Here is a 144,179-nt window from a genome sequence, read left to right as displayed (position 1 = left end):
CCTCAGTTTGTGTATATAACCTCTCTTATATGGAGTCGTTCTTTTATACAGATGTGTTCGTCAATGGCTCTTCAGATATAAGAAGGTTCTGTTCATCGTCGTCTTTCTTCAGACAGATATTCTCTGTTCGTTAGTCGTCCTTACTAAGAAAGCTTTCGAACAGTACTCATTCCTTCCATAAATTAGATTCTTATATAAATTACTTTGGGTAACCTAATTACTCTATAAATATCACACTGACTTTTTATAGTTACTAAGTTATAACATGTAGATCAGAAGTAGCCATCGCAAAAACACGTTTTTTTTTTACCCCTAACTGTTTCTCTTAATGTGTGTGTTCTTATAGCAAAGCAATATTGAGCTATCTGCTGCCTCCACCGAGGGGAATCTAACCCTTGATTTTACGTTGTAAATCCGTAGACTTACCCTCTCTCATCTAGAGATGCTAGTCTTAATATACCAGTACAACGTGCCTTAAAAAGAACTTTAAAATATAAATCGATACTAAGCTTACAAATACGAACTTTCATAACAAGAAATGTCATCAAACTTGACTTGCATCTCGTAGAAAAAAATAAATGTTTGTACTTCTAGAAGCCAGCTGTTAATGATTTATATTTTATTTGATTATCAAGACTTAAACAGTAATCCACATCTTGAACATTTGATAAATGGAAATGAGATCAAACAAGATAACTGCATCAACTCTGAGCTGGTTAATAAAAAATTGGGATTTTTTTAAAAAACCGATAAGGCTCCTGAGGCAGATAATATTTCCCCAATGGTTTCGAAGAAGGTTAAAGATTCGATGTGTGAATCACTTACTACTATTCTTTGTCAGTCCTGGAACAGTGGGTAGGTACTAGAGGGTTGGAAGTTAGCTAAATGAGGTGATAAAAATTGTTATCGTAATTAAAGACCCATTAGTCTTGCATAAGTTATGAGAAAAGTTTCGGAAAGTCTGATAAAAGATACTTTCCAAAGTCCAATTTTATTGGATGTTAAACATAGTTTCACTAAGGGAAAATCTTGCCTTACAAAGTTTTTGACATTTTTTTGAAAAGATTGCTGATTATTTAGATGAGGATGAACCAAATATTTCAATCTAGGACTCATCCATCCATAACACCCTTCTCCAATCATCAACAGATCAGGTTTTGTACTGTTTAGCACATTTTGGTCTGTTAAGATATTTAGAAATCGAAGTGAAGGGGTTATTTTTCAAACTGTTACATGACCAACTATTCCATTATTGTTGAGTCTTTCTGATACTGTAGGTCTGGACACTTTTCTATCATTTGACACATGGTAGTTTATCTGATCAGTGGAAGTCTTCCTTCTATGCCAAAGGCTACATAAACGAAGATACTTATCTTCAGTATCATTGAGTTTAGGTGTTCTACCACTTCCTTTCCTACTTTCATATTTACCTGTTTCGGGATAGCGACATATGATTAGCTTGTTTCGTTTGACATTTATTATCAGGAAACGCGTTTTTAAACGGGTTTAGTAATTTATTTAAACTAACGAATTATCAAATGAGGCCCAAGTTATCTCCTTTTCAAGACTATATTATCAGGAACGATCAAATAGATTCACAATCGAATTAGTTCGATTAAACTGTAACCTTAGGCGATTTATCATCAGCCTCGCTTTTATATGGATACTGCGCTTATTATTTACTTTAACTAAAATTTAATTAATTTAAAAGTCGATACGATAGGCGTTAAATTGTGTACGTTTCACTTTTGAAGTATGTTGGTAGACTATTAATTTATAACTGTTTTTCAATTTATCGTTTTGAACATCAATGATTTAAATAGAAATGTTAACATTTTTATTTAGATACTTCATGCCAAACTAACTAAGATTTCGTGAGTTAAACATGCAATTCTAATAGATGAATATAAACGATTATATTTTTTCTTGTTCATTAACAAGTTTACTTTTTTTGCACAAGCAATTCTTTAGTACATGCTTGGACTCTCGAAATTTAACAGTTGGATATTTTATGACAAAATATATTACAGTTTCACAGCTGCAGGTAACTTCTTTTCTCTAACTAAACAGAGTAACGAAACTGTCATATATATCGTAATTTAGATCTTTAATAGCTTCTTGTCACGTGCCTTCGCAATAAGTTCTGTGAATGAGTCGTGCTGTGAAGTCCAATGCACACTTACAAACTTACAGAAAGCAGTAACAGGTTAAATTGTGTTATCCTAGGCTCAACTGAGATGACGCATATCTCAATCACCCTGGTCACCTTGGAGAGTATTTATAGAGCTTAGTAACTAGAATCATCATTGTTAGCGTTTGAAAGGCCCTTGTCTGTGAAACACGTCTGCCAAATCATGTTGCTGTGGAAACCATGAAACATTTAAATTTGTGTAATTATTGCTCAGATTTTTTTATACTTCCATCCAGCATAAATGTATGACTAAAATATAAAGTTTTATTCATTTCTGACGGGAATTTTCTGAATTAAAAGAAGCCAGCCCACAGCTTTTGATTAACAGTATTTTCTTACTATTTTTCTTCCTCTTATCTTAGGGCAGATCACATTTTCGTAGCAACTGCTGAATGTCTACGCCAGAATAGCAAATGTTTATTTAGAAAATCGTTAAATTTGTAAATGAAAATAAATTTTAATTGGAATATCGTCAACATCGTAACTGGCAAAGCAAAAGACCACTTTCTATCAAGTAGATCTTGTGATGAAAAATAAACAATTTTGGATGTTCCTTGAGTTTTTTAAATTTTTTTATTAAATATTTGTTGTCCATGATAATATTTTAAAATCACTTCTTAATGTTTGCAAAATACAGAATAATTAGTTGTTTATTATTAGGTGCAAAGCTTCACAAGGAGATATCTGTGCTTTGCCCACCACAAATATCGAAACCCAGTTTCTAGCGTAATAAGCCCTCAGATTTACAGAAGAAAGCAAAAATTATTTTCTTTAAAGAAACAGATTTAAACTAATTTTACTAAAATATTAATTTCAATCATAAGTATTAGTAAATGCTTTAAAAAAGCGATATTTTTATATAGTCCCAAAAATCAGTTTAAAATACACTTTTTTTTTCTGAAACTAAAAACAAACTCCCACAACATATAGCTTCAAATCGCACTAATCACGTTTTCCAAGAGCTAACTAACATCCTGAAAACAAACCATATTCAACTGTACAAACACATTTAATTTGAGTAGATATGTTAATGGCAAAAACTACTTATTCAAAACAAAGAGTATATGTTTGATTAAGCAATAAATCGCCTTAAGTTTCCTTCAATTGTTCCTTGCCAGGCGGATAAAATAATAAACACTGAGAGTTTTAACCTAAATTTTGGTATCATATGTTTAAAAGTGTTGAAGAAAATGTAAAGCCAAGTAAATGTTAATTTTATACGTGCTATGAAACTTAACGTCAAGCATGTATTTACTGTAGACATGATCAAAAATGTGAATGAAGAATCTGTAGTCATTTAAACATTCCAAGCTCTTCGTAATTAAAACATTACTGTCATAAATCATCAAGAGTATGTGCTATTAGTTGACTTAACTAGGCAATTACGATTCGAATAACTGGGAAACTGTGTCGTCTTTCAAGTCTATTCAGCGTTTACAAAATGTTGTCAGAAACACAGTGGACCAGAAATCAATATATTTCAAGCCTCGTGTTAATCGATAGCTACTGACCATCTGAACCGTCGAGTCGAACCTGTAAACTAATTTATTTTCAGTGCTCGTGTATCAGCACAATTTTCATGTGGGGGAAAAAGAAGTCGTCGTTCTGAATTTTTTAGGAGCACACTCGATACTCCTAGAGTTCTAAAATGTGATATTTTTTATACTCAAATTCCAAAAATTGTCTCAAGTTATTCCACAGTTCCATCATTGGGATAGCTGTTTAAGTAAAACGAAACTTCTTCGATGGATTCTCCCTTTCTGTCACGTAGTCTATAGGATAAGCAAGTGTGAGATTAAATTTGTGAAAAAAATCACATTTATATTACAATATAAATATTCCTAATTTAGCTCTTAGATTACAATATAAATAGTTCTAATTTAGCTCTTAGATTACGATATAAAAGTAAGGCTAAAATATAAAATGTAATTTATTTTTTCCTTTTTATCTCAGGGTAAATCATGTGTTCGTAGCAACTACAGGATGTCTACGCCAGTATGACGACAATATGTGATGAATCAAAGCTTCCACTTCTGGAAATACATTTAGGAGTAGAAGAAGGAACAACTGACAGAGGACGCTCCAAATTGATATGTGTATGTTTATGACACGTTAAAAAAAAAGGATTACAAATGTTCTTAATCCCGTTAAGCAGATTCAGAGGCTAAAATCCCAAACTCGATATATTGGAGAAATATTTACGGATTGTTTCAGAAACGAAAATGTAAAACATTGTCATTTTTGTGCCTTTTTATTTTGGGTGATACTGAGAAATGAATGTGGAGAACGTGGGACTGACAGCACACTACCAAAGTCACGAAACTTTTACGACTGAAGACAGCAAAAGTGTTATATAACTTCTATATCGGACATCGATTTTTTTTCTTGAATTCTTAGGATATTTCAGCACATATGTATATAGAAACACAGAGATCGATTTTTCACTAAACGTAGTTCTATCTTCTGTTAAACATATTCTCACAAACAGGAGTCGATTTTGCTTATTTTACTAAGTGTAGGCTTAGCAACTAATATGTTCACCACGTATCTTTAGATGTCTGAAAACATGCTTATGAATAACAGTAGAGAAAGTTATGAACTAGATAACCTTTTCTTTAAAAGAAACTCGGTGTATTTTTGTCTTGTTTAGCTTCAAAATTTGATCGATAAGGTTGTGCTTCCAATTGTTGCTTTTGTCATAGATAATTCTAGATTTCAGTAATAAAGTAGTTTTTCTCACATGATGAACGTCTTATTGTGTTTCCAGGTGACTGCGCCAATTTTCTTCTTGCTAACAAACATAATACGGAAGTAGCTTTTATAATCTACTTTTTCATTAGTGTTTCCGAAATAATCAGGGTGACCTTAATAAAAAATTGAAAAATATTTCGTCAAAGAGATTCATTTCTGAAACAGCAACTAAACTTACTCTATCATGTCAGAGTAAATATTATGCTGTAGTATTATGAATAGAATAATTACGATTATCTTCTTTATGTTTTAGATGTCTAAAATAATAGTTACTCATTGTAGTTGAGATTACTCCTACGAGATGGCGAGACCAGCCTTCAAAGGCTAATTTTCGAAAAAATACGTATATACGAATTTGAAATTATACTTTTCAAATTTGCATTATAATTTAATCTTTAAGATTATGTTCATAATTTAAAATAATTAGTAATTTACTTTAATTTGATCCAATCAATGTTCAAATTCAAACTAACTCTTTCATACTTTCAATAGCATACTTTCAATATCTGATCAAGTTTGTTTTCTGCTGGATGATTAAAATCATAGCAAATTAATTTTAACTTTAACTCTTCTTACGATTTGCATAACATTTCCTGTTTTTGTTTCTCTATTAAATGCAAAGTTACACCATGGGCTATTTGCGTTGTACTTACCACGGGTATAGAAATCTGGTTTTTAGCGTCATAAGCCTTCACACGGGGCCCGGCATGGCCAAGCGTGTTAAGGCGTTCGACTCGTAATTTGAGGGTCGCGGGTTTGAATCCCGGTCGCACCAAACATGCTCGCCATTTCAACCGTGGTAGCGTTATAATGTTACGGTCAATCCCACTATCCATTGGTAAAAGAGTAGCCCAAGATTTAGCGGTGGGTGGTGATGACTAGCTGCCTTCCCTCTAGTCTTACACTGCTAAATTAGGGACGGCTAGCGCAGATAGCTCTCGAGTAGTTTTGCGGAAATTCAGAAAACACATAAAACAAACACGCTTTACGGATAAAAGTATGAACTAAAGGACAAAGTACTTTTATGCACTTAGGTATTCTTGCGCTCAGAACTTTGTAAACATTGACAGATCAGAATTTTAGTATACGAAATACCAAGAGTGATTACATCAAAATTAATACCTCTCTTAAGGGTTTTTCGTTAATATTTTATCCAGATATAACTCTAAAAAATTTACAAAGTGCAGGTATCTCCTAATGGCTACTTTATCTTTTTTTCATTCCGTAACATAATATTTAATTTCCAAGAGGATAGTGTATTAATTACGATAAAAACTAATTAATATCTAAGTAAGTTTGTTTCATTAGTCACAGATTTTTTCTTTCTTTCTCCATGGATTTTTTGTGACTTTTTCTGCTGTAAACTAAAGCAAAATGGGAGTTGAATTTCGCGCAAAGCTACACGAGGGCTATCTGCGCTAATCGTTCCAGAATTAGCAGTGTAAGACTAGAGGGGTAGCAGCTAGTCATTACCACCCACCGCTAAATCTTGGGCTACTCTTTCACCAACGAATAGTGTGATTGATCGTCACATTATAACTCCCCCACGGCTGAAAAGGCAAACATGTTTAGTGTGACGGGGATTCCGACCCGCGTATTACGAGTTGAGTGCCCCCCGTTAGTACAAAGGTATCTCTCCGGATTTACAACGCTAAAATCAGGGGATTCCCCTCGGTGGGCTCAGCAGATAGCCCAATGTGGCTTTGCTATAAGAAAACACACAAACACACACGAGTTGAGTGCCTTATCTACCTGGCCATGCTGGGCCAAGTATATTGTGAAGAACATATTTCCATGATTGTGAGATGTTTGTGGATTCTTAAAAAGTGTCCTACTACGTGTAATACATATATATGTACGTACATTTAGGTGATGTGTACTACCTGCTGATGACTATATGTAAAAGTGCTTTCTCCCCCTAATATTGATACACTGAAACCTTCGTCAGGGTATGTTACATCTCCCGAACAAACAACAACAAAAACTATAACTTTAATTGTTGGGAAATTAAGAGACAAGTCCCTTCTTGTGACGAGGAAAGAGTGTTACGGGTAGATAGTCTGGAGTGTTTGTTTTTGAATTTCGCACAAAGCTACTTGAGGGCTATCTACGCTAGCCGTCCCTAATTTAGCAATGTAAGACAAGAGGGTAGGCAGCTAGTCATCACCACCCACCGCCAACTGTTGAGCTACTCTGTAACCAACAAATAGTGGGATTGATCGTAACATTATAACACCCCCACGGCTGAAAGGTCAAGCATGTTTGGCGTGAAGGGGTTGCGAGCCCGCGACCCTCAGATTACGAGTCGCACGCGTTAACACGCTTCCCCTGCCGGGCCCATCCGAGTGTTAGTTTATAAAACACTATTGTGCATTTGATGATCTCCCTTGGTGCAATAGCACTAAGTTCACGAATTTATAACACTAATATATAGGATTCAAGATTCTGCGGGGAAGGTAGTAACTAGCATAATGTGGCTTCACCAGTTCTTTTTCCTTGTTTTATTGGACACAGTTTCCAGCATCTCACTTTATTCTCAGTCGAGGACGTGGATTTGATATTTTAACGAATTTTTTACACATATTTCCTGGCTACTCAATCTCAACATACGGTCTAGAAAATGAGCAATTATACTAATACTACAATTACTACACCCTGTGTGATACAAATATGTTTTGATTATAACGTTATTGTATCAGTGTATCTTGCGTGAGACAAATGCATTAAAATACCATTAACTTGTCGCAACTTTCTTTTTTACTTAAAACAAACAAATATAAATACGCAATAGAACCCAATATAAAGTAAGTTCTAAGAATACATTGCATTTGCTAAGGCAATAGTAAGATGTTTTCTTTTATGTTGTTTATTTCATAGACGTTCTTGACTGTCCTTGATCTTTATATCTTTATGAACATTATTCAATGCTCACCAGCACAGCTTTGGTCAGCAAAACAGTGAAATACCATTAGTCCTCTTATAATTAAATATAAATGTGTCTAATACTTATGGGGCTTGTGGTCCATTTTACTTCACCATATAGTAACCTAAGTTAATTTATTATGTAAATAATGTGCAAATCACCAAGTAACGTGACAAGCACGGTTGTTATAAAGTTGCAGTGGAATGACATGTATCAGAACTACTCTTTGATATTATATGGCAGTAGGAAAATTGTGCGATACTGCTAAAAACCGGTTGCTTTTGGGACGTAAATTATTCATACATTTAGATCATAAGGACGTGTTAACATCATACACGTGATTGACAGTCCTCGATCTCAAGAGAGACGGGCCTATTTCCAGCTTATTCGAGGCAAGCATTGAAACGTTAAAGGGAACTGTGACTATGAAAAGATAAATAAACCAACAACTACTGCAGCATCATCAGAATTCTTTTTAATAACGCTCTATCTGAGTCCTAGGGTTCTTTACTAGTTCTCTATTTATTTCAATTTTGTTTTCAAAACCGATGCTCGCGACATGATGTAGTTTTGTAATGCCGAGAGAGACAACTGCCCATAATTCTTATATTCCTTCAAAAGTGATGAATGTTAGTCTTTCATGCGTTAGAAACGCGTCGTGGTATTTTAGGCCAACTCACTTGGGAATTAACTGCAGATTGAAAATTTAACAGGTTCATTTCTACCAGTTTAACCATGAATCGCTCACGATTGTGATTTTTTTTTTCCTTTTGAAGCAGTGGCCGTTTTGATGTAAAATTTCAGGGTGTATTTGAATAAAAGTTACATGGTCGTAGTTGTATATACGAATAACGTATTTCAATAAACATTATGCAATAGAATGAAAGCAAAAATAAAATACCAGTAAGGCTGTAAGGCTATTTCCAAGACTCATGACCGTCAGATAGAGAAAGACCGAACATCGTGACAAAAAATGTAACAAAGTAATAAAGATACAAATTGGTTTGATACAAGGTACTCAACCTCTGAACTATATTTCAATAAACATTATGTAATAGAATGAACGTAAAATTAAAATACCAGTGATGCAATTCAAGTGTTACTAGCGGAACCAGATGACTGAGTCAGTGAGCAAGATCTTTAACTAAAATTTCTATCTTGCCATCATTTTAGCCATCCATCAATCTTTGTTGTAAATGAAATAATGGTGAAAACTTAATAGATCCTAGGAATTTTCTGTTGTACTTATCACAGTACAAGTCTGTAACATAATTTAGGTCTAATACGTTCTTTGATTAGCTGTGGAATGCAATTTCAGTTATTCAAAGTTCACCAGCACAAGTTGGGTCAAGAAACCAATGAAATACCTTCAGGCATCTTATTAATGTGTCTAATACTTACGAGGTTTGAAGTCCGTGTTACTTCACCATATAGTAACATAAGTTAATTTCATATGCGAATAATGTTATGACATTTCGTCGAATTCATTTCTGAAGCAAAACGAATTTTAAACCCCAAAGAATCCAGTTATTATATTCATTATGTAAAAAAGTTTAACCTTTTGTTCTAGAAGTGACTGGATTAATATTATTCGATGACTAAAATCAATTAGATAATTGGTTAGAGAGTAAAATTCTCAAATAATCTTTTAGTATCGATTTCATAATTCTACTATAAGTTGTGTTATAACAAACAACAACGCATTTTTGGACTATTCTAATAATACATTAGCGATTAAAAAAGAAATAATTTATTGTGTTCTTATCTCTCATTACAAAGAACTGAGCTTTAAGCATAATATACAAAAAATAAAGTGACTTACGTTGGTTTTCAAAGTATTATAAATAAACAAATATTAAAATGTTTATCATTCTTATCATTAATAGTGAAGAACCCACTTTACAGAAAATAAAATGTTAGAACCGAGTTCACTGGGTGATGAAACTTTTTCTTCATTACCCAGTCAAACCGTCTCCAATTTTTTTTTTCCATATGCGTTGTTAATAGTCCTAATAGAAAACGAGGTGGTAATAGCGTGCCACGATTCTGAATCCAAGGGCTCACAGTTTGAGTCTCACTGTCTTTAAAATTCTTGCTGCATTTTGTGGCTGTGGGTCAAAGCCAAGACATGGTGATAGTAAATGTTGTTGAGTAGCTAACTTTCCGTTTATCCAATAAACTCAAAATCAGGGCGGCTATGGTTTGTATCCCTTGTGTAGCTTTTCGCGAAAGTTCTAGAATAAATAAGCAAGTACTAATAAAAATACAGTGAGCGAATGTTGTTGTTTTTTTATGTTACTTTTTATAGTAGTAATAAACAAATACTGAAACGGTCACTGTTATTTTTAAAAGTACTATTAAATGAAGGTTTAAGTGTTTACTATTGTTTTTTATATGATAAATAAATAAATGAATAATTAAGTACTTGTTGTCACCTATAATATCAACTAAAGATAAATACGTCACCTATTCTTTTTTAGCATAAGTGAACAGAATACGGAAAACATGTCTGAACGATTTGTTTGTTTGTTTGAATATCACAATATCGCGTAAAGCTTGTTTGTTTATTTTGAATTTCACACAAAGCTACTCGAGGTCTATCTGCGCTAGCTGTCCCTAATTTAGCAGTGTAAAACTAGAGGGAAGGCAGCTAGTCATCACCACCCACAGCCAACTCTTGGGCTACTCTTTTACCAACGAATAGGGGGATTGACCGTCACATGAAAACGCGCCATGGCTAAAAGGTTCGACCAAGTTTGGGGTGACGAAGATTTGTTTGTTTGTTTGTTTGTTTTGGAATTTCGCACAAAGCTACTCGAGGGCTATCTGTGATAGCCGTCCCTAATTTAGCAGTGTAAGACTAGAGGGAAGGCAGCTAGTCATCACCACCCACCGCCAACTCTTGGGCTACTCTTTTACCAACGAATAATGGGATTGACTGTCACATTATAACGCCCCCACGGCTGGGAGGGCGAGCATGTTTGGCGCGACGCGGATGCGAACCCGCGACCCTCAGATTACGATTCGCACGTCTTAACGCGCTTGGCCATGCCGGGCCGGGATGACGAAGACTCTAACCCGCGACCCTCAGATTACGAGTCGAGCGCCCTAACCATCTGCCCATGCCGGGCTGTTTGAACGAAAGATCCTATCTAATTCTCTTCATTTCTTAAATTTCTGGTTCTCTGGGGTAATTGAAATGAAATCTTATTCGAAAAGGTTTTAAAAACTGAAAGAAAAGGAAGCTTTCAGAAAAACAATAGAGAAAAAACTTGTATTCGTATTTAATACAGCGTCACTGAATAATAACTGATGCTTCATTTGTGTGTTGTTTTCACATCATTCAATGAACAAATACTGAAACGTGTCTTGTTATACACAATTTCAGTGAAAGACAAATTAGGTTTCTCCTGTCGTTTTTTCGTATTATTAATGAATAAATAACTGCTCGATGTTTTCACATTACAGTGTATTGCCAGTGAGAAATATTCATTAATGTTTCAGTTATCACCATTAAGCAAAGCTACCGCATCTTGTTTTATCATTACACTCACTTAAGAGCACATGACTTTGATTTGCAAATCATCAGGTTACGTGACAATCACAGTAGCTATAAAGTCGCAGTGGAATGACGTGTATCAGAACTACACTTTAATATTGTATGGCAGTAGGAAGATTGTGCGATACTGCTAAAAACTGGTTACTTTTGGGACATAAATTATTCATACATTTTGATCATAAGGACGTTTTAACATATGGATTCACAATTTGCTAGGCAGGGACATTCCTGCACTTAATGGCACTGAAACACTAAGAACAGTTCATGTATCTCAAGCGACAATATGCGATATGATCAAAGATGTATCCCCGTCTGGAACCGAGGCTAAAAGTGTATGTGTTTAACTAGGTAACACTTTTTGTCATACCACCAGTTGAACCATTGTGTAACTCAAGTGGATGGAAATGGGCATTCATATTACTCCAAACGATATGTAGATCAGGTCTTGCTAATTAATGCCTAAGGAGTTATCTGTGATGATGATCCTAAAACGTGCGTTGAAAAGCCATTGTCCTCTACACTAGAAGGATTATGGAAAGCATGTTTGAAGGAGAGACGTGAAATGAAAACTACGCTGTAAGGCTATTTCCAAGACTCATGACCGTCAGATAGAGAAAGACCGAACATCGTGACAAAAAATGTAACAAAGTAATATACGTACAAATTGGTTTGATATAACGTACTCAACCTCTGTACGTATATAAGCACAGTGTAAAAAAATGTCAGAAACTGTTGAGATATAAGGCATAGTGTTAATAGGAATGTCTATTTTTACTAACACAGTACTAAGTATAACATTTATAATAACAGTTGAGTTATTACGAACTACGTTTAAGTAGTTAATTTAATTTAATATTTTGTCGATACTCAGAATCGTTGTTACTGAATCCAAAGGTGGCGCTGTTGCAACAATGTGTTTTGGTATGAGGAAATTATTATTACCGATTAACCATGATATTTATTTGTTCATTCAGAAAAAACAACAACACGTATGTTCAGGTCAGTATCTAACATAAAAAAAAAACAGATAAAAGTTCGAAACTGAGAAAATAAATAAACAAAACAATTACACTAAACTTTCATCCATTGTTTAATCCTTTCTCTTCCACGGCCTTGTCAGGCATGGCCTGGTGGGTTCAAGCGCTTGCTCTAGTTGTTTAACCCTTTCTCTTCCATGGCCTTGTCTGGCATGGCCAGGTGGGTTTAGGCGCTCGCTGTCGTTGTTTAACCCTTTCTCTTCCACGGCCTTGTCCGGCATGGCCAGGTGGGTTCAGGCGCTCGCTGTCGTTGTTTAACCCTTTCTCTTCCACGGCCTTGTCCGGCATGGCCAGGTGGGTTCAGGCGCTCGCTGTCGTTGTTTAACCCTTTCTCTTCCATGGCCTTGTCCGGCATGGCCAGGTGGGTTTAGGCGCTCGACTCGTAATCTGAGGATCAAAGGTTTGAATCCCCGCCACACCAAACATGCTCGCCATTTTAGCCGTGAAGACGTTATAATGTCACGGTCAATCCCACTATTCGTTGTTAAAAGAGTAGCCCAAGAGTTGGCGGTGGGTGGTGATGACTAGCTGCCTTTCCTCTAGTCTTACACTGATAAATTAGGGACGGCTAACGCAGATAGTCCTCGTGTAGCTATGCGCGAAATTCAAAGAACAAACAAACAATCTATGGCCTTCCTCCCCCAGTTGCATAGCGGTAAATCTGCTGATTTACAATGCCAAACACCTGATTTTGATACCAGTAATTGGTTAGAAGAGCACAGATAGTCCATAGCCGCATATATATATATGATTTTCTATTATAAAAACAAAATTGATATTAAGCTTGCGCAAGAAAATGTAGTTAACAGTGAAAATACCACAGCAAATGCTGAGTTTTACTTTTACATGAAATGAGCTTAAAACCATAAGATAGACATTTGATTTTCCTAAATAAACGCCTTTGAAAGTTTAGGAAAATAAAAGTTAGCGTTTTTACTCTTAACTGTTCAACTTCTTTCAATAGCTTTATCTAATTAGGGCTCTGCATTCTGAAATTTCTCAGTACGATCATAAATGAATTATTTCTTTTAAAAAGCTGGTTTGCAGAAATCTTTATTATTTGACTATAAAGGTATAAACGCAATAACTCATTTAGAAGATATAAAGACTTCTTTTTTAAAATTGAAAACTGAAATCATAATTTCATGGACGAAGTGCTCATCAAACAACAATCAAATTATATTACAATGGACACTTTTTACACGACAATAAGTTTTTCTGCTAGACCAAGGAGGAGAGAACACAATGTGTGGTTAATGATGTTGGAATTGTATGTGTATACAAACACCATAACAATGGCAAATGTGACTTAAATAAAATCACGCTAGGGGTCTCCCCTAGAACGATATTTCAAACAGACAAAAGAGTTTTTTTTATCGTTGTATTCTGTGGAGTTTGCCATTTGACTTTGTCATTTAGAACAGAAGCATATTTTAGTAGTGAATATGTTACACTTTCTTTTAGAATAGAACAAATGTATATGCTATTGTTTGTTTGTACTTAAGCACAAAGTACACAGTGGGCTATCTATGTTGTGCCCAGCAAGAGTATCAAAACCCGCTTTTTAACGTTTTAAGTCCACAGACATACCGCTGACACTGAAGGTCTATATAAGTTATTCGTGACTTTGAGTTGTATGAAGGTTAACTTTATATAGCGTGTGATGTATTTCCATAACAATATTTATCGCAGTATTGAGCGTGTAATAGATGTCGCGAAGACATCAATTTGTTTATACTACAGGTTAACTTTTGTATCAGTTAAATAAGTGGACTCAATGCTACGAAAAATATTGTTAAAATTTAACATATGACTTAATGTTGCAAAATACCTTATAATAATATGTTGAAATAATAACGCGTTAATTATACATTACTTAATACAGGAAAAGACGTTTTGGAGCAGATGTCGAGGTTTTGAACGTATATCGAAACGTAATTCTCTTTATTGTTAGTAGCTTACATTACAAACCATGTATGCAATGTAGGTATGCAGTCTGCCCCAAACTGTAAATTGGCAAACCTCGTTTATTGTAGTCTAGATAATTACGTATTCAACAACCAATAGATTATGAATTATGAGCACGCTTTATCTGTCGTCTTGTGAAAACTGACGGCTGTTTAAACATGGTTTACATCTTGTAATTGACGGCTGTTTAAACGTGGTTTACATCTTGTGCTTGCTTTGAAAAAACAATGGTCTCATTTATTGTTCGAATTTGATCAGTTGCTATATCGTGGTTATCATTTCAATTAGTAGAATTGTTGTTTCTGTATACTAGTGTAACATAATTAATTAGCAGACGATATAGTGCAAGCTGTAAGGACTGTTAATTTGCTCAAAATCGAAAATGAGGGGGTAACCTGTCCCCTCGGAGGACATTTTATTCCCGTCAATTCAAAAATATTACACAACATCCGTGGAGAGAGAACGAAAGAAGACATGTGTGTCACAGGGGAGAATAAATTTATATGGGAGCTCGAGTGACTGAGTGCAACGTCAATGCACGTGACAGTATAAATTTAAATCTCCACTATGCGTTGATGTGTTAATAAAAAAAGATTGCACGATTTTTTTTTCTTTGCGCAATCAGATCAGACATAGTCCTTATGGTATTTACCAGAGTTCCGCTAGGATTGTGAGGGAATTTCTTGTAAAAAAAAAATCGAAGAGTTTATTGATAGTCTAACAAAAAAATCCGATCTGGGAACTTTACTAACTATACTACACATTAAATGGTTTGGTGTTAAACTCATTCGGAAACCACGTGTACTGCATCATAGTGACTCATTCGACTAACCTAAAGCATGGCTTGTGAAAGGAAAGTATACCAAAATTAGAAAAACTGTACACGTTACTGAATATACCTTCTTCTGTTTTTTTTTTAATACCAAAGCTGACTCTTTCAGAGAAATTAATTCTGTCAGACTTCAACTCTACCCACTTTATATTTGAGAATTCTCATATTACACGACGGTTTAATCAGAAGTATAGTTCCAGGGTTTTTTAATTGCTTCTTAATTATTCTATAATTTCAGCTCCATTGTTTATTTGGTTTAAAAGTAATCGAAATACATGATATTACCAGCAGATAACCCAATGTGATGTGGCTTTGCTATAAGAAAGAACACTCAGACACTGGAGTCGTTTATTTATTTCATGTAATTCTTTTGCCCAAGTATAGGTACACGCGCACACACACGTATATGTGTGTACATATATTTTAAATTGTTTTTTCTTCTCCAATTAATTACGTGAAAAACAGTTTTATCAAAAACTTATTTGATAATAATTACAACTGTTCTACTACTGATATTAAAATTTGGTTTGTTATTACGAATATTTAATTTAACCGACGTCTAACAGAAACTAAAACAAATATTTGTTGTCAATGTCGTGTTTGCACTTTGACCGGTGGTGAATCGAATTCACGATTTTGTGATTGAAAGTCAGTAAACTTATCTCTGACCCTTAAGGAGATATAACAAACATAACTATTACTGAGCACTCGGAATAGCTTAAACTTTTAGAAAAAAAAACAAACAAAAAACAAAAACATAAACTCGAGTATTTAATGTTATAACACTAAAATTTGGGGTTCGATCCTTGTGATAGTCACGACAAATATAACCCATTGTATAGCTTTACTCTTAACAACAAACGAATAAAAGAAGGGGAAATATAAATAAATCAATTTATATATTTCTTTATACACAGTTTGGTTTATTTTGAATTTTGCTCAAAGCTACTCGATACATTCAAGAAAATTATATTAACATTATTCCAAAGAACTTCAGGAAAAATATTATAAGAAAAAACTCCATCTTACATTTATTGTTAAACTGATACTGATAAAGATTCTGAAAACTTTACAGCTTAGCTAAACAACAACAACAACAAAAGTTATAATTTTGAAAATATCGAACCTGATACTCATGGTCTTGAATTTCGCGCAATGCTACTCAAGGGCTATCTGTCCCTAATTTAGCAATGTAAGACTAGAAGGAAGGTAGCTAGTCATCACCACCAACCGCCAACTCTTGGGCTACTCTTTTACCAACGAATAGTGGGATTGACCGTAACATTATAACCCCCCCCCCACGGCTGAAAGAGCGAGCATGTTTGGTGTGACGGGGATTCGAACCTGCGATCTTGAAATAACGAGTCGAATATCTTAACCACTTGGCCATGCCGGACCTTTACACAATTTCATCAGTCAAGTACCTTCCTGTTATTTAGTTTGCTATAAGTTATTATAAAGACCTGGCATAGCCTGATAATTAGGGCACTCGGTTTGCACACAAAAAATACACAAACAAAACTTTTCGTAAATTTATTTATGAAAAAATCAACTTTCTTTGTTATTTCAGGAAAACATTCAAGTAACAGAAATATTGGTTATCAGTGTTTTAAATGAGTTTTTAGTTTTAAATTTTCAGCTATATAGTTCTCATGTTTACAACTTCGGGTGCCATTAAGTGTGCTTTAAAAGTTCTTTCTCATAGCATACGTGATCACAAATAAACGTAACGGTAGCACATTTCGCAGGAATTGTCACGTGGACTATTTTGTACCGTTTTGTTGTCGAGTGTTGTTTTTATTGCCATAGCAACACATCATAAATATTAATTATTCGCTAGTTCAACTTTCACAATTGTCTTTTAGTATCTAATTTCTACTTTTTAATTTGGATTTATTAATATACAGTTTATTATTTATTAACACTTGAAACACAGGTTATAAATAAGTTGGATTTGTATGGTTAAATATAATACACTTTTTTATATTGTCCTCGCCACCATATGTAGAGGAGGAATATGTTTCATTATTATATAACGAAAATTCTATCAAATTTTATAAACGTTAAAGCCAAATATTTTAAGAACGAAGGTGGAGTAATACAACAAACTTCAAGTAAACGGACTATTTTTTATGCAGTGAAATTTCAGCAGTTTAAAGATCCTTCCCGCTAACACACATTTTAAATTATTTTTGTTACCCTATATCATTTCACACTGTGCGTTTTTAAATCTATTTGTTCGCAAATTCTTCCCACGGTATTGAAGCTTGAAAGACTAAATTTGGTAGGCGGACTGGGGTTGGCCCCTTATGTGTCGTTATCCATATGAAGTAGCCCCTTTTGCTACAGAGAACAAAGAGAAGTCGAATGGTCACTCAGGGTTGATAAGTGTCAATGATGGGTTTTCAAGCTCACTGAACTTCAATTTACCATCGAATTTGGGTTCTTATTCCCCAAACGGGATTCTGGAATGCCATGTTCAAGCTATGTTCATACCCTCACAGTCAAGCTATCTAGGCAATACGCGGAACAAACCCACCGTGGATGGGTTTCCAAACAGAGTTTGTTTTGGGGTAGCGATAGACGTAACTGGGAATAATAGAAAAACTTGACAGGTGCAGTGAGATCTCTGTAAACCACAAGAGAGTCTTTGAATCCTACAGATCTGGAGCGAGGATATTTGAAGCTAGTTTGTGGTGATACGATGTCATATTTTACACCAAAACGTGTTTGATGGCTTTTGGAACTAACGTAAGTGTATTGGACAAAATACATTTAGACCCACACTACAAAAAACAATATATAACTAATGCTGCTGTAAAAGATAACACCCATTACTCATCGTATTTACGGTAAAATGTAATAAATGGCCATCTTAATTCACACGCCTAAATTTATCTAGGACTTCTAAGAATTAACTTCATGAAAAAAAACAACAAAGTTGTAAACCTGACGATGACCGAAGAAGGTCGAAACGTTGTTCGCTCCTCTACGTAAAATATTTTCTCAACCCGAACGAGCCTTTTTTACATACATATTCAAAAACAAAGTTGTGATTTATTATTAATTAAGATATTAGTACATATGAGTTTTGCTACCTGTACCTACACAATTCTTATTTTTTAATTACTATAAATGTGAGGAATTACACCGAAAACTAGAAATATTACTGTTCTAACTTTATGAAGAACATTTATGCTGCTCTATATAGGGTTAGTAGTGCTTGCATGTTAATTAATCGGGAATAGGAGAGGTTGCCTAAGATACGACTTGTTCGAGCGAACAACAAAGCCTAACACCACTCTCTGATGACAAGTACAATTGCAATTATTTTTCGCCAGCGTGTAAGAGGCATATACACAACAACAAAAAGGTTTAGATAAAAAACAACAACAAATTTTTGTGTTCTTACATGTGTTTAACCGAAGGTTAACATGGCATTTCATGTTCAAATAGGAGAACAATAGAAAATGCTGTATTTGTAAAAATAGAAAACAATTTTCTTCAAGTTTTTATATATGAAATTTTCCCTTCGTTTTTGCGGAAGGTTACACAATGCACACATCGAGAGAATCAGCCCCAAACCTATCTTTCATTCTCATGAAACTAAAAATCGAAACAAACACAAAAACTTGCAAATCAGTTTACAATAGTAAAAAGTCAGACACACGAAGTATTTTAGACTTTATTTAAACATAAAAACGTTAGGATTAGATGGTGTATTTGTGGAGGATGGTTGGTTGGTTTCTGAATTTCGCGCAAAGCTACTCGAGGACTATCTGTGCTAACTGTTCTTAATTGAGCAGTGTAAAACTAGAGAGAAGGCAGCTAGTCAACACCACCAACCGCCAACTCTTGGGCTACTCTTTTACCAATGAACAGTGTAAGTGATTGTAACATTATAACGTCCTCACTTCTGAAATGGCGAACGTGTTTCGTGTGAGGGGGATTCGAACCCGCGAATTACGAGTCGAGCGCCTTAACTACCTGGCCGTTTGTGGAGGAAAGTCGAATCAACTAGAAACTAATTTGGATTGGATTTTAAAAGAAATATTAAAGCGACACATGTAACTGATTTTTACTTTGTATGTTGGTGATAAATTCTTTAACTGTTTAGTTGAACTAAGTTGTATTTAGAATATTAGTAGAAAGTGTTACGAGCTTCAATGCATATATTAAAATGTTTATATCTGGAACCGAGTTATCTGTTCATCTCATAACAGAAAGGTGATTGTGATCTTAACCAAACCAGTATACCTTCAGCTCGAGCCTTAATAGACAATAAAATAACATACAAGTAGAGTTATAGTTATGTAATTTAACGCAGATTAGGATAAATCTTCAATTGTGTGCATGTATACAAACGGTCTAGATTTCTGATACGATGAACATTACTTTGTAGTACGAGTATTTAATAATGATATAATACAATGAACATTACTTTGTAGTACGAGTATTTAATAAGGATATAATGCATTGAACATTACTTTGTAGTACGAGTATTTAATAAGTATATAATACGATGAACATTACCTTGTAGTACGAGTATTTAATAAGTATATAATACGATGAACATTACTTTGTAGTACGAGTATTTAATAATGATATAATACAATGATCATTACTTTGTAGTACGAGTATTTAATAAGTATATAATACGATGAACATTACTTTGTAGTACGAGTATTTGATAAGTATATAATACGATGAACATTACCTTGTAGTACGAGTATTTAATAATGATATAATACAATGAACATTACTTTGTAGTACGAGTATTTGATAAGTATATAATACGTATAACAACAGTTGTACTTTTGATTTTACTTGGGCTTTATGTTTTGACTACTTTTCGTCTGCAGTTTTCATCCTATAACCTATTTAATCATAAAAATACTATATAAAGAATTATGGGGTTTTAGAGAGTCTATACACCCTAAAATGTCTTAGGCTTTATTTCTTATATGGAAATTATTTCGTATCTTCGGTGATTTGTCGCAAAGAAGGAAATACCTACTTCAAAATTGTATTCCAACGCCAACTATTTTTAAAAGATTTAAAATGAGTTATTTTGGTCTTCTCGTTGATAGAAATATGCTGTCAAACAAAAACAGTGTTGAGACTACATATTGATAAAATGAAACTTTTTCGCAAACTTTGCTGGTCTTTCCAGGTAATTCCTCTACAGCGATGAGATCAAAAGAATGATGTGCAAAGCGTTAACCGATTGATAAAAACACAAATAAAAACGTAGAAATGATAAAAACGCATCATAAAAAAGCACACTTCATTATAGCTCGACCAGTCCTGTGTTTTAGAAAGTGCAGATAAAAGATATGTAACATATATCCTCTATGTTCTTTCTAAGCCGTTTAGATAAATGATTTCAAAAAGAAAGTTTGAGTCAGTTTTTACGCTCTCTTCAAATCAAAATCCATAATAACCATTAGAATACTTTTGGAGTCTCACCACGTCGTTATAGACTCTGTCGTCACGTTCGCTTATGCTCCACCTGACAACAGTACATCTTGTCCAGTAGCGTAATTTCGTAGTAAGGCACACATCCCCTTCCTGTTGACTTCCTTAATTTATCTAGTGTAGGAAAACGATGATTTTCTTCCGCCCATTCCAACAATTCGATCGAAAAGAAAATCTTACGCGACTTGACCGGTTGCTATTTATATATAATAGCATGATCATCCATTTCATTCTTTAGCTACTTGACGTGTGTAACGGTTGAAGAAATGCGTCACGGAAGCATTGAGTGTTCACCTAACACAATGACATGAGACCTCTAATAAAACATTAAACTGTGGTATAAATATTAACTTTTGGCATTTATTTGGACTCTATTATTTTTACTGTAATGTTATGTAAATACTTCTGATAAAAGTAAATAGAAATTAATGTACAACAAACTCTTAATTGAGTGACTGTTTGAAGATGAGCACAATGTTACACAAAGGGCTAAATGTGCTCTACCCACTACTAGTATCGAAATGCCGTTTCCAGCGTTGTAATTCTGCTGACTTGCCACTGGGGGAAGGGATTTTTACTTCTAATGTGATTCTATGAACATGCAACAAACACCGATATTTAACTATTATCCTCTGCTTTTCGAAATTACTGTAATGAAAAATATATCTAAGCTCAATAACATAAGAAATATAAGCAGCAATACTTTAAAAAAAAACAACTAGTTTCAAAACTTAAACTATGCTTTGAAAACATTTGATATTATATAATCTTTAGTTTGCTGGTTTTTTGTTATTAAATTCATTGTTTTTCAGTTATATAATTCAAGCAATGGCACAGTGGTATGTCTACGGACTTATACCGCTAGAAACCTGGTTTCGATACCTTCAGTGGACAGAGAGCAGATAGCTGTTTGTGTAGCTTTGTACTTAATACCAAAAACCAACCAAGAGAAATATTTTTTTACAATATTGTTGTACTTTTGTTTTCAGACTTCTGTCAGAAATCTTGTTGGTTTCGTACGGTTGTAATGGAGTAAAATGCATGCGTATTTTGCTTCAGAGTTAAGATTTAGTTTTTCTTAGCATAGTTTTATCATTAGTCACTTGCAGATACATCAGTTGTATATAATATTAGTACGCTAGTTTAAGAAAATAAATTACTATTTTTAACAAAATATTTCTTTGTAAGACAGTCTAATGTGACTTATATAGAAACGTATCACCAAAACCACTTGAGTTATATGATAAATAGTAATGTATGAACACTTATACTGCACTGAACTGGCTTTAGCAAGTATAAGCTACATTTTTAAAAGTTTACTGAGGTATGCAGTACGAGATTAAGTGAACTCTCCGGAGTTAAATTATCCATTAGTATAGAAGGCGCTCTTGTTCTACGAGCGTACTTCAAACTCCATTTGCTGAAAAATAGAAAATTCTCACTGTAACTTTTAAAGTCAACACCCCGTGAAGAATTGTTCGGCGTATAATTAACTCTTAAGTTTTGCGGTTATGGCTGGCTAGGTTTAATAAGGTTGGAACTCTCAGCAATAATTGTAATGTATTCACGTTTCATAACAAATAAACCAAAACTCGCAATCAACAATGGTAAAAAGAAGTGTCATTATAACAGTTTCCTCTTGAACAATTACTGTCAAATGATTAGGTAGATAAATGTTAGATAAAGATACGTGCGTTACGTACGCCACAATCTGAATTATAATATGGAGATAAAAAAAAAAACATTGATTTTTGTAACTAGGCTACAGGATGCTTCATCTGTTCAATATTCGGTTCTATTAATGAGTGAGTGAGAAATGCATTCATCTTTTCTAGTTCTGAAACATTTTCTGAAGTATACTTCCTAGTAACATCTTCAAGAAATTGGATGAAAAGGAAGTCACGTGCTGTGAATGTATTTTTAATTTTCAATTGTTGTTACACACACTTTACTCTGGAAGAAAAATAGGTAATTAATGTAAATTAATGAAAATATAAAGAACAAACGAAGCAGTTATTCATTAAGTTGGAAAAAAAGGTTAGTAACGACTAGCTCGGTGTTTATTAACGAAAAGACAAGTAACGACTAGCTCGGTGTTTATTAAAGAAAAGACAAGTAACGACTAGCTCGGTGTTTATTAACGAAAAGACAAGTAACGACTAGCTCGGTGTTTATTAACGAAAAGACAAGTGACGACTAGCTCGGTGTTTATTAAAGAAAAGACAAGTAACGACTAGCTCGGTGTTTATTAAAGAAAAGACAAGCAACGACTAGCTCAGTGTTTATTAAAGAAAAGACAAGTAACGACTAGCTCGGTGTTTATTAAAGAAAAGACAAGTAACGACTAGCTCGGTGTTTATTAACGAAAAGACAAGTAACGACTAGCTCGGTGTTTATTAACGAAAAGACAAGTGACGACTAGCTCGGTGTTTATTAACGAAAAGACAAGTAACGACTAGCTCGGTGTTTATTAACGAAAAGACAAGTGACGACTAGCTCGGTGTTTATTAACAAAAAGACAAGTAACGACTAGCTCGGTGTTTATTAAAGAGAAGACAAGTAACGACTAGCTCGGTGTTTATTAACGAGAAGACAAGTAACGACTAGCTCGGTGTTTATTAAAGAAAAGACAAGCAACGACTAGCTCGGTGTTTATTAACGAAAAGACAAGTAACGACTAGCTCGGTGTTTATTAAAGAGAAGACAAGTAACGACTAGCTCGGTGTTTATTAACGAAAAGACAAGTGACGACTAGCTCGGTGTTTATTAACAAAAAGACAAGTAACGACTAGCTCGGTGTTTATTAACAAAAAGACAAGTAACGACTAGCTCGGTGTTTATTAACGAAAAGACAAGTAACGACTAGCTCGGTGTTTATTAACGAAAAGACAAGTAACGACTAGCTCGGTGTTTATTAAAGAAAAGACAAGTAACGACTAGCTCGGTGTTTATTAACGAAAAGACAAGTAACGACTAGCTCGGTGTTTATTAACAAAAAGACAAGTAACGACTAGCTCGGTGTTTATTAAAGAGAAGACAAGTAACGACTAGCTCGGTATTTATTAACGAAAAGACAAGTAACGACTAGCTCGGTGTTTATTAACGAAAAGACAAGTAACGACTAGCTCGGTGTTTATTAACAAAAAGACAAGTAACGACTAGCTCGGTGTTTATTAAAAAAAGACAAGTAACGACTAGCTCGGTGTTTATTAAAGAGAAGACAAGTAACGACTAGCTCGGTATTTATTAACGAAAAGACAAGTAACGACTAGCTCGGTGTTTATTAACAAAAAGATAAGTAACGACTAGCTCGGTGTTTATTAAAGAGAAGACAAGTAACGACTAGCTCGGTGTTTATTAAAGAGAAGACAAGTAACGACTAGCTCGGTGTTTATTAAAGAAAAGACAAGTAACGACTAGCTCGGTGTTTATTAAAGAAAAGACAAGTAACGACTAGCTCGGTGTTTATTAAAGAGAAGACAAGTAACGACTAGCTCGGTGTTTATTAACGAAAAGACAAGTAACGACTAACTGGGTGTTTATTAAAGAGAAGACAAGTAACGACTAGCTCGGTGTTTATTAACGAAAAGACAAGTAACGACTAGCTCGGTGTTTATTAACAAAAAGACAAGTAACGACTAGCTCGGTGTTTATTAACAAAAAGACAAGTAACGACTAGCTCGGTGTTTATTAACGAAAAGACAAGTAACGACTAGCTCGGTGTTTATTAACGAAAAGACAAGTAACGACTAGCTCGGTGTTTATTAAAGAAAAGACAAGTAACGACTAGCTCGGTGTTTATTAACGAAAAGACAAGTAACGACTAGCTCGGTGTTTATTAACAAAAAGACAAGTAACGACTAGCTCGGTGTTTATTAAAGAAAAGACAAGTAACGACTAGCTCGGTGTTTATTAAAGAGAAGACAAGTAACGACTAGCTCGGTATTTATTAACGAAAAGACAAGTAACGACTAGCTCGGTGTTTATTAACGAAAAGACAAGTAACGACTAGCTCGGTGTTTATTAACAAAAAGACAAGTAACGACTAGCTCGGTGTTTATTAAAGAAAAGACAAGTAACGACTAGCTCGGTGTTTATTAAAGAGAAGACAAGTAACGACTAGCTCGGTATTTATTAACGAAAAGACAAGTAACGACTAGCTCGGTGTTTATTAAAGAAAAGACAAGTAACGACTAGCTCGGTGTTTATTAAAGAGAAGACAAGTAACGACTAGCTCGGTGTTTATTAACGAAAAGACAAGTAACGACTAACTGGGTGTTTATTAAAGAGAAGACAAGTAACGACTAGCTCGGTGTTTATTAACGAAAAGACAAGTAACGACTAGCTCGGTGTTTATTAACAAAAAGATAAGTAACGACTAGCTCGGTGTTTATTAAAGAGAAGACAAGTAACGACTAGCTCGGTGTTTATTAAAGAGAAGACAAGTAACGACTAGCTCGGTGTTTATTAAAGAAAAGACAAGTAACGACTAGCTCGGTGTTTATTAAAGAAAAGACAAGTAACGACTAGCTCGGTGTTTATTAACGAAAAGACAAGCAACGACTAGCTCGGTGTTTATTAAAGAAAAGACAAGTAACGACTAGCTCGGTGTTTATTAACGAAAAGACAAGTAACGACTAGCTCGGTGTTTATTAACGAAAAGACAAGCAACGACTAGCTCGGTGTTTATTAAAGAGAAGACAAGTAACGACTAGCTCGGTGTTTATTAACGAAAAGACAAGTAACGACTAGCTCGGTGTTTATTAACGAAAAGACAAGCAACGACTAGCTCGGTGTTTATTAAAGAGAAGACAAGTAACGACTAGCTCGGTGTTTATTAACGAAAAGACAAGCAACGACTAGCTCGGTGTTTATTAAAGAAAAGACAAGTAACGACTAGCTCGGTGTTTATTAACGAAAAGACAAGTAACGACTAGCTCGGTGTTTATTAACGAAAAGACAAGCAACGACTAGCTCGGTGTTTATTAAAGAGAAGACAAGTAACGACTAGCTCGGTGTTTGTTAACAAAGATAATTTTAGTTTTAGTTCCCGTATTACCACGTAAAAAACAAACAAGATTTACCTGTTGTACTGTAACAACAGTATATTTTGTTTTACGGAAACATTATTGACATCTGTGAACGTTTCGAATATTATTGTGTTTCATTGTTAAAAAAATATTTGTGAAAAATTAACCAATAGGTTTACTATCTACCTTTTCTAAATAATCATCACGCGTATTATTCAATAATATCATACAAAAAATGTAAATATTAACTATTTCAGCGAATTATAATACTCTTTATAAAGCTATAAACTCTACTAGATAAATGACAACAAGGTAAATAATACTCGAAGACGACAACTTCAGAATCTTAATGTTGCTGCAGAACTTTACTGTATCCTTACAAAATTCATTCTTAATCTTCATATATTAATAAAGGTATTCGACTTAAATAAAAGATCTAGTTATAAGAAATGGTATTACTGTAGGAAATTACTATACTGAACGAAATACGGTAATATTGGCAGAAACAGAAGGGCATTTTTCACTTTGCTGTTGCTTATAATAATAATAACCTTGCTTTAGATGAGCAGTTCAACTTGCAAACTTTTTAAAACCATCTTCACCTTGTTGTTCCTTTATCCGCCATTTGTATGATGCCAACAACAGAGAAATAATTAAGCTATTCATATATTATTACATGTTACGTGTACAATCGAACTCTTCAATCAAAATACTACAGGCAGCGTAACACTCCGTCACCAGTTCCAAGTCGAACAAAAGTAGATCGAAAAGCATGGGATATTTTCAAGTTTAAAAGAAGGATACAAAATCTTTTCACGTTTAGAAGAAGTCAACATGTCAATTAGGAAGACTAGGAGAAATAACATAGTTGCAAAGTGTCTAAGTAATCACTGTCAGCTGTAACAGGCGACCTCGAAATAAGTGTTTAGAGCGATTCTATAGCTTTTACAGACAGTTTCTTCATGTTTTCCTTCTGTGAAACCTTAGTAGCCAAGGGCACATATAAATGTTACAAAAAATAATATCAGTTATGATAAACTTGTTCCTTGAAGGGAAAGAAAGTATTAATTAATGAAGAAGCTGATTTATTATTCTAAAGACAAACATACATAATTTATAGTGCTTAGCTACAAATATATTTGAGCTTCTTAGAAAGTGGGCGTAACAATTACAGAAAGAATTGCAAATGACAAACAAGTATCTAACTCTAGAACTCAATAAAAAATCTTTGATATTTCTATAAACCTAGCTGATTTTCTTTGTTGGAAGTCATTATTGATTCTACGTAGAAATCTACATGAAAAAGATGATTTCATTTGGGATATATCTGGAGTTGTTTTAAACAAATGCTTGAAGGCTTTACTTATAGATATTAAGATACACATTTTAGGTCTTCATCTAGCTAATATTTATCTCCGTTTAAGACGTTAAACCATAATACCTCACAAAATATTTTCAATGATCGTCAACTAGGATACTTGAATAAATATTAAATGAAAGGAAAACAACCAACCCTGTAATTTGTGTTACACTTAAAATATCATATAAATGTTTTCTTTACTTTAAGTTCTCGCAGTTATTAAAAAATCTCCCAAGACTTTTGTATTCAAGAAATGTCTTGAAAAGGCACGTGCAAAATGTATAATTTACAAGACCTATTCCGAGAATGGTGATTGTGTACACTGACTCATTTTTACGAAACATACAAAAATACTGAATATTCGGTTAATCTTATAAAATGTCTCTACAAAACTTACTTCGGAATACCTAATACACTTTCAATAGCTATATTTCATAAAGATAAAAACAACCACTAAATCAAAATATCTCGACTGGTGTTCGTATTGCCAATTTCTAAAAACCACAGGAAGATAATATTATCCATACAGTTCAATAATATGAGGACTACTTCACATCAAGGACGTTCTAGAGTTCACGTTAGTAAAATAACCTAAACCTTGACATATAAAGGAAATGATCTCATCTTTTCTTTGCATTGTGACTTATGCCAGAACGCACAAAGAAAGATCTGCATTTTCCCAACTATATGACTTCTTCCATGTTGTATACTAGAGCAGCTTAAGTCACAAAACCCACATTAAAAGATCCGAGAATATCCTAACCATATGGCGTCTTGTACGTTCTACATTAGAACAGCGTAAACCAGAATTACAAAAAAAAAAAGATCTCGTTTCTCCACAATCACTTTATTTCTCCCATGTAATAAATTAGAGCGAATTAAGCCAGGATCTAAGATTTCCCCAACCATATGGCTTCTTTCTTGTTCTTTATTATAACATCTTAAGCCAAGGTTGAGAGATCTGAGCTTTTCCACATTATTTTATTCCATGTTCTACATATTAGAAGAGTTTAAGGCAAGAGTTTAAGAAAAGTTTAACTTTTCTACAATAGTATGGTGTCTTTTGTTAGGACTTATCATATGAGACCTGAGTCCTTTTCCATAGCAACTTGGCTTGTTTTACAGTAAAGTGACTTATGTTAGGAGAGTTAAGAAGAAAAGACCTCAATATTCTTCAACGCCAATATGACTTTAGCTACGTTCTGCAACTTCTTGACTGGAGAATCGACCCATTTTCAGGTGACATGAACATTCTTCACACTAATAAGATTTTAATAATTTCCTACAGTAAAGTGATGGAAGTCATAATGCAAATTAAAATAACATAAATACTTTTCCACACTAATATGGCTTTTATCATATTCTACAGCAAGGGTGATTGGAGGTTTTGATCCACAGTAAGATGGCATGAATATTCCTTTACATTAATATAGCTTTAACCATACATTACAATAAGGTAACGAGAGCCTTGATCCACAGTAAGATGGCATGAATATTCCTTTACATTAATATAGCTTTAACCCTACACTACAATAAGGTAACGAGAGCCTTGATCCACAGTAAGATGGCACGAATATTCCTTCACATTAATATAGCTTTAACCATACATTACAATAAGGTAACGAGAGCCTTGATCCACAGTAAGATGGCACGAATATTCCTTCACATGAATATGGCTTTAACCATACATTACAATAAGGTAACGAGAGCTTTGATCCACACTAAGATGGCGTGAATATTCCTTAACATTAATATGGCTTTAACCATACGCTACAATAAAGTAACGAGAGCCCTGAGCCACAGTAAGATGGCATGAATATTCCTTCACATGAATATGGCTTTAACCATACAGTACAATAAGGTAACGAGAGCCCTGAGCCACAGTAAGATGGCATGAATATCCCTTCACATTAATATGGCTTTAACCATACGCTACAATAAGGTAACGAGAGCCTTGATCCACAGTAAGATAATATTAACACTTCTCCACACTGACATTCTAGAGTTTTTCTTCAGGGCGATATTACCTAACTAGTGTTACACATTATGTTGATCTGACCATAGACGGTGGGAAGATCATCTGAGCAATGGTAAGTTGATCTAAATATTGATGTCAGCATTTATAAAAGGGGATTATTTCAGACACAAAATAATTCCATAAAGTTTCAGTGTTTTAAACTGGAGTATACCTCCTATATTCCCTCACTGGGTAAACCTGTGTATAGAAATAAAATATCTTGTTGTAATAATGTAAGTCATAACACATACGATTACGAATATTAATGAAATACAAAAATATACTGATAATCGACTATCATCTGTCAACATAAAGAGAAACATTTCCTTACACTCACCAATTTCAAGGTTTATTCATTTTCTATTGTTTGAGAAACAAAACTGTTACTGTGCTTTCACAATCAGGTAATATTGAGTAAGACTTGTATTGGTTTTAACGTGTATTGATATAATTTGGTATAAGTTTGGACTATTGTGAACAAAGTATATTCTTTATTACCGCTTAATATATCTAAATGTATGCAAGATATTATCTTCCTACTTTATCAGTTATTTTACTCTTTGTTTCGGCTTCAAACAATTTAAACAATCAAAACTACGTATTTAGATTCCGTACGTAAAATGCATGCAGTTTAAGTCTTCAATGTTTTGGATAACTAGCAACAATCTGCCTATTTCGCCTAGTTTTTATTCTCTATAAGGAACAATCCGATGTGACAAACGGAATACAGATGTACAATATCACATGTGAATAACGATACACGAACTTTTTAACTGGAATGTAAAGACACTTAGAATTAAAAAAAATGTGTAATACAACGAATACAGATATTTTGCGAGAATATATGTAAATAAGGTTTGTTGTAAGTTAAGCATAATGGAGGTACGAACTGTTTTTTTCCATTTCGCATTTCAAAAAGGCAATGATATACTTCTATTCCTATTATGTTTATCTTATCCCAACCCACCAGATAAACCTTGATGTTCGGCACTAAATATGGCGCTATAATAGCAGGTATAGTTTAGTTGACATATTAGTACTCGACTCATTATTAACCATCATAACCCCCAGTAATTTAGTATTTTGTTCACTACTACAAAGTTACAAGGAAAAGAACATTCTACAGGGCAATTTTGTAACGTAAATAATTGTGTAAAAACGGCTCGTTTGGGTTGAGAAAATATTTTACGTAGAGGAACGTACAACGGTTCGACCTTCTTTGGTCATCGTCAGGTTCACAGATGATGACCGAAGAAGATCGAAACGTTATTTGCTCCTCTACGTAAAATATTTTCTCAACCCAAACGAGCCGTTTTTACATATATATTTTTCTCTACAAGTGGCTTTTTCTCGACATCACTGATTATATGTAACTAATTATTATATCATTAGCTGATGGTTGTTATGTATCAAACACAATGTGAGTTGAGCATATGTTAACTTTACTTTCATATATCTTTCAATCTTACAATATAAAAGAAAAGGACTACGAGAAATATGGGGTACAAAAGATTTAACACAGTTTGTGTGATCGATAATTATGAAAGTTAATCTTTAACACTAAAACGATCCAAGCAGCATTAACTAATTATGCAGTTTCTTTCAGATAAGACTCAGAAAGATAAAAATAAAATAGTTTTCAAGGTTTAATGCATTCAATTAAAGTTGTAGACTGGAAAAAAAAGGCATATGTTATAACTAGATGGCGCTGAGTTCTGTTAACATGATTTGAAAAAAAAGTGTTATCGAAAACGAAAGTGCATTTTACATACTTTGGAAGATAAGTCTAAAGTTTTGTTCAGATGGATAGCTACGACACTTTCAAAGTTTAAATAAGACAAAACACTTACTTGCAAGCAACGATGAGACGGGTTCGAGACAGTTAACAACTCGTGCTTAGCCTGTACATCATTTTCCAGGTCTTTCCAGCCAGCATTGCCAATGTAGCTTAACCCTGAACGTTCATCATGGCAGTGATCAAGCGCTGAACTTGTCCACCCCTTAGTTTCCGGGCAGCTGGTTTGTGGTTGGCAAAATTCGTATTGGTCATCTGGCTAGAATTGGAATTTTTATTTTTAAATTTTACTGAAACAGATTATTGCATGTCATTTTGCTATATCGTGTAACTTTTCCAATGGACACAGAACGGATTTTTGTCTTATTTTAATTTGTGGTCCTCTCTAAAAGTTATAGTTTTATTACGCAAACACATACAACTAGTGAGTTTTGAAGGAAAAATTAAATGTTAAAATAATAACGTCATACATAAAGATAGCGCCACAATAAAACTAATAGCACTTGATCTATACGTCATGCTCGTAGGCATCGGACGGTAAATACTATATATATAACATCATCTTTCATACGTCTGAAGAGAGTTATATTATATCTTACCTGTGTTGTGCTTCTATACAAAAAAAGGGAATTCTTATATGTAGAAAATTTATTTTAAAAAAGTAGCTTTACGTTAAAATGCATAGACTCGGTCGGAGTGACAGTTGGCTGAAAGAAAAAACGGTCCATATGTCTTGCTGAGCCACTTTTAGTCATTCTCTTTTGGACTGGTAGAAAAGTCGTAACTGAAAGAATCAGACACAAACAGAAGTGGTATAAAAATCTGTCTTTTGTTCATTTGATTTTTGTAATTTTATTATTATTTTATACATACTTGAGTGTTTTAAAAGTCAGTTGACTAAAATTCAGTTTGTGTGTTTTTTCAGTTGTAATAGAATTTCGTACTAGGAACGTGTATGCTTTTCGAGTGCCATCTAGTGTTTAATTACACGAAATTTCTTAGATACTTCGTTATAATCTTACAAATAGTCAAAATCAGAAAAATAAAATAAATTTCAACACTGATTTTCTTTAATAACATAAGGGCATAATTCAATCACCATGCTCGCTTATCTCTAAAAGTTTAGTCTCGTATATTATTAGAGACTTTCTCAAAATAATTAATATTCTGAATATTAAGAACTAATAAGCAGTATTAAGTTCTATATATATATACATGTATATTTATACATTTGTTTTCAATGAAGCAGTTGATTGCTTATGTTTCAATTGAAAAACAAAGACATTAATTTAGGCCTAGTAGTGTCTGGTGGTCAGTGCCCTCGACTCGCAATTTCTAGGTGGCGGGTTCGAATCACATTACCAAACATTCTCTCCTTTTCAGCCGTGGGAGTTTTAATATGACCAATCTCATTAGTTATTGGTAGTAGTGTTGACTGAGATTTCTCAGTCTAAAAGAATGTTAAAATGCAAGTAGAAAATAACTGCTTATTCAAAATTTTTTTTTTCTTGTTTTCGATTTCAAATCAAGAAAAATAGCTCAAAGACGAGTTACGTGGCAAAAAGCAAGAACAATAGTGGGTCAGGAAATCGAACGTTACACGTTTTTCGTGTGCGTCTTTCTTGGTTGAAAGGCTTGAATATTTGAGTGTTAAGTGGGCTGTAGCTTTTGTGCTATTTATGCCAGAAGATAGAAAGGAATGATGACAATGAAACACTGTTTCGTCTTTCCATTTGTCCAATAATGCTCGAAGATGGATGTTCTTCGAAAACTGAGCAAATAATTAAAAAAAAAAACATAGCCGAGAATTTTTGGCGACTCTTTGATTTTTCATTTTACCTATAAAATAAATGTAAATCTCCATTTTTGTAAGAGGTCATTTTTCATCTAAGAAAATCACTCTGTTGTCCAAACTTATATTGTTAATGGAAAAGGGAAACTTTATTTATTTGATTCATTTTCTTAAGCGCTCGTGTCTGGGCAAAAGCGGAAGTCAGTGTGTATATATATATTTTTCATCCAATAGGATGGAGACTCGTAAGTCTTTTTGTCAACTTTTTAACGTGTTAAACCATGAGTATCAAGAGAGAAATCTTAAAACAGCGCACAGTCATTTGATGCAATCAGGTGTAATAGACGCTAATATATTATCGGGAGAAGAAAGAATATAGATTATTGGAAAGCTGTAGGTCTTTTGATTAGCTTAAAGATCAATGCTCTATCAATCATAGTTCGTTTTTGATTGTCACCAGATATAGATCTCTAGTGTGTCCATAGGAGGTCACGTGAATTATTCTTTATATTTATTGATAACAGTGGATGTGAAAATACAAAAAGTTCTCAAAAAATTATATTTCTTAGTTGAACATAAAATGTTTGTTTGTTTCGTGCAAATCAACTAGAGGGCTATCTGACTAGTCGTCTCTAATTTTGAAGTCATAAACTAGAGAGAAGGCAAGTAATCAACACCATACATTTCTCTTATGGAGCAGAATAGTGGGATTTGACCGTCACTCTTATAACGAGATCTAAAGTGCAAAGTGCGATTTTTTTAAATTTGGTGGTAAGGAGACTCGAACCACGAAGTATTAACTCAACAGTCCAGCAAGCTTTCTTCACTGAGCAGGTGTTGGATCCATAAATATGTGAGATATCCTCAAGTATTTTGTATTTGTGTTATAACACGGGAATATGTTTTATTTTATTATGATAACAAAATTTAAGTTCCTTCAACTGGACTTTAGAAATTACAATTTAATTTCTGTTTTTGATATTTTATAGCAAATAGTTGTTCTACTTAAAGTCGTCAGGTTTTACTTAACTATACGATTAGAAAATAACCAGCTTATAACACTTTCACGAACTGTATGCTCTTCTCACATATATGTTCTAAACACAGTTCTATTTCTTCATACCTTTCAAAAAGAGTGTGTTTAAAAATAGCTTGAAAACAAACTTTTACTGCATGTTTGAAAATAATGCATCTTTTAATAGCACAAAAGAAAATTTATTATTTTTGTTCGTATATAAGGAAATAGTAGATCTTTTAATAGCATGAAAATATCTCTTAATCATTGTTTCTGGAAATACTACATCTTCTAATCAAAGCTATTTTATCATTGTGTTTAAACTACTATTTTTTTTAATTGTGCAAAACAAAATTTCTATTCGTATTTGGAAATAGTACGTGTTCTAACGATATAAACGGCATTTGTCTTTCTTATTGTACAGAAATGCCATATAACCTAATCCCGTAAAACAATTTTTTATTCTACTTTCGTGTCTGAAATGGTCACTTGTTATACATTATTGAAATGGTTATACTGAGTAAATATGAATGTATGGAAATGTCTACTTGTCAAATGCTTCCTCTGATATTTAGAAATACTTCTCAGCGTGTGTGTGTGTGTGTTTCGTATAGCAAAGCCACAAAGGGCCATCTGCTCAGCCCACCGAGGGGAATCGAACCCCTGATTTTAGCGTTATAAATCCGGAGACATACCGCTGTACTAGCGAGGGGCTTACTTCTCAGCAAAATTACTATTTGTAATCTACCTATGTATGTTTCACATTAGCTTGTAAAAACAAAGCGTCCTGGCATGGCCAGGTGGTTAAGTTACATTACTCGAAATCTAAGGATATCGGGTTCGAATCCCCGTCACACAAAACATTCTCCCCTCTCAGCTGTAGGGGCGTTATAATGTGACGATCAATCCTACTATTTGTCGGTAAAAGAGTAGCCCAAGAGTTGGCAGTGGGTGGTGATGACTAACTGCCTTCCCTCTAGTCTTACACTGCTAAATTAGGGACAACTAATGCAAATAGTCCTTGAGTGGCTTTGCACGAAATTCAAAATAAAGCGACAGGATCGAAGAGCAGTATATTAACTCTAAGATTTACGTGGTCTGTTGTCTTAAATATTTAGAGAAAATTTCTCACATCTTGTTAATTCATATACTTTGTACATTGTTATTGTTTTGAAATTCATGTTTCATTTTGGTTACTTGTCCTTTTGAATATGTAACGAATAAATGCTAGGATTAGGTTTCAGTCGAGTAATTTTAGCATTACATTTTCGGATCAGGACGTAACCTAGTGATTAGCGTGCCAGTTTGCGGGAAAAAAGCCCAAGATTCGAGCTGCATTAAGCCTGAAACTTAAGGTCCTGGATCTGATATTTTAACTCATGTATTGGATAATGTACCATTTTTTCGAAAATGTCAAATACCGACTGTGAACTTGTCTACATGTTTCTATTATTTTACTTAGGATACTTTCACTTTATTTCACTAACCGTATATTTACTTAGCAACAGCAAAGAGCCGTTATATATATATATATATATATATATATATACAGTCCAATGTTTTAACGCCGAAAGAAACTAGAGTTTACTATTCGTGTATTAATCATGTGCAGTTAAATATCAGATTACATCTTCCAAAATCACCACTAGAGTAACATGTCGATTGGCTTGTTTATTTAATTTTAGACAAGGTATTAAGACATCATAATTCAATACTGAACGACTCTACAGTTTTAGGGTAACATAAAACACTCGCTCATTGTTACCATACAGGTCTTTTTCAGTAGCTAATAAAAATGTTCACATTATGTTCTAACACTTGGAGTCGGTGCTGAAACCAACTCCACTGAAGAGTTTGAATTGTTATCTTAGTAACAAACAGCTATCATAGCTACTTTACTTTTCCAATTCTTGACAGTTATCGTTTCACAGTATGGAGTTTGCGGTTCAAAACGCTCTACGTGCTTTCCATGATATATGAAGTATCAAATATAAAAACCTATGTTAGTGAAGATATAAAAGCTGCTTTTTACCAAAGCTTGAACGTTTTTGTTTGTGCATCCGTAGGACTGCATTTGAAGATATTTTGTGATAAAAAAAAAAACATTATTTAGATGTATAAGTGTCATTTTTGCACAAAGTGATATATAAATTAATATACGAAGTTGTTGAGAGCCTAATAGCTGTAAAAAAATGGATTTAGAATATATGAGAACCCGAAAATATTTATCCTAATTGAGCTATTTTTATTTATTCTAATTAAAATATTTTTCTATTTATCCTAATTGAGCTATTTTTATTTATTCTAATTAAAATATTTTTCTATTTATCCTAATTGAGCTATTTTTATTTATTCTACTTAAAATATTTTTCTATTTATCCTAATTGAGCTATTTTTATTTATTCTAATTAAAATATTTTTCTATTTATCCTAATTAAACCAATTTTATTTATCGGAATTAAACCATTTTTATTTATTTTAATTACATTCTTTTCATACCCCCTAATTAAACTTTTTTATTTATCTTAATTACATTCTTTTCATACCCCTCGTTAAACGTTTTATTTATTTTAATTAAATTATTTTCATACCCCTAGTTAAACCTTTTATTTATTTTAATTGCATTCTTTTCATACCCCCTAGTTAAACTTTTTATTTATCTTAATTGCATTCTTTTCATACCCCTAGTTAAACTTTTTATTTAGTTTAATTACATTATTTTCATACCCCTAGTTAACCCTTTTATTTATCTTAATTGCATTCTTTTCATACCCCTAGTTAAACTTTTTATCTATCTTAATTAAAATATTTTTACTTGTTCTAATTAAAATATTTATGTTGTTATTATTTTGAATTAACTATAAAGCTACACAATGGGCTATCTGTGCTCTGCCCACCACGGTTATAGAAACCCGGTTTTTAGCCTTGTATGCCCGCAGATATTTTGCTGTGCCACTGTGGGGGCTATTCTATTTATCTTAATTAATTTTTATATCCCCGAGTTAAACATTTTTATTTACCCTAATTATGTTATTTTTAGTCTGTCTCAATTAAATTATTTTCTATTTGTAGTAATTAAACTATTTTATGTATCCAAATTAATCTCCTTTTTATTTATCGTAATTAAACTGTTTGAGAACTCAAAGAACATTGTCGTTATTCACCATACATATATGTATTTCTAACCATCTGTAGATAATTATTTGGGAATGAACTATTCATATAATTTTGGTTAAAATCAGTTTAAGAGTGGATATTGTCGAATCATTAATGAACTCGAAACAGTATAGGTAATTGGCGATTATAGGTGACGCACATTTATGCTACTGACGTATCACATCACAAAGCTGTATGTTTAGTCATTACACGCCTGTAACTTAGAATTCCTTGACTGATTTTAATAGAGTTTCAACTCCAACTCTGACTGCTGTAGTTCAAATTTCATGGTAAGATTTTGAAATTAATACAAATCTTGCACAGAAGAGCAGTCGAAATGTTTTGATACACATTATTTTGCTATCAAACGAGACATGAATAACGTGTTAAATATACGGATAATCTTACTGTAGTGATTCAGTACAGTTTAAAAAGCCTTATGTTTGTATAATATAATTTTATCTTAGTTATTGAGCTACATTTCTGGAACACCCAAGTACATTATCACTAAGTTTTAGTATTATCTATATAACTAGAGATCAACACAAAATAGTTATTGTATTGATTTGATACTATTAAGCTTTTAAATAAAAATATTCACATTAGTATTTTTCCATTAAGTTGGATGGCTGTTTATTATTAACTTTTGTAGCTCAAAATCTAACATATTACAGAAATCTCCTTTAATCCACATTGGATTCAGTACAGGAAATAAGAAATATGAACTGGTTGTATAGGATGTGCGGAAGAATTTATAGCATTTTATACATAGCCACGTAGAAAACCTAGACTGATACAATGAAGTATCTTACGTTTATAACCTTATTGGGATAGTATATTAGAATACAAAAATGCTGAGCATTTACTATGGTTAAAATCTTAGACTGTGATTCATGTTATAAATAGAATCGACATACCACACTGTAACCTGGAGTTAACGTCATAAGTGAAAGCTCTGTTATAAGCCACATAACAGACGCAACACAATACTACCTAGAACCCACATAGATGTTATAATATTTTTTAGTTTCAGAGGATAATCCTGTTTCTAAATCTCCTTTTAAGATGTTTTCACAACACTGATTTTTAGAAATATTTATCGTCTTTAATCTATTTTGCTATTAAGCCTTTCCGCTTAACATCTTCCAAATTCAGTAACCACTTTTGAGAAGCTTACACGGATAGAGATAAGATTCTGCTAAATCAATTATAGCGCCTTCTCCTCTCCAAGGTAAGCAACCTTATCGATGTTTATTTGTTTTGAATTTCGCGCAAAGCTACTCGAGGGCTATCTGCGCTAGCCGTTCCTAATTTAGCAATGGAAACTAACGCCTCCACGGTTGAAAGGGTGAGCATGTCTGGTGCGACGGGGATTCGAACCCACGACCGTTGGATTACGAGTCCAACGTCTTAACACGCTTGGCCATGCCGGGCCAACCTTACCGAACCACTATCGTGAGATTTTATCTAACCAAAGACTTAAAAAAGACATTAGCGAAAACAAACGTAACGTAACTCTCTATATTTTCAGTCTAGAAAGAAATTTCATTTCGTCTTTTACAGTATCAGTTATTCGAAAATAGCAATTTATGTATTGATATTTCATAACACTACTTACAGTATCATGTTTCTTTACGTCTGTTGAAACATCTGTTATTGAAAAGATACCTGAACTTTTACCGGTGAATTGAAAAGCACACTTCGCTTCATATAACTGTATTTGTGAATCGGTGTGGAAAATAAATGGTTTTCTTCTTTGTTTAATTTGATTTGGTGTTATTTGTTGTGAAGTACAAAATTACAGAAAGGGCTCTATGTGTTCCATCCACCACGGGTATCGAAATTCGATTTCGAAAGGTATAAATCCACAGACATACCACTGTGTCATGTGAAAAAGGGCGATTAGCTTGTTGTGAACTTTTGTCAGATTATCTTTGGGAAATTAATTATATTTTGTTCTTTTTTTATGAATTTCTTGGACTGCTTTTTTATCAATGAATAGTGGGATTGACCATCATATGATAACACTCCCACGGCTGAAAGGCGAACATTTTTGGTATGACGGAGATTCGAACCCACGACCCTCAGATTACGAGTCGAGTGCTCTAACCACCTGGCCATGCCGTACTTCGGTACTTGAAAGTGTTCTGTCTTTTAAAATCTAATAAATAATAATGAAACCTATTTAAGGTGTATTACGCGACTTTTATAAGGATGTTATACCTTGTTGATGATTCATAATTCTATTTATTATAATAGATTATATAATAATTATACTCAAGTAAACACAGTTCATTTTATTTTTCGTTCTTCTTTTTTTCTTATAATTTTTCTTTATTTTCACCGTCCAGTGGCAGAGCGATATATTTGTGGGCTTACAACGCTACAAACCTGGTTTTGATACCCGCGGTGACCGGAGCACAGCTAGCCCTTTGTGTAGCTCTGTGCTTAACTGCAAACAATCTTTGCTTCAAGTCTAATGCTATCTTTTATTAGATATAAGCATTATGCCTGCCTTAGCGTAAATTTGTAGGTGAAATACCACCTTATGGCTTCAGGGCGGCACAAAATAGAAGTTGTTTCTGACAGCTATTTAAAATAGACTGTTATAAATAAATATCAATACGAAGTTTTTGCTTTTGAAATACGTGTGTTCTCTAAGCAGTAGAATACGACTCTCTGACCTATTTTATAAAAGTATTTTGTTTTGCAAGTTACCTATACTAATTCGTATATAACAGTGACATCTGTAATGCTAAATATCCTTCTAACGTTTAAGAATACCTGTTATTCGTTTATTTATTTTGATTTACAACGAATTTGAATTTACAATTCCAAGAGAACACACATATTTGTTTGTATATAAATAAATGAAACTCACGCCATGTTATTTTATTCTATATCATTTGCACCTGAAATATTGTTGTTACGGTTCTGAATCTAAAACCAGAGAAGGCCTATTTTTGGAGCCTACAGTTATATTGGTAAAGTAATAATTACTTCTAAAGGTGAAAGACTTTTAAAACAGCATGGAAGGCTTAGTTAAATCATATTAATTATGCGACATATTCTGTGACATTAAACCATGCGCTTACAATCAAACACTCGTTTATATATATATATATATGTAAAACTCAAAAGTATACCAACTAGAACGTTATTTCATGAAATTGTACTCACTCGGAGAATTGTTCTGTATGTTGATCAAGTCAGGTTCACTAGAGGTCACGGCCTTGCTGATGGTGAAGTCTTGAGTCATTGAGTTACACCTGTATGTTGTGTTTTAAATTTAAAGGTATCAGAATAATAAAAATACAAGTTTATAAACAATTTAGGAAAAATTACGATTTTAATATAATTTATTAAAATAGTTAACGGCAATTAAACACATAATATTACAGGAGTTATTATGCAGTATAGCAGATGATTTAACAAGGTTATAACACCTTTATCAAGGACAAGTTCTTTTATAGCAGTACTTTATAATGGAAAATATGTGTTTTAACCATAACGAGTGATTCAATTAGTTATGAGCCCCTCCTCTTTAAACGTTCCTGTGTAAGCTTGTAATAACAGAAGAAAGTTACCTGTCATCATTCGTATATATGTATAATGTTTTCATGAGCTATAATATCTCGCCTAATTTAACTAAGTGGTTTCTGTTTCGTTACATATTTTCTGTTTAACATTATGATCAATTTCTCTCACAAGAAAAGTCCAGTTAGTGTAATTAACGTGTTATAATCAATGTGGAGTATTAATTATATAAGTCAGGTAAGAATGCGCTGGTTACATTGTACTTTTTTTTCACGCTGTGTATACAAAATACTCCAGGCTTTCCATTCTAAATGAAGTACAGCCATAAAATTCATTAGTTATAATGGCAAAGTATCAAAATATCCAGTTTTAAATCTTTCCTATTTGAACTACACATGGGATCCGTTAAACGTTAAGTTACCATGGAATTTAGTATTTAAAGATTAATTATTACAGTAGTGCTTATTGCTGGGTTTGTAAAGTCGCCCTTGTTATCTTTATCACTATTATGATGTGCAATAGTTTTATCTACCACAAACGAGCTAAAACCGCAAATATTAGAAAAAACAACAACAAATATACTACACGGTAGGTTTGGAAACACGTAAGCTAACGTGGAAAAATTCAAGACATTTAGATACAATGATGTTCACAATGAAATGTTCCTTTTGCAATACTTCGGCTTAAGCTATAGTTGAAGTTAATCGAGTTTATTTCTTATTCTCGTAATCCAAATTCGTCCCTTAAATGCTGTTACTTTGGAAAAGAGTTTCATTAAAACATTTAATAAAGTTACTCTCATCTAAGCAGTTGTCTATATAGAAAATGTACACTAATTCTTACTAATCGATTTCAAACTACTAAATGACAACAATAGACTCGTCCTTTCGACATGAATAGTCTTTTGTCTCGAGAATTACAATTTGGCATTAAGGTTATGTAGTCCTTAAGAACCAGTTCAACTCTTGTGAAAATTAATTAATCAGAACTTAGATGAAGCTTTGAATTAATGAAAAGTTTTACTCACACAGTAAAATGTACAGCACGAATTTTGTATTTCTTTTTTACTTTCTGATCATCACACATCCCTTTTAAGGAACTCTAAAGGTATTATCTTATCACTTTCGTTTAGAGTACGAAATCATTATTCTACAATATTGTATTTGCTCTAATATTACTAAGCCTCTTTAGTGGAATACCCTAAGATTAACTGCTTCAGTAAATGTTACATAAGTAAAATTATTAGAGAAAGTGTATAATGCATTAGTTCATGCAACCCGCTCTGCGCGTGGTTTTACTAAAACGTTAAATCAAGCGTTATTGTTTCCAGAATTCAGTTTTCAATAGGAAAACTTTCCATCTTCAAAGCTGGAGTGCATCTTCTCAAATTGCGCAACCGCTAACTTTGATTGCAGCAGTCTTAATTTTAACCTCAGGTTATGTGTATGGAATTAATCTTATATTATCTTATAGGTAATATGGAATATTTTTAATACCTTCACTCAGGATTCGCACCATATAATAAACACACATATCTATACAGTTAACGACACGACAAAATAACAACCGAGAGAATTATTTACTTTATATTACACAACCACACTTCTTTGCTAGGAGTAGGTTCAAATGAGGTATATAATTCACAGCATTATATTAGTGAAGTGCTAGGAGTAGATTCGCGTGAAGTATATACTTCATAATACTATACTAGTGAAGTGCTAGGAGTAGGTTCATATGAAGTATATACTTCATAATACTATATTAGTGAAGTGCTAGGAGTAGGTTCATATGAAATATATATTTCATAATACTATACTAGTGAAGTGCTAAGAGTAGGTTCATATGAAGTATATACTTCATAATACTATATTAGTGAAGTGCTAAGAGTAGGTTCATATGAAGTATATACTTCATAATGCTATATTAGTGAAGTGCTAAGAGTAGGTTCATATGAAGTATATACCTCATAATGCTATATTAGTGAAGTGCTAGGAGTAGGTTAATATGAAGTATATACTTCATAATACTATACTAGTGAAGTGCTAAGAGTAGGTTCATATGAAGTATATACTTCATAATGCTATATTAGTGAAGTGCTAAGAGTAGGTTCATATGAAGTATATACTTCATAATGCTATACTAGTGAAGTGCTAGGAGTAGGTTCATATGAAGTATATACTTCATAATACTATACTAGTGAAGTGCTAAGAGTAGGTTCATATGAAGTATATACTTCATAATGCTATATTAGTGAAGTACTAAGAGTAGGTTCATATGAAATATATACTTCATAATACTATACTAGTGAAGTGCTATGAGTAGGTTCATATGAAGTGTATACTTCATAATACTATACTAGTGAAGTGCTAAGAGTAGGTTCATATGAAATATATACTTCATAATACTATACTAGTGAAGTGCTAGAAGTAGGTTCATATGAAATATATACTTCATAATACTATATTAGTGAAGTGCTAGGAGTAGGTTCATATGAAGTATATACTTCATAATGCTATATTAGTGAAGTACTAAGAGTAGGTTCATATGAAATATATACTTCATAATACTATACTAGTGAAGTGCTATGAGTAGGTTCATATGAAGTATATACTTCATAATACTATACTAGTGAAGTGCTAAGAGTAGGTTCATATGAAATATATACTTCATAATACTATACTAGTGAAGTGCTAGAAGTAGGTTCATATGAAATATATACTTCATAATACTATATTAGTGAATTACATCAAGAAGGATCGCCATTTTGTCTCAGGGCTAACGATAAGAAGAACTCATGTACCGTTAATTTGAACACTGTGCTTGTTTTTCAGTTAAAATATTAAAGCTAGTCGATAAAGCGTTTCCTTGAAACATCAGAAAATTCTGATGAGAAACACTTAAGACTGATTCGAAAAAACAACATGCAAACAGAAATATAATTGCTTTGCAAATCCTAGAATTAACTCAAGTACGTTCTTATCAGTGAAACATAATTACAAGGATAACCATTAAAACTATAAAATAAAACATGGCATTTGATTCTTTTATCATTGGTAAAAAAAACGTGTGAGAGTTAGAATGTGAAAGTTGCAGGAAATAGACGCCAGTTTCAAAACACAATAATGTTTTATAGTGTGTAGATAAGATGGTGACTGATGTGACAAAGTTTGTTAACTAAAGTATTATATGATACTGCAAGAAATTGACGCTAGTTTCAAAACACAATAATGTTTTACAGTGTGTAGATAAGATGGTGATTGTTGTGGCAAAGTTTGTTAGCCAAAGTATTATATGATACATATTCTAGAGGTCCGTATCTTTGTTTGAATTGAAGAACAATGCTAAGAAAAGGGCTATCGGTGCTTTGCCCACTACGTGTATCGAAACCAGGTTTCTAGCATCAGACGTCCGTAGACATACAGCTTTGCTACAGAAGCCGTACCTTGCATAAAGCATCATTAGTAAGACTCTTTTAATGCTTAGCACAACATTGTAAAGCTAGTGGTTAAAAAAAGCAGAGTGCTATGAAACAGAGAAGTGTTCGGGCACTTGGGTGTATTTTTCTTAAATCCCTGTTTAAAATGATTAATGGTCACATTTTCCAGTTGTTTTCTGTGTGCATTCATCATACACCTGTTTGCATTCATAACCAATTGACAGTGAAAAACAGGGAATTATCTCTGGTATTTAGGCTTCAAGTGTTCGAATATTAAACCTTCATGCTAGCAAGTTTACTGGGCTTTTCAAGTACGTTTTAACTTTCTATAAATAAGCACATTTACGTAAAACGCTAATCTGATATGAAATGTATTATCGTTCTTTAAAACTTTATTAAAATTATTTATTTAATTTCAAACTTCATTCTGAAATCATTTCCAGCCAGTGGCTGAGTTTTGGTATCACGCGAATCGTCTAATTAGCACTGAGTAAAGCATATGTAGTGTGGTTGACATATTGACATTTGCTATCACTCATGACGTCTTAGAACTCCTAAAGTAGATCAACGCTGTTAAAGATAAGATTAAATAGCTCGCTTGAAAACAAAAACAATAATATGAGGGCGCGCCAGTTCATTTAAATGAGAGTAAAGTTAATTCAGATAAAAACAAAATAGATAACAGTGTCAAAATAAATTAAACAATGTTGTGTTATTAATTCTGATTTGTGAAAGACTTAAACAAAATTAATAATTATTGGAATTCACTTGTTATACAGATTTACAAATTAACTATTGTTGTCCATGAAAATCAATGATATATATATATATATCGTCTAGTCCACTACTGTATCCGTACCAGCTTTGTAAACCACGGTCCTGGACGAAAGATCTTATGGGTGCTTGATGTAGCAGGTGTAGCGTGGTTGACATATTATCTTTCGACATAGACTTTAACTGCTTTGTTAAAAATTATCGACAGAGAAAAGCAGTTGTTTTATGAATGATTATTGTACCAACGACTTCAAGTTGTCCTCTGATGGATGAGCAGTAAGCTTACGGACTTACAACGCTAAAATACAGTGTTCGATTCCCTGCGGTGGACACGGTAGATGTGTGTGATTTTCTTATAACAAAGCCACATTAGTTTATCTGCTGAGTCCACCGACGGTAATCGAACCTCTTATTTTAGCGTTGTATATCCGTAGACTTACCGCTGTACCAGCAGGGAACGACAAAATAGATGTCCCAATGTGGCTTTGCCCTAAAGCAAACAAACAAATAAGCTTTACATTAAGTATGTCAATAGATATGCATGTTAAACAATGTTAGGTGCAGAGTGTCAGCATAAACCTTTAAAAGTGTGAACATGTGAAACCCACAATGAGTTTGTGTTCACAGATCGTTAAACAATTCATCTTTGGACACATTTCAAAGTCAAAACGTTTCATGCAAAATTGTATTGTTTTCTGTTGTATTTATTATCAATAAAAACACAATATTATAATTAACATATCGCATCATAGTTTCTTTTCAAAGGTTATGTGTTTAACAAAAACAAGAATCACTTATTGTTTAAACAAAAACAACACAGAAACGAAAATTTTCTTACTTTTCATTTTGATCGTATCCATCATCTGAAAGAAAAGAGAAGGAATATAGTATTATAATGAACAAAATTTCATCATGTACGTTTTTACATATATTACTATAATTCAATGTATATTATTAGCACAAATTGGCCTTAATTATTAAAATAATTAGTAGACAAACTAATCTAAGTAAAAGTGTGCATCTTTTAATTTTGAAGTATTGCATTAGTAGCTGCCTCTTATAGATCTTACTGTTCAGACTGAGCATAGCCTAATAGTTAGCGTGCCCTGGTTTTGAATCCAAGGAATTCTGGTTCGTTTCTTGTCTCAACAGAAATGCGCTCAACCCTTTAGGACCGTAGGTGGGCTATATGATTGACGGTCGAACCCCATTACGTGGTCGGCTGAGAGTAACCCAAGAATTGCTGGCTGATGCTTGAAACTCGTGCAGTTTCTGTAGTTAATCAGTTCATAGTGTTAAGGATATTTACCCACAGGTGTCCCGTAGTGTAGTTTGTTTTCTTTAATCTTAAACAAATAAAACATTACTGTCCTTCTAAGGCAGACACTCTGACGTAGGCCAGTATGATGTTATCTCTACAAAGAATTTAAAACTAATTTCTACAGTAAACATTTTTTAAAACACAAAAACATGTTTTTCTTTAGTTTGTATTGTTTAGTTTTAAAACTGAGACTATGATCAGTTAGAAATTACTTTAACCAATAGCATTATAAGTTTATATATAACAATTTGCCCTCCAATAGCGTGTGTTTTTTTTTCTTATAGCAAAGCCACAAAGGGCTATCTGCTCAGCCACCGAGGGGAATCGAACCCCTGATTTTAGCGTTGTAAATCCGGAGACATACCGCTGTACTAGCTGGGGGCACCCTCCAATAGCCCAGCAGCATGTCTGCGAACTCACACTCTTAAAAACCGGGTTTTGATATCCGTGGTGGGCAGAGCACAGGTAGCCCATTGTGTATCTTTGTGCTTTATTCCAAATAATCAATACTATTTAATTATGGAACTGTCAACATACAACTCATGCATTGCAATAAACGTCTTATAACAGCTGTTCACTTTATAGGCATACTTTTAGTAGGAATAGTGAAATTCCGAATGTCACGTTGCCCAGTTTGTCTGTAAGATTTTATGTAATAACTGTTTAGGTCGTTGTTTCTTTTTTATAATAAAACTGATCGTGTTGTTTACAGTAATATCTAATCGTGCTGCAATTTGTAATTGTAAAAATCTGTTTCTGAAACTTTCGCTGTGTAAAGCTCTCATTAGGATTGTTCAAATGGCAATAAAACCATAAAAAGTAAAATAGATAATTTTCTCCAAGAAAAGCTGATTTTTTTAGCAATACAAAAATACATTTTGTAGAGTTACGTTCTGTAATGAGACAAAACTTTTTCATACTTAACGTTGAGAAAGGTAGGTCTAGTTGACACAGATATACATTTTAGAAAAATATTAGTCAATTTCAACTAAGACAACCTTGTTTTTCTAGAAAAGGTAATTAGGTTTGGTTGCCTACAGATGTGATAAATGCAGTTAATCTAAGGATGTTTGAGAGAAGGCTTAACAAATATTGTCGCCCCCCGCTAGTACAGCGGTATGTACAACGCTAAAATCAGGAGTTCGATTCCCCTCGGTGAGCTAAGCAGATAGCCGCATGTGGCTTTGCTATAAGAAAAACACACAAACACGCAAATATTGAATGAAAACTGGTGACGCTGAGTGTTTTATTTTTATCTTAAATTTCCATTTAGTAAATGGAACGGTCTAGATGAACCAATAAGCCCGTTGTTGTCTGTAAGTTATATGTATATGCAAATATAGAATTCCGAAATTTTCTTTTCTAAATAAATATCACTGTGGTCCGCACAAAACGTGGAAAAGAGTCATAGTTTTAAAAATGGAATAGATTTTTTATTTGGTTGGATTGATATCGGTTCGCTTTGTATTTACATATCTTTGGACTAAATATTACCTTACGTTCGCTTCCATTACTAATCAATTATTAGGGCTAATTTTTATTTTTATTTTATTTATGTCTGAAATAAATATTTTAGTGTGAATAATGAATTTGACTGCCTTATAACAACAGGACTCATTATGTTAAAACAAAAAATAAGAAGCGCAAACAATTAAACACTTCAACTTTCATGCCTGTCTCATTAGATAAGTGTTGTTAATCATTTTGCTAATACAGAGTGAAACAATATTCCTTAAAACATTCCATTGTATTTTGTTTTCATTATGGCTGTATATAAGCTCAAGAGATTCAAGTTTCACCATTATTTCTTTTTAGTCAATTATCTTAAACGTATTTAAGTTTTCTAGCAGCTTTCTATAGTATGTAGATTAAGACTGATCCTCTGAAAAATTATCAAATATTTTTCTTCCATTATTTCCGAAGAAGGAAAAGAAGGTTAACACACCATCTTGCGGTGCGAATGAGAAACATTCTTAAATAAAAAAGAACGTAATATTCGTTAATTATGTTTTCCGAGTCCCAAAAGTGATTTAGTATTTTTTTTATTGTAAAATTGATTCTTACGCTTTTATTTAAGCTACGCTAATTGAAAGGAAACTAATTCTAGAAAGTCATTACATTTAAGGAATTTCTAATCCTTTATTATATCCAGTTGCATTTCTGGTAATTATCCCAAGAAATAAAAATCAAAAGCCATTCAGGTTAATAGTTCTTCAGAGTTTATACTTAAAGTATATTGAAATTCATTATTATCAATTGATCAGATGACGTTAAAACAAAGTTGGGAAGAATAGTATAGAATGTTTATTCTTTGTTGTAATGTCATCTAATCAGTTGATAATAATAAATTTTAATATACTTTAAATACAAACTCTATATAACTAATTACCCGAACAGCTATTTTTATTTCATTATAGAAAGCTTATATATGTAAAAAGGCTTGTTTGGGTTGAGATTTTTTTTTTTACGTAGAGGAGTGAACAACGTTTTGACCTTCTTCGGTTATCGTCAAGTTCACAAAGAAAGAAAGAGGTAACTGACCAGAAGCTGGCCACATGTTTGAAAGGGGTTGTGTAACTGAGTGTCGGAATGTAGAGGGCGTGCTTAGATTTTTAAATATATAATTTTATATTATTTATTTTATTATTATCATTATATCATTTTTAATATAGGTATAAAGGTGTTCCTTTGTGTTAGTTTATTTCGGGCTTGAGTTGTTTTATAAGTAAGGCTTCTTTAATTTTGCGTTTGTTTATGTTTGTTTCTTTATTTAGTATTTTGGTGTTTTCTATGGTTATGTTGTGTTTATTTGACTTGCAGTGTTCGAAAACGTGTAAAGGTGACTTTTTGTGTTCTTTGAATCTGGTTTTTATTTTTCTACTTGTTTCTCCAGTATAGAAGTCGTAGCAGTTATCACATTATATTTTATAAATAATGTTGGTGTGGTGTTTGTCAGTGTAGTTTTTACATAGTATAGACCTCTGTTTTGTGCCTGGTTTTTGAATAAATTTGGTATTAAGTGGAATGTGATATTTTGTTACTAGTTTTTGCCAAATGTTGGTTATTTTAGTCACAAGGACCACGAAGTTTTGCTACAAATCTTTTTAAAAACTATTTTTTTCTCTGCTAACACTAACAATTACATAGAAACCTATACAAAACGTAACAATATATATTTTGTACATATTTATAATACTACTCACATCATTTCATAGGTTGTACGTTTTTATTTATGAATAGTTTAAAGTACAGCTTACCAACAAAACTGAGTAATACATTCATTTTTAATATTTATTTAATTTTTTTTGTTCGAAAGTAAAGACAGAAAGTACAAAAATTTTACGATTTGTTTTCTTGCTTGTTTTTGAATTTCTCGCAAAGCTACACGAGGGCTATCTGTGGTAGCCGTTCCTAATTTAGCTGTGTGAGACTAGAGAGAAGGCAGCTAGTCATCACCACTCACCGCCAACTCTTGAGCTACTCTTTTACCAACGAAATTGACCGTAACATTATACGGCTGGAAGGACGAGCATGTTTGGTGCGATGGGGATTGAACCCGCGACCCTCAGATTACGAGTCGAACGCCTTAACACACCTAACCATGAGAGGTTCCAAAATTGTAGGATGACGTAAAACCAGATATTTAGTTAAATAATTGTTACTAGTATTTATTTTTGTTGTTCTGTCATATATATTCTGTCATTTTATTTAAAAATAAAAAAAAAACTTTGTAAAAGCCACAGAATCTTACAAACTGATTTGTTTTTGCTCAAAATTTCGGCTTTTTCTTTCCATAATACACTCTCTCGCTCAAATAAGAACTATTGCATTCAAAAAATCATTATACACAAAAAAATATATCATACATGCGATCGTTCCTATTATAACAAAGCCCATGGTACATACGTAAACAATATAATGCAATAATTATTGGTATATAAAAAAATAACACATTATGTATTAAAATGAAAACATAAATGAGGAAGTTAAATAAAATTAGACAAACAGAGTAAATAATGTTGAAGTTATTACCTAAAAAATAGTTAAACTTAAGAGAGATGTTGTCTGTTATAATTGTTATTGTTCGTTTATATTATTTCACAAAAAATGATTCCTTAATACATCGATCTAAGAAATCGTCGGACTTTTAAATGTTATTGGAAGATCCATCTTTGGTATGTCATAATTCAATGTACAGTGTTTAGCCACTGTACTCATGCTTTATTTATGTTCCAAATGTGTTCATCGATACGTTAATGGAAGAGTTTCCTCGCATAAATTGTATGATTCTGATAAATGCGTAATGATTAAGATTCCCTGAAGTTCGCGGTCACTCAAAAAAATTTTACTTGCTCCTAAGCCATTAGTGTATTGTTACAATAATGAAACATTAACGTTTATGTACCTAATGGGTGTAAAAAGAATTAAAACATTGTTATATATTTTTACCTGAAGTTAAGACATTGTTTACTTCATTACCTGCAGTTTTCTGTTCCCTAGTTCTTCGTCCTCTGAAGAAAACAACAATAAACAAGGCCATCATACCCAAAGCTGCCACGACTCCAAGAAGAATGCCAAGAAGCGGTCTTAGTCGCGGTGACTTTCCAATACCTAAGTATAAATCACTTGTAAAATTAAACACGAGCTTTTTTATCAAATTCAAGTTAAAATAGACACAAAACATAGGAATTTCTTTTGTGAGTTACTTGTTTATATACTTCTACCACGCGTTTCTTCCATTGTTCTTTAACCTATAAGTTATATACTGTGTTCTTTAACGAACTACATAAATAATATAAAATGTAATACAACTTTGGGTCTTTTATAGCGTCATGTAATATTGTATCAAGATGTGATAAAAACTTGATTTTAATTCCGTGAAGCAAAATTATCGGTTATAAACTCAAAACGTGTTTCTTGAAATTAGATGGTGTACTATTATAAGAAAATATCGATTGTATCGATTATTAAAACGGTGCCCCCAATGGTACAGTGGTATGTTTGTAGACTTATAACGCTAGAAACTAAATTTAGATACCTGTGATGGGCAGAGCACAGAGAGTCCATTGTGTAGCCTTGTGTTTCACTTCAAACAAATAGAGAAAGCCCTCTCTCGGTAATGTTACCGAGGATGATAGTTCTGCTATATTTCACGCGACATACAGGAATATTTAGGTAACCAAGTGACACACGTGCACTGGTAATAGTTCTGCTGTATTTCCCGCGACATACAGGAATATTTAGGTAACCGAGTGACACACGTGCACTGATAATGACAACTGACACTGAGCGTTTGTTAGATTGACTCCGTGATCATGTAAATAAAACTTCAAGAAATATTTGTTGTACTATATAGTTTTGTTCTTCCTTATTACGGATACGGCATAGCCAGGTGGTTAAGGCGCTCGACTAGTAATTTGCAGATTCGAATCCCAGTCAATCCAAATATGCTCGTTCTTTCAGCCGTGGTGGTGTTATAATGTGATGGTCAATTCCACTATTCGTTGGTAAAAGAGTAGCCCAACAGTTGGCAGTGGGTGATGATGACTACCGGCCTTCTCTCTTGTCTTACAACCCTAAATTAGGGACGGCTAGCGCAGATAGCCCTCGTGTAACTTTGAGCGAAATTTAAACCTCTCTTATGAGATGTCTATGGTGCACTTTCTTTTTCTTAGATTAAACTACATTTTATAACTTCTAATAACCATAAGTATAAAATTCTTTAAATAATCTGTAATACTCCATTCAGTCAGACCAATTTTGAATTAGCCTCAGTATTCACACCTAAATGTTATTTATCACCAGAAATAAAAGAACGTTTACATAGGTTATATTATTCATATCAAAACGCACCATTAGATAAAAGTATTTATTAAATATTGCATAAAAAAACCGTATGATCTATTTGAATGATACCTATAAGAATTCACCCCAGTGGTTCAGCGGTATGTCTGCGAACTTACAACGCTAAAATCCAGGCTTTGATAATACCCGTGGCAGAACACAGATAGTCCATTGTGAAGCTTTGTGTTTAATTCAAAACAAAAACAACCTATAAGATTTAATTACAACTGTTAAAGTGCTATAACTCAGCTTGAATTAACTCAGAACATAATATTACTAGAATTATACATCAATGGAAAAATAACTTAACTTAATTAGTTCATAAAAAAGAATAAACGTTTTCCATGTGTATATTGTTTGTGGGATATAAAAATCTATTTTTTAATATGTTTGTAATTATTAAACAAGCTATTTATATGTCGCTTAAATAATTTGTCCTTTACTTATCTTCATTAAATTACAATCACAAAGGCAACAAAAAGTTTGTTGTATTTTTTATATTTTTTTATATTTTTCTGCCAAAAAAAAGAAATTTTCCTCGATTGTATGAAGAACGATGCAAACCGACATTTTCTGAAGATAATTTTGTTACAAAAATCCTTAGAAAATCAAAGAAGATTAAAAGAGAAAAAACGAAAATGGACCTAATGGAGAATTTTCGAGAAAGAGAGATATAAAAACCCTATCTCATTTTGAATATAATAATGTTTTGCTTTTCAAAATATATTTTGACGAATGTAGTGTTGGTTTGCTTTTATATAAGTTCAAAAAAGAAGCATTTGTTTTAAAAACTGAACGTTATTCAGTGCGGTTTTCTTTTAAAGATACAAAATATTAATATGACGTTCCAAGCGTACTTGGGAACGTTTTCAAGCCATAGTAAATGGACAACAGGAGAAAAATTGAAATATACATAGCGTTTTAAAATTTAAAAAGAAACACCAAATGTAACTTGAGGATACAGCTCCACTGTAACTTAACCAGATTTCACACTTACTAGATTCCGTCTTTAGAGGTTCTAATGTGTGTGAGGTCAATGCTATAGTTCCGCTACGTCCCTTGGCATTTGAAGAATACAATAACAGAAGGAGACGAGATCCTGAAGGAAGAGATGACAAAATAAAATGTGGAGTATTGGATTTCGTTATGTTGGCTACGAGTTGCTTGTTTGGTAAAATGTAAACTTCTACATGAAAGCGTTGCTGTAATCCTCCATCATCACCATGGGAACATTCGACGAATATCGTAGAATTCGTTGAGTTCGATATATTACAGTTATTTGGGGACTTGGTGGACCTGCAAAAATAAAATAAACTTGTTTGTTTTACCTTAATCTTATCTAAAAATATTGAGTACGACACGAGTAGAAATAAATAGCATCACATCACATGGGCGTTATAGAGTCGCGTGAGTTGATGGATCAATGGATTTGTGGATGTGTGCATCACTGGATGATTTAAAGGTTTAGCATTTTAAACGATGTTTTATATAATCGTATAGAAAAACAAGAATATTAGATTTCTGCCATATCTCTGAGTAGCAATATGAACACTTGGGAGATTAGGGGGTATTTTTTTAAAAGATAAAACACTAAAATCTATATGGGTTGTTAAAGATTCAAGCTTGAAAAGAGACGAATGATATATGTTTACAGAGGTAGAAAAATAATGAACAGTGACTTGTATAAGCAGTTCAAATTCCATAGACATTTATTTTTCATATCTCCGGAAGGTTAAAAAACTGTAAAAACATTTATCTTATATCCAATACTATAAAGCTTATGCTGCTAATATGCTTTCTTAGCAACTATATTCAGAATTATTGGTAATATAATATTCAGGATAATAAATTAAGTAAAGAAAATGGATTCATTGAATTTTTGACCTTGTTATTTTCATCTAAAGGCGAAATGTATAAGTATAAGAATTTTGTTAAATGTTTTCGGATATATTGAAAATACCCTCTCAATGACGCTCATTAAAACCTATTGCAGAGACGCCAACTATTTCAAATGACTGAACGTAATGATTGTGGACAGAGCCCTTTATCATTTGCGGTTACTAGGCCTGACCAATGTCTCTAAGCTGTTTATTATTATATTATTATTATAACTATTATTATTTATTACTGCTATAGATTGCTCATTTATGACTGTGTTTTGTGTATTTAATAAATAAATTTAAAAAAAATATTTTGAAATTATTTTTCGTATTCTGAATTCTTACTCGTAAATGTCGTTATCTGTATCGTTTTTGTCTTCGCCTCAGCCTTTTGTTGGTGAGATGCCGATTTTGCATGTCTGGAACAATCGTTTATCCCGCCATGCGCCACAGAAAAATCGATATGATAAACTGTACAAAACGCATGACTGTCACTGACTTTTGATGCAATGACCGAATATTTTGCACTGTACTCTTTCCTAAATTTTTGATTCACAGTTTTAGTCCTTTTAGATTTGCCAGAAACAAGACAATCTGGTGAACGAGGCCTTTTTTTTTTTTTCCATCTTGTAAACGATCACATTGGTGTTTCTATGCCACTTAGAAAATGAGAAATACCCATCTACACGAGCGCTGATTGGCTGACAAGCACTGATGACGTAACTGTCGATTCCCCCACTTACCCAGTATGGAGAAGCACCGCACTCAAACTATTGATAGATGTCGCAGATACAAATATTTTTTATTATATCAAGCACAAACATGATTATCGCAAGTAGCCATTTGGAGTATGTCTTTTATTTATTATCAAAATGTATTTGTATCTGACTAGAAATTTTCTTTTCACCTCTTTCAAGCCCTGGGGGAACAATTTATCACTTTATTGTATAGGCCTATATAATATATAATAATTCAGGAATTGCAACAAGTCGTAATAGTTGTCTGTATGAGCGTATAGTCGTAATGTATACCCAAAAATCATAATGATTACGCTCAAATCGTAATGGTTGGCATCTCTGCTATTGGAAATGAAATTTTCCTTTAAGTAGTTGCCAGATGAGGTTTGTATGTCGTAATAAACTCTCAGCCTAAGGTTATATTAATCTAGTTTAAGTTTCTGGATATTGGAAATGTCCGTCATAACAGTAAAATTAATTTAATTGAGAAAATTAATGATTGGTTTGTTTCTTTTGAATTTCGCGCAAGGATATAGGAGTCTATCTGCGTTAGTCGTTCCTAATTTAGCAGTAAAAGGCTAGAGAGAAGAAAGCTAATTATCACCACCCACAGTCAATTTGTGGGCTATTCTGTTACCAATGGATAGTGGGATTGGCCTTCACTTTATAACTCCCCCATGGCTGAGAGGACGAGTACGTTTGGTGGGACGGGGATTGGAACCCTTAAAATGCGAGTTCAGCATCCTGACCACTTGGCTATGGGGGGGCCTAACGCTATGGACTTTGTTTATTGTACAATGTTTAACATCGATGACAGATACAATATCGTTATTCCTAAGTGTGCATGTCTTTCTATCTTGTTTTTATTTTTCTTACTGAGAGTAAAAACAAAAATGCTTTGCTTACCAACTGCTATCAGTGTGAAAATACAAGGTTCTATCTGTTCTCCGACCGTATTTCGACCTTTGCAAGTTAAAAACCCAAAATCGTTTTTGTTCCTAGGAATGTAGCGGGCCACACTCCTCAAACCAGAGCTATCGAAGGACAACAGTTCTTGACTGCCTTCAGTATTGTTTACTGACCAGGTGAACGTGACGTCATCAGGATCAGCATTAACCTCACAGGACACTTTCACAAGTTCATTCACCGTGACAGCATATGCAATCTTCTGACCTTTTTTACACACAGGAACGTCTGGAAAAGTAGAAAACTTAAACAAATTCAACATTTAAAACAAAGTTTCATTTTAAACTCTGAATGTTTCGTTTCACTATTACGAAACTGTAAAAGCTGCAAACTGTAAAAAGCGAAATTTATGTTGCCTCTAAATTTTTCTTTATTTTCGATATCTTTATGTACATAAAGCAAACTTGTCCATCTGTCTGTTTGGTGTCACAAGTAATTGTGAGGAACCGGTTAAACAGTTTTCAATGAAAGTGAGTAGGTGAACTAAGATTGACTCTCCAAAGATCTGCTTTGAATAAATTTACAATCAAACGAGCAGTTCCAGTTTGGCAGCTACTTCATTCTTCTGTCATAATGCCACAAAAAGGGATGAGTCACGTGGTTGATTGTCAATCGTATGAAGTGTGTGGTAAACGAAAGTAACATCTTAAGTCGTCTATAGAACAGCCACCTTTGCACTGAACAAACGGTTCGTGTTCTACAGCCCAAACAAAAAGTGGAAGAGATGGGCTGTGCCTTCATTTGTACCATTACTTTTTAAAAATCGAACAATGCTAAGTACCTTTGCTAGGTAATATATAAATGATTTCAAATCATATTTTCACGTGTAATTACAAACTGTTTAGCCGAGGGTCATCGGGAACCACTATAAATTATAAAATACTCTGTAACAACATTCATTTTTAATATACCAAAATTTAGACCAAAGCATGTCGAAGTTTCTTAAAACGAAAGTTCAATAGAAAGAAAAAGTTCTTATTTTCTTCCCATACTCGCATTTAACAATTAATTATAGATCACGATTAAACTTAATAAAATCAATTATGAATATAATGTCAAACAAACGTGTAAATCAAAGAAGTCTAGTAAAAATAATAACATCAGTTGGTCTTATTACACTTTCTTTTTCATAACCTTTTTCTTCAAATCATTCACGACTCGATTTTGTCTATTTAATCTACTTTTACCAAATGTTGTATTAATAGCATGCTGTGTGTTCTATGCCGAATAAGGTAAGCAATTGTCATTTGTGCTAAAACAGTAACTATTTACAACGTTTCTGTGTGTTTTTTTATTACAGCAAAGCCACATTAGGCTATCTGCTGAACCCACCGAGGTGAATCGAACTCCTAATTTTAGCGTCGTAAATCCTTTGACTTGCCGTTGTACTAGCGGGGTGCACAACGTTTCTCACTAATTAAAGATTAGCAGTTTGTTCGTTGGTTGGCTCACCAGACTACATGATGTTTATCGCTCTATAAGCAGCGATATCAAAGATAAATCCAAAACGCAAAGAAAAAAATATCATTTTTGATAGCTATTGGTGTCTATTAACGTTTATTGGAATCCATATAATGTTCTTTAAGCAACTTATTATGTCTATAATATATGTTAAAAAGCTTAATTCCAGCGCAATCTCCAGTCTGATAACATTTTTACTAATCTCTAGGGATAACAAGCAGAAGACAATTTCTCCGCTGGTACAGCGGTAAGTCTACGGATTTATAACGCTAAAATCAGGGGTTAGATCCCCTCAGTGAACTCAACAAATGGCCCGATGTGGTTTTGCTATAAGAAAACACACTCGCGCGGAAAACAAAGATTCATACTAACTGTTTAGTTAAAAAAAAAAACTCAGAAAATTTTTTTCTCTTTTGCAGATTAAAAAAAAGAGCTCGGATTAACATCCAGTAATACGTGTTTTTTTTGAGAATTTAGTCTTGAAGCAGGTTCATTTGCTGGATCTTACATTTGATATTAAGCTCCAATTCCTCGCTCTCTCCTTTACCTTCTTCGTTATCAGCTAAACATCGATAGGTGCCGCTTTGCTCCATTCTTACGTTTTTCAGAACAAGAGTTTGATTGCGAACAAAAACTCCGGCTCGAGAATTGCTTATTAGAGTACCTCGCTGATATTGCCATTCTATTCTCGTCACTTCCGGATTAGAGTTGTACTGACAATGAAGGTAAACGTCATCACCTGTCTGAATCCGTTCAGTCACCTGGCCATGCCCCAGTATCACCGAAACCTTGGGTTTATCTATTACATAAAACGAACTATGACAAACTAAGCATACATATTTATGCTAATAAAAATATGAAAATATCCACAAAAATTGGTATTACTCAGACATAGCTGAATTTTTTGAGTACATAAAAATAGAGTTTTTGTTTTTTGGAAAAGGACTGAACATGTGAAAATATAAGTTTCACCATTAATTAGTTTTGGTTTTGGTTTTTTTACAGAATTTTGCAACTTTCACACAGTAGTCTTAAACTTATGTATTTAATTTGATATGAATCCAAGCAACAATTTGTACTTGTACAGTCATAAGGCTTATTTGTTACTATTAATCTAAAACAATAAATTGATTTCTTAACTGTTCATCACGTTTGAAATGAGTACGTACTGCTTAAAATGCCAGAATATTATAATAGTAAAAAAAATAAATGGTATATCTACCAACAGGGAATTATGGGATCAATAAGTGGGATTTTATAGAGCCTCCACCATTGTTACGAGAACGAGATTCTTACTTAAATGAAGAGTTTTACTTCTTAGTTTAGAGTTTTCATTAGGGGTATTGCCCATTCATTTACACCACTATAAGACGTATACAGAACTTTCACATATGTGATATATTTTTCAATAAAACAAATCGGGGCCTACCAGTTACTGTACCGGACTGTGAATAAGCTGAGGTTGTGTGGTTCACACCCTATTATTTGTGAAAACCACAAATTGTATGGTTCACACCATACAATGTTACCTGTGAGATCTCAGGTTATGTGCTTCACACCCTATTATCGCAGAAAAAAACGAAAAATCACACTCCATACCTTGTTTTCATGTGTATGTTTGGTATAAGAGTATGGTCAAGGCCCATTATTCTGCTAGAGTAACCCAAAAGTTGAAAGTGGGTAGTGTTAATAGCTTCCTTCCTTCCTAGTTCATCCCTCAAAATTATAACAGACTGCCCAGATAACCCTTTACTAGCTTTGCACGAAATTCAAAAGCAAACCAGACAATATTTTACGATAGAAAATTAGGAATGGACATAAACATATGGCTAATGTGCTACTTGACAAAATAGAAATTAATGCTTCGAATTATATTTTGTGCTCATTACTTTAATTAATAACACCAATCGCTATGTTACCATAGACCTTTATACAAGCAATCTGTCTTAGTACACCTAGATTCGTATTTCAAACCTATTAATTTTGGTATTTTTATTAATAATGTTGCCTTATGAACAAATACACCTGTACTATCCGTCTTTCCGCGTGTAAAACTTTCAATAAATACTTAGTTCTATGAGCCCATTTTCTATTTCAGTTTGTGCATAATGGAGACGGCAAAATAAAAAATAATAACAATTTCGCGAGTGTAAAACCATGAATTAATGCATTACGTTTCTTCGATTTAATTTGTATGTTGCTTGCTCTATTCTCGGAAATCTAAACAAAACCTGACATGCACATAACCCCACTCAACTGGCAATAATCACAATGCTTGCACTAAAGACATTCCCACAAGTACCTTCTCCACTAATAAAGATTAATGACGCCCGTCAAGTTCGTGGTATCTGTTTGAACTCAGCTATCTCAACAGTCAAATTCATCTTTTCTTTTCTCTCTCTTTCTCATGTGAATCCGGGTATTCAACACGCAAACAGAACAGGACCAAGTAACAAGCTTGTTTTATTGATCGTATAGAATAGAAAAATACGCCATCAACGGTAGCGCATCAAAAGTTACTGTGAAGGAAGTCCAGTATGTTACGACCTGTTTTACTGCATCGATTCTTAGTTCTGTCAACTTACTGTTTAAATAAATCAAAATGATACTTGTTGGGTTCCATTGTACAAAAGGAATTCAAGAACATTTTAAGTTGTACCACAACACGATGGAGTATGGAAACTACACTGGTTATGATATAAGATGAAACACACACACACACACACACACAAAAGAAAGAGTTTAGTTTCTTTTCTAAAAAATAAACAAAATATCTATTACCCTGACAGACATATCTTAATTTATCATATTATTTCGTATCTTCAATACATTATCTCAAATGATATATCCTTATATTGCTCGATACAGAAACATATTAAACTCTGAAGGAACCGCCATGAAATGACCTGGGAAAAATACTTCGAGCATTCCCAGGAGAAGCTTGAAAATCTGGTACCACATGATACCTGAACATAAGCTTCATTTAGACAATGCTATTGAAAATCTGGTACCACATGATACCTGAACATAAGCTTCATTTAGACAATGTTATTGAAAATCTGGTACCACATGATACCTCAACATAAGCTTCATTTAGACAATGCTACAGTAGCAGATAGTGTGAATGAAAAGTAATGAGCTAATCCTGATAAAAAATCCAATACGTATCAGACGTGATCTATTAGATATAAGCAAGTTGGAATATTAAGTAATACTTACAATATACATTCAAAGTAATGCCATGTTCTAATGCTCTCCCTGGTAGCCTAGGGTTCTCTGCTCTACAGGACAAATATTTTCCATTATCTTCGCTAGAAGGCGTAAAGACGAGATTGCTGAGAGTTTGGTTTCCATCATCCCCGACAGTCTCCACGGCAGCCTCCATCCTTCGGGTTCCTAACCACCAGCTGATGTAACAAGAAGGACGTGACCCTGTTGTTTGACACTCGATTCCAAACTGTCGACCGGCAGCAAAATGGCGGTGGGTCGAAATAATACGTATCTCTACTGGGTTCACTGAACAGAACATTAGCAAGACTGTTTTCACTAATCTATTTCGATAGAAAACATACAAAAAAGTAGTTTCTTCCATTTTTATCATCCGCTTAGTTTTTTTTCTTTACATGTTCATCCCAGAAATTTAGAATATATAAAAATACAAGATATTTTTTTTGCTTAGATACATCGAATCGACAATAATTAGGCCCGGCATGGCCAGGTGAGTTAAGGCGTTCGACTCGTAATCTGAGAGTCGCGGGTTCGAATCCCTGTCGCACCAAACATGCTCGCCCTTTTAGCCGTGGAGGTGTTATCATGTGACGGTCAATTCGTTGGTAAAAGAGTAGCCCAAGCGTTGGCGGCGGTTGGTGATGACTAGCTGCCTTCCCGCTTGTCTTACACTGCTAAATTAGGACACGGCTAGCGCAGATAGACTTCGTGTAGCTTTGCGCGAAATTCTAAAACAAACAAACAATCGAATATAATTACCACTTAATTAACTGTCACTACTAATAATATAATAACATTTCACAAACTTAGGCTTTCTGAGAACTGTAAACGGATCCATGCCATTTCAGACCGAACAAAAACAAATTTAGTGTATTTTTAAAACTCTCTCACAAATTAAAACTGACTTTAAGTTTTTTCTACTCAATAATGAACATCTTTAAACTTCTTGTTTTTTATTTTGTAAGAACAGTAATGAAGCTATAAACTTTCTTTGATTAAAATTTATTATTTCTGGAGAGTACTGTGGTCGCTTTTATAAAACAGTTACAATTAATTTTATAACTGTCATATGTCTGTATCAGACTTTTATTTGTTCTTCTCATTGTAAGAGTTTTCCTCTTTTAAGAGAGTTACAGTTTATAACGTCTGTTCTCAAAGTTTAAGCCTCCTTTGAAGAGCTACAGCATAGAACGTTTATTACCTAAGTTTTAGTCCTTCAAGGGATTTACATTACAATGTGTACCCCAAGCTTCAATGCCCATTAAGGTAGTTACAATATGTAACTTTTGTTCCCCATTGCAAAACTTCGATTTAAATTAAATTGTATAATCAGAATTGATAGCATTCTCTATTTTATAACTGTTTTCACACGCAATGGAGTATGAAAATGAACAACTGTTTATGATAAGTTTTATTCTTTATTAAGTTACTACTTTATGAAAATATCGCTTGGCTGTTTTAAACTACGATAAAGGATTGATATATATTACACGTAAGTAGTTTAATAAATTTATAAAATTAGACTCAGAAATAAACAGTTGGAGGAAGTTCCAAACGTAAGAGCAATGTTCATATATCCACACTGAATTTCATTCGAACACTTTCGTTACTCTATAGGGTGGCCCGTAAGTCCCTACCCATCCATATATCTTATGCATCCAGTGTATCTATGTGCTGTCCCTCATTCTCGCTGCATAATATTATGCGACGCCATGTTCTGTGAGACATTTTCCTCAACATGGGCTTACATCGGCCATATTTCTCTGAAAAAAAATAAACAAATTTATAATACATGTGTAATTGAATATAACATAATAACATATGGATGGATAGGGACTTCCGGGCCACCCTGTAGATACCCTCGCACTAAGGAAATTTTTTCCTTTTCTTGTTTTTGTTGTAACAACACTCTCCTACACACTTCTATCAATGAACTTACAAGAAGCTGATTGGTACATAAAATCATGTGGTGTTCCCATACTTTCAGTTCTCTTCTATCAATAGGCTTATAAAATGTGTTAAGGTGTGCGACTCGTAATCTGAGGGTCGCGGGTTCGCATCTCGGTCGCACCAAACATGCTCGCCCTTTCAGCTGTGGGGGCGTTATAATGTGACGGTCAATCCCACTATTTGTTGGTAAAAGAGTAGCCCAAGAGTTGGCGGTGGGTGGTGATGACTAGCTGCCTTCCCTCTAGTCTTACACTGCTAAATTAGGGACGGCTAGCACAGATAGCCCTCGAGTAGCTGTGTGCGAAATTTAAAAACAAAACAAAACGTTTATAAAATAAAAGTCACATTTTACGTTTCTGTCGCACCGAAAACATGTTATAAACTTAAACTCTAAATAAGATAAGGAACTACGAATGTTAAAAATTATAAGTTAATGTCATTTTAATTAAATGTGAAACGAAATCTTTTTTTCATGATGACGTCTGAGCAAAACAAAAAGGGTATATAGCGCCATCTTACAAGATTGGATGCAATAAGCTCTTAAGAAAGGCTGTGGAAAGTTCTGCTTATGCGTGATCATGGTAAGGTAATGTTGTCCTAAAAACATTAAATCTACCACAGTTCTTAAAGCTAACAACTATTGTTAGTGTATTCTTTAATGTTACTCCAGATAAAAATATTGATTAAAATGTTTAATCTATCTAGTTTTATTATTATTATTTATTTATATACTTTGTATGGATATTTAGGCTTTTCGATAAAAATATTGATTAAAATGTTTAATCTATCTAGTTTTATTATTATTTTTTATTCTTATACTTTGTATGAGGATTTAGGCCTAGTCTAAATATCCTAAGCTGACCTAACCACGTGAGATATTATTAAGTTTACGGAAGAAAGCATCGTCAAAAGCGAGGGTAGTAATATTACAGTCTTTATAAATAAGAAAGTAAGAAAATTATATTTAATTAGCTGTACTTATTGACTTTTAGTTTTGATCTTGACAGTAATCTTTCTCTGATTAGAAGTTATTATTGATTATATGACACATATAGGTTTTTGTTTAGATGGTACGATAATTATGTAAGCAATACTTCCAAAGGTTTGAAATTTCAGCTTATTACGTTTCACTTAGTCACAAAGGAATTCGACATGTTACTTTGGGGGGGGGGGTAGTCAGAACAACAAAAAGTGATTTGCATTAAATCCACTGATTATATGACTTAGCTACAGTATCTGTACAATTCATATCTTTTCATATTTCAACCACGTCATATTATATACAGACATGTTTATGTTTTACACACACCTTTTTACAGGTATGTATGGAGCAATATTATGTACAAAAAGGTTTATATTATATGTACATGTGCGTATATCGGATATAAATATGACATATATTCAGGTTTATATTGTGTGTTTATATATAGGTGTCGATTGAGTAATTTTTATATGTACATGTAAAGCAGAAATGTGTGTTTGTTTTCGCCTAACGACTCCGAACCTATTACGCCAATCTCAGCCAAGGTTTGTATATGAACTACGTAGACTATGGGGAATATTTTAAGAGGATCAAACTGAAATGTAACCCTATTTCTATTTTGTAAAACCTGTTGGTTGATTACTCCCAACCTATTGAATTAATAACAAACAATATTGTTTTGGAATTTCGCAAAAGTTGGCTATCTGCTTAATTTAGCAGTGTAAGACAATGTCATGAATGTTCTAAAACGAGATTCAATTATCAAGGTATAAAAGTTTCTCAATTGTTTTCAAACAACCATGTTTTCAATTAATGAGATGTTCAAGAGAGGGACCATCTCAAAATCTTTATTTGTTGGTAGATGGAAAACAAACTGTAAATGTTGTTTACGAAGAAGTTTTGTTATTCTTCTAAAATAAAGTTTACGTTCAAGCTATTACTTTGAAATATATGATTGATGTTAAACTTATATTGTTTTGATTAGGTTGTAACATTCTCTGTCAGTTGACGGAACACCTCAGCTTCTATGGAAAAACTGTTGAAGGACTTTTTTATAATGTTTGATTTTGATTTCAGTATCTCTACTTATACAAATAATAACAAGGCAATCAGGTAAACTAACTAGTAGGTAATCAGGAATACTGTTTTACCAACCAGAGTGTTTATTAGGTTGTCCAGAAATAAATGTTGTTTTTGAACTACGAAGTTTGGAAAAGTATAAACCAGTGTTATAAAACATGCTTTAATCAAAGTAAACACCATTTGTGCCAACGTGTAACGATGCTGTTTATGACCCTGCTGTATAAATCAGAACTCCCTGAAAGCTTCTTCTGCAGCTGCTTGGTTTTGAAAGCGTTTATTGTTCAAAAAGTTTTCAAAGTGCTTGAGAAAAATGAAAATATATAGGGGAAAGGTCTGGGGAATAAGGTGGATGAGGCAGAATCTCGATTCCCAATTCACTCAATTTTTGGAGCGTCATCCTTGACAGGTCTCATAACGCTGATTTTGTTGATCTTCAGTCAGCTCATGCGGAACCCACTTATTCAACTTTTTTATTTTTCCAATCGCACTCAAGTGGTTGGCAATGCTTGATTTGTTTGTGCCTATCTTTTCTACAAGCTCACGTACTATTGTGCGATAGGCCTGGCATGGCCTAGCGCGTTAAGGCGTGCGCTTCGTAATCTGAGGGTCGCGGGTTCGCGCCCGAGTCGCGCCAAACATGCTCGCCCTCCCAGCCGTGGGGCGTTATAATGTGACGGTCAATCCCACTTTTCGTTGGTAAAGAGTAGCCCAAGAGTTGGCGGTGGGTGGTGATGACTAGCTGCCTTCCCTCTAGTCTTACACTGCTAAATTAGGGACGGCTAGCACAGATAGCCCTCGAGTAGCTTTGTGCGAAATTCCAAAACAAACAAACAAACTATTGTGCGAAGGCTTATCTCAACTGCTTCCTTTAACGTGTTTTCATCTAAGGATGGTTTCCTTACACGACCTTCGTGGTCTTCAAAAATTTTATCTCCATGTCGAAACCTTTGGAACCAACGATGAACTGTACGTTTAGTATCAGATCCATGACCGCATGCCTTGTTGATGTTCCGTGTAGTTTCGGTAGTTTTTCGTCAAAGTCTGAAGTTGTAGAAGAAAATCAAACGAAATTCCTTCTTGTCCATGCAGACAGTTAAGACACTTTGTAAGCGATAAACGTTGAATTAAACCAACCAACGATAAGTTACTCGATATACAGCATCTAAACGTCATCGTGAGAATTCGGACATTTATTTCTAGATAACCTAATATAAGGGGACTTAAAGATACAAACTGCTTGCAATCGTAAAATTACTAGGCACAAAAGAAAGATTAAGTTCCTTATTTAGTTGTAATGTTTTTGAAGCATCCTTTTTAGCAAGCCAACTTGTCACATGACTGTGTATCGTGTCAGTTTTATCCCTCGAAATACTTAATCAGTTTTATGGATGGCCATAAGAACCACGTGTAATAACAAGTTAGTATAGTAGCTCCATACTTCTCTACGAAGATTTTTAATCTCGAAACAAAAATACTTCTTGTCTTTCTTAGCGTAAAATATTTTTAATGGAAAAGATACCCTAGAGGGTGATACCACTGACAAGCTAAGTTAAAGCTATGACGTACATGGAATGGCGCCAACGCAATGCAAAATCAAAAGAAAAAAAACATATTTGCTAAACATCGAGTGAGAGAACTAAGTAGCTATCTGATGCAAGACTTTATAAATTATCAGCGAATATTAACTGTAAATGCGTGTTTAATGACTCTGAAACTCAATATCAAACTTCTAATTCTGTCTAAAAGTAGAGCTTTCTAGAGAGAGTTTTGAAAGCAGCAATCGACAAAGAAAGTGAATTTCCCAGCCGGAAACTAACCATGAAAATAGACAATTAGCAAAACTAAGCAAAATAAACAAGAAACTATATTTAAGTTGAATAAATCCTTCAGATGTAATCAGGAATCAACTCTTTTGAACTGCAAATATTTTATGTTACAACAAATGTCATAATGACAGTGTAAATCAGTCTGAACACTACTCATTTGTTTTTACTGTTTCTTCATCTCGTTCAGACACTAATCTGTGTGTTTAATCAGTGTTACACAAAAACATTCCTTTGAGCTCTAATAAATAATCTATAAAAGCTGTAAATCAACAACAGCATTATTTTTTCTCGCAATTATGTTTTGTGTTGAAAAAATACATACACATTTAAATCGGTTTGAATAGAAAGAATGTTTATGATAAAACTAAGGTAAGTATGAGATGATGTACTCTATCGAAATTTTGTTACCAGATATTTTAATATCTGCTTCTAAAAATGATTTACACATCTTTGATGTATATTTTTGGAGAAGAGTGGTTTTTCTTTCGAAAAATGGATCTTATAATGTATTCAAACACAACTGTAATAACTTCAGTTAAGAAGCAGTTGTTTTATTAACTAACCAACCTATTACACAATACATTATTGAGCTTTCTAAAGACACATCGAATACGTAAGTTTTGGCTTTCTTAAGTGTGATTAAAATATGGAATTAGACTAAAAAGCAACTGTTGATAGTAAATCATTGAAAATCTATTATGTAATCTGATTATTTGTTTTACGTCTTTTCCGGGACCGACTGTATCGTGAAAGTATGTAGAAATCTACGCTAGACATAAGATTTTAATTGGTCTGTTCTAACATCAAAGTACGATGACGTAGGGAATTTTCTTATGACAATGAAGGAAGTCTTTGATTTCGAAGAAAGAATAACATACAAAACATATTTGAACACCTTATGGCGCTGAATTTCTCCACGGATGATGAAGGACTTACCGATATGAGGTTGAAACAGTTTACACTATTTATACTGGCCGAGACAGTTTCGAAAAGTAAAAGTAATTGTAGAGATATTTCTTAAGTAGAATAATCATCGAAATTCGATCTTCAAAGAGACGATCCCGGAAGTTTCAACTCCTCATAGCTGTGAAACGTTTTATATCCATAGACTTTGATAAATGGGCTCATCTCGAAAAGTAACATTTAAACATCTAACTCCAGTAAAGAGACTGATTAGTGTATGGTTAAAACTCTTATTTGGTGTATCAACGATACGTTGCAATTTTCAGGTCAACAAAGAGCTCTAAGAATTAACCTAAAGTAAAACTAAAGTTTAGTTCCAAATTCTATAGGCACTAAGAATACATTAAAAACCAACAACAGGCAGTTAGGATAATTCTGAAAAAGTGATGGAATTATGTAAGAGGAGAAGTAAATCATACGATCAGAGATTCGTGTTCATAAATAGTAAAGGATCACTCGTGGTAAATTTATTACGAAGAACTTTGAGTTTTCTCTAAATTAAAGGAACACAATGAGATTATTGTTTGTTTTTTAATTTAAAGCAAAGATACACGAGGACTTTTTGCAATAACCGTCCCTAATTTAAGAATGTAAGACTAAAGGGAAGGCACCTAGTCATCATCACCCACCACTAACTCTCGGGCTAATCTTTTACTAAGGAATTGGGGGATTGGCCGAAACATTATAACGCCCCCACGACTGAAAGGGCGAGCATATTTGGTGCGACGAGTATTCGAACCTGCGACCCTCAGCTTACGTGTCGAGCACCTTAACCACCTGGCCATGCGGGGCGATGGTGAAATGACTGTCTATAAAGATGGTTCAGATCTCTATGGAAACTGCTGTGAATCAAACTCAATAGGTTTGTGTCACTTTAATTGTTGTGAATAAGTTCAAACTGAGAAGGGAAGTCTAAGGTAAGGAATCCATAAAGATGCTTAATTTAAATTAAAGTATGGTGTCTTTTTCTTTAGTTATATCTTTAACGAAGTAGAATTTTATATAACGTAACCATGAAAGTCAAACTTGTCTGGAAACAACAGAGATGTGACAAGAAATAATACAGAGAAATAGCTAGAGCGAAGTTCCAAAAAACGGAAACCAGTAACAAGAGCAGTGTTACGGTGTTTCGTATTTTCCACTCGAAAGACATGTTATGCAACACATTAGTTAAATGGCTAGGTCAGATACCTAAAGACTCAAGTGAAACCGTCTCTAATTTAAAACTGCTGACCAAAGGAGGGTCAACAAATAAGTAGCACCTGCCGTCTACGTAGCTAATCTAAAGCGGCTAGCGGAACTGACAGTCACTTTCGTAATGCATGCGCACCCACAGCTGAAAATGCAAAACCGTGCACACTTACCCATAGGCCACACCCGAACCAAAAACAACAACAAGTTCATTCATTAAGTATTCTAGATGAGATAACAGGTAAAATGATGGATTATTTTTTATTGATTTATTATTTAAAAAAACAAGCAAACTCCTTGATCTTTAATGTAAGAACTACGCCAAGATAAATTGTATCACTACTCGTGGCAGTGCCTGAATGTGATAAACTCTGCAAAGTTTCATTATTGGTTGACAGAGAACTAAAAATCGGTACGCAATAAACGAGGGTTAAGGTTCGAATAATACCAGAAATATCACGTGCTAACAGAACGTGAGAAAGAACGTCAGTGATCAGAGGTGGAACACCTGCAAAAAACATAAAGTTTTAGAGACGCACGTGGTTTCGCAAAGAAAGCCAAGGGCATACAGTTCTGACTAACGAATACATGTTGAGCATCCACTCCACGCACACAAAAAATACAACGTAATAAAAAGTAATGGCAGCTATCTCACTTATAGGTTTTTTTATATTCCTTTAAAAACCTGTGCGTATAAATTCTAGCGATAATAACACAAATGCCGCTTCAAACAATGCGTGTGTTTGTTATACTTACTGCTGTGAAAAATATAAAATAGGCAATTAACACGTTGGGAGAATCTTATGGATCATCCAATGACGAAACGCTTTGTGAGGTCATGTGACTTTCTAGACCAATAAAAATGTTGAAGTCTGACGCATGCAAAATAGTTTGTTTAACCAACAGCCTCCAGCCGATCCAAGCCTACTTACTGCACTGCTTTTAAAAGTCGCACAGCGACAGCAAAAGTTATTTCTTTCTCGTATAATATCATGCTTGTAAATGGTATAATACGATTCTAAAATCTAACAAAAAGAATGACTATGCTACTGTTAAGAGTTAAAACTTTTGATGACATGTTTCGAACAATTTAAAGATTTTTATGCTGTTAGATTTCTCCTACAGTACTTGTCAATTTTAGATTTATGTTTATTTCAGAATCATTGGACAAAGCTACAAAAGGCTATATGCGCATGACTGTTTCTAATTTTTAAATGACAGAATAGAAGGAAGACAGCTAGTCAACGACACCCTTCGCCAACTTGGGTTACTGTTACCCTACTGAATAGTGGAGTTTTACTGTAACTCTTACAGTATAACTAGGAAAATAAATATCTTCTATCTAGTCTGTCGATTTAAACGAAGAAACAGCTAGCTCAGATAACCTTCTAATAGGCTTTTGCAAAATTAAACAAACATCAGTTTTTTGAGCAACGAGACGAGAATCATGAATCTTTGGAATCGTAGCCTTTACATGCTGATCCACCTGTTTGTGGCTCTTTGTACCTGTGATGATACAAGCTGAGATTTATACATGTATTATGTTGACAGATATTTAATTAGCAATACCAAAGGTTGCGCAACGTGAGATTTAGAAACGGCGACGTGTCAAAATCTTGATGTTATATGTGACATCATGTTTTATTTACGCATGTGAATATAATCTCTAGTGTAAACAATGGCCAGTTATAAGTAGTTGAAAGTATATTTGTTGAAACAACGAAACTGGATAGATTACAACTCTTGGTATAAGAGGCCTGACATGGTCTTGTTGGTGGTTAGGAGGTTTGACTCGCGGGTTCGAATACTTCATCAAAAGGCTTGCCCTTTCAGCCTTCAGAGCGTATAATGGAACGATCAACGTTGGTACAGACAAATTAGTTCAAAAGCTGACGACAGGTGGTGCTGACTAGCAGCATTTCCTCTAGTATATCACTTCTAGATTAGGAACGGTATCCATTGAGTAGCTTTGCGTGAAATTAAACGAAATATACAGCAAAATTTTTATATAACATAGCGTAATACAGGTTTTAGTTCATTCGTACTCAAAACTGTTTTGTTTTTCGGGCGTTAAAGTAAAAACTAATACACCATTTTATTTTTACAAAGACAGTATTGTCATCCCATCTCATCCTATTTAATCCCGGTAAATTTTGATAAATTGTTTTTTTTATCTAGAATTTCTTTTGTTTATTATAAGTTTATTTATTCTAAAAGTTACTAAATTACTGTTTATTTTATTTTTCAAAAATACCGACGTCACAAGCGCAACCTATTGGTTAGCCTGTGAGTTAGAAAATTTGAGTTCGCGGCGTATTGTCGGAAAAATATATTTTTCTCTTCGTAGCTGTACGTACGATGTAAGAGTGACGATAAAATCTCACTTATCGATAAGACTAGAGTAGCGTAAGATTTGACGGTGAAAGCTATTGGATAGTTGCCCTCAAAATTAGGGTTAACTATTTACATGTAGTCCTGGTGTAGTTTTGCGCAAACTTATATTTAAAAAGTCGGCAAACGAAAAGCGGGAGGATAACATTAATTAAAATAACTGTATTTTATACCTACAATTCATGTCAATGATAACACTTGCGACCTCTGGTGTGATAAGTTTAGTATTAGAAGCCCGGCAGGTCAGCTGAGCCATCAAGTCTTCTCGTGTTAATTTCTGAAGGATGTAATCGTTTCGAACACCTCGATCTCCATTGTCTTGGAAAGTACTGTCTAGTAGTACTGAATTTTTCCACCAGGTCACATAAGGTGGTGGTTTCCCTAGCAGCAGTAAACATATCATACGGTTTTATTTACTGATGGAAAACTGCATCAAGAAAATAGTACTTATGCACTGAAAGTAAACATTAGCAGCTAGAAGAGCTGTTATACAAATATACAAATCTGTAGTGTGTATTATTATTATTAAAATGCACATCATAACAACGCTTGTAATAATTTTTATCTATTATAACTTCACACTGCGTTTCTATTACTAATTTATTCTAAACACAACGGAATGTTGTCTTACAGCCTCTCCTTGAACTGATCGATATGCCTTTCGCTAGTACAGCGGTATCTACGGATTTACAACGCTAAAATCAGGGGTTCGATTCTCCTTGGTGGGCTCAGCAAATAGCCCGATGTGGCTTTGCAATAAGAAAAACACAAACACACACTGATCGATATTTTTGCCATCTGTTGGTAAGTAGGGACAGAAACGTGAATTATTCAGGAATAAGCTGGTCAATAACATCTCCATCAAATCAAATGTGAGTAAATATTACTGAATTGTAAATATTTAATAATTTTAAGGAATAACTTGAACATACCATATCTGGAAAATGAAGCACGAACTCCCCGGGTTATTGGCGTAAATACTTATAACGATGACTAACTGCATAACATCCTGGGACAATTATACCCTTGCTTAGTTGGGCAATATTTTGTAACAGTTATATTTTACCCAATGAAAAAAATAATAGCGCACATTCAGAGATTTTCATAATGCTGGATGATGGCGAATACGCTTTGTTAACAATCATTATTAATAATTTATTAAGTGTTACAGTTATTTGCTTTATTCAATTAGTAACAGTGTAAATAAGCAAACACAAAGAAAATAAAGCTCGATAATTTAATTAGCAAGTTGTTTTTCGAGGTTTCAAATCCAAAATTATCACTTCATATGTTCCAACAATTAATTATTTTCTATTTGGATATAATAAGAAGTCCCTCATGGTTTAAACGGTAATTTTACCGATTAACAATGATAATATCTGGGGTTTGATTTCTTGGTGTGAATAGAACATAAGTTGTCCATTGTGAAATTTTACTCTGAAAACCAACTACAACAAGAAAACAAAATTCCAATAAATCCTTTACAATACAAGTAGACCAGTATTTACTAAGATTTTCAAAACAATAAATATAAAACCCACCAGCCTTGGCTATACAGCCGAGAACAAGTTTGGATCCTTCGTTATACGGTCCAATATATCCATAAATTTGTTCGCCAGTCTCATCAACAATAATTACTTCTTCTGGTGGAACTGGAAACATTTTACGACAATATATACACGTTTAATATTAATATATTTAGATTAAAATGTACTTTTCATCAAAATAATGCTCTGGTTAGGATAAAGCTTTAAAAATAATAATGCAGTTAAAGTCAATAACTAGAGTAGAGGTATTTAGTCATGATAAATTGTTATAAAATAACACTGTAGTCGAAGATGCTTTTCTTGCAAGTGCTGTGACACGAATCCAAATAAATTAGCTGAGATAAAAGTAAAGCTTCTATTAAAACTTAGTGTAGTAGTGTGAAACATTCGTACTTTACACTTTGTCGAAGTTTCTAACTTTAAAATCACTAATAAGGAAAACTGTTTGTTTAGAAAAAGAGAAAGTGTGAAACGTAACCATTAACGAGTTACTAAAGTTTAAGCAGTTTCTCCTAAAACCGTCTTACGTTGATTTTTTGACACTTTCTATTAATTCCTTAACACTTTTATGTCACTATTTTCACATTGAACAAAATAATATAATGTTATCTGTAAATGAGATAATGAACATTTTTTCTTAAACTCTTCTCCCAGAACATTGATAATTTGAAAAAATCACTAAAATTATAATTCTTTCTGTATACAAGATGTTTTGAATACTTATTTCTGTTCTTTTCCGTGCAATTAATGTTATTATGGGACAAAAAACAACAACGAAAAACAGACCTGAAAATGTTTTTGTCCATATTTTAAACTATTTTTTGTTAGACTTAAACCTAAACTTGGAATAAGCCAATAAAAAATTACATAAAAGTGGTATTTTGTTTAATTGGTCCTTAAATTTTATCCATCATTGTTTTTAACAAAGCAGTCAAAGTGTTTGTAATTATTTTTCAGTTCTTTGTTCACTAGAGGTAATGTTAATCACTTAGAATAATCTTAAAGCTATGGAGTACAGGAACTCACCGATAACATTCAATGTTACAATACTATTAAAGGTTCGTCCATATCTAAAATCAATCCTGCACCGGTAATCACCTTCGTCATCTTTCTGTATGGGATTAATAGTCAAGACGGATGGTTGGGTGCTGATGTCAAAATATCCTCTTTGTCCCAGGACATCACTGGTGAAATGTTTGGATTCTTCCAATGGTCCTTTTCTTGAGTCCACACTGAAAATTGGAGCACTTATCCCTGACTTGTACCATAACACTAAGGATATGGAGTCGACTTCAGAAGGAAGGCTAATGTTGCAGGGTATTTGAGCACTTTGACCCACAACAGCTTGGTATGTTGGAACTGCTGAAACATTTATGGAAACCAAAGTATTCGTGAATTCAATAGCTTCATATGATATACGCTATGTGACAGGTAGTTTAGGTTAATGTATGAAAGAAATTGTAATAGTTAGTCGACTATGATTTCTATGGGGAAATTAGTAGATTTTTAGACAGAGTTGAAATGAATACCAATGTTTTTAGAGCTTTGAAGTTTACAAAAACGTCGTTTTAAAGCTGACTTTTCGATTTACGAAAACCTAAACACTTCGGTTTTTACACAAAAGCATCAGTGACAGTGTTTTGATGGAAAAATTTGAGAAATGTTTTTCCTATTTTATTGCAAGTTACTACACATTTTTTACATTCAGTTCTTACCCTGGAGGAACATCAGTAAGCTTACTAACTTATAATGCTAAAATATGGTGTTCAATTCTTCGCGCTAGTCTGAACGTAGCTAGCTCGTAACGAAACCTTTCGCCAAAAATAGCTACGTATTGTTGTCGTTACAGTTAGTATCGTAATCTTGCGTTTCTGTCGCTGACACATAAAATATAATTGTTTGTTTGTTTTGGAATTTCGCACAAAGCTACTCGAGGGCTATCTGTGCTAGCTGTCCCTAATTTAGCAGTGTAAGACTAGAGGGAAGGCAGCTAGTCATCACCACCCACCGCCAACTCTTGGGCTACTCTTTTACCAACGAATAGTGGGATTGACCGTCACATTATAACGCCCCCACGGCTGGGAGGGTGAGCATGTTTGGTGTAACGCGGTCGCGAACCCGCGACCTTCGGATTACGAATCGCACGCCTTACGCGCTTGGCCATGCCAGGCCCATAAAATATAATAAATTAGTTGCAAAATTGTGATGGTTATCAGAAACGCAACATTACACCACTATTTATTATCGTAACATTAAGAATGTTCAACATTGCGTTGTTTCTTCAAATCATCAGAGAAAGGTTTGGGAATACTGAAAAGCTATATATAAGTTCAATGAGGAAGCCAAACGTTTTCAAGTCTATACATAAGGATGGAATCCCAAATGTTAACGTTATAAAACTTCGAGATTAACTCTGGGCCACCGGAAATACGTTTTAACTTATTCACCTTTGTCACTTCTTTATAGATATCAAACCAAATATGCTTATAATTAGCATATCATACATGTTTCTGTCTGATCAAAATTTTTCTGATTCTTTGTTTTAAAAATTTCTCATAAGTCGACATTTACGTGTCGGTCAAAAAGTATTTGGTATTCATACACCTTCATTTTTAATCTAAAACTGTTTGTCAGCAGTATCCTCCACTTACTAATTCTCTTAAGTGAATAACAGGATTCACTGTCACAATTATAAGAGCTGAATGTGCAGAGCACTATATGTGGTATGTGAGCTCCACTATGTTTTACTGCATTGTTTTTGATATAATTCATTAATTCTTATAATCTCATGAAAAAAACAAAGAGACAAATTTGGCATCAGGACAGACAAAAAATACTTGCTGTACTGATTGTATAACATCATATCAGATTAAAAACACTTGATGACTTATTGTATAACATCATATCAGGCTAAATAACATTTGCTACTCTTATTGTGTAACACCATGTTTGTTTGTTTTTGAAATTTGCGCAAAGTTACAAGAGGACTAGCCGTCCATAATTTAGCAGTGTAAGAATAGAGAGAAGACAGCTAATCATCACTACCCACTGCCAGCTCTTGGGCTACTCTTTTACCAACGAATAATGGGATTGACCGTCACATTATAACGCCCTACGGCTAAGAGGGCGAGCATGTTTGGTGTGACAAGGATTCGAACCCGCGACCCTCGGATTACAAGTCGAGTGCTTTAACCACCTGGCCATGCCGGGCCGTGTAGCATCATATCAGATTAAAACAATACTTACCTCTCTTATTGTGTAACACAATATCAGATTTAAAATATTTCTCATTTTTACTGTGTAACACCATATGAGATTAAAAATACATACCTCTCTTATTGTGTAATACCATATCAGATTAAAAAAATAATTGCTAATCTTATTGTATTTATATGTAGCTTTTATATTTAAATACTAAATACCATTTGAGAAGCACATTAACCTTGGGTTACGAGTATTGCTTTAAAACATCTTTAATCAGACAAAAAATAGATTTGAAATGCTATTTCTAAACAATTTTGTTTTGATATTCATAATAAAGTGACAAAGGTGAATATATTAAAACATGTTGCCTAGAGGTAAGTTCAATGGTTTATAGGGTTAAAATTCGGGATTCAGTTTTTATGATAGTCAAAGTATAGATAACTAATTGTGCAGCCTTTGTGCTTCACAATAAACATGTAAATTCTCTTTAATAATCTTTTTGATCAAAAGCAGTTTAACTATACAGAAAGTTTAATCTAAAGAGCTTTCGAGCTTCGTTTATTTGGCTCCATAACACATACATTCATCTTACCAAAGTAATAAACTAGACTTATAAGCATTCCCGTTTGTATACCACTTTCTAATATTAAAGACCTTTACTTTGTTAGTTAGCGGTGTTACACATAATGAACGATTACCAATCTCGTCCAATCAACATTTCTGACTCATCAGGATGATAAATGACTTTATTAACAGATGTCAATTCAAGCATAAACTTGGATGGATGAAGACAAGAGCCTTGGATCTTGATTGTTTATGTGATCTGTTAAAGACAGAAGGAAGAGTAAAAATGTTACGCCTTTCAGCCAGCCAGTCAAATAATTCCTTATAAAGTGCATATTAACTCGAGACAGATTCCAAGGGATTTTTGTATTAAAATATCAAGGTTTTGAAGCTGCATAAATGTGTCAGCATATCACCATATTATAACTCTAACCACATTTTAAGTTAAAAACTAAGTGCATTTTACACATATGCTTGAAGTGCTATTAATATATATTCTGGTATATTATATAAAAAAAAAACACGAAAAGTTTTACTTAAAAGCAGTAGCAATGAATAGAGGTTATGGGCCTATGATCACTGACGGAGGTTTCCATGAAATGCTCCTAAAGCGTATACAAACGAGATAGTCTACATTAACTTTCTTAAAGTCATTTCAAAATAAGAGCATTAGTATACCATTTTTTTCTGTCATTTCAAGGAAAACTGCTAAACCACTCCAATTTAATTATTATAAAATAACTTTTATTCTTCAAAACAAAAATGAAATTTAATGATTAAAAAAAAGAACTGAAGATGAAATTTATGAAGTAGTTGTATCTGTGTAAAAACTGTACATAAAACACTTTGTTTTGATTTTAAAATCTTAAGAACTGCACAATGCGGAAAACAGCTTAAGAACAAATAAACATGGAAGAAGCTCGAAAAGTATTTGTGGTTATCGGTGAGACAGCGGAATGTTTACGGATTGACAACACTAAAATCAAGAGTTCGATTCTCCTTGATGGACACAGCAACTAGTCTAATGTGGACTTATTATACAAATACAAACTTCTATTTTAAAATGACGATTTTGTTTCTCTTTGTTTTTAATTGCGCGCAGAGCTATGCGAGGGCTTTCTACGTAAACCGTCCCTAATTTAGCAGTGAGAAGGCAGCTAGTCATCACTACCCACAGCCAACTCTTGGGCAACTTTTTGCCAACGGATAGTGGGATTAACAGCATATTATGACGCCCCAAAGGAGTAAAGGGCAAGCATGTTTAGTGTGACAGAGATTCGAACCCGTGACTCTTAGAATACGAGTCTAACGCCCTAATGACCCTGCTATGCCAGGCCCAGAGTTTTGTTCTGTTATTCATCACAAACAAGTTCAATCTTATGTTAATTTTTTCGAATGTCTTAAGGTGAGAGAAGCACTCACATGAACCATAATTTTTTTAAGGCTTAAATACCCCATTAATACTTGGGGTAATTACAACATAGTAGACATCTCAGCAGTTTTGGAAATCACGTATTATAAAACATTAGTGGTTGAAATTTGTTTTGGAGACAGTGAACTCACCAGGTTCTATAGATTTTAATTCGGAGGAAAATTCAAGCAAGAGAATTACAAGTGAAAAATATTCTAAGAACAGATATTTCCGATGAAAGAGAATTAGAAAAGAAAAAACTGTTTGCCTTAAAGGCTTGAAAAACACGGAAATAGAGTGGTAATGTAATTCAACATAGCCTTGGTTCGATACGTCGATAATGGAATGCGATGTAGGCCCACCAAAGGAAAAACTGTCCGCATATTCTTGGAGAAATAGCTTGTATAACAAAAAAAAGGTACTAATCCAAAATACGTCGTGCGGGAAGTCAGGAAAGTTTTGTGAAAACCCTTCTGACATAAAGCTGCTGACAGTGCAGGGTAAACTTCCCTTCACTTGGTGAAGAGATTAGCGGTCATAGCGTGCACGTGTGTGAAGCCTCGCACAAAGGTATAGAGATTATAAACTACTAAAATATTTGAAAGTGTCTGATATATTGTAAGTAACTGCTGTAATGAAGTTTTTTTATGTGTCTGTGCATGCGTAATACTTGGATCTCAATCGATCAATAATACGTATGCTGAGATACATACAGTACATGTCTTGCACGTTTTTCCATTGAACTCTAATGAATTACGCATAGCTGGTAGGTGTGTAGAAGGAAAATCTAAAAAAAAAAGTAAAGTTTTTGACGACGATATAACAATGACTTTCTGTTTGTCTTTAAAACTGGCACGAAACTACACGAGGACTAGCGCAGATAGTCATTACCACACACCGCCAACTTTTGTTCTACTTTTTTACCAACGAATAGTGGAATTGAACTTCACGATATAACGCCCCCACGGCTGAGAAGGTCGAGCACGTTTGGTAGCACGATGATTCAAACCCTCGCCCCTCACACTGCGAGTCAAGCACCCTAACCATCTGAGTCAAATATTAATGAAAGTAGAACTCAGGAAGTTGATGGAGGTACGGTGTTTCATAGTGGTTAACATAATAGCGGAATTATTGTTAACACTGTAGCCTGTACATCATTATAATAACACCATGTGGAACAGTCCAGAAGTAATGATAGAAAAATCTTCATATACATTATTAGAAAAAAGTTATGTACTTAAGCACAGTCACGTGTTGAAAGCTTGAATTGTGACTGGTTGTTATCCAGTTAGTTGCAAAGCGCCACACCACTATAAAGTGTATTAAGTCATAGGCTCTCTTACTTTGCCCAGTAGTAGCAGTGCGTTCTACTTATAGCTTCCACCATAGATATTCTATATTACAATTATCACAATCTTCCTTTAAATGGGAAAACAACATATTAACGGTAAAGAAACCAATGAAACACACACAGCCTTGAAAACCACTAAGCAAATGGTCTCGAGTGAACTAATATGTTGTCACGTAAAAACATGTGGAGGCTGCAGTCTGACCATATAACTTGTCTTAACTGTGCGGAGTAATAAACGACATTCGGAAAAATATTCCATAATTATTCATCAATAAGCTCCATGGCAGCATGAAAATAGGGAGCAATATTCAGTGGCAGCTCTCGGATATTGTCGTTGGGGGAGCTAAAGTAAACTGTGGAGGGGGTTCCCAAAATACCATCAATATGAAGTATAGATGGTAAATTATAATAATGTAAATACCAAGGTACATTTAAAAAAAGTGTGGAATTTTAAACTGCGTTTTCAATGCAGTTTTCATTGGAAACTCATATTCTGATTAATAATTCATTATTACAAATTAGAAATAACCTGCTTATGAAAACATTCGTATATGTAAAAGAGGAAGCTCACCTAAATTCCACCCAAGGTAATACATAATAATAAAGAAAATCAATATTAGCTTAGATTGAACATTTAATATACCATTAAGAGTAAAGCTACAAATCAAAATAAATATAACATAAAGACATAGTTTACATAGCAGAAACGAATTATCCCATGTGAAGTTAATACATTCTGAGGAAAAGTAAGGTCACTATCAGGCTAACTATCTTTCATCATGTTGTGTTTATAGTCAATATTACTTCAAAATGATGCGCTTGTTTTGGTGATTGGCAAAAAATGTGTCTATAACAGTATCAATATCGAGTTGTTTTGCTCTCCTGAAGTTTACTGATATGACAGCAAGGTTGCTGGTGGTGCTTGTTACCACTGCTGTTGCGCAAGTATGTCTTGAGAAGCTTCATACATAAGAAACTTCTCTCACAGGCAGCTAAAGTGACAGGCAGGGTCACAGCGATGCATACAAGTTTGTGGAGATCCATGAAGACTTCCTTGTATGGCTCCAGCATGGTTGCATGCTCCAATGGTTTGGATACTTCCTACCCCTTGTCTTTCTTCCTGGCAATTAGCCAGTTCAACTGGTGGACCTCCACTGCAAGGTCATCCTCTGCCACACCATAGTTTGCTGCCATTCCTAAGAGTGCCTGCTTATTCAGAAATGTGGAGTGTTTGGGGTTCAATGCAGTTGCACCCATCAGAACACTGCAGGCATCAGAGGAGAATCTTCTATTCAGCTCGTTGAGCTTCATGTCTATGATGGCATAAAATGTGTGTATCCTGGCATCTGGTGTTGGTTCATCTCTTTGGTCAGTACTAGATGTGATTATGAATTCGTTCAGGTGTCTGGAGGCAGATCACTGTCAACCTTGACGCACCGTCTCAGTGCGCATTCCCACTTTCTTACATATCTCCTCAGCAGAGTCTTCCAAGTCTTTCCATGTTGCTTCAGTTCTCATTTCTGAGAGACCAGAGATGACAGATTGGCGCCGCCACTAGCAATATTCTATATTGAAGAAAGTACTCTCACAATACTAGCGCATTGTACAACTTATTAATTCTTACTTTGTTTTTTATACGACAATATTTTGTGTCACTAATGAAAACACCATCTAATTACTATTACTTGTTGCTTATGATTCTCGTGCGTAGGTTTCCATTACTGTTGATTGTGTTTGTAGTATCAGCATAATTTATTGTAAAAACAATGATAATGACGTCATCAATAATAACTTCTTAGAGAATTTACATTAGTTTAACAAGTTACTTAGTTGTAAGGGTGAATTCGGTTAGTAACCAGAAATAGTCTGCCTTTTGAATCCGACTTGTGATTTTCTCAAGTACTTGTTTACATTAATTACTGATGTTGAAGTGGTAATCTTAACTATTTGTTATGATTAACTATTTTCTGTTATTATCTACGTACAAAGTTCTCACAGTTAGTAAATGTATAAGTAATATTTGTCTGAAAATTATTACAATTCAGGTATTTCATTTTTTACTGTTCTGAAACCTGTTTTTAAGTCATGACAAAGTATTGTATTTATTAATAGGTTTATCAACTCGTGCATGTTTTCACATTTATAAACAAAAATATTTATTTGTATAATTTAAAATAATGCAAGTTAATGAAATAATACCAATTTTCAAAAGTTCTGTTTGTTTTAAGGTAACATATTTTAATCACTTGCAAAAGCCGTTATTAGACTTACTAGCTAAACAGTATAGTTCATAAAGTAAAGTGTAACACAGTGTATATTTACTTTGTTTTAGTGAAATATTTATTCATAAATGCATGTAACTTATACAGTTAAAAGTGTATTACGGAATTCCGCCTATTTCCTAAATTTATAGAAGATTCTCCAGTATAAGAGTCAACAAATAATGTTTCACGTAAGCAGTAGTGTATTGCTGCCAACTAAAATTTCGTGAACGTTGCCTAAGGCCTGGCATAACCAAATGGTTAAGGCACTCGACCGGTCTGAGGGTTGCGGGTTCGAATCCCCGTCACGCCAAATATGCTTGCCCTTTCAGCCGTGGAGGCGTTATAATGTGACGGTCAATCCCACTATTCGTTGGTTAAAGAGTAGCCCAAAAGTTGGCGGTGGGTTGTGATGACTAGGTGCTTTTTACTCTACTAAATTATGGACGGCTAACGCAGATAGTCCTCGTGTAACTTTGCGCGAAGTTCAAAACAAACCAAACGTTGCCTAAAGATTATAAAAGGTAGTCATCGCAAAATGCGGAAATACAGTTATATTATTGTTCGTTTGGTACAGTTAGCATACTATATACTTCCTAAGCTTTAATTAACGCTTATTAATCATAAAGCTACCAATACTTGACAAGAAAAGTTTTAAGATTTCGAAAATTACAAACCGTTTACCTTTAATGAATTAACTTCGGACGTTAGTATTTCAATGATAACGTTAAATATCTTCGTCGGAAAAAAACACATCTTATAAACGTCGTGAGACCAGTCAAGTATAGAAAGCTAGCTAGCCATTGAGCTAATTGTACCGATATCAACTAGAAATTCATTCGCTCATGATGAACCGTCGATAAATATTCAGTTACAGAGCAGATAGAAGCCTTAATATTATTTATAAGTTTGTATGTAAATTATTATTTTTAATAACTATTTATAATAGCCGTTATTATGAATTGTATAATTGTTTGTATGTTAAAATATATTTGTTAAGAAAGAAAACTGTGTATTTCAAAAATTTAATGCATATCAACATTTAATTAACTTCTAAATTAAAATTAAAATTTATCTCAGTTTCAGATTATTCCAAATTGTAAAACGTAACATAATAATTTGAAAACTTAGTCGGGAAAAATTATAAAACATAACAAAAGATAAACGAAACTGTTTATTTATTAAAAAAATAAATTTTGATAAACTGTAAAGCAATTTATAATTTTAAAATACATTATTTTAGCTTAAAATATAAAATATGTGAATTTGGAAATTAAATTTTGAAAGTTGTGTGTTACAAATGTATATATTGTTACCTAAGATTATTTATCAAAGTTAAGTCGAAATGCCAAAAATGCTGAAAATTAAACTTGCGTGTATATACAAAAAAACACATACATCAGCGTCGGTCAGGATATTACCCTGATATATTCAAGATAACTATGTCAGTGTGCGCGTGTGCTGAATCTATTGTAGAATAGAAGAACAGATAAAAATATTTCAAACATTTTTATTTTCCAAAAATATAAACGTCCGGCCCTGGCCAGGTGGTTAGGTTTCTAATCTGAGGGTCACGGGTTCAAATCTCCGTCACACCAAACATGTTCGCCCTTTCAGCTTTGGGGACGTTATAATGTTACGGTCAATCTCACTATTCGTTGATACAAGAGTAGCTGAAGAGTTGATGGTGGACAGTAGTTACTAGCCGCCTTCGCTCTAGGTTTACACTACTAATGTAGCACTGATAGCCCTCGTGTAGCTTTGCGCAAAAATTCAAAACAAAGAAATCCAAAAACATAAAAAAGCCATAGAGAAAGTACAGTAAATTAAGAACTATTTATTATCAAAGAATGTTATCATTATATAAATATTTCACATTTATATTTAAAATCAGAAACTTCTATCATATTTTATTAGAATCTATTCATTTTTTAAACTGTTCAGTGCTTCAAGTTTGACATAATTGGTTGTTTTCCCAAAGAAAATGCAGATAGACATACTGACACGCTATATTATTATAATCAACTTCTAATATATAGAAACGTCTGTGCAATTTGTAACTATGTTTTCCAATAATGGCTTTTATATAATGTTGTTTAGCAATAAAAGTATAACTTAATATTGTTTTAAGAGTATAAATTGTTTTTTCTAATTATTAAGAGTATGTTGAAAGTACATGTATGATATGTATAAACTACAAAACGTGTTTGTTTGTGATTTATATTTATAATACAAAGAATCACTTCTTCTATAAATGGTTTTCATTAGCTTACCTCATTAAAAATATGCGCACCCAGGTGCATACTCTCACGGTCTACTTAGTATCGGTGCAAAATTAAGGTTTCTAGATTCTTTTCTCTTGTAACTATGGCAGTCACATATCTTTTATATGTGTTTTTCGCATTAAAAAGATGTACACTCGCATGTGTTCACGAGTGCAATATTTCGAGTTTCTAGGTTTTTTGCTCTTGGTGTTGTGGCAGTCACACATTCTTTCTTATGTGATTTTCCTTTGCTTATCCCACATAAAGATTCTCACGCGTTCGTGCGCACGCACATGAATAAGTAATAATATCAGATGCACAACCTCAGTGTCCATTTAGTATGTGTGCAAAATGTCAGGTTTCTAGCTTCTTTCCTCTTAGAGTTGTAGTCGTCACACACAGAGACTCGCGCTTTTATTATTATAGATATACATAATTGTATTTCTCTATAAAATGTAGAGACTAAAACCAAGATTCGTTAGATATATATTTATCTTCATTTATTACGTTTTTAAACCCACATTGATTTTGTTTCTCTCTAATAATACTTTTGATCAATTAACTTTGTTTTTTTTACATTTCAAGTTGTTGTTTTTTTCAGAAAATGTTCCTGAGAGTTTGTATTAGGACTCGTTGAAAAATTGTCCCAAACATTTCTGACGTTACCAATGAGTCTGTGTCAATTACAACTTTGACTGTAAGATAACAAATCTCAGTAACACATATTAAGAATATACTGTACTGAACGACTTGTGGCTGTTCACGAGTATAGAGGTAAAACGGAACGCCCATTACATGTTTGATTCGATGAACATCATCCACGCGGGAGAAAGTGGAAGTAACATATGAGCACTGCCGTCGTCTGACAGTGGAAAAAGCAAAATTAATTAATTTACGACTGGAAACGAAACCTCAAGAGTCTATTTACAATTGAGAAACTCTCTGTGAAACAAGCGAAATTGAACACCATGAAGGTGTAAAGACATATGGGAAAGGCTTTAAAATTGACAAATCGGTTTAGATACATAAATCACTTATGTAGCCTTCAAGTGAAAGTCTTAATTTATTTTTATCATTTATTCAATACACATTTCAACTCTTGTATAACCACATGCAATTTAAAATTACAGAGTTAAGAATCTTTTAATTAATGCTCACGTTTCTCAGACAGATAGATTAAAAAATCGTTCATATTTTGCATCGATAACCATCATTCTAACTAATTCTATTAAATATAATGTAAGCTCTTCTCTATATCATTCACATGAAAAGGATTTTTAAATGTCATATATTAATGTCTTAACAGAGCAATTTTTTATATTAAATGTATAATTATCGGAAACCTCATATCTGATTTCAACTCTCACCAAAGATGTATTGATAAAATGGAAGAAAAATCAATTTCTGTTCTTAATATGAATCTGAGCTGTCAACTTGAATTGGAAAACCCATTTAAACCTTGTTGAAAAAATTAACACTTTACGTTTCTAGTATGATTCTCATACTTAATGTGTTCATTTTCAAGAAATCTCAAAATCACGATAATAGCGTATTAAAAACTATAACACAAATCATACTAAGTCTTCTTCAGATTAGATAAACTATTTCTGTTTTAAAAAGTTACTTTAAAAGTAAATGACGGTCAATACTATTTGTTGGTAAAGAGTAGCGCAAGAGTTGGCTATCTAGTCTTATACTGCAAGATAGCTAAAGATTTCAAAAAATTTCTGTTTTAAAAAGTTACTTTAAAAGTAAAGATTAACTATCAAAAACTAAAGATTTCAAAAAATTAGCTATCTTTAAAACATTTGTGACAAGTATTGCAAAATATACCAAAATTAATTAAACTACCATTCGAAAGCGGGTCCTTTATAGAAACCTATAGCGCATCAATAACAGTAACAGCAGTTACACACACATATTTTTATAATAATACGACGTGAGAAGAAATCTCATTTAGAAAAATATTTTAATTTAGTCCTTGTTACTATGAGCTGTAGTTCCTTTTTCTATGTTTATTTAATACCACCTTACTAGGTTACGTTAGTAAGTAACACCTTCTTTACTTTGTTTTTCACCCATTTTGTTTTACTGTGATTTCTACGACATCATCAAAGTTTCTCATATCTATTCATTTGTTTTTATTTTCAGCACAGGTATTAAATTCGTGTGGTTCTAGTTCTGTCACTATTAGTTTTATTCTTTCTTCGTGCACAAGCCCGGCATGGCCAGGTGGTTGAGGCACTCGGCTCGTAATCCGAAGGTGACGGGTTTGAATCCCTGTCACATCAAACATGCTCGCCATTTAAGCCGTAAGGGCGTTATTATATGACGGTCAATTCCACTTTTCGTTGGTACGAGAATAGCCCAAGAGTTTGCGGTGGGTGATGATGACTAGCTGCCTTCTCTCCAGTCTTTCACTGTTAAATTCGGGACGGTTAGCGCAGATAGCCCTCGTGCAGCTTTGCGCAAAACTCAAACCAATCCTCGTGCACTAACTTCATTGGTTTCTTCCTATGTCTATTTTATTTTAGATTCGGTGTACATTTTCTCTTTTCTTTTTCTTATAATATCTGTTTTGTTTGTTCTATCATTCGGTGAGTGTTTTTTCTGTGTGTTGGCTTTAACACCTTATTTTTATTCCCAGACAATGTAGTAGTTTGGCTTTAATTCAGTAACAAAGTGTCGAAAATATATAAATCTACCCGCTGGTACAGCGGTAAGTCTAAATATTTACAACGCTGAAATCAGGAATTCGATTCCTCTCGGTGGACTCAGCAGATAGCCCGATGTAGCTTTTCTATGAGAAAACACTAACATACACACTATATATAAATATGACTTTTCAAAAATTGAAAAACTTTGTATTACAAAAGAAAAAGTAAATGAATAATAATAATCATAATGAAAAATTAAGCGCATAAAAATAGGTTTCTATTAGTCTTCGAATTATTTTTACATGGTTTTCTTCTACTGTTTCTGCTTCCGTCATTGTTTAGTTGTTCGATTTCTCGCAAGCCTAAAAGAGGGCTATCTGCGCTAGCTGTCCCTAGTTTCGAAGTGAAAGATTAGGGGGAGGCAACTAATCGACACTGCCCACCGCCAACTCTTAAGCTACTCTTGTTAAATCATATAGGTGGATCTGACCATCTCTCTTATAACGCATCTGCAGCCACAAAGTATGGAACGCAATAATTTGTGTTGACGGTAAAAAGATCAATACCACGAGTCAATACCATGGCCAAGTGGTTAAGGCACTCGGTTCGTAATCCGAGGATCATGGATTCGAATCTCTGTCGCATTAAACATGCTCGCCCTTTCAGGCGTGGGGGCGTTATAATGTGATGGTCAATCTTACTATTCGTTGGTAAAAGAGTGGCCTTTCCTCTCGTCTTACACTGCTAAATTAGGTACGGCTAGCGCAGATAAACCTCGTGTAGCTGTACGCGAAATCAAAACCAAACTTAAACAACGAAACCTCAACTCCACAGTTCAACATACTAATTATTAAACTAATTAATTTTTTAAGAGATTATGCACTGAGAAACCTAAATATCTCAATGCCTTTCTTGACCACATCGTGATTTCATAAAATATTTCGGGTACTAATCACTTTCGAACTATGGTACCACCAATATATATAACAAAGACTGATTATTCGAAAGATCATCTTTGGGATATTTTTTTTTCTTTGACGATCCACAACTTATAACTGTTTCAAAGTGCTGCTATGGGAGAAATGAATTTTAGTTGTAATGGATTTATTGTTATATATTTATTTTAAGATCGCTGTTTATTTCAGTAAAATATATATTTTAAAATGCATGTTAATTACACTGCTAAATTTGTATCGCGAAATTCCTGCCTATTCACTAAATGTGTAGAATATATTTGAGTGTAAACATCAACAATAAATATTCTACGAGAGCATTAGCGTATCGTCAGTATTGTTGCGATAACTAAAATTTCTAGAAATTCGCCTAACGCTTTTAAAAAAGGTAACCTCGAAAGCTATAATTGTGATAAACGCTTATTAACCTGAAACTTCAGATATTTGACCAGGAATGTTCATAGATTTAGAAACAAACTGTTTAACTTCAGCAGATTAACATCGGACGTTAGTATTTTTACGAAAACGTTACATACCTTCATCGGTGAAGAACTTGGCTTATAATCGGCATGTGGTCAGCGAAGAGCTAGCTAGCTCCCCATTAAGTAAATTGTACCTATATCAACACGAAATTAAATTCGCTGATCGTAAACCATCGATAAAATAGACCAGAAAGAAGATTCAATATTGTTTGTAATTTTGTGAAAGTTTCATATGTATAAATCATTATTTGTAATGATCACTTGTCATAACTGTTACTATAAATTGTATTGTTGTTTGTGTATTAAAATAAGTATGTATTAAGAAAGTAAATTGTGTGTATCAATCTTGTTGGAAAATACCTTAAATGTGACACATATTGACGTCTAGCTCCCTAGTGGCACAGCTATATGTTTGCGGACTTACACCGTTAAAAACAAGGTTTTGATACCTGTGGTTAGAGCGCAGATAACTCATTGTGTAGTTTTTGTTTAATTCTAAACAAACAAACAATGACTTGTAATTTTAAATTACCATGTAACTCAGTTTAAGGCTATTTCAAATCGTAATACGTATTATAAAGTAACCTATAATATTGTTTGTTTGTTTGTTTTTTAATTTCGCGCAAAACTACACGAGGGCTAGCTGCGCTAGCCGTCCATAATTTAGTAGTGTAAGACTAAAAATAGGGCAGCTAGTCATCAACACCCACCGCCAACTCTCGGACTACTCTTTTACCAACGAATAATGGGATTGACCGTCACATAATAACGCTCCCACGACTGAAAGGGCGAGCATGTTTTGTACGACGAGGATTAGAACCTGCAATCCTCAGCCTACGAGTCGAGTGCCTTAACCACCTGGCCAGAGTTTAAGTATAACAAAGGGGAACTTCAGCGAACACTGCCTTGCACAGTATAGTTTTACTACAACTATTATATATTTGAAAGTAATATAAAGCAGTCCATAAAAAACTAAGGAATAAATCTTTGCTTTTCTTTTGTTCTTTGTCTTTATACGTCAAGCGTGGTTAGGAAAGTGTCAAGTTATTCTCTTCCGTGTCTCTAACACAAGAATAATTGCATATTAATAGAGTTAGCAAATCCATCAGCCTTGTAGTTTATTAACGTCGTTAGCATCTCAACTGTAAAGCTTTGTTAAACTTTCTTTTTAGTTATTGTTTAAATTTCAGTAATAAGCTATTAAACCAAGAAACTATGTTAGCATATGGGCCGATGTAATTGTTTTAAATATAATTGCTAAGTTATCAACAATTATTAAATTGAAAACAGAAAATGATCTCTTCAAACTACGGTGCAAATTTTATAATATCCACGTAAAGTTTATTACTTATTATATAGTTATTAGAAATAGTAAAGTATATTTATTGTGCGGTCAGAGTTCTTTTTACAATACACGTTTGGTTATAACAAAATTTTCTTAACCTTCGACAACAACAAAAACAACACTTTGTTTCGCCATATCTAAGCAAAACCTTGCTGACGTTTAAGGAAATATAATGAACTGGTTAAACATTTTTTGCAAATTAAGAGTAACATTTTGTTTGGAATATTTAGCGTTTTATGACGTATTTTACGTGGAATCACTCAGGTAGAAAAGTAGGAACATTTCCTCAAATTCCGATATCTTTAAAAGTCTCCTAAGGAAAACTGTGTAAGTTTCAAACCAGCGAAGTGTCTCCTCACGAATATTTCAAACACAGGCTACATCGAATTTGTGGAAAACTGTTGTTGTTTGTAATTAAGCACAAAACTACACAATGGGCTGTCTATGCACTGCCCATCACGTGCATCGAAACCATAATTTTAGCGTTGCAAATCTGCAGACATGCCTCTGTGCCACTGAGAGAAATTTGTGGAAAGATATAATGGGACTAGAGAAATATACACAAAAGTAATGTATATGCTTATCTGACTGAATCGGTGCTTCCTGTTTTCACGAAAAGTCTTGAGAAAATTCGAGCGTTCGTCTCTGTCAGAAAATGTAGTCAAGATAGCAGAAAATAAAGTTTGAATAGAAAGAAATGGGTATTTATAACAGAAGAGGTAGTTAAAGTACCTGTTTTAACAGGAGGTATGGGTTGTTTTGGACTTAACTAGATATAACAAGAAAAAAGAAAATGGGTAAATAGGAAGGAATAAACTGATGTGTGAATAAAGACATTTATACTAAGCTAACTATTTGTTTCTGAACATTTATGCAAGCTATGCAAGGAGAAGCAGTGTTAACCATCTCTAATTTTAAACTAATTGATTAAAGGAAAAACATATAATCAACAGCATACACAGCTAATGCTTGGGGTACCTTAATAAGACAGTGAGATCTATCCTTTAATACACCAAGAACCTGAAGTATGAAACACAATTTTACGGCAACCGAAACGAATGTATGTTTGTTTGTTTGTTTAGAATTTCTCGCAAAGCTAAACGAGGGTTATCTGCACTAGCCGATCCTAATTTAGCGGTGTAAGGCAAGAGGGAAGGCAGCTAGTCATCACCACCCACCGCCAATTCTTGGGCTACTCTTTTACCAACGAATAGTGGGATTGGCCGTCACATTATAACTCTCCTACGGCTGAAAGAGCGAGCATGTGAACAGGATTCGAACCTGCGACCCTCAGATTACGAGTCGAGTGCCCTAACCACCTGGCCATGCCGGGCCGTAATCTTTATGTAAATCAGCATTGAGGAATAGTTTAGTGTTTATGTTTTCACTTTAAGTTTTGAAATACCAAGTAAAAAACCTTTTTTTTACATTATCTTTAGTAATTCTTCTTTATCATTTAGTAAAATAAACTGTTTTTTTGTAATATTATCAAACCTTGAAGATAGACAACTAGATAATCTTTCTACAACTGTGTTCCAGAAGAGGCGAAGAAGCGACAAGAAAACGTAAAATAATGAACTCGCCTACACATTCTATTTGGTCTTTATTTGAAAGCTCCTAAGTATTTTTATAGTCTTGCGAGTGTATAGATGTCTCTCTCAGAAAAGAAGCCACAATATCTTTTTATCACGAAGATGCCTTTAAAAACGACACTAACAGACATTAAAAGAGATTCTTAATGCTGGGGCTGAATTTAAATTATCATTACAAAAGCAGTTTGGAAATGAAGTCTCACATAAAATGGTTTCAAAGCTAATATATTTTGAATCAGAGACATTTTAGAGGTATTCCCTTATTATGCCTTGATAATATATGCACGAATTTCTTAGGATACTTGAAACAATCTCGACGTCTCAAAGTGACAGAAAGAATTTTATTGTTAAAAGTACTTTTAAAAACTTGTTTTATAGATTGTGGAAAACGCAGAAAGGTGTATTTCAGACCAGTAAACTAAATAATGTGAAATAAGCAAACCATATTTGTTCGTAATTAAGTACAAAGCTACATGAAAATCTGTCCTCCGCGAACATGGGTATCGAAATCCGAATTCTAGCGATGTAAGCCTACAGACATGCCGCTGTGCCACTGGGGAGGAAGGACATACAAAATAACATTTTAAAACTGGTGGTTAAATCAACACCAAAATCAACACATTCTGTTATTGCATGGCGGTAATAGGAAATAGTATTAAAACTAGTTTATATTATATACAGATAAATAAATATATACACACAGAAGACTAAGTTATATTTAAACGGTTTTGAACAGGGAATTCAACAAATCACGTGACAACCATAATTAATATAAAGTCACGATATAATGGTATCTGTCAGAACTGGACTTTGAAACTGTTTAGTGTAACATAAAGACTGCGATGCTACCGAAAACTGATCCGTTTCGGAAAGGGTATGTAAAAGTCCCATTCGACACAAGGAGGGAAGATAATATAGTACAAATGAAAAGGAAGTTTACGAAATAAGTACTTTTTAGAACAATACTATTTGTTATGGCCCGACATGGCCAGGTGGGTTAAGGCGTTCGGCTTGTAATCTGAGGGTCGCGGGTTTGAATCCCCATCGCACCAAACATGCTCGCCCTTTCAGCTGTGGGAGGGTTACAATGTGACTCTCAATCCCACTATTCGTTGATAAAAGAGTAGCCCAAGAGTTGGCGGTGAGTGGTGATGACTAGCTGTCTTCCGTCTAGTCTTACACTGCTAAATTAGGAACAGCTGGGGCAGCTTTGTGTAGCTTTGCGTGAAATTCGAAACAAACAAATAAACTAGTTGTTATATTTTAACGAGTCTTGTCATTCGTATAATAAATACTACACCGCTCTATACAAGACTAGCTTTATATATATGTTCTTTGTTTCAAGTTCCTGACTCGTTCCAGTTAACCAATCGCAAAGAAAGTTATTGTCGGAATTTCTCAATCTTCCATTCGTTCAAGCAGTACATATGTTGGCTTTAGTTAGCTTAATACAGCAATTTCCCAAAGGACGTGTTACAAAGTTTTACAATAATGATATATAAGTTACGGAGTAAGTTGTTATGATAGTGATTTAATAAATATATTACTGTAACTTACACCGTTTGTATTCTCAGAAGATGAAGAGTTCCAACACTGTAAGGACAGCAGGCTAAACCCATAGAGTTTGGTGTTTTCATGCTACAAGAACCACATAGACAATGCAGGTGACGTAAAGAAATTTGAATGAAATATGGTTCATTCCATAACCATTGTGAAAAACAAGAAGAAATTGTCCGTGGAATAATATGCGAAAAAATGTTTACCTTACAAACTTTCCTAAACATAGCCAGGTGATTAAGGCGCTCGACTTGTAATCTGAGGGTCGCGGGTTCAAACCTCCGTCACACCGAACATGCTCAACCTTTCAGCCGTGGGGACGAAATAATGTGACGTTCAATCCCACTATTCGTTAGTAAAAGAGAAGCTCAAGTGTTGTCGATAGGTGGTGATGAGTAGCCGCCTTCCGTCTGGTCTGCAAAATTAGAGACGACCACCGCAGATAGCCCTCGGTAGCTTTCCACGAAATTCGAAAGAAAATAAACCAAACTTTCTCAAACAAATTAATTTCAATCTACTCCCCATCAGTGGCTATTAGTCTTAACTATAGAAAACTGAGGCGTTTAATTAGTTTTTGATGCCTAACCAAATACACAATTAATTTCTACGTCCTTGTAAACTAGGGATTAAATAGACACTACAGGAGATGTTTGTGTAGTTTCATAGATTAAACCACATTTTATTTAAAGTCTTTAGTTTTTTATTTTCACTTGTATAATAATAACCATATAAGACATGTTTTTAGGATAATTTATATTTTACCGTTATCTCATTATCACAAACATTATTTCTTCATTTTACGCGAATATTATTGACCAACAGTAACATTTCTAAGTTTGGACTGAAAGTAGAAAGTAGAGCTTTCAGACATACTAAGTATCGACTACTACACACAAAAGGGACAGTTCTATATCTCACTTAACGTGACCTGTTTAACAGAAGCTGTTACATTTACTAAGCTTCTCCCCTTTTCTCACAAATATTTAATATTTGTTTGTGAATTTCGCGCAAAGCTACACGAGGGATAGCCGTCCCTAATTTAGCAGTGTAGGACTAGAGGGAAGGCAGCTAGTCATCAACACCCACCATCAACTCTTGGACTACTCTTTTACCAACGAATAGTGGGATTGGCCATCACATTATAACGCTCCCAGGCTGAAAGGGCCAGCGTGATTGATGTGATGGGAATTCGAACCCGCGACCCTCGGATTACGAGTCGAACGCCTTAACACGCTTGGCCATGCTGGACCCGTCTCTGAATGATATTCCTTTTACGTGTGCTTTTTATTGTGCTTAAAGCACAATGTCTAACGTAGCTTGTGTGATACACTGATGGACGGAGTCTCACCTAATGCAAAATGCACACTACCTTATAGCAGACTCACATATGTGCATTTCATATTTAATTCACTTCCTTGGCTTGAGTTTAGAGCATTTTCTTAAAACAAAAACACGTACACAGTAAAAATTATTACATGTACTATACCCTTTGGACACACTGTGTTTAGTATGATTAACTAATGTTTGTCACACTGACTTTCCTTAGCACTTGTGCATTGAATCGGAGAAAGCATATTTGAAGGTTTGTTTCGGAATCTCCGATAAAGCTACATAAGAGCTGTCTGCGTTCGGTCTTTGCTAATTTTGATCTAATGGAATAGAGAGGAAGTAGATTTTTTTCAGAACACACCTGCTGCACATTTTGCGCTGCTCTTTTATAATTAAATAATCATTCCTATCGTGTAACCTCAACCGCAAGGTACACAGTGTGTTTTTTTTTTCAATGAGTACGAACTATTAATATTTCTATTAACAGCTTGGGCACATTTACCACTAGGTCACGCCCGGCTCTACTTAATAAGGACACGATCTATGAAGCCATAAATTGTTCAATCAATATAATAATATAAATTAAATATTCTCTTTATTTTAAAGTTAAGTAAAATGTAGAAGGGCAAGTTGTACTTCACAGAATATAAACCAATTTGATATTTATCTTTCTTCGGCCTTTTGAGTTCTATTGGTCGAACTGCTTGGATTGAAATTTAAAGAAATTCTGGTTCGGATTTCGTTGTTGCAAAATAATTCTCTCTGAATACTTCAGACCACGAGTTCACTGTAAAGTTGACAGTCAATTTCCACTATGAGGTCAGAAAAAGAACCCAAAGGTCAGGTTAGCGACTGGCACAATTGGTAAGTTCCTTTCTCTCTTGCCCTCCCCCCTAGTGACACAGTATGTCTGCGGACTTAAAACGCTAGAATCTGAGTTTTAATACCCGTGGGGACAAGTATCACTATCTATCAAACCACAAGTATCGTTGTTTTCAATCTTATATAGTTTAAAACAGTAAAAAAAATACAACACAAGTTTATTCCGTATAACTATATCAACGTCAGTAATATTTTAGGTCTAAGAAAAACACAAATTTCAGTGAATTTTGAATAAAAAGACATATGGTAATATCTGCTAGACACCAAACAAAACGTACATTAAATAATTAAACTTATGAATAAGCACATATTGTATACTTACAATAGGGGCTTGTGGAATCTTTCGTGTTTAATGCACAAGAAAGCGGAACCAAATATTTGATTTGTAAAAATAAATAGAGTTTGTTTGCTTTTTTGAATTTCGCACAAAGCTACTCAAGAGCTATCTGCGCTATCCGTCCCTAATTTAGCAGTGTAAGACTAGAGGGAAGGCAGCTAGTCATCATTACCCACCGCCAACTCTTGGACTACTCTTTTACCAACGAATAGTGGGATTGACCGTAACATAATAACACCCTCACGGTTGAAAGGGCGAGCTGGTTTGGTGCGACCGGGATTCGAACCCGCGACCCTCAGATTACGAGTCGAACGCCTTAACCCACCTGGCCATGCCGGGCCAAAAATAAATAAAATGATTTTAAATTCATTTTACTTTTCGTTATTAAAGCACATTGACCCTAAAAAATTAAAACCTTCTGTTTCGGTGATGTGTGAAGTTTAAGGAGGTGATGTTAAAATATAGATATTTTTAAAACCAATGTTCTAGATCTATCCCTAATTATATTTTGTTGCTCTATTATATTGTGATATAAGAAGCAAAAGCCTAAAGATGAAATATTTCTGTCTTGGCTTGTATGTAAAGTACTGCAAAGATACTTTAAATAAAATATGAAAACTGTATTGACTACTTTGGTCCAATAGCTACTAATATAAAAATATATTGACTGTTTTCGATCTCATAGGTACGAATAAAAAATATATTTACTTTCGCTCTCATAGATGCGAACATAAAACAAATATTGACTGCTTTGATTCTCATAGCTATGTGTGACATTGTGGAAAGAATGCGGAGGATAAAACCGGTAAATACAACAGCTTCTGTTAAACGGAACATATTAAGTAAATTGCAAAAAAATACTTTTTGCACGTAGTAGAATAAACGTCGTAAATAGAACAAAGTCTAATTTTTTTAAAAATCCAGAAATGTACGTTTTTGTTTATCATTTGATGTTATTTCATAAAGATGTTTTTGTTCAAAACGTAAACATGCACATTTGTGATCACGACACACGGCAGACGTAAAATTTATTTTTGTAATAACGACACATGACACATCAAAGATTTACATTTGTGATAACGACACATAGCAGATGTAAAATTTACATTTGTGATTAAAACACACGATAGATTTAGAATTTATATTTGTGATAAAGACACATTGCAGATCTAAGATACACAGTTGTAATAAAAACATACGATATATGTTAGTTTTAAATTTGTGAGAACGACACATGACATATTTAAAACGTTATTGAAGTACGGCTGTGGTCTGTTTATAAAACTAAACCAATAATATGTAGCTGGAGTTTTTGGTGTGTTTTTTATGTTATTGAAATGATATTCCTCTTATTTTATTGCATTACAATAGAAGCTATTGTAACAGAACAAAATACTGTTATTTTGTTAGGTTGCATTAAAAGTTTTTATTAGTCTATTAATTAATTGATTCTCATTAATTTTAATCGATTCCAGTTTTTCGTTTGTATAATCAGCTATGTAAATTAATTTAACCCGTTTGAAACAAAATTTAGTAATTGTGTTTATCGTGATATAAAAGCAATACCCATATAAAGGGATATAGTTAGCTCAGCTACAGAAAAGTACAAGTATTTGTTCACTTTGAAAATAACTACGTACAAGACACATCTTAACATCTAAGTCCAGTCTGTCACGATGTGTCAAAGAACAGTCCAAAGCGCGTGTGTTTATACGTCCGCTACAATACAATGACACTTTAGATGGTGAACAGAAAAGAAAATTGCTTGGTAACCTGAAGATCTAAATTAATCTCTGGAGTGTTAAGAAAGATAAAAAAAAAAAATAGAGACCTGACACTCGGGAAAAAAACAACAATCGTAGACTGTAATTGAATCTAGCAAACAATACAAAGAAAAATAGTGTACTTTTAGAATGTGTTATTGGTCAGTAAAACCGACATCGATACTTAAAACAAACTTTTAACTTTTACTGGCTTCATTTTATATTGTCTCAAATGATAAAAGCTTCTTTCTGTTAATAGACCTACTGTCAGAAGGGTTTTACGTATTGACGTAATACTTATTGACATAAGTTTCTTTGTTGTTTTTTGTAGACCCACACATAGAGATTTATAAGGTTTACTTTTTGAAAGCCCCACACACGACAACTGACAGAATGAGAACAACAATCTTATATTTATAAAACGTAGCCACCTATGAAACATTTCCAACGCGCAGTGTGTCAGCATACTGGAAAATATATAAAGCCTTTTTCGTTTCTTTTTTTTAAACAGTCTGCTTATTTAATGGCGCTCAGTTGCAACTTATAGTACAAATGTAAAAGCTATACTTTAGTTTTTTGTTTACCACTACCACAGTTTTTGTGCAACGTTTACTATAAAAAAAGAGAAAAAGTCCTCATTCCTTTAGTGGTTCATCAGTAGTTTTGTAAACTCGTAGCATTAAAAATTTGGTTTCGAAACGCGTGGTTAGCAAGGCACGGATAGCCCATTGTGTAGCTTTGTAGTTAATCAGAGTAAACAAATGAATATTCTAAATATCAATATAACATAAATTTAAAAACGTTCAGGTATACAATATTATATTACTGGAATTATAAATGAAATTTTATCTTTTGGCTTAGATAGTGGAAGATACTTACTCAATAATTAAATTATTGTTTTCGAATTTTAGCTTCCCAGAATAGAGACCATTTTTATGTTACCATGAATAATATTACTAGTGTTAAATACTTATCTGATTCTTGAAAATCTTCATGGAATTAGAAAAAGAAAGTCGTGTTAAGAATATAATAGGCCTAATACCAATGTCTTATGACAAGTATAATTAATATCTTGTGTCTTTTAAGTTACCACCTTATCGTGGTCGACTAATGGCCTAGTAATTACTTCTGTCAGTTTGTTAAATGTGCACTTAGATGTAAAGTCATTATAATGAGAAACTGATTATATGTATACAAGTTAGACTTCTTAATTAACCTCAGAAAATGCTTTTGAGACAGTATCAAATGTTTGTAACTCACTAATGAAGAATAAACTGAACAACATGACTTATTCTACATTTTATATTTCTTCTGCACACGCTTAACTGTTCCATAAAACATCAAGAAGAATATAAAAAATACTCTAAATTTGTTTACTAGCACTGAAGAAATATATAAATTATGCTTTTAGTTTTTAATTATTTCATATCTATAGAGCCATTTAATAAGAAAGATCTTCCATAACTTTAGGTATACACTTCTTACAGAAAATATATATTTTTTAATAAAAGCCACTTACGAAGACGGTTTAACTACAGTAATGTGAAGCGGGTGGCTCAACTGTTAATTATTCTTGCGTGGAACTATAAAATCCAATAATATATTACAAAACAGTATTTCGTAAACTGTATTTCTTCTTGAAACATATCTAAAACAAATAATTTGTAATTAACTGCAGGCATGTTAGCTCGTTAACTGCAAAACATTCATATACAAACAGAATAATCCTTAACCAACTTATCAGATTGAAAAAAAAACGCTTAACATAAATAAGAACTGATAATGAGATATTGTTTCCGAATCTTGGAAGATTTGCTTTGTGTTTTTGATCTGGTCCAAGTGTATCCGGCCCGGCATGGCCAGGTGAGTTAAGGCGTTCGACTTGTAATCTGAGGGTCGCGGGTTCGAATCCCCGTCGCACATGAGGAAAGATAACTTCATGTTTTATACACTAATACGAAGATTTGTGTGTTTGTTTATTAATTCCGCGCAAAGCTACAAGAGGGTTATCTGCGCTAGCTGTCCCTAACTAAGCAGTGTAAGACTAGGGGCAAGGCAGCTAATCATCATCACCCAACGCCAACTCTTGGGCTATTGCTTTACCAACGAATAGTGGGATTTACCGTCACGTTATAATACCCCCACGGCTTAAAGGGCGAGCATGTTTGGTGCAACGGGAATTCGAACACGCGACCCGGGCCAATACGTAGAAGATAATAACCTCATGTTTTATGCACTAATACTTAGAACTTATTATATCTTAGATCTCGAAAATTATGTTTTTCACCTTGCAGTTCAGGACTTTCGTACCCAATACCATCTAGATAACATAAAATATAAAATAAATAATATATTGATATTATAATTAATTTCATTTATTACTATTGGAAATCCCTGTGTATTTTACTTAGAAAATGTGTAATTTCACGTAAGTGATGGGCCAGTTTTCTATATCAAGTGTAATAGACAAAAACATTAAATTAGTCAGAGTATGAATTACGTCCCCCCCTGGTAGAGCGATAAGTATACGGATTTACAACTCTAAAATCAGGGATTCGATCTTGGCTTTGCTCTAAGAAAACACACACACATGAATTACGTGGATATCACTGGGAGTAGGTGGTATTAAAACAAACCAATAGCTCGTTAAGTAGCTGATAAATATAAAAGCGTTTAGGTTCTGATCATTTTTGTGAAACATATCTGGTTGTGTTTTTGTTTTATAAACATGACAAACGTTTTTGTTTTGTTTTTCTACACGTTTTGGGACATTTATATGACACTTACTGGACAAGTCCCACTTGGAAATCGAAGAACTATTACTTGCTAGTTTTTATCGGACCTACAATGCCGGAAACCGGTTTTCGATACCCGTCGTGGGCACAGCACAGATGGTCCATTGTACAATTTTGCGCTTAACAAGAAAAACAAACAAAATTAAGTGTGTCGTCACTAGCACTGAATGAAGCTATTGTCAAGCGCTCGGAATAAAAACAAAAATCCGCTCTCAAAACAACAACTACAAAACATACATTGAAGAATTCAACCGTAATTGAGGGAAATCATAAAGTTAGGCTTAAAGAGACAGAATCTAGCCTTATTCCTCTCATCATTATCTATCATCCTAAACTGAAGAACCAACTGGTATTTTTCGAAGTTATTGTGTTCTTCTACAGATTAAAAAGTTTTTTTTTTTTCCCCCAAAGTTTGCATTGTTCCCTTCCGAGAAACAAAGATACTTAAATACTTCAGTTCTTGTACATACCAAAGTTAACAGCGCCATTTCTTTAAGGGTTAGTTACCATTCTTTCAATAGCTAAAGATGCCAAACTTATCAGTTACCTTTTTTGATAAATGTAAAATTGACAAATATGCCAACTGCTTAGCCACTGACACTATCCAAACCATTCTTAGAAAAACACTGAAATAATCACATATCTTTCTTTAGTACGTAACAAAATTTTCCTGTTTACAAACACTTCAACCAGCCTGATTAATGACTTGTTCCTGATTAAAAAAAAAAACACAACGTGGCTAATCCTGAAGACATAAATGTTCACACTGTCATCACAGATTGTTATCTTTGCACTCCACATATCATTAACATCTTTCGATTTACTCTACTAACCGTTCAACATTCCTTAACAGACTTACAAATTTATATATGCTTTTGATTGCAGCCTAATATTTCAATAATTATATTCCTTATATTAAATGTGCGGATTGCTGTAAACCTTTTACTTCGTGTGTATCTTTTTGTGCTGCTTTAACTGACCTGTAAGTTTTAATTCCCTTTCTGTGCATTATTGTTTTTATTACTTGTACACGTTTTTGTGTTTTTGTTTGTCTCCTTTTCTGAAACAGATTTCCCTTTCTAATTTATGTATTCGCTTCCCTTCAGAGCTTATAATATTCATTTTATAATTCGGGTATCTTTACATTCTCTTATTTTCAGTGTGCTACTTGGACTGGCAATCATATAACAATTTTCTAGTGTTCAATATATAAGTAAAAGATGATGTGTGTTTTTTTTCCATTTTGAATATATTTTTCTAGAAAAAACAAAGGATCAAAGCCAAGAATAAAAACAGTTGTTCATGGGTAGAAAAAAAAGAAGGCTTTAACTAGATATTTCAGTAGTTTAAATTATATTTTACTTTTGTTAGAGGAACGGTCTGGTTCAGTCGTAGGAGACAAAATAACGACAGAAATAATTTGTTTATCACATTTCTACATAAAAATAAAACGTGTTAATCAACAGAAACATTCCTATTTATACTTCATGTTACTAAAAATAAAAATTGTAGGATTTACGAATTTTCGTTTTTTTTTTCTTGTTTGGGCCACATTCAAAGAAGAAGAGCCATAGTATCCTGTATACTTTAAATTTCCAGTCCAGGCTTCTAGTGGACATTAAAACGTTTCTATGTTTAACAACTAAACTGTTTTTAATGGCTATTTAGTTATAGGGTTAACAATACATCATTTAATACTATAGGATTCTAACAAATGAGAGGTTTTGGTGAATGCAAAAAAATTTTCCCGAGTATCTCAGTATGCTAAAGTACTGTATAAGCTCAAATCTATATTAGCGAGTTTTATTTTGGTTTATATTTTCTTTTTCTGGGGAGGTCTCAATGTATAATAGGAAAGGTTATGTGAGACTTCACGTACTTTCAGAGACCGTTGAAGTTGACTGAAGTCAGTTTATACGCGATGTGTGAAAACTGATCGTAACACAGTATTGTGGTTTCATATGAAAGAAATAGATGATCACCAACCATGGCATTGAAATAATTCATAAAAACCTCTCAGAGGGCCGTTCTAAGATACAGACTAGTAATATAAGAACAACTAACGCTTTTATTGTGAATGAACGTTCAACTTAGTCCTTAATATATTCGTCGATTTTTCTTACATTCTGCGAGGTCGTTGACCACATGAACTAAGCGAGTGTGGCCGTGACGAGATAGCAATTGTCCGAGGCTTGGAAGACTAGAGTATACTGTTTTATTATACATTAGGTAAATGGAGAAACGACTGTGTTTCGCATACTGATAAATATTCAAACATAGACGTCAGTATCTTATGACTGCAGATAAAGGATGGTGTAATGATAAATTAAATATCAATATCCTTTTTGAGCCACGAATCTTCTGGATTTGACTAGAATTCTCACCAAACCCTCTGAGTCTTTTATAGATTCTTGTCAAACTCTTTCACAATCAGCTGTATGGTTTCCATGTAGACCTTTTTAAATATCCTGACAACATCATCTGGGGTTTTATTGCTATTTACTAAACTTATTTCATAAGAAAAAATGGCGAACTTACAACGCTGGAAATCGGATTTCGATACCTATGGGGGAGGCAAAGCACAGATATTCTATTGTGAAGCTTTGTGCTTAATTGTAAACATAACAAAATGAATCCCTAATTGATTTTATTAAAATATATTCATAACAATAATGGTATTTAGTGAATCTTACTAAAGCTGGATTTTTAGTGGGTTTTACAAAAAATTATTTTCTTCCAGATGTCAGTGTTGTATGATTGTAAATAAAAGATGATGTAAGAATAATCTATATGCCAGTGTCGTATGATTGCAGATAAAAGACGGCGTAAGGATAATCTAGCTGCCAGTGTTGTATGATTGCAGATAAAAAATGGTGTAAGGATAATCTAGATGTAAGTGTCGTATGATTGTAAATAAAAGATGGTGTAAGGATAATCTAGATGTCAATGTCGCATGACTGACAATTTTACTACAGTTATTCCTTAAACATTTGGGTTTTTAGCAAATTTTATTGAAATTCTCTTTTAGTCAGCTAGATCTTTGGTCGATTGTATTACAATTTTCTCTCAGCGAACTAAGTAAAGGAACTTTCCTTAAATGTTATTCAAAATCACACAATCATTCAACAGATTCTACTTATTTATAAAAAGGTATTATCCGTTCAATGGAGTAAGTCTGACAGAAGAAAAGATAGAAAAGTTGGTTAAAATTCTTGATCAGGTTTAATTCAAAATTATATCTAGATCAACATACTTTCTTGTTAACTTGGGCTTTTGCTGGATTTGTTTTGTTTCCGCAACGATTTTTGTATTTCTTTTTTAAATGGGGTATTTCTTCAAAATAAATCAAATAAAATATTTTTATGAAGTTATTCTACGTAAAATATATTCTCCTGCGATTTTAAAATTATACTGTGCTATTTTAAACGTCTTAATTAAAATAGAAAATTTGAATATTCATTTCAAGCTAAACAGTAATGTCTTCAAAGATATTTCTTTTAATAAATTGTTCAAAGTTTGCAAATAACCGACTATCTCGTTTTTACTACTTTATTTTACATATAATATTCAAAAATAGTTTTTGCCAAAACAAAACTTATAATGTAAACAAGCAGATGTTACACGTATGATAAGAACTACATGCCAAAGACTCTAACGTCATACGCAGCATAAACTTACCAGGATATACTGTCCTTAGTGCAGCGATTACTAAAAGCAATACTTCATAAACATGGTACTTTCTTCCAATTGTAGTTGGTGTAGATAGCTTTAGGTCTGGCGATGTTATCCACATTTCGAATGACTCAAACTGTTGAAATTCTAATCTGGTGCTCTTAATATCTTTTCCCCTCTAAAACATAAAAGAAAATCACACGTATCACCAATACTTCTTCCAGACTTTGTTTCAAAACTTATGACTGACATTAAACACATATGTTAAACGTAATCATATACATACATACAAATGTATATTGGATATTGCAACGTTTGTATGAAAATTGTTTAACTTTGACTTATTTTGTCCAAAAAAAAAACATTTTACTGCTTTTACTATAAATTATACTTATAACATATTAAAAACATTGAAAACTCAATCCTTTTCCCAATGTCTACCCTTTGAAAATATTCTTTAATCAAGACATTCCAAAGCATTCGGGATAATCAAGGAAGATAGCATCAGCAAAGAAAACCAATAATCCTAGTGCTTTCGAAAAATGGACTTTCCTTCATTAGGGATAAATCATGAAGGAAAGCCCACTTTCAGAAAGCGACGAGCTATTAGGTTTCGTTTCTGATAATAACATATTTTAATGATGTCGTGTATCAGATTAGAAACAGAGAATACTTGTACAGGCTTTGTTATCTTCAAGCCCTCTAGTGGCACAGCGGCATGTGTGTGTGAACTCACACCACTAGAACCCGGTTTTTGATACCCGTGGTGGACAGAGCACAGATAGCCTTTTTTGTAGCTTTGCGATTAATTCCAAACAAATTAAAATTAAATTAATTACTAATTTTCAAACTAAAACTTAGAACAAAAAGCGCGAGTGATGTAAGGCTAAAATAAATTAACGACTGAATAGCGCAATTCGTGTCTCAACCATAAGAACAATAAGCCTACTAAGATGGAATCGTTACTTAAATTACACAACTAATTATTTCTCGAAATTAATTTACAAGCAGAAAGTTTACTTGGCTGTTTCTGATTTAAAAGTAATTCTGACATTTTGTATTCATTTAAAGGTAAACTTTTTCATTTGTGTTAGAATTTCGTGCCAAGCTACAAAAGGACCATCTGCGCATCGATATCTGTAATTTTAACTGGCAGGCAAGAGTAAAGACAACTAAAAAACAGCAATCGCTGTCGACTCTTGGGCTGATTTCTTTGAATGGTGAAATTTTAACGTAATATTTATAGCGTTTTCATGACCATTTTGAAATAATCGACTTATTTATAATTAAAAACTACACACACAAAACAAGTTTACAAAAATTTCGACCGAAATACGACTAACTACCTCGCAAACTGCTGAATTTTTTTAAAACTGAATTTATTAATTATGTGCTTGTTCTTCATTCTCACTCACCCTCTTTATGATGGTAAGTATCTAAATATAAAAGTTTCTCACTCGATGATGAATGTAAAGTTCTAATGTTTCCCAGATTACCGCCAGGCTTAAATCAATTCCATGTAAAACCAAAACCTATTAAAAGATTACTCCTGTTCGTTTATGGTATTCTTTATACTCATAAACCCATAAACAAGATGTGACAATCTTCTTTTCGCTATTTTCATCGATTTTCCACGTGTTAAAGGCGAATAGTGACAACAACATTAAATGTAAGTAACATTTGACACGAGTGGTTCAAGGAATTAGATTGGCGGTTTGCACAATAATAAAAGAAAGCGAAAAATACACTAGAAAACCTAGCAGTAAATAGCAACGTCAGAAGTATTATCTGAAAAGTAAGGGAGCGTAGAAAAATAAAAAAATATGGAGTCAAGAGTAGAATAACAAACGTATAAAGTTAAGAGTTAAATAAAAATATGTGGAGCTAAGAGTGAAATAACAAAAATATCGAGTCAAGAGTAGAATAACAAACGTATAGAGTTAAGAATGAAATAAAAATACGTGGAGCTAAGAGTGAATAAAAAACGTATGGGTCCAAGAGTGAAATAACAAAAGTGTGGAGTTAAGAGGGAAACCACAAAAATATGAAGCCAAGTGTGAATTAATAAAAGTTTGTTTGTTTTTGAATTTCGCGCAAAGCTACACGAGGGCTATCTGCGTTAGCCGTCAAGTTAGCAGTGTAAGACTAGAGGGAAGGCAGCTGGCCATCACCACCCATCGCCAACTCTTGGGCTACATTTTTTAAAAGAATAGTGTGATTGACCGTAACATTATACGTCCCCACGGCAGAAAGGGCGAGCATATTCGGTATGACGGAATTCGAACCCGCCACTCTCGGATTACGAGTCGAACGCCTGAACCACCTGGCCATACGGAGCTCGTTAATAAAAGCAAAGGAGTCAAAAGTGAAATGAAGAAAGTAAAGTACCAAAAGTAGGAAGCCAAGTGTGAAATAAGTAAGACACGAACACATTTATAAGTAACTGCACAAATTAAATCGTTTTGAAGAAGAAAAGAGGAACGAACCTTTACGTGTGAATGAATAAGAGAATAGTAGCACTGATAGGAGGTTTGATGTGTTTCAACGTATTAAATAACAAGAATAAAAGAGAGAATTACTATATTATGGTTGAGATTTCGTGGGCTCCATCCGATCTGTGCAAATGAGTTTCTTTCTTATTGTATTTTTAATTTAGCGCGAAGCTATACAATGGTCAAACAGTATTTCGAAAATTTACCTTTTCAACGTAAGCTCAATGTGGCATGATTGAGATCTAAGAGTAGGATTGCAAGGTCGTAGAACCCGAATCTGGAATTATATCTTGAATCTCTGGGCTTCTTTAGATTTTTAGGCCGCTACGTTTGAAATGGTGTTTATACCCCCACCTATACGTTAGCGGGACCAAACTGGTTCACGTGCTCAGACACCACGGCTGAGAGTCCTCGTGTGGTTTGTTTTCGGGAACGGATCCCTCCTGTGAAGGCGACAAATGTACCAAGATTTATGGAGTAACTTTATTAGTACATTTCAGCATCTGTGAATCATAACGGGACCTTTAGATTTCGTTCGTATTTTGTGAGGGGTAAACATTATCCGCTTTAGTGTGTATGTATAAATTCAAAAACAATGGTTTCTAAATAAGCGTAGCACAAAGGTGATGTATTTTAATACTTAACTAAACTATTTTTTTTCTAGCCCATTTGAAATTTATTTGTTAATGTTATTAATATCAGCCTCAGGTCGTGTGACAGAAATGATTATTAAACACAAAAAACAAGTACTTGAACTGACAGATATAAATTGGTTTGAATTTCGCACGAAGCTAAAGGAGGACTATCTGCGCTAGCCTGCCTCTAATTTAGCAGTGTTAGACTACAGGAAAGGAAACTAGTCTTCACACCCACCGCCAACTCTGGGGATACTCTTTTACCGACGAATAGTGGGACTGAACGTCACAATATAACGCCCCCATGTCTTAAAGGGCGAGAAAGTTTGGTGTGACGGGGATTTGAACCCGCGACCCTCAGATTACGAATTGAGTGCCTTAATCACCTGGCCATGCCAAGCCAGACAGATTGGGATGGAAAGTAATGTAATGAAATGGGTATAAAAATACATAAATTTGCTTAGAGGTAATGATAAAGATTTATACGAATCTTTATAAAGGAACTAATAGGTGATTATGGAGAAAGAAGGTTTATTTATTTTATGGAATTTCATATAAAAACCACCCTCCAGCTGTTCATAATTTATAAATTATAAACTAAATATAGTTTGTCAACATCATCAACCACCGACGCTTGAGCAACACTCTGCTAACGATTAATAGGACTGAACAACACATTATAACGTTTCCGCGACTAAAATGGCGAGTACGATCGGTGAAGGGTTTCGATCTCGCGATCTGCTGATTTCGAGTAGTGCACTACATCTGTGCCAGCCCTTACAAAGAGAGTGTGTGTGTGGATTTCTTATAGCAAAGCCACATCAAGGTATTTGGTGAGCCCACCAAGGTGAATCGAACCCCTGTTCTAGCGAAGGGCACGAAAAGAGGAAGATGAACTTATAAGTAGAAAGATGAGACAAAAATTTGAGATAAAAATATGTGTTGGTACATATGAAGAAGATGCAATTATTAAACAGTCGTGCGCAGGCTCCGAGATCCATTATGTTTCATCCTCTATAATCACTGTTTTATCTCTACATGTCACAGATTTAAATATGTTTAAAGAGAAGAAGATAGCTTCTTAAACCTAGATTCTTAGAAATTTCGTTGTTAGAGGGAAACTTCATTTGAATAGAAAAGAGAGTTGTGATGAGATAAATCAAGTGGTGAATCTGTTTAATAAAACATGAAGCCGTTATTCTTTATCTTATAAACGCGACGTACTTGTAATCTCGATCTCAGTGTCATGTGCAACGATCTTTCTGTGCACGTGTGTGAAATAAACATACGTTATAAATCAATTAACTTGCAAACAACTATATGTAGATACGATTTTTAAAAACAACAACAAAATTCGTTTAGGTCCGGCATGGCAAGGTGATTAAGGCACTCGATTCCAACTCCGACGGTCGCAGGTTCAAATCCCGGTCACGCCAAATGTGCTCGCCCTTTCAGCTATAGGAAGCATTATAAAGTAACCATCAGTTCCACGATTCGTTGGTAAAAGAATAGCCCACGGGTTAGCGGTTGGTGGTGATAACTAGCTTCCTTCTCTATAGTCTTGCACTGCTAAATTAGGGAAGGCAAGCGCACGCAATGAACTCTCGTATAAATTAGTGCTATATCCAAAAACAAACAAATTGATTAGTTTGTTCTATAAAGAAAATATAAAATCTGAGTTTACTAATTGTTCTTTATTATTACTTTTAACTCAAAATTCCTAAGTTAAAAAGATAAAAAAGAGAAAATTATATTAAATAAAATGTGACGAATATCGATTTTCTTATACTCTTGATAGCATCTATGTATTTTTCCATATTTTCCTCTTTATTTGTCTCCTCAAAACTAACAATATTTAAATAAATATAAAATGTTCTATAAGAAGAAAAAAACTTTGTCAAACAATGATCGAAAAGTTTATTTAGGCATTTAGAGTTTCCGCATTGTATTTGTTATTACCTGAAAGTTATTTCCTTTTATAGTGCTTACATCTACATGTAACATATCGTAATTACGTTTTGAAATGTTTTTTTTATAACTTAGAAATGAGCGCATCACTTTGACATATCAGTAATATGACATTAAAAAACGTTCTCCATACGACAGGCCAAAAAGTAATGATTTATGATTTCAGCTTAAGAAATGGTGTCGTAAACAAAAGTTATAGTATTTTCGCCTTAAATTTTCTCACTTTGTTTACGACATCATTGGAAAAAATATATCCCGATGAAGTCTCATCCCATGGGAGTTGTTGATTTATTAAAGATAAGTCTAACTGGCATTTAGCAAGTATAAGGAATTCCAGGTTTCAGCTGTTCAGTGTTTCAGTTACTCACAAAATATATGCACAAATAGGTTTTAAAACCAGTAACACTTCACGAACTTCTTGTTTGTTTGTTTTGAATTTCGCACAAAGCTACTCGAGGGCTATCTGTGCTAGCCCTCCCTAATTTAGACTAGGGAAGGCAGCTAGTCATCACCACCCCCCGCCAACTCTTGGGCTACTCTTTTACCAACGAACAGTGGGATTGACCGTCACATTATAACGCCTCCACAGCTGAAAGGTCGAGCATGTTTGGCGCAACGGGGATGCGAACCCGCGACCCTCAGATTACGAGTCTCACGCCTTAACACGCTTGGCCATGCCGGGCCCACGAACTTTTTTTAATAATTTAGCTTGTTTATTGTTAAGCAAGGAACTACACTATTGTGTTGTGTTCACTACGAAACCCGTTTTTGTTTAACATTATGAGCAATCAAACTTACCTCTGAGCCACGGGGGTGAGGGGAATTGTTACTTAGAATAAATCATCTGTTTACTTAGGATGCCAAATTAGGGGGTTCGATCGTACAGTACAGATAGTCCACTGAGGACCTTTGTACTTAGCCAACTTCCATGTTTATAAGGTTATACACCAACAAAACATATAATCTATTGTTGGTTGTAGTTCATGTCCGTAAGGTTATACACCAACAAAACAGATAATACACTGTTGGTTATAGTCATGTCCTTCCTTCTAGAATCATACACTGGCATTACTTAGTGTTTATTTTCATTATTTTATTTGTTATTTAATGCGTTTCTCTCTCTTATTACTTCAATATTTGTATCATGTTTTGTCAGCTTTGACGTAATGCATTATATAACTTCATATTTTTTTCAAGACTAATACACTGCGATAGTGTTTCAACTAAACTAAATATTTCAGGTTCTAACTCATACCGACCTGTTGAGCTCTAATACTTAGCGAAAGATATCACCGTAAGCGAAATACAATAATGTAAATATCGATCTACAACATTATAGCAATCTATACATGTTAACTCTGTTAAACTAAATGTGGCTACAAGAGATTATACATCCTAAGTTTTGTATACAATCGTGTATATTATACGAGATACAGACTCGCTACCTTATTTCTCATACTAATACCAACGAATAGTTCCTTATCACATTGTTAAGTGTGATTATAACATTATAACAGTCTTAAGTATCTATGCAAAAAATATCCTAATTGAAACATACATTTCTAAGCCTCTTAATATAGATATATAGTTTGACTAGCTCTTTTCGTTGCTTTAGACCTACAAATTACACAATGTAAAACAAATTTTGTTCCTGGATAGTATGTGTTATTTCTTAATTGCTTATATTGTAAAAGTACAGAAAATGGCCATTATTTCCTTCAAAATTTGCTTTTGTGACCTGGATGATGAAATTTAGAAATTAACATATTTTCTATGTAAAAACGGGCAAATGTGCACATTTTTATTTACATAAGGTCTGAATAAAACAACGTATGAATCAAGATTTACCTGTATTTATTCTAAAGTTATACAAAAATGTTTAGAAGTGAGTAGTTTCTCGAGATTTGCGACTGTAATGTAAATCACTTTCACGTATTAGTCCCCAAACAGTCTCCCATCATGGTTTCGTTATATGTTCCTTGGTAGTGGCGTTCAAAGTCCGGTATATCCTGGTGAAAGCGCTCGCCTTGCTCCTCTGAGTATGCTCCCATGTTCTCATTGAATTTATTAAGATGTGCATCAAGAATATGGGCTTTCAGGAACATCCTGCAACCCACTTTGCCATAGTTCTTCACCTCAATCAGTTCCACATAATTTTCGACCTTTTGATTGCCCAAGAATTCTCGAACCACTGCGACATGTTGCCCCAAACTTATTTTCCTTACTACTGAGCTTCTTGGGGAATTTTGTGCACTCCAGGAGCTATCAATGAAGAGGCGCCACTCGTTCGAGTTATAGGCAATTCCAATTACCTCGCACAGACCAGATACATTGTGGCAGAAGCAGGGCTCATCTTGACGAGTGAAGAAGCTTGAAAAATGTCGGTGACGCTTCCTCTGACTTGCGACTTTCACACTTTCATCTAACGAATCCCACTCCTTGAGCCTAGATGTCAAAAGCTCGACATCCGACTTTGTTTGACCAAAATCTCTGATCAAGTCATTGAGGTCTCTTTGGTTGGGGTAGTATGGATTTCTCTCACCAGCTGCACATTTGAAATTGTAATCTGACTTTTCAACGTCTACCTCCACTTCTGATTTGTTGCTCTATTTTGAGGATGGCTGCTTTCTCTCTGCCGGAGTGGGTACAGTGAGCTCAGGGCAGTGAGGCACTGGGGCGATGGATGATGGAAAGTCCGGATATATAATAGCAGATGCATTCTTGCAAGCCCGACGTTTGGAAGGGTCCACCGTGCAGAAGTAGCAATTGCTTGAGTGATCAGTGGGTTCACGCCAAATTCTTGGAATAGCGAACTTCATGGTTCTTTTTCCCCCTCTGTACCATCCTGCAAAAGAGCAAAATAAAATTGTTATTATGAAGAATAAATTTATTTCATCCACAACTAATGTGTAAGAGGTTCATGCAAAATATTTTATATGTGATATTTTTCTATACTATTGGAAAGTAAAAATAAATAAATTAAAAGATATTTAAATTTTAAAAGGTCTAAAATTTGAATAATATAAAATCTTACTATTCAAGCAAGCAAAAATTGTCCGTCTTACCTTCTAGAGTTTTTTTGCAGTGCTCGCAGGTAAAATGAGGTGCCCAGGGTTTGTCTTAATTCCCGAAAGCATGCCCAAATATGTCTTTTAGGCTTCATCCATTTTAGCAGATGCTGTCACAGAGTACGTTTTTGCTTTTGTCTTGATAAATTGACAACATAGAGAGCAGAATGCGTCTGATGAATGATTGCAGCTTCTTGATGCCATCTCCGATAAAATCAGATAGGTCTATGTGTTCATTTAGGCAACTAGAACTAAACTGAAGTGGTGAGTGGTGAGCCCCTGTATATATATATATATATTACTATGGAAAGTTCTAGAAAATTCTAAAAGGTTCTTGAAAATTCTCATAAGTTATACAACATTCTAGAAAATTCTTGTAAATTCTACAACATTCCAGAAAGTTCTTGAAAATTCTTGTAAGTTCGAGAAAATTCTCTATCAGTTACTCAGCACTAAATCTTCCTGGAATGGTCTGGAATATTGGTAAGTTTTAAAATTTCATTACCCAGGTCACAAAAGCAAAGTTTGAAAAGAAAAATATGTTTTTTTTTTCCATTTACTTTAGGCATAAGCAGTTGAGAAATAACACTTTCTGCCCAGAAACAAGAACAAGAAAAAATTTTGTTCCGTAGTGTTATCGATGTTACCACAAATTATAATGCCAACAGTAATGTCTGCCTGGTATATTCTTCATTTTCATGTTGAACTGTTAGCACTGTAAGACAGTTCTTTAAAATTATTTTATGTGTATTATACTTACTGAATTTTGATTAAGACTAATCTAGCAAGCATATTAACCTGGATGGACTGTGTGAGTAGATGGCTTAAGAAAACATAAATACAACTGATCGTTACGTAAAAGCTTCAAAACTGACTCGTTATTTGCAACACCCTAAACTCTGTTTCACTAAAAGTTGGGATTCATATACACTGAGTTATTACTACGTGCATTATATAAATGCTTTAATGTCACAGCACAGTATATACAAGTTTTAATCGGTTTTTTGCGAATTTTTACTTTGTTTAAAATATCTGACACCATGCAGTATACCAACAGTTACTGCTGTTGACATACACGCACAAAATTAATTGGTGGACATAGATTTAACCTTATGATATTTATCTCAAACACCAGTTCAGTTTTCAAGATTTCTTTCAGATTCGATGTTTTCGTTCCCATTTTACTTATACTTGGCACTTTTGACGCATAGCTGAAGTACAGATTCTACGGAATAAAACTATTACAGCCTTTACATAAAAACAACCAATAAATATATTAACATTATTACTATAAAACCTTTTTTTGTTAGAATACTGCGAATTTTATTGGTATATATATACAGTTCTCAACCTTTGGCACGGCTAGAGACAATAAATATAATTAGTGGAGACAACTTTTCCCTAGTGGACTTTGTTAGCGTTCTAGTTTATTAACGAAGACACACAACTGTTCAGAATTTAATTTGTTATATCTCAGCTGCCTCTCAGACTTCTCCATCTCATACAGATGATACCACATTGTATGTCTACTTCCAAGAAGTATTCTTCGTTGAACTTAAGTTTAATTACGTTTAAAATTAAAGCAAAGCTCTAATGGCGTTCAATGAAAAGTGTAAAAACTTTTATGTTTAAATATATTTTTGAAGAAATTTAAATGGACGTCATTAAAAGGAAAGAACTAAACTTCACATCTAACTGGAATCAATAGGACACTTGATGAAAAGTCCTTTGATGGGGAAACAACAAAATAGATGTAAGAATCCAATCCTTAAAATCGTGGTAGACATTGTAGTAAATGAAATAAGTGTAATTGGAAGTTCTGAACAATAAACTTCAAATTAATTTAAAACATTTTGTTTGTGTAAAATTGATTGTTTTGGAAGTAGTTTTATTTGTCTATCTCTTTATGATAATGTAATGAATACGAGAAAGCTTAAGTGCCACTAAGAAGATGATAGAAATTTTAAAAACGATGTGTGTGTATATATAAATACTGAAGAATTTATATTCTCATAAGACTGTAGTTTTGTTAAGAATAACGATTCTGACGCTATTTTCTAACAGTGCAACAAGATAACACTGTTGGTCTTTCAACGAAAAGAAATGTTTGTTAAATACAGAATTTGATCTAAATAAGTTAATATCATTCTCCTGTGAGATTATAAAAAAGGTTTAATTTAGTAATTCTGAACCCTTCCTTAAAGCCTTTCACCTAGTTTAAGTATAATACGTTGAGCTATGTCTGTCTGTTAGAGCTTTATTATGTACGGTTTAAGTCTAGTGAGCTGAGAATCTCCTAACGTTTTCACCTAGGAAATAAAAAGAATTTATTTACACTAAAAAATACCTAATTTATGTGAGTTGTCCCTCGAATGTTAACACATTAATATAATATATGCAGCAGTAATAATATATTTAAAGATAACTTTAAATTTATGTTTATAAGAGATGTTTACGGCAGTCAACATTTATTTTGTGAGAATTGTATTTTGCCAAAACAAAGTTTGATGTGCTATATGTGTATAGATATATATATTATTTAGATTAATCAAATTATTGCCAATAAAGTTAATAAGTTCATTAAATATATAACGTAATACACTTACAACTACTTCAATATCTAATTATGTTGAATCTCTTTTATAGCATTGGGACTATTTGTTTCAAAATGATTTAACCTGTATTTTTTGATAGACTGTCTCCACAACAGGCAGTTGCCATCCATTCTACAAAGTTTTATCATGATTCAAATCGGTTACATAATCGCAATATATACTTTGAATAATTCAACATATACAATCTTGGCCGAAATGTTTGCATTATGTTCTATACCTGAGTGGTAAAAGAGAAGATAACTGAGGCCTAACAGCAAAGTATACAGATTACAATCCAACCGAGAACTGTTGGGCAGAACTGAGCGGCAAAATTGCTAATCACGGCCTTAAACTAGTTAATTTATCCGAGTTGCAGCGTCTTCTAATGGCAAGTTAGGATGAACTCAAGGTGAATTACACAAATAACCTCATCGAAAGCATGCCACATCGAAAAGAAACAACCAGTTACTGAACGTTTAATAAGGTTACAATCGGTACTTATAACTAGATGGGTCACTTAGCACAGCGCATGTCTTCGACCCTTTAAAATATGGAAAATATGTTCTTATACGTGTTGTTACTAACAAATACGGACTCTTTTTAGCAGAACAGTAAGAAATGCTATTCTACATAAGTCCACCAAGTTTCATCAAAACCCGATCATTTTTGACTGAATTATGAAGCATAAATAGTGTAAAAAATCAATCAACAATTAACAGAAGTTTTGTTTCTTTGTGATCTTGCTGTGATATATACCTTGACCATCAAAAAATAATCACCTATAGGTTGGGTCATAGTCCAAATGTATACCAGTGTTCATCCAAATCTGTTCAGCCGTTTTTGAGGAATATTTCTGACAAATACACAGAGATGAAAACGAAACTTCCATAGACTTTCGGTGGATATTCGATAAAATATTTTGTTATTATACATCTTTTACTAAGGGTCTTTGTGATAGATGAAATGCTGAATTACACATATATCTACAAGTGTTTAACAAAAGTCTTTGTTATTCTAATAAATCGTTCATGATGTCCATGGAACCTGTCTCATTATACAAATTACAAATGCAGTTGTTTAATATAAAATACATTTCTTATCTAGACAGCACTAAGTATATTTATAATTCCGTCTTCATAATAATGATCTTATTCGTCACAAAATACACAAACGTCTTGTCAAGACTGCATGTACTAGCTTAGTTTGTATTTGTAGCAACGGATTGTATTTATATTTAAAGTGCTCCTTCTGACTCATTGATTGTGTGATCCCACTAGAATTATAAGGTTTGAAACCTTCGAAAATTTTTAGGATTTCATTAGAAAACAAAGTCTTATACATAGGAATATGTAAGTGATTTCTACGGGTTTACTTTTAGTTTCGTGTGATTTGTTAGTAAAATCTACACAAAAATTTATATGTAAAAACGGCTGGTTTGGGTTGAGAAAAATTTTATGTAGACGAGCAAACAACGTTTCGACCCTCTTCGGTCATCGTCAGGTTCACAAAGAAAGAAAGGGTTACTGATCGATAGCTGACCACATGTTTGAAGGCGGTTGTGTAATTGAGTGTAGGAATGTAGAGGGCGTGCTTAGATGTTGGATATATTTATTAATATAGGTATAAACGTGTTCCTTTGTATTGGTTTATTTTGGGCTTGAGTTGTTGTATAAGTAAGGCTTCTTACTTTGCTTCTAAGGCAAAATTATTTGCGTTTGTTTATGTTTGTTTCTTTATTTAGTATTTGGGTGCTTTCTTTGGTTATGTGGTGTTTATTTGATTTGCAGTGTTCGAAAACGTGTGAAGGTGACTTTTTGTGTTCTTTTAATCTGGTCTCGATTTTTCTACTTGTTTCTCCAATATAGAAGTCGTGGCAGTTATCACATTGTATTTTATAAATAATGTTGGTGTGGTGTTTGTCAGTGTAGTTTTTACATAGCATAGACCTTAGTTTTGTGCCTGGTTTTTGAATAAATTTGGTATTAACTGGAATGTCATAGTTTTTGCAAAATGTTGGTTATTTTTCTGCTGATGTTGGGTATATATGGCATGCAGCAGTATATAGTTTCGTGATTTTTTAATTCGTGGGATATTTTTGCTTTTGTTAGTTGATTTTGCTTTTTGTTTAGATGTGTGCGTATAATGTTTTCTACGGTTTGTGGAGGAAACTTATTGATGTTAATGAAGTATTGTTTTATGTTGTCTAATTCGTCGTTAATTTTATCTGGTGAGCATAGTTTTATGGCTGTGTTTATTTGGTTTCTTAGTACGTTGAGTCTTTGTTTTGTTTCATGTGCTGAGTCCCAAGGAACGTATAGTTCAATATGGGTGATTTTCTGGTAGATTTCTGTTTAAAATTGTGCACCGGTTCTTGTAATTTTGAGGTTAAGAAATGACATTTGATTGCTTTCTTCCTGTTCACATGTGAAGTTAATGTTGGGATGTATAGCGTTGATGTGATTGAAAAAATTAAGTGTGTGTTCTGTAGATTTGAATCCCGCAACCGTGTCATCTACATATCTGTACCAGTATAGTGGTGGATGTAATGCTGTGTTAATTGCTTGTGTTTCAACTTGTGTCATAAAAATATTGGCTAGAACTGGTGATACTGGGTTGCCCATGCTTAGGCGATTTGTTTGTATATAGTTGTGATTGTTGAGCATGAAGTTTGTCTTCAACGTGGTGAATTCTATGAGGGTTGCTAATCGGTTGTTGGGAATGTTGCACATGAATGAAATTGGAAGATGTCTAGCAACCAGAATTAAAGAACAAAATAAATTCGTTAAAACAATGAAACTAAGAGTTTAATGACTACAGAACATGCAGGAGGACCAAGGCATAATATAGAATGAATAGATTGTGTAACCCTAAACCAAACCAATTGTTTAAATGTCCATACCAGCTTACTGTTAGTAGTGTTGTTTCATTAGTTTGTATTTAATTGTGTCTGCTATCGTTTTACGAAAGACTTGGATAATTAGCGGTGATTTATAGCGACTGTTTGTTTGATATATTATATTTGTTTAGGAATTGTGCAGAGTTGCTATCCTATAGAACTGATCCTCGTTCTGTTGATTCTATGGATCAATGAAAACTTTGCGATATACATTCAGGCTAGATAACTGTTACATTCAGAGATGGAAACTATATGGTTTAATTCAGTTTATTTTAGGTTCTTGATAGATCAAATGTTGGAGGAAAAATACCAATAGTAATCACTTCAAGAGGATAGCAGACTTCTCTGTTTAGTTCCTGTTGTTTACAGTTGTTTCGTATACAAATGGCGGAATTTCCGACGGATAGTACTTGGTGATTTTGTAGAAATTCAATAAGTGTTCAGTTAACTACAGAGAACATCCATAAGAACAGATCTATGGCATAAGCTTTATTTTTTTCCAGTGAACTAATCTACATAATTTCGAGTTTCCACCAAAACTGAAACTGTACCCTAATATAAAACTTTTGTTTTGGGAATGCAAAATATTTAAATATGGTTACACTTTTTTGTTTGTTTGATTATTTTTTATCAACCGAGAATACTTGGTGGAAAATGACGCAATTCTTCTCATAACATTAATCAGTTTATCTGTTTTTGTTGCGATTTCATATTCTGCTCTGTTAGTTTATTTTGATTTTTTGAGCTTATTTTGTGTTTATGTTAAAGTGCTGTGTGTGTGCAATATAAAATCTGAGTGAAACCAGTCTATATGAGAAATAAATAGATAAAACTAAACATAGGTAGATAATCCATCGTATCTTTATAACATGTAAAGTTTGTTTTTTTACAAATAAACATAGCCTCTGTATTTTTAACACCCCCACTGCCCCAATTTGATGAGCTAATGTTTGTAAAATGATGTTCTCACACATCAATAATTTTATGCTATTAACTACCTGGGTACAGAAGAAACTGAACAAATCGAAATACAAAATCAGCAAAAATTAACAAGTCGTTGATGTTACTGTCTCGGTGGACTCTATGCAATACGGGGAATCGACCCTTGAATTTTAACGTTGTACGACCGTAAGGTTACCGCTAACGCCCTTGAGAACAAAATAAAAATGTCTGCTTTAGGAGAGCTGGGTGTTTAGACTAATGAATCAAGTGTTTATGAAAATATTGTGATGATTACAATGTTTGTAGCTGTGGCAAATATCTACCTACATTCTTTAGAACACTATTTCTGAGTCGAATGATCAAAATGTTTAACACCTTAACACACGTATCTGACAATTCGTACTAAACTTTCTCGTTGTTGTTTTTTGGCGTCGTGGAGAAGCAATATTCGTTTGTTATTAAACTGCACTTCAAAGGTATATACTAATAAGCATGGTGGATATATATATATATATATATATGTTTGTCCACCTTCGTTTTCGTAGTGTGATAAATTAGTGTCGCCTTGAGTAAATGTTTATTTATCCACAGATTTAGATAAGAAAGAACGACACTCGTAAATAGGGCACTAAACCTCATGTGTTTTCCATTGTGTGCAAGTTCTTCTGAAATCCTAGAGGATTTAAAGGTGTCAGTAAGGCGGAATAGGGTGAAAGAGCCTTTGAAACAAGAACAAATGAGCTAAAAACTCTTACAAAAACCTTGGAAGAAAGTTAAAGAGAAAACTCAACAGTGGAGATGCCAAGGATGCTTGTTTTAAGACTTTACAGAGTCTTCTACTCGCTAACGTCTGTTTATAAAGCAATTCAAATAAGTCGACATATAGACATCGATTATTTCATAACTAAACCTTTGAATAAAGTTACTATACGTATAAGAACTGAAGAGCAGGGTTTTTTTTAAGTATTAAAATGTTAGTGAACTTTCCATTCTACTTTTATTATTCCATTTCTTTAATGAAATTCGTGCTCATTTTAGGGTAAACTTCTAAGTAAATGTACATTTAATGGCATTTTATTTCTGATGTTACTTAGCTGCGTTTTAAAACGTTATTTTATACATTTGGGTGACTGATCCTCTCTTTTACGTCTTTGCCCTTGTAATTTTAGAACGACGTCATTAATGAGAACGCTTAAGTATATCCAGAACCATTTGTTACAATCGAATGACTGGAAACCATTTCACTAATAAAACAATTTTCTAAAATTTGCGTTTTGAGCTAGTAATTACTTGTAACAAAGTCATTTCTCAGATTCACTTGCAGAGCTGTTTTTGCACTGAATATACAGTTTGATAAGATCACCTTTTTAAAATTATAAATTAGTTTATTTCGATTATTTTAATGGCAAAACTTCTCTCAATCAGTAATATCCTACAGCACTCTGCATGTCACTATAAAGCTTTCTCTAATATATCTGATTAGATCGTTGCAGAACTGTCTGTGCCAATGTTTCTAGCTTTAGCAGCACTGTCTCTGACACACACAGTTGGATCGCTGCAAAACTTTGCATGTTCATGTTTCTAGCTTAAGAACAACCTTCTCTGACAGATCCAATTGGATCTTTGCACGACTGTGCAAAACAATGTTTACTGATTAAACAAACCATTCCCCGACAAATCCAGTTCGACCCTTACAGTGCTCTGTAAACCAATATTTTCTGGATAAAATATTCTGCCTCTGAAAGATCCAATTGGATTCTTACAGGACTGTGGATGACATTGTTTTCCATTTGAGCAGAATTGTCTTTAATACAGCGCAACGTGCATTTGTGTGAAATAATAGTTAAAAAGGAATTTTTATAAAAATATATAATAAGACTTGGTCAAATACAATAGTAGATCAAACTCATGCTAGAAAGGATGAATAGATCTAATAAAAATGATATAATTGCAACAATACTTTTGAATATAATATTGTTTTTTTCAGCTCCTATAGTTTGTATGATTTCTAGAAATATTCCCCAGAAATGTATATTTCAGTGTGACTGCACCTGCTGCTTTGGCTCATAACATTGATTAAATTTTATTTTTTCCACACTGTAGATCTTTCCTCACAAGCGCTTTTTTCTTTAAACTGATTTCATTGTAGCTTATTTCTTTCCTTTTTCTAGGAGTTACTGGTTCAGCACTTTTCACGCAACTAGAGAGCTGTCTTAATCCTTTTGCTTACAAGGGCAGAATTTGTCAAATGCCTGTTTTTTTGCGGTTGTTGTTGTGAAATAAGGTTTCCTTATCGTATTTCTCCTATTTTGGGTTTGTTGAATGAAAATGCTGTTCGTCATGTGTGTGTATATGTATACACATATATATATATATGAGAGTTTTGTAAGTTCATTGAGGTAAAATTCGCTTTGGTGGATTTCCTGGAATTTCACTTGGAAGTCTACGTGATAAATAATTTATGGTTTTCTTGTATTAAAGTTCTTGCATAATGTTCGAGTAAAGCTACACAGAAAGTTAATTGTTTGTTTGTTTTGTTTGTTTGTTTTTTGAATTTCGCACAAAGCTACTCGAGGGCTATTTGTGCTAGCCGTCCCTAATTTAGCAGTGTAAGACTAGAGGGAAGGCAGCTAGTCATCACCACCCACCGCCAACTGTTGGGCTACTCTTTTACCAACGAATAGTGGGATTGGCCGTCACATCATAACGCCCCCACGGCTGAAAGGGCGAGCATGTTTAGCCCGACCGGGATGCGAATCCGCGACCCTCAGATTACGAGTCGCACACCTTAACACGCTTGGCCATGCCGGGCCACAGAAAGTTAATGTTATGGTACTGAAATTAAAAATTAAAACTTTGTGAACGGAGTTAAAGTTAACAAGATAATACAATCAAAGAATTGAGGTAAAAACTGGATATAAATATTTTTTGTGTGAAAATATGTTGCTTTTTATTCAGAGTTGATTACGACTTGTACATCTGTTCAATATACTTATTCACACAACAAAATCTCATTATTATAGATCAGAACCACCCCTTCACAGATCTGCCCGTTTTTTATGTATTGACCAGAAATTCAAACTACAGCAGCTTTTCTAGACCTTACGTGTGAACAGTTCTTACAAATACTCCATCATCATTACTTGTAGTTATACCCTGCAAAAAAAATGATATCTATTTATGTCACCAAGTTTGTTTGTTTTACATCAAAGCCACACAGAATATTATGTGCGTTTGTCTTCTGTTGGGATTGAACCCTAGATAGTAGCATCATAAGTCCTATTGCTGAGATATACGGCAGACTGTAGCATCAGAGTAGTAACATCAGCACAACTAGTTTTCAAAACGATAAAATTATTATTTTTTTCGTTTTTAAACCACTTCGTTTCTTGAAAAAAAAATTTAAAAACTTTTAAAAACACGATTTGTGTTTTTCATTTACATTGAACTGTATCACTATAGTAAGATTTTTATTGGGTAGCCTTTTTACTACCTTAAAATAACCTTAACATTTACCTTAATTCAAGATAAAATACAATGAAATGCCAATTTCCATTCTGACAACTTAACAATATTAATTTACACTGAAAGAAGAGAAATGGATTATTAATGTTGTGGCTTTCACTTCAAACTTTTCAAATTATCTTTAGTTTGTTTTATAATTTTAGTACAATCTCTTAGGCTCATTTTAATGTGATTCCATTAGGCTACTTATAATGCAAAAATAATGCAGAAAAAAACTGTGTGTAAGTTTTCTCATTACATTATTTTTACTGTTAATAATAGTGTTTGTTAATGCGTTTCATACGAGTTTCATTTGCAACTAATAATCTTTAAAATGTGATGTACTTTCAAGATATGCATCCTTTATTACACTGCATCGCGTACGTGTGTTTTTAGCTTAGTATGTAGATTAAGGACTAAGCCAATCGACCAAGGTATTATGGGAATCACCGTAAGGGTACTCAAGTGATAGAACAACACATTCTAAGATTTATAAATAATAACGATATATTTAATTAGCTATATCATTAGCGCTCTGATTTTTATTTCTAATTTATGTAAGTATCTCGCTTTGATGAGAGGTTAATACTAAGTCACGAAGAATATGAAGGAAAGAGAACTCAATATTGCAAAGCGAATTTTCTCTTTTAACCTTTGACATGATCTTACGATGAAAATAACAAGAACAAGATTTTGCTATAAAATAATATAATACCAGATGTACTTCCGCATGGTTCCCGAAAGTGTCTGTTTCAAGAGTAAATGAAACCAAAATTATGAGTAATAAATATTTTTTATTTCTTACTTTTCAAGTTCATATACCATGCTGTTTTATAGCCTACAGAGTACAAATTGCAACGTTAATCGTCCCTTATGTGACGTCAGTTTAGAATCTACTGAGTGACCGACAGACAACACAATACTATATGGAGTGTTGTGGTTAAAACACGCCTTAGGCCCCCTTTGGGGAAAATTACATGGGTAATCACAATCTTAACAACATACTAAGAGATACATTGTTTGTTGTTGTTTCTTACTCTGTTTAGTAAACTTCTACTGCAGTGTGTGTGAGAGAGAATAATTATTTGATTATTTGAAATTAAGCACAAAGCTACACAATGTGCTACCTGTACTCTGCTACCCACGAGTATCAAAACCCTGTTTCTCGCGGTCTGAGTCAGAAGACATACTGCTGTGTCACTGGGGGTACATGTGAGAGAGTGTAAACATGATTTTAAAGGATAGCAGATTACTTGCATAATTCTTCGCAAGCTGCAATAATATGTTAACATGTAAAAGCAAGGTCATCTTCTATTAAATTAGTCGTCTGGTAGCTCAGCGGTAAGATTGAGGGTTTATTACGCTAAATTATGATGTTCAATCCCTGAGGTGGAAAAAGCGGATCTAGCGTTTTACGTAGGTCGCTCTGCGCTCAAACAAATAAACCGATTAGTTTAGAAGAAAACAAAACTACGGTTGGCTCTATCAAAACTTTTGTATAAAATCCTAAATAAATAAAGTTTGTTTGTTGCTGTTTTTGTTGTTGTTGTTTTTTTGCAGTTGAGAGACATGGAAAAGAAGGGGAAAAAAGCGAACTTCCTGTTACTGTCTGAGTTCATTAGCAGGAATAACACATTGAATGATTGATTATTTTAAAGTAATTCAATATTTTATCAAAGCCAACTCTTAAACAAAACAAAAACCTATCCTTCGTTGGCTCTTTTAGAACACAGTTTCTGAACCGATGGTTTAAAAATGTCTTTGACCATTATTTTTCTCTTAGAACTTCAAATAAATAGTTTGTTCTCCAGAGCTTTTAACACCTATACACTCAATTGACTCCATCACGTGCAGAAACTGTGATGCATTAATTCAGGTTCTACTAGGACTTCACATCTGTTTAAAAAACTGCAAAACTCATATGTTTGATTGATTGTTTTAGGACAAAGCTACTTAAGGCCCATCTACTTTAGCTATTCCTAATTTTGCAATAATACACTAGAAGCAGCTCGTAAACAGACCCGCCGCCAAATTTTAGTTAATTTGTTTGTTTTGAAGTTTCGCGTAAAGCTTCACGAGTGCTTTCTGCGCTAGTCATCCCTAATTTAGCAGTGTAAGACAAGAGGGAAGACAACTAGTCACCATCGCCCACCGCCAACTCTTGGGCTGCTCTTTTACCAACGAATAGTGGGATTGACCGTCACATTATAACGCCCCCACGGCTGAAAAGGCGAGCATGTTTGGTGCGATGGACATTTGAACTCGCGACCCTCGAATTACGAATCACATGAACTAGCTTGTTTCGTTTGTTTGTTTGTTTTGGAATTTCGCACAAAGCTACACGAGGGCTTTCTGCGCTAGTCATCCCTAATTTAGCAGTGTAAGACAAGAGGGAAGGCAGCTAGTCATCACCACCCACCGCCAACTCTTGGGCTACTCTTTTACCAACGAAAAGTGGGATTGACCGTCACATTATAACGCCCTCACGGCTGAGAGGGCGAGCATGTTTAGCGCGACGCGGGCGATGAACTAGCTACCAGCCTATACTGGGCCACCTGTGAGATAAGTTATATGCGATGGAATATTAGGGTTCGACCGCCAAACTCATCTTCAATCACAACATACATTGAGCGCGTGACGTTTGTTATAATATTTGTGGGAACGGGAAAAGATTGAAGAATTCGGAAAACCACAACCCGGTATGCTAACAGTCAAACCACGCTCGGCCTCAAAAGTTAAATAATTTTTGTCTGATGTTTAAATGACGTCTCACAGCAACAGAAAACAACAACCACAAAAAGTTTCGATATATAGTCGTTTTAAAACATATCACAAAAATAAATTAAAAATAGTTTGACGCGTAATAAACTTAATATTTTACCTATCATTCGTCATGCCACGTAACAATCTTTCAACAAAGTTTACGTAGTTTTATAAGTTATGGTGCTGTTTTCACACTAAGTTTAGATAAGCGAAATGCTTGAAAGATTCAGTGAGGTTTAATTATTAATTAATTAATTAAGTATTAATTCGAATTTTATTTTATTTTTCTCGTTTTCTTTTTCTGAAATAGACAAAATTCTGCTATATTCTAAGTTACGTATTTAATTTTTTTTCGCTCAGATTGCTTGTTTTACATAATATTATAACGCTAATTGGCATTGGAAATAAAAGTTTCAGATTAAATGTCATCTTATGCGCTTGTGGTCTAAACGACGAGTTATTTCCCTCGTACGGCCCGGCATAGCCAAGCGTGTTAAGGCGTGCGACTCCTAATTTGAGGCTCGCGGGTTTGCATTCCTGTCGCGTCAAACATGCTCGCCTTTTCAGCCGTGAAGTGGCTATATTGTGACGGCCAATCCCACAATGCGTTGGTAAAAGTGTAACGTAAGAGTTGGCGGTGGGTGGTGATGACTAGCTGCCTTTCCTTTAGTCTTACACTGCTTATTTAGGGACGGCTAGCGCAGATAGCCCTCGTGTAGCTTTGCACAAAATTCAAATCAAAGCAAGTCATTAAACACTAAAATAGATGAATCCGTAGATGGACTTTAATAACAGACTTATAAATTTAATCAAGTTGAAAAATAAAAACAGAGAGAAAATGCAGATGTTAAAATGTAGAAATAACTGAGATCATAAATAAAATATAACATTAACCTTAAGAATGGAAAAGAATAAAGAATAACCGAAGTTCGAAAATCAGCTTCTACAACTTAAATGAAGAGCGTACGAAAACACTGAAATGGGAAAAGTTCCTTACAGAGGAGTCAAAATTGTAAAAATGATTCGTTAGTATAAAAAAATTGAACTATATCCTTAAGTAGTAAGATAGAAATATAAAAAGAGCTATCGAGTCTGAATGTAAGACTAAAAAATCATTTTAAAAGTTTATGATGAGTGTCATGTAAGATTAGTTAAGAAGCTTGTAGCAATACCCAGAATGAGAGATGCAGTTAGTTTCAGTAGGAAGCTATGTGAGCCAACGTTAGTTTTAGAGGAACATACACGGTGATCAAAGACGTCAGACGCTCGTTTGAGAACATTATTATGTGTATCATCAATTACAAATAACTTCCATCTGTAATTTAAAACACAGTTGGTGTACAAAGATAATGTAATTCAATATTGTGATGAGAAATTATGGTTGGTGAGTGCAAAACAGAGAAAAATGTAACAGAAAGAGATATAAATAGGTTATTTGGTGAGTTAAGATTATGTGTGAATAAAAATTAACCAATCAGATCATTTAAAGGAAGAAAGAATGACACCCGTAAATGAAATGTTAAATAGGTAGTGAATAGAAAGAATGAGTCAGTTGGTGAAGAAAACAAAACAGTGTTAGGATGAGAATAAGGGAATTGTTATGTACACGAACTAAAAAGATGAGGAACAAACTCGTGGTTACAGACTAGATCTATCTGTTAACATTCGTATAATTCTAAGCTAGAAGCTTACCGGGTGTTTAATCTTTATTCAAATGTAAACACTGAGAAGAGATAATGTATCACTCTCTTCAGGTTTAATGGAAGGTTTCTGTTTGCGCTCAAAAATATTCACGTAACTGGCGTTTGATGAACGCACCAGAAGCAGCCAAGATGTACCTAATATTTAAGCCAGGCTCTTGCTTCTTTGCATTCTAAATCCGATGACAACAGTAATAGTATGGCAAATTAGTGTTGATTTAGATATATTCATGCTGTCGACACATTGTAGATAGTTCTTAGAGGCACACAAAGAATCAAAGCACTCAAGCTAAATCAGGTGAATGAACCTGTATGGAAGAGCGAATTATGAGAGATAATGATGCTGTTATAAGAATAAGCTACGTCACTATTTAGGACGACAGCTCAGTTCCTGAGGGAAATACTTACTGTTACAGTAATACCTTCTGACAAGGTCATTTGGAATCGCGAAATTTGCCCATTGGGAGAGCGTCATTATGACAGTATTAGATCCATACATAAAACTCGTATAGTAGAAGGTGTAGTATTATAACCCCAAACTATTAGAACTTTGTTTACTGAACTTTTTGGAGTTGATGAAGGGAATATCTAATAATCAGTTCAATTATTATAAAGAAATTAACAAGTAGAGGATGAACCTAAAAATTCAGGTTGGTAACAGAACGCGAAAGTTCTTGTGCTTCGCGCAAATATTATCGTTTATTCCAATTCAATGTATTCAAAACTGTCTTTAGTTTAACAATTTTTATTTTCTACAATATCATGCTAACAAATTAACCGCCTTGATTTAAGTTACCTAAAACAAGTTTCTCCCATAATAGAGTCTGTAAACGAAACAAGACAATAACATATCCCCTATCAGATTGTTGCTTCTAATCCAACGCGTATTACCAAAGAAAGATAAAGCTAATACAGACACCATGGCAACATATATTTCAGGTGATTCTATGTTTTTCTATTTGGTGGTAAACAGAAGAACACACATTAATTGTATTATATTTATTACCTATGCGAAATATTCTTATGGTTTCAACTCCTTAACCCTTTCGTTTTTATTCATCTACGAAATAAAATTAATCTTAACATTAAAGAATAAATGCTAGGATATTATTTTGGCTAAGACTAAACTGAATATAATAAGTTAGATATTCCTTGAATATAACTGGTGTATATATATCACATTGTTTGTTTGTTTATAGTTAAGCACAAAGCTGCACAATGGGATATTTGATATCAAAACGCTGTTTCTAGCAGTGCGAGTCCGCACACATATTACCCTTTCAGCCGTGGGGGCGTTATACTGTGACGGTCAATCTCACTATTCGTTGGTAAAAGAGCAGCCCAAGAGTTGGCAGGAGATGGTGATGACTAGCTGCCTTCTCTCTAGTCTTACGCTGTTAAATTAGGGACGGCTAGCGCAGATAGCCCTCGAGTAGCTTAGCGCGAAATTCAAGAAACAAAAACAAACAGCACACATTCCTCTGCGCCACGGGGAGCATACCACAAAGTAATTAAGAGAAAAAAAAATACTAGCTTTTCCGAGGTTGAAGTTCATGCCTACGATAACCAAAACTTTAACAGATAACAGCTAAAATTTTACAACTGTTTAATAAAGAGTTTTGAGAACTGCGGGTCTGATGAATAACAACCTAGCAGTTCCACGAATCTATATTATTCGTATAACAAACAATGAAATAGTTACTATTATGGTTAATAAGAAGGTTTCATACCCTATATTAAAACGATCTTGGAGTTTCACCGTGTCGTTGTAGTCCATGTCTCACGTCCTGTCGTGTTGTTATGAAGTTTGGAGTAAGAATCGGTTGGGATTGAGGAAACGTTCCACGTATGGTCAGTCCTTAAAGAATTATGGAATGAAAGTACTAGAAAATTATTGGATAAAGCAGCTGATATTCTAGTCAATCGGATTTGGAGATTAGAAGAGCTCCTATAATTATGAAGCTCCAAAATTGGATTACAATTTTGTTGTTGAAGATAACAAAGTAAAGGACACGCATTGAACTGAGAGAAAAAAAAAACATTAGTTGTGAGAGCGACGACATAAACGAAGAAAAAGAACACAGTAGAAGGAACAATGCTGCCAGCAAGGAACAAAACCTAGTTCTAAATCGATGTATAATGCGATTTGTTATGTATATAACCAACTCGTGATAGAAATACGTACAACCTTAATAAAGTTGAATGGGAGACGAAATGCGAGTGCACAACGACCTGCAACAACTTTATGAACGATCATAACATATGCTTCCTCTGACAACCGAGTATCTTCGTAGTGTCTGTTGGAAACAAATACACTTTCTTATTGTTGTCACGGGCGAAGCACACTACTCCTCTCAACATGCTTTACATATCCCATCTAGTACACAATGACGACTTCTTTACAGTGTCCTTCTATTTCAGCGGTCTGATCTCACAGCAGTCTGTATCTTGGGTGATATATCTTGGTATGGAATAGCTGAGTACATATCACATTCTAGAGCTGTTTGAGTAATGCGACAGTCGAGGGGGAAGTGTGATTGAAAGCCTTATTTTGATTAACCTATGCCCTGTTGTTGTTTTTCAGACCGATACTACTGTTTATTATGTTGAGCACTGTTGACTGGTACACGTAACTAGCCTTTCCCACTATCTTTTTTGTTTATGGATTCTCAGCTCTCATAAAACACTGTACTTTGCTTAATATAGCCAAGAAAGGACTTGTTCTTGGCCTCTTTCTTGGTGGGTCTGAAACCCCAAGTTGATCTACACTCATTTGATTTCCAATATCAACAAGTACAAGTTGCATCTCCATCTTAAAAATTCTAAAGCCTCAATCTATGCACGTCTTTTTGGAATTATCGCATGCATATTTTGTTTCTGATTGAAGTGTCACCCTTTCCAAAAGCGGCCAATTTTCGATGACATCACACAAACTACATAAAACGAAACAACGTCAAAATGTTCTTCTGATGGCTGTCACATGACTTGGTAATGAGCATATTAAAAGTCATTTTAATATCACTTACTTAACCCTGTATATGACTCCTAGGTCAAAATATTAATTAGTTACTTTTTTGTTAACAAGCACTAATTACTAAGCAAGTTATATTCTACTTTTGGGCTTCTAATCTGCTGCTGTCTACAAGAAAGTCCAGAGAAGTCCTGTGGCAGTATTCGATCCTCGGTTTTCTTGGAGAGAAAAAACATTTGTTTTATAATTCTGAATTCTAATTTTGTCTGTATTCTGTGCACATTTACAAGGGATGTTATAACTGGTGTATTTGTGTGTTTCAATAGGTAATAACTTTGATCGTATTGTGTGACTTCCAGACACTGATACGACTAAGTAATATTCATGTCTTTTTTGTGTTTTCAGAGAAACCTTCGACATCTGGTAACATGTCGGCGTCTCTATAATTTACTCCCTGTTGTACTTGTTTAGTTTGTTTTTCAAGTGCTCATGGCGTCTCTTGTCAAAAACAGTTGTAGTTATGCATTATTCTTTCGTCTTAGTAATTTCTGAATCCCAGGTAATGTTATTCCGAGAACCTATAGTGTCTGTAACGTCCACTTTTAAAATATCAGATATAGTCTGATGGTTAGAACACTGAAACTTTATTCTGATGAGGCCCGTCATGGCCATGTGGTTAAGGCATTCGACTCGTAATGTGAAGGTCGCTGGTTCGAATCCTCGTTACACCAAACATGCTCGCCCTTTCAGCCGTGCGGGCGTTATAATATGACGTTCAATCCTACTATCTGTTGGTAAAAGAGTAGTCCAAGAGTTTATGGTGGGTAGTGATGGCTAGCGCAGATATCCCTCGTGTAGCTTTGCGGGAAATTCAAAAATAAACAAACAAACCATTCTGAGGGTCAGATGGTCAAATCCATCACTCATCAGTGGTGGCGATGTTATAATGTGACGGTCAACCTCACCATTTGTTGTTAAAAAGAGTAGGCTAGAAGCTGGAGGTGGATGGTTTTAAGAGGTGCCTTTCCTCTACACTTTCACTTCAAAATTTGAAACGGCTAGCGCGGACAACCATCTCATGTAACTTGCGCCAAGTTCAACAAACAAACAGAGCCATCACACTGAACTATCTGCTACGTTTGCAATTTCGCACTGTCATAAATGTATACAGACGGCAATAAAAGGAAGTTTGTAATCTTATAGCACGTTAACTGAGATTATAAATGAATGTGTTATTGCACTGTAAAACCAAAAATGTAATACATCTACTGTTATGCTCTGCATTAATAGCACTGTTAACAAATAATTCTTAGCAACATCTCTGTCTTGTTATTTTACAGAATGTAATGTCTGCCTTTTCGTTAATTCAATAGGTATTTATGTCTAATATTATTATAACTTCCAAACCTGAATTTAAGAACGAGGTAGGAAGACAATATTTAAACATATGTATTGAGTATTTTCATTTCGGGAGCATTAAGAGAGTTTGTTTGTTTGTGTTTCGTGTTAACGTAGTTGAGGGCAATCTGTGATAGTTGTCTCTAATTTAGAAATGATAAATTAGAAGGAAGGCAACCAGTCAAAGCTATCCCCCGCAAACTCCAGGGTTACACGTTTGTCAATGTAAAGTGGTACCGACCGTCACAATAAAATTACCCACGCCTAAAGGGCAAACTTCATTGGTGATGGGATTCGAACCGATAACTAGCAGATAGGAAAAAAGAGCACCCTAACTAAGACATTTTAAGACTGTATCAGAGAGTAATAAGAATTATAGTAAGAATGGTATTTTAGACCAATATGACCGTTTAAGAAAGAAATATTGAAGTTATTTATATTATAAATATTTAGCAAAAATATTTAAGCATCTTCCAGTGTGCTTAAGCCTATTACACAAATTTTCCAAAGTAATTCAATTAGTATGTAGCTCTAATATCAATATTTTATCTTTTGGTATTGCAGAAGGTATCAGTTTAATTTGCTTTTATATTTAGAAAGTTCTACTTCATCATTACCTGGAAACAAAACTTAGGTCCTAGCTTTGTTTGTTCGTCGCATATGTTTGTTGACAAAAATAACCAAAGATCAAAATTGAAATCAATGTGTTTATATATATATACATATAATCAAAAACACCTTAGGTGGGAAAGAAAATAATTCATGTGCGACTTAAGAGGATGACATCAAAATTAGGGGCCAAACCTTTACAGTATTGATCAGAATTGTACAGACACTATTCATTAATTAGTTAGTCAAGCTACGTTTTTTGTTTTACTTGTGGTATGTTCGTGCGTAAAATAAAATAGCTGGCCTGGTGGATTAATGAATGAATATTTACTGTACAATTATTATCAGTGCTATAATTGTAGCTACCAGTTTGGCCGCCATTTTGATTTCATTGCTTTAAGTCGTAAACTGGATCCTTTTTCGGCAGCACATTTTTGTTCTCACACCTAAGGTGTTTTTGATAAGGTATCACGACATTATTTAATAAACACCAACAAATCACACTAAACAAAAAAGTGAAACTCGACAGTAACCAACATTAACCTTGGGATCACAACCCTACAATTCGGAACAGACTTTTTACTTTACAAAAAGAACAACAGATTATTTAAAATATTTGATGATAATTATCCTCTCTAAAACAGTGTTAGTAGCTTCCTTTATAGTAACGCCATGAAATTTAAATTAACAGTTTCTTTTCATTTCCACATGGAACCGGTTCGGCCGTATAACGCATCATTACTTATGTTAATTGCTTAAGCTAATAACACGAGACACAAAACATTGTTTAATTATAATAATTTCATGCAATTTAGTACGTACGTTTCAAAACGTTGGTGATAAATAATCAGTAATAACTGTCCACTCGCATGATTATTTTGGAAACTTGATCTAAAAACTGCTAATCTAGTTTGCTTCTCTTAACCAATACTTATGTATCTACACAACTTTTCACCTCATAATCGGTCGTCTGTAATTCGAATTATAAAAAACTAAAAACAGTCAACTCTTAGGTAAAGCTATAGTAAAAATGTTAAACCACTAGCTTACGCGACGTTTTGCGTAGACGTGTGCAAAAATTTTCGTTACATTTGAGCGGTTTTTGTTGAATAATTTTGCAGAGGTGGCTTATGTTTAAACCAAATGAGATTCCTCATTGAAGGTAGAAAAGATCTATCAGTGTACCAAACTTGAAAAAAAATCTATAAAAGTTAAGTATGTTTCAAACAAATAAAATTTCCGTATTTTTGGTGCGAAAAAAAAAAAATTTCAATCAAAACTGGTCAATTTATATTTCAGGTATTTCTTAACGGATTGATTTGATTTGTTTGGAATTTCGCGCAAAGCTACACGAGGACTATCTGCGCTAGCCGTCCCTAATTTTGCAGTGTAAGGCTAGCAGAAAGGCAGCTAGTCATCACCACCCGCCGCCAACTTTGGGCTACTCTTCTACCAACGAATAGTGGGATTGACCGTCACATTATTACGCCCCCACGACTGAAAGGGCGAGCATGTTTGGTGTGACTGGGATTCGAATCTACCACCCTCGCATTTCGAGTCGAGCGCCTTAACCACCTGGCCATGCAGGGCCCTTAACAGATTGCCTTGAAACTTCCGATGTGAAGTAAGATTTCAATATTATAATTTGAATTAAAACAGTCCGAGGTACAGAAGATGAAAAATCGCTAAACTATCACTTCTCTTCAATGGCACACAGTATGTTCTGCAGAAGGTTGTTTTGGCATATTATTTAGATTTGGAAATTCAAATAATTGATAAATATATCAATGGAAAAATTGTTGATAAAAAAAAATATTTTGCCTTTCCAATTTACGGTTTACCTTCGTTTAATAGCAATGTATCATACTCTTCTGTTATAAGCATTATAATTTCTGAATTATTCAGGTGCTGTAAAATTTGTAATAAATCATAATATTTCATCAGTAATGTTGAAATACTAATACAAAAATTAATAGTTAATAAATTTAATAAATAAACTTTAAATAAAATTATTAAACTTTTCTGTAAGAATTATAAAAATGTATTAAAGAAATATAAATAAATAAAGATTAGAGAAATTCTACTAAACACTACTAATAAGTATTTTTAGTTATGAATAAGATCCATTAACAACTTAGAACTACTTTATGCGGATGTACATCTTGCAGCATATAAACGCTTGTTTAGAGCAAGATGGTTACATTAGACTTAATAAATGGGTGGTGGTTGGGTGCTATACTAGTTTATTAAGATAACTGAATGGGACTCTTCATACCAGTATAATTTGTTTATTAGGCTACCAATTAGTGCCTTTCTACCATAATGGTGGTTGGAATTCTAACTTCAATAGGTAAGTGTCTAACTTTTACTTAATCCCAAATAGTAATACCTTATTTTTATTATTCATATTCTTATTATTTTAATTATTTTTTTCTTCTTCACTTTGAAGATCAGTCATCTTTCCACAACTGTCTGCCGGTAGTGAAGGGTGACATAGATGTGACACGTTGTGGGCTTGAGCACCCACATCTCGCTCTCCTAATTTCTATTCTGTATCTGCTGCTGTTTCTTTATGTGAGACTGGCGAAAGGATGTTTAGACTGATAGACGGTGTATCCCCACCGCAAGTGAATCCTACTTCTCAGTTGCCTCCAAAACCTAGGGTAAATTTTATATCCCACATTATAGCCTGTGTCCTGGGATCTTTTTAATTAGTGCAGCGTTTCTGTTTATTAATTTTTAATTTATTTTTCTTCCGGCTTCTTTTTAGGTTGTAACAAACTAATATATATATATATATATATACACTAAATGTAGTTTTACGAGCAAATAAAATCAAAATTAAGAGTAACAAATATTTTTTATTTTTCCAGTTCATATGTCATGCTGTGTTATAGCTTACAAAGTGTATAATTTTTCTGGTGATTCATGATATGCGGACTCATTACCGACGTCAAAGCAGTGCCAACTGCGACATTAAGCGTCTCTCATGTGACGTCATTTTAGTATCTGCCGAATTACAGGCAACACGTTACAATATAGATAACGTGAATCAGCAACCAACTCCCAGCCCCCAAATAGCTCAACAATAAGTCTATAGGCCTGTGTCGCTAGAATTCGGGTTTTGGTATCCCTGTCATCTTATTGTGAAAGTTTGAGTTTACTAATAAATATTTCAAAAGCAATAAATAAAGATTTAAATTTCAAAATATTGTATACCACACTTCCTATGCTTACATTCCCGCAAACATGGTCACTTCCTTGTCTTTATGAAGGTTATTAGGTACATAAATGCTGTGATAACTCCTATTATTTCCCGAGTATTTATTTTCTTTAAACTAGTTTTCAAGCTATACATAATAGTTTTCATAAAATAAAATACAATGTATATTTAAAGAAATTAATTATCTTTACATGCTCTAAGTGGATAAGAAGGCTTGGAACCGTGTTATATGCATAATGTTAGAATAAAATATAATCGACTGTGTTTACCTTTCTAGGCCTATAATGAATCAACGATAAGCTAACAAGCTTTCAATGGTTTGAATCCATACGATGAATAAAGTGATTTGCGCTAAAAAATAAACCAATAATATTTGTTTGTTTTGAGTTTCGCTCAAAGCTACAGGAGAATAGCTTGCGTTAGACTTCCCAAATTTTGCATCACCATCATAACATAGAATCGAATTATTAAACAATAACTCTTGCAATAAATATTTGTATAGGATTTACACACTGAGTCATAAATTGCTAAATTGTGATACAATAAATCACAGCTGAGAAATAATTACAATTAATTATTATTTACAGCAAAGACAAACAATTCAGATGTTTCATGTCTGATGATAATCACCGAGACAAATACAAATATGTGCAAACATTTTCATATCAATTGTCATTATAATCAACTCTCGTTTTGCAATTGAAGATGAGAAGGTCGTGGCCTTAAGTTGCATTGTTTATTTGTCTGTTTTTGAAATCTAACTATCTTATCAGAACTAAAATTTCTGGCACTTAGATATTTGCTAAATTTGTGTTAATGTAATGTAAATCATTTATGTGAGATGATTTACAGATGTGAAACGGCGGAGACTCTGTGAGCTTCATAGAAAATCGATTTCTAATCTGTTTACCATTAAAATGACGAGGACCTAGAAACAATCCTTTCGTTTACAATGATCTTAACGCTCTCACTTCATGTGTTTAATAGTTCTGGAAACGTTCGCAGTAATAAATCTATTAATGATATGAGTATTATCGGTAGAATTAAAAGCGCTTTAATTGTACATTCAGTAATTTAAATCGTATTTAGAAATGTTCTATACGCGAGTAATTTTATGTATATTATGTTGAAAACTCATTCGAACCTTTATAGCTCACAAACTATGAATAATAATATTGTATTAAATCCTGCAAATTGGGTTTGGTTTGTTTGTTGTGAACTTCGCGCAAAGTTGCTCGAGGGCTATCTGCGCCAGCCGTCCCTAATTTAGACTAGAAGGAAGACAGCTAGTCATCACCACCCACAGCCAACTCTTAAGCTACTCTTTTCTCAACGAATAGTGGGATTGACCGTAACATTGTAACGCCCCCACAGCTGATAGGGTAAGGATGTTTGGTGTGACGGTGATTCGAAACCGCGACCCTCAGATTACGAGTAGAGTGCCTTAACCATTTGGCCATGCCGGTCCTCTGGAAGTTGGGATAAGCTATCAATTCCGTGTCGTTTGTTTATGTGCATTTATATATATATATATATATATATATATGGGTTTGTGTATATTTGTAGATTTTGTGATATACACAACTCCTGAACAAAAGGAACAAAAGAAATGAAAGTTTATATTAAATTAGCTTCCCTGCCAAATTGTTGCACAAGTTTAAGATTTAATTACACAGCGGTAAGAAGGAGGGTTCAGCTACAGCCGTCTTTAAATTTGGACGACCGACCAAAGAGTAAGCCAATCAGTAGCTGACGCCTCCGCAAGAGTTTTGTTTGCCTTTGAACCGAATAATGAAACGAACTGTTATTACTACGCCTATCTACAGCTGAAAGTGCGGTAATCCTGGGTTATAGCAACCTGAACTTTGAACTTTGTTAACTTAGTTGAAAGAACTATTTTTCTAGTGTTACTGGGCATAACTATGTCGTAACAACAACAAATTCAAACTAAGACCTCTTGTGGCAGGAAACGCAGACAAGGTCTAAATTAAGTTGGCAGAAAATGTAACTAAATGCAGGCAGAAAATGTAAATAAATACAGGCTATATCTCTTATATTTTCATCGGATATCAAGATGTTACTGTATTTCTCATTTAAATATTACATGAAGTTAGATTCTGCTATTTGAGATTAGTAGTCCCATCAACAGGGGCACATGTGCCTGCATTATGCTGCTTTCCCTCGCGCAGTGGTTCAGCGGCAAGACCACATGCAATGCTTACATCGCTAAAAATCAGGTTTTGTTACCTGAGATGGGCAGACCGCATATAACTCATTGTGCACTTCTGCGCTTAACAGCTACGACCAACCACATTAATTTAGACATGTAATTTAAACAGTTCTATAAAGTAAAGACCACTGCTTTCTGGTTCCTGCTTTTGAGATTTATACAAAAGTGTAAAATAATCAAAGTAAGCTAAAAATTTAAACTGAGACAAAACTGGCTGTCAAGTATACACTTTTTTTTCTAACTTCATACTATCGGAGAAAACTATTCGGTATTTTATAGAACTGCTAAAAAATCACTTTGGTTTTCATAATAAATAACCATGCTCACGTGTTTCACTGAAATTATTTCCCAATATTTTGAATATGGATTTGATTTTTATTGGTTTCTTGAAAAAAGCTATAAAATGTCCTGTGGCGTCGGTCATGATCTACTAGCTAGCATAACAGGACTGTTAATCCAAGGATTCATGGCTCGTGACTCGTAATAGCTGATCATCAGACAGAGTAGGCTACGAGTTGATGGTAAACGTTATTGAATAACTGCATTTCTTCTAGTCTTTCATTTCAAAATTAGGAGCTGTTTTAGGAGGGGCCTGGCATAGCCAGATGGATAAGGCACTCGACTCGTAATCTGAGAATTGTGAGTTCGAATCCCCGTCATACCAAACATGCTCGCTCTTTCAGCCGTGGGGGCGTTATAATGTGACGGTCAATCCTATCATTCGTTGGTAAAAGAGTAGCCCAAGAGTTGGCGGTGGGTGGTGATGACTTCCCTTTAGTCTTGCACTCCTAAATTAGGGACGGCTAGCGCAGATAGCCCCCGTGTAGCTTTGCGCGAAATTTGAAACAAAGCAAAAAAGTCTTAGCAGAAAGCCCGTATATAGCTTTGCGCGAAACACTGACTTAAATCCCCTACCTATATAGAATTACTTTAGCACAAATTTATGGTGGTATACAATAAGTTCCTTTCCAACAGTTAAACTCGATAAATGATTTGTTTTGATGTCATTTTAAGCGTGGATGTATTAAGGTAAAAAGAAACTTAAGTGGTTGATGCACTACGATAAAGTATAAGATTTTAACAGCTCAAGGGATTGGGCCCTTAAAATAGATGGTAAACTCGTTGGTTAATACAAACCCCATATTTTAAAAGGGTACTTCACTCTATAAACTTCTTTCTTTTACGAAAACATAGTTTGATGATAACATCAGATTAACCTTTGAGAGAGTTTTTTTAACATTATTACTTAGATATTCTTAGTAGTGCTTACACTACTAAAGCTTAACTGAGTATTTATTCCCTTTCGTTATACACATTAACGTGCATTTATGTGCATATACATAGGTGCATACGTATTGCGATTATAACTCAGACAACGGTCTGTGTTCTATATAATACTAATAATAGATGATGGGAAACTTCAACATTATAATGTGTGTGTGTGTATTTGTAAGAAAAGTCAAACTTGGCTCCAAAGCACTTTGCTACGTTTATTTTAAAGCACATTAAAAATGAATGAAGCTGTTACGAAATACACGGTACAACACATATAGACTTGTTGTTATTCCAAGGCAGGTACACGATACACAATGTTGCATATACAGAATTATGTATTTTTGTGTGTAACGTTTTGCGATCATGTTAAAACACAATAACGGATTTGGTTTGGTTTGTTTTGAATTTCGCGCAAAGCTACACGAGAGCTATCTAAGCTAGCCGTCCCCAAGTTAGCAGTGTAAGACTAGAGGGAAGGCATCTAGTCATCACCACTGACGCCCAACGAACAGTGGAATTGACCGTTACATTATAACGTCACCATGGCTGAAAAGGCAAACATGTTTGGTGTGACGAGCACAGTAACAGAACGATGATATCTTGTTGAAATAACTTATAAGTTACTTCCATGTGGCAACGAAACGTTGCCATAACATCACCTAACTACTTTATTTCATGGACTTTTAAGGATATGTTTATAAAAATTATTTAGAAACATCTTTATAAATCTATTTTCTGTATATAAGATTCTTAGTCACTAAAGTTCTCAAGATATTAAAATAATACTCAATCACGAAAACTTTAAAAACTATGTCATTGCTAGACAATTTGTCTTTGTTAATTTCAAACGTTTGTCAGAGTAACAGCAATTTTAAAACTGGAAATAGTTCAAACACATGTTAAAATTAGATTGACAAAATAATGTTTCTTTAATGTAATAAAAAGTGAAACAACTAATGCCCAGCATATACAAATCTTAATATAAATAGCTAATCAAGAACAGGGAAGACACGTGATTTCTCCGGGTCACTTGTTGCATTATGAACAAGAAAAAGGTGTGATGTCTCATGGTCAAGTCATGAAAATAAGCGAGATGTAATTTTTTCTGTATCACTTGTCATGTCATGACTAGATGTGATGTCTTTCGATTACTTGAGGTATTATGAACAGTAATTTTTTCTGTATCACTTGTCATGTCATGACTAGATGTGATGTCTTTCGATTACTTGAGGTATTATGAACAGTAATTTTTTCTGTATCACTTGTCATGTCATGACTAGATGTGATGTCTTTCGATTACTTGAGGTATTATGAACAGCAGTTAGTTTGTTTTTGTAAATATAAAAAAATCATTAAAACATTACATAAAATAAATTATCCATAACTGAAAAGAAATCTATAAACTTTCTTCCAAGAACTGTTTCATTAAAACTAATATGAAGTTTTACTGTGTTTCCATTTAAACCCTTTAGAAACGTATCTTACAGAATGTGCTGTGTTTAAAACACTGGTGTTTTGATATAAAAGTTTTAATTAATTCGTGTTTATATTGTTTAACTAAATTAGGAGTAAAAAGTTGGATGTAAGATATTATTATCAGTAAAGGCGGTAACAAAATGTTTGTTTATGGTATTGCAACATTCAGACAACCTAGTTTAAAATACTTTGCAAGCAGTTCAGTGATCGAATTCTAACTCTGAAGTCTTGTAGTTTAAGATATAGTTTTGTGTATAAATAGAATATTTCAAGCGGAGTTGACAGTATAAGAAATATACTTTGAAAGAAAGTAAAAATCGCTAATGGCGTCAAAGAACAAAGTACTTCAATGTATCTGAAGGCGGTTGGTAGGGGTATTAACACTTTTACCAAAATAAAAATGAGAACAACGTTTCGAAATTCTTAGGTCATCTTTGTTAACCTGAAATAAAAGTGTTAATACCCATATCAGCCGTTCCGAGATACAGTTTTACTTCAAGTGGGTTTCTCGTCATCAAAAAATATCTCCAACATCATTGGATGTGTTAGTTCTAAGAGACAGAGAGACACACAATTATTTTGATAATATTTTCCATCTATCAAGGTAATAATTAAGGGCATATGATTAAGCTATACACTTTTTACATTAATATAATTGAAATAATTAGATGAAAGAAATCAGGATTTTATCAATAAAACTGACAAAATTTTGGTTTGTCTTTGTAATTGTGCTTAATCTACGCTAACAATCGTGAAATACAAGAGTGAACACCATAAACATCTCACTAACAATAATACTTACGAGATTATTGCCTGTTACTTGTAGAGTTGCTCTTGACAACTGTAGATCACAATTGTATTGTGACTGCTTTGATCCGACAAAACACAGTGTTCAGCCAAGTGTGTTTGTTTCTCTTACTCGTTTCGACTTCCGTTTTGCTCTGTCTTCTTGTTCGCGCTTTCTTGTGTAGCGCCATCTAGCGAGGAAACGTATAGCCGACGATCAATTTAACATGACAGCAATTCCAAAAGAGTTATACTGGTTAGTAAGATAGCAGGAGCAACAATTTCTTTACTTGAACGTACACAGATTTCATAATTTATGCTCTAGAGGTAGATCATTGGTTAAGATTGACAGTGCCTTTCAATATTATAAAACTTTCTTATATTTTCCACAGTTTTAAGTTTATCAGTTTGTAAGTTGTCATCCTTTTGTCTTTATTTTAGGTTTAAATGGCTGAAACGGGGCATGAATATAAGGGCTGATTCATTTCTTTAATTTTGTATTCAAGTTATTTTATTTCTACGTTATTCTGCAAATAAGTTTAGCCACATACTTGCATTATTTGCTTTTACTCTGCTATTATCGCGACTTGGAGGTTTGAGGACTAGATAAGTGGTAAGGCTGTAAACAATGGAGGCACTGGAACGGTGCTACTTCAAGGACGTTCCAATAAAAGAAAAATAAATTGAAGAAAAGTACCCTATGTATATTCACAAGGACTACTGGTACGTGTATAAAAGAAGAACAAGCAATATCTATATGAAACGAAAACATGTTGCTAAGATTAAAACTAGGTAATCAGATCGCTTTGAAATCCTCCAACGTGTATCAACATTTGCATTCAAATTCTGAAAACTTCAGTGGTGCATTTTCAGTACAACCAATCTCATCATGTGGTGTAACACGTGCTATTTAAGAAAGTCACTTTACAAGTTTTAATAATAAAGGCTTAACATAATAAACCAAAAAAACATCACGTGTTGAATTTTCCATATAAAATATATATAGTATATAGCATAATATGTATCATAGATTGGACGTCTAGACAGATAAAACAAGTCCCCCGCTGGTACAGCGATAAGTCTACGGATTTATAACGCTAAAATTAGGGGTTTGATTCCCCTCGGTGGACTCAGCAGATAGCCCGATGTGGCTTTGTTTCAAGAAGACACACACACACAGATAAAATAAGATACAAATATTATACCTTGTCTTACACAGTTTACTTTTCCTAAAATTTATCATCTGAAGAAATAATACACAGGAGGGATATATTACGAATAAATAAAAGTATTTATTTGAGTTTCCCCCGAAGTAATTTTTGTATTGAACATACACTGTGACGTACACAAAATTTCTCAAACGTTTTCTCTGCAGTGTTAAAATAAAAAAATTCAGATACTGAAACTAACAATAAGAATTGATTGCCTACTTCCTCTGTAGTTGTTGCAATTTATTAGATACAAACAATAAGTACATAAAATTATTATTAAAATAGTCGTGTTTTGTTTATATTCTTTGTAGCAGTTGTAACTATAGAAACAGTTCAGAATAACTGTTTCCTTTCAATAAAATGAAAAAATAAAAAGTAGACATTTCACTAAAATTAATTTAATAAAAATTCTTATAACAATGCACTCACAATAATTACTCGAAGGATTCTACTGGATTCCAAAGTTTTATTAAAAACAATACCATCGTCAATTGTCATATTTCTTTTTTATTGGGATTAACTTTTAGATAAAACAATGTCTAGAACACTGAGAGACGTATAACTACGTACCTTCAGATTTATAGACTAAGTTATTGTACCTCTAAAAGAAAATTCAATTACTAGGGCGAAGACTATTCTGGCAGCAAAATATACGGGTATTGTCAGGGTTGCAACGTCCTGTTCGGAAGGTGATTTAACCAAAGAGTATCCCTCAGCTTAAGGATACACACAACAGTGTTAAATATTTTATATTATTCAAATTGGAGTGCACAATAAATAAAGACACTTCACTAAGGTTTTTCGCTATTCTCATATAAAAAATGTTCTGTTATGGAGCTCTATATGATTTATGTATTTTAATAAAAAAGCCAAAATTTGGTTGAATGAGATATGAACAACTGTTATAACCTATTGTTAAAATACAAAATTATTACTTCACCCAGTGAATTCAGTACTCGACTAGAAAATTTCAGATACGTCTAAACAAACAAAACGGCAAGCTGCTTTTACAGAGGTGATAGTTCACACAAAGAAACTGACTATAATTCTAACAACTGATCGTGCTACTGAGAATAAAAAGATGTAAAATACTTCGCATAATGTATTCAGTTTTACCGTTGTCTTTCTCCCAAGTTTAGTTACCGCTTACAAGATTATTCGGTTACAAAGACTGACTTTAACCATAAAAAGAGTTTGTTTGTTTGTTTGTTTTGGATTTCGCGCAAAGCTACGCGAGAGGTATCCACCCTAGCTGTCCCTAATTTAGCAGTTTAAGACTCAAGGGAAGGCAATTAGTCATCATCACCCACCGTCGACTCTTAAGTTAGTCTTTTCCCAACGAATAGTGAGATTGACCGACATATTATAACACTCCCACGGTTGAAAGGGCGAGCATGTTTGGTGTAACGAGGGGTCGAATCCGCGATCCTCAAAATACGAGTCGAGTGCCTTAACCACCTGGCCATGCCGTGCCCCATAAAAACGCTAAGTATTTTTGTCTATCATAATAATGGAACTTCAACTTCGTACTTTAATAAAAAGACAGATTTTAAATGAAGTATGTTCGTGTTTTCTTGTCTCAATACATTTGAAACAATTACTGGCTTTTAAGAGTATTGTTTTTGTTTTTTTATTGAACTTTAGTAATATCGATGATTAGGTGTATGTGTTGAAATTCTTGCAGAATTCAATTCGTAAAAAGTACTACGACATACAATGTTTATGTATTAGTTTATATATATATTTATAGATAATATTTGTTCCAGTATACAAACAGATATAGTTCTTTTATGTATTATGCACGCAATGAAATACAATATTTGAAGCGAATTTAGAATTTACAATTGATACCTTACAGTAGAGTATTGTAGAGCCTTGCGCATGTTTATCCTTTTATTCATATGCTCATAATTTGTAACTAAAGCAAAGTGTGTGTGAATTTCGTGGGCCTTTCCCTCTGCTTAATACGTTCAATAAAGCATCTCGTCGAAACCTTATCAGAGAACCAATGGGGAAGTAAGACTGGGATTAGACATCTGGTATGATCAGAAATAGAACAAAAATTACTTATTTGCGTGCTATTAAATAAATCTACGTTTCACAATTAAAAAAAATAGCTCATACTATTATATTAAGTTTCATTTTTCAACATTATGATAACTTACACGTGCCATCACTAAATTACAATAACAACATGTTTTACAATAACTTTCATTTATAAATTAAGCAAAAATATGTTTTATCCTCGGTCTCGGGTTTGAAACTATGTCACCAAGAATCTGTTTTTTGAATTTCGTACAAAGCTACTCGAGGGCTATCTGTGCTAGCCGTCCCTAATTTAGCAGTGTAAGACTAGAGGGAAGGCAGCTAGTCATCACCATCCACCGCCAACTCTTGGGCTACTTTTTTACCAAGGAATAGTGGGATTTACCGTCACATTATAACGCCCCCACGGCTGGGAGGGCGAGCATGTTTGGCGCGACTCGGGCGCGAACCCGCGACCCTCAGATTACGAAGTGCACGCCTTAACGCGCTAGGCCATGCCGGGCCCTGTTTTGGTTTTAAACGCGAAGCTATACAAGGGACTGTCTGGGCTGTGTGTACTATGAGTGTGGAAACACAAATTTTGTCGTTGTAGCCCTTCAGACGTGCCGCTGAACCATTGATCGTTTTGATATATAAGTCCATAATTCTCATCACGGATAATTCACTTTTATTTTAAATAGTTGTTAATTGGTAACAACGCGATAATTTTACACGCTCCAAGAAAATCTTATTATATAATATGCTATTTTACTTGGTAAGACGGGTCTTATATTTAATACAAAATAAAAACCTTTTAAATAATGAAACTGGTGATAAACATAGTTCATGTTCTTCACGTGTTTTTTTTTCTACCCATTCGTATCATGGCTAAATTATGGTCTTATGTTCCTGCTATATGACTTATATTTAGTGACATGTTAGCCTGTATACAGAGAGTCCGTGTATTAGTCTTTTCATAAATTCTTGTTTTCGTAGAACACTTTTAGTTTTTCTTCTCTTTCACGAGATTATTCTGGTGGTGAACTAGAAATACGCTCCCCAGTAGCACAGCAGCATGTCTGCAGGCTTATAGCACTTGAATTCGGATTTCAATATCCGTGGTAGGTAGAGCACAGATAACTCATTGTGCATCTTTGTACTTAATTACGAACAATAACAACTACTACTACATTTTTAAATGCTTAAAATTAGTTCAGTTTTATTTTAAAATCAAGCAAAAATAGTGCTTTTGTATGGATCGCAAAAATGTTCACAAATATTACAGAAACCTAAAAAGGTGTATGCCTGATTTATTTGTTCACGAAATCCAAAGACCCAGAGCTTTTGTAATAATTACTGTCATTATTTAAATCTTTTTAGAGAAAACATACGTTTCTAAACTGATAAAAGGATTTACGTATAATTTAAATTATTTAAATAGGACTTTTTATGGGATGAATGGCTAACGTTTTAGTACACACATAAATTTTTGAATGATTAAATAGTTGGTATCAATGAATTTTGTCGGTATGACTTAACATAGGCTATGTCAAAACAGGCGAGATGATGAATGTGGTCTGGTAATTAGTATTCACGAATTTAGAATCCGATAATTTATGGTCCGCGTCCCATTCACGCACTCCAAACTTTAATACTATTGATGAGCCATAGAATAAAAATATCAGATCCAAATATTAAATAAAACAGAAGTAACCAATAAGTTGGCAGTATGTGTTTCATACTAGCTGCCACCCCTTCTAAATCTGTCAGTTCATTATTTGGGATGACTGTACTCAGAAATGCCTTTGTGAAACTTTGCCCCAAAATTTCTAGAACAAACAAGTAGAAGCAGCCACAATCGGCGTCATACAGTTTTCTGGTACCAAACAAAAATATCAGCATATAGGTTCTCCTAGTAGCACTGGTGTGTCAGGGAGAAAACATTATTGCTACTAAAGTATACAGATAACGAA

The 144,179-nt window shown here is 33.8% G+C and overlaps 3 protein-coding genes and 1 long non-coding RNA gene across 5 annotated transcripts in view; 2 read left to right on the top strand and 2 right to left on the bottom strand.

The window, feature by feature from the left end:
* The window catches only part of LOC143236115 (uncharacterized), a 46,739-nt gene extending 41,940 nt beyond the window's left edge, over window positions 1-4,799 (top strand). Inside the window, exon 7 of the mRNA XM_076474389.1 lies at window positions 4,145-4,799. Within this exon, the coding sequence (XP_076330504.1) occupies window positions 4,145-4,192 (48 nt within the window). The 3' untranslated portion in view covers window positions 4,193-4,799. The remainder of the gene's footprint in view (window positions 1-4,144) is intronic.
* A 22,119-nt stretch (window positions 4,800-26,918) lies between these two features.
* LOC143239018 (uncharacterized) lies at window positions 26,919-53,007 on the bottom strand. The gene is made up of 7 exons (XM_076479748.1): window positions 52,814-53,007; window positions 50,452-50,583; window positions 45,490-45,514; window positions 40,085-40,173; window positions 31,613-31,725; window positions 30,997-31,200; window positions 26,919-29,344 (listed from the first exon to the last, which is right to left on the bottom strand). The coding sequence occupies exons 2-7, from the start codon at window positions 50,513-50,515 to the stop codon at window positions 29,303-29,305; spliced, it is 537 nt and encodes a 178-aa protein (XP_076335863.1). The 5' UTR covers window positions 50,516-50,583; window positions 52,814-53,007; the 3' UTR covers window positions 26,919-29,302.
* On the bottom strand, window positions 52,995-102,614 carry LOC143239017 (contactin-5-like). Of its 2 annotated transcripts, none has more exons than XM_076479745.1 (8): window positions 102,447-102,614; window positions 73,048-73,383; window positions 72,016-72,126; window positions 70,652-70,855; window positions 60,080-60,376; window positions 57,369-57,659; window positions 55,340-55,627; window positions 52,995-53,112 (listed from the first exon to the last, which is right to left on the bottom strand). In XM_076479745.1, the coding sequence occupies exons 1-8, from the start codon at window positions 102,559-102,561 to the stop codon at window positions 53,003-53,005; spliced, it is 1,752 nt and encodes a 583-aa protein (XP_076335860.1). In that variant the 5' UTR covers window positions 102,562-102,614; the 3' UTR covers window positions 52,995-53,002. The 2 variants fall into 2 exon arrangements, with proteins under 2 accessions (XP_076335860.1, XP_076335862.1); XM_076479747.1 differs by having other exon boundaries at window positions 73,048-73,380.
* A 29,587-nt stretch (window positions 102,615-132,201) lies between these two features.
* Window positions 132,202-132,832, top strand: LOC143236928 (uncharacterized). The gene is made up of 2 exons (XR_013019804.1): window positions 132,202-132,330; window positions 132,430-132,832. It is a non-coding gene; the product is annotated as an uncharacterized LOC143236928 (long non-coding RNA).
* Window positions 132,833-144,179: the final 11,347 nt, after the last annotated feature.

Source organism: Tachypleus tridentatus, chromosome 13, assembly GCF_004210375.1.
Source record: "Tachypleus tridentatus isolate NWPU-2018 chromosome 13, ASM421037v1, whole genome shotgun sequence".
In the NCBI taxonomy this organism is placed as follows: domain Eukaryota; kingdom Metazoa; phylum Arthropoda; class Merostomata; order Xiphosura; family Limulidae; genus Tachypleus; species Tachypleus tridentatus.
The sequence above is the reverse complement of the archived record's forward strand: the minus strand, read 5'-3'. Positions and strand labels throughout refer to the sequence as shown.

Coding starts and splice junctions, on each gene's coding strand:
- LOC143239017 (XM_076479745.1), bottom strand. CDS start 102,561: ATGTGGATAACATCGCCAGACCTAAAGCTATCTACACCAACTACAATT. Junction 60,377..70,651: donor TGTTATCATTGACATGAATT/GTAGGTATAAAA, acceptor TGTTCTGTTCAG/TGAACCCAGTAGAGATACGT. Junction 53,113..55,339: donor TTTCACACTGATAGCAGTTG/GTAAGCAAAGCA, acceptor TTATTTTTGCAG/GTCCACCAAGTCCCCAAATA.
- LOC143239018 (XM_076479748.1), bottom strand. CDS start 50,515: ATGATGGCCTTGTTTATTGTTGTTTTCTTCAGAGGACGAAGAACTAGG. Junction 45,515..50,451: donor TAGGGAACAGAAAACTGCAG/GTAATGAAGTAA, acceptor CTTTTCTTTCAG/ATGATGGATACGATCAAAAT. Junction 31,726..40,084: donor CATACAGAACAATTCTCCGA/GTGAGTACAATT, acceptor TGATTCTTTCAG/TTACGACTTTTCTACCAGTC.